Source organism: Castor canadensis, chromosome 19 (assembly GCF_047511655.1).
Source record: "Castor canadensis chromosome 19, mCasCan1.hap1v2, whole genome shotgun sequence".
In the NCBI taxonomy this organism is placed as follows: Eukaryota; Metazoa; Chordata; class Mammalia; order Rodentia; family Castoridae; genus Castor; species Castor canadensis.
In genome coordinates, this window is record NC_133404.1 from 910470 (window position 1) to 1054122 (window position 143653).

The following is a 143653-nucleotide window of genomic DNA, read 5'->3' on the forward strand; positions in this document are numbered from 1 at the left end:
ATCAAATCCTTGCCTCCATATGCCCCCAAAAGCATAACCACAAGCACTTATATCCCGTGGCCATTAACTCATAACCGACACTCTTTTTGTCGGCACTGGGGTTTGAACTCAGGGCTAGGCAGGCTCTCTGCCACTTGAGCCATGCACCTTACCCCCATGACTGAGTCTCTTGAAGTTGGCTTTGTTTGTACTGACCACTCCTGCCTCTTCTGCAACCTTTGTCCCCTCGGCCACGTGACAAACATACCAGTTTCCTGAATGAGAAGGTGCCCAGCAGTCTCTTCATGGTAAAGCAAACTCAGTAAGAGCAAATGGCCTTGCTGCAAACGGAAGGATGGGTTTTAATTTTTTAGGAGCAGAAACGCATTTGAATCAGACACAGAGGAGAAAGTATTTCATGACAACCTGCCAATAGGCAGGTTTCTCTTCTTTCCACAAATAGGAATGGAGGCTGCCGGCTGCCGCCCAGGGAGGCTGGGTTCTGTCTGAGGAGGTGTTTCTGACCGGCCTTTGGTCTGGGAGCCCTGTGCTGTTGGAGGTGAACTTGGGGCTGCCACAGTCCCTCCATTTCCTGGAGAGTGTAAGGAGTCCCCCACTGCAAGGTGCATGCCTTCCACCTGCTTCTCCTCTCCTTCACACGGATGTCCCAAAGAGCCAGCTGCTGAAGTTATAAAAACAGAGGCCATAGCCTGACGGCCTCCTGGAGGAAGAGTGCATCTCCCATGGTGGCCTGGGAACTGTTTGGGGAAGAAGGGTGGCTGACCATTGGGCTACACAGAAGCCCTGATCTATGCACCAATCTGCCACTCACTCTTGACCATGGTACCCAGATGCAGGGTCATCTGATTCATCTCTGTCCACGGTCCAGCACACATGCTGACCCTTCTCCTGACACACTCACGGTGGGGATGATCTCACCCAGCTGTGTGGCTGGATGAATACCAGGCTATGCTGGAGCATCACAGATGTCTGTCTGCAGCCCAGGAGTCACATGAATGTCACCAGCAATCATATCCATCTGCCTACCCAGCAGCTCCAATCGGATACCCAATGGTCATCTCAAACTTCAGCTTGTTCAGAACTTGAGTTCTGACCTGTGCTCCCCGCAATCTGATCCACCCGCAGCCTCCCCAATCTCTATTGGTGGCAACTCCATCCTTCCAGTGGCTCAGTCAAGAACGTTGGAGCCATTGTTGACTCCTCTCTTCTCTTACTCATCAAAGTTGCTTGCCTCTACCTTCAAAAGTAAATCAAGAATCTAGGCTGGGTGTGATGTGTTCATGCCTATAATCCCAGCTACTTGGAAGGTGGAGGTAGGAGGATTGAGGTCTGAGGCTGGCTCCCTTTGCTGTAGGTATTTTTCAAGTAGAAACTTGAGTTCTCCCTGGGCCGGCCTGGACAGAGATCCTCCTAACCCACACATCTGCATGTAGCTGGGCTGCTGAGCACAAGCCACCATTCCCAGCTCTTTATTGAGATGTGACCAAATCAAACAATAAAAAACTATTTGCCCAGGCTGCCCTTGAATTGTGGTTCTCCGGAGTAGCTGGGATTATAGGTGGGAGCCACCGTGCCCTGCTCCCTCTGTCTTTCCTTTATAAGAACATGTGCATAGGATTTATATATACATATGTACATATAAAATAAATTTAAAACTCCAAATTGTAAATTCCCACACACATTCCACAGGTCAGCAGATGCAGAGAAGCTCTGGGTCAGTCCTGAGTTGTCATCAGTTGCGATCAAATCCTGTGATCTGTTGTTTCTCTGCCCTTAATTTTGTGAAAAAGCAAATGGAGGACTGGAGGTGTGGCTCAAGTGGTAGAGCACCTGCATAGCAAGAACCAGGCCCTGAGTTCAAACCCCAGTACCATCAAAAAAGAGAGAGAGAGGGAGAGAGAGAGAGAGAGAGAGAGAGAGAGAGAGAGAGAGAGAGAGAGAGAGAGAGATTTGTTGTAGGATGGCATGTCTTTTGTAGAAGTTGGGAGGCATTCTGGGAAAAGTGAATCCAGCATCCTCAGGACAGCACCAACCTCTGCGAGACCTGGTTATTCCTGAGTTTTTCCTAGGTGGCGGGCTCCTTGAGAAGACCTAAGGATATACTTTTTCTATCTTGTTTGATTATTTATTTTCTAGTTGTCATACATATGCATCATTCAGAGGTGAAAAGGCACAAAAATTTAATGCAAAAGGTCTTTCTCCACCCCATCCATCCAGTCCCACCTCAGCTCCTGACACAGTGGAAGTTCTCCAGTCCATTTTGCTTTGGTAATTTTGGAGAGAGGGTCTCGTGAACTATTTGTCAGGGCTGGCCTCAAACTGTGATCCTCCCAATCTTGTCCTCCCACGTGGTCAGGATTATAGTTGTGGTCTCACATTAACTTCGAGGCTCAAAGCTATCCCTCGTCAGCACAGAGCTTCCCCTTTCTTTCCCCAGCAGGTCATTCGGTGGCACACACAGACCTCCAGTTATCCAACCAGCCCTCAATGAATGGGCATTCATATTTCAAGCAATGCTGGAGCCTTGTGTATAAATTGTTTTCACATTTCTGAACATATCATTACAAAATAGTACATTTTTTAAACAGCTGAACTTTTTAAATTACATTTTCATTAACTGAACTTTGGGCCAGATCATTTTTTCATGAGGTCCAAGTCCTCCCCATGTCCCCAGCTGGGGCTTGGCCATTTCCTGCTCCACTGGCCTCCTTCTGGGTGGGGCTCGCACACAGTCAGCTAAAAGGAATAGGCGAGGTTTGTTTGATGCTTACAGGACACTTGGCAACAGGTGAAGTACTTCCTGTAATCCCCCTCCATCCTCCCTCATGGACAGCTTAGCATCCCTGTTTACAATTAAGAAACTGAGGCCCAGAGGGGTTGGAAAACCTTCTTGCCCAGGGTCACAGCAAGAATTAAAAGCAAGATTGGTTTCAAGGTCTACTACCAGATTCTGGACTTTAAATCACCGCACACTTAACCTCTTCTGCCTCAGTTTCCTCAACCACAACCTGGCAATACCGGTAGAGACTATTTCATAAAGTCGGTTTGAGGGTCGGTGAGAAAGCAGCAGGGAGCGGATCAGAAACAGTTGGAAGAGACCTTGAGACAGGTCCCAGTGAGTGCTCAGGGGTGAACAGCTTCTCTCTTGGGGTGTAATAGGAGCTAGTCACGTCAGCAGCACTCTGGCTGACTTTTTTTATTATTATTATTTGGTTTGTTTGTTGCCAAGTACTGAGCTCTACCCCCGAGCTACACCCCCAGCCCGGGTGCTGATTTAACATGCAGCTTCCAGGGCTTTTCCCTGGATTTCCTAGAGAGCAGAGCATCTTAACCAGCTGGCAGGGCGGGGTAGCCTTGCCTAGCCTGTGCACGTGTGCATGGCCCTGGGTTTGATCCCCAGCACTACAAACAAGCAAATAAAAAAACCCAGCATCCAGATGGTCCTGATACGCATGGAAATTTGAGGGGGGTGGGACCATAGCAAGGCTCCCCCAGCTCTACCGCAAGCCATCTTCACTCTTCCTCCTCACTTCTCCTGTACAAGCCGTGTTTTCCTCAATAGTGGCCTAACCAAGAATCTATCCAAAAACTCTTAGATTCCAAACCCCAGATATCCAAGGAAGGGAGAAGAGAATTGTCTTTGTTTTCTTTTTGCTTAAAAATATATACACAGTGACAGATGACCGTGAACGATGTGCACAAGAGGCTTGGTGTCTTAAATGCACAAGGATGCACCAAGCTTCCTGCTGTGAAGGATCCCAGTCAGTTGTCCTTGGTCCCCACAGCCAGTCCGGCCCCCCCAGGCTAGGTCTATTGATCCAACACCACTTACAAACCAAGTAGGAAGTGAAAATATAAGTAAACAGTATTCATTAGCACAGTGGGCATGTGTGGTATGTTCTATTACTAAACAATCCCGGTACACAGACAATACTTAAGTCATCAATCACTGTCAGCAAATTACAGGACGCAGAGAATGAAATTAGCAAGATGAACTACGGATGTAAAATTCATTTGCAAGTCAATCCTTAGTGACAACATTAGCTTCCAATTAGTCTGTCCAACTGTGTGAGCATCTTCCTTTCGCACTGATCTTTTTAAATAAAAAAATGAACATAATTAACCTTTTTACTGTTCAGTTGCCGTTGGATACAATGATGCCATAGCCCCGTGGTTGGGGAGTGAACTAATTCAATGACGAGTGGCTGAAGGGTGAGGACAAGCAGGGTTGAGGAGGTGAGGTGGAGCGTGTCCAAGCTGAGGCTTCTCCTGCAGGCATCTGATCCTTAGGCAGGGTCTCTGGATTCTCACAGACCCACCTCATGATCCCCTTCCAGTCCACAGGCCTCACTGCCTGTTCCATATCCAGAATTTTGCATTCCAGAGGCCCCACCCATCCAGTGGCCCGAAAACTCAGCCCCTTCCAGGTGACTAAGTCCTTTCATGATTCTCTGACACCTTTCATGAGTGGCTCTGTCTGGCTAGAGGGTGAGAATCCTCTGATTCCTCCCCTCTGCCTTGGCTCTGTGAGCATTGGTCTTCGAGTTGAACCCTGCTACTCTCGATTCCTGTGTGGCCCAGGGGCTGTTCAAGGGTCAAGGCCCTCATTTCACTCACTTTGTGGCATTGTTCCAGAGTTGCCTCTCCCTGTAAGCCACCCTGCATACGTCCACCAATCCCACACTCCCGACCCTGCCATGGCTCCCAGCTGCCTAGGCAAACCAGCCCAAAGCCTCACATGCACCTGACTTGCCTCTTCCCAGCTGTACTGGCTGCCCACTTCCAATGGTTGCTTCCTCCCTGCCTCCACCTCACTTGGAAAGCCAGCCCTTTCCATTTCTCCCATGAGGACTGGGAAATCCTTTTTACCTGACACCCCGCTCAACGCTCACATCTGCAGCAAAGCCTCCTGGCTGCATCCTGGGCTCCAGTGATCCCTCAACTTCAAACAGCTCGAGAGCTTATTGTCTGGGACGTTCCTTTTGATCCTTAATAACATGGTCTGTGATTTTTCCCCTGCGCGCTCAGCTGACTCCAACACCCTTTGAAAGTTGGGCGTGTTTGTGGTTCCTGCATCTTGTGGACAGTCTTACTTAATGGGGCAAACTGTTTCTAAGCCTTCCCTGAGAAGGGGTGGCACCCATTTCTGTCCTCTCCAGGGGTCAGGGTGGTCTGGCAGTGGACAGCTCAGATGTGGTGCTGGCCAGAAAGACTGCCTTGGAGCGGGCTGTGGTAGGGATTTTGGATGGGGGAAGTCTAGACATGGTGCTTGCACATGTGGCTCTGAGCCACATCCCAGCTGTTCCAGATCACCCTCCAGACACGCAAGGAGTGGGCACAGTGCCAGAGGTCGTCAGGGGGACGCGGCTTGTCCTTCCCTATGCAGAGCTGCATTGAGACATGGACGTCTGCACCTTTCAGCAGCCCGGCAGGGGAACTCTCCGTGAATCAGAAGAATCTCCCCAAATTCTTGGAAGCCTTTTCTGAGAGTCCCAAGATGGAGTCCAGACGGGAGCCATGTCCCTCTCAGGGCCGAGGAGGAATGGCAAGAACCTCGCTAATCTCTGAGCTGTAGCTCCCTCCGTGGCGCCCCAGAACCAGTCTGTGTCTTAGGGCCACTAGCAAGCCAGCCGGGAGGGTGCAAGCTCTTCACTCGTGTGGTCTCATTTGGCTCCACAGCCGCCTGTGAGGACGGGTGACACTCTCTTCAGAGATGACACGGCAGGCCAGCGGCGCCACTCTGAAACCCAGCAGAGTCCATTCCCCTTCGAACACCCGTGCTGGCTTGGCTCTGAGCACAGCGATTCTGAAACCTGTCTCTGGGACACCTCCTGCCCAGGCCGCCAGGACCACGGTTTTCCCCAGTTGTCCTTCCTTTGCTTCTCTTCAGCCCACTATGAGACCTGGGTGACGGGGTGGCCCTTGGAGAGGCTCCTCCTGACGCACGGGCAGTGAAACACGTGAACTCGGGGATCGCTATGCTGTGGTCCCTACCAGCTGACCTGGCATTTGGGCCCAAGCCAAGCTGTCCACCTCCAAGCTTATCTTTAGGCACTGGCACAAAATGTGGTCACTGCACATTTTCAGGTCGCTGGCTGCTGAGCTGCCCGCCCCCAGCCCACATATGCCTCTGGATCCTCTTTGGGATAATAGCAGGGCAAGTCCCCCCGTCCCTTGTGGATTTGGGTTCACTTAGCATGTGCCTGGGTAAAGGAATTTACCTCCTGTGTAAACTGAAGACATCACTTCCTCCTGCATTCTTGAGAACTAATGAGGTAAAGAATCTTATCTAGCACAACATATTAAAAAATACCTTATAGACTAACTCTGCTTGGGAGACTGGAGTTGAAGCAATCACTTCTCAGACAGTGCTCACTGGACGTTCAGGTGAGGGGCACCAGGCTCTTGGCCTCATTTCCCTATTGTCCTGCCATCCACAGCCCCTCTTGTGCCCGGCATAGACGGCATAGACGGAGCCTTTCCTGGAGAGGCTGAGAGAGAAAAGGGAGAGCAAGAACCCCCCACTCTCTGCCCTAAATCCCTTAAAGACATAGAGTCCTCCCAACACAGGGTGCGCCTACCTCTCCTTCCCCAAGGTAAAAGCTGTGCTCACCTGGCACACAGCTTCTTGCACTAATATAGACACCGTGGAGTTTTGCAGAGAAATGAAACAGTAATAGAAGGGGGAGTGCAGCCAAAAAAGAGGTTTTCAAATGCTGGGAGGGGGTAATTTACACGTTTGGTGATGGAAATGATCACATAGAAGGATTGATGGAAAAGAGACATGGAAACTGGTTTGTCCATTGTAAACTTGGCCTTCTCTCATCCAGTCGAATGGCAGGTTAATTAATTTCCCTTTGCCTTTTCAGACCCCCTTACAGCCAATGGAGGACATATGGCCTGGTGGGAAGAGCTGTGAAATTTGGGTTCAAATCCTGGTTTTGCTCATTTTGAGAGGAGTGACCCTGCTGGGGCTTGAATTCCTCATCTTTAAAGTTGTAATAATAATAATGAAAATGATACCTCTTGAATCTGCTGTGAGGGTCAAAGGAATAGAGTTTGACCTGGCACAGCACTTAGTAAGAACTTGGCTCGAGTAGTAGAGCACCTGCCTCGCAAGTTTCATGACCTGAGTTCAAAATGACCCTTGTTTCCACAAAAGCTTCTTTGAGTCTGAGATGAGGCTCTGGTTAGGATCCAAGCCTGGCAGAGCTGGTGCGTGAGGCCTTGTGCTCACTTACACATTGCCCAGCTACTCTTGCACCTGGGCGAGAACTCCTGGGACCACACAGTGAGCATGAAGCTGTCTCCCCGTTTCACGTTTGTGTCACACAGGGCACCAGCCCGCAACTGTTCTGCGTCCATGACTCTCAGGGTGGGCAGCTGCCATGCCTGGGCTGCATCTGCTGTGGCCTGTCAGCCCCGTGTCAGATGCAACCCCCACGCCACACAGGGCTCCAGCTGATGACAACTCGGACACAGTCCTGGACCACTGAGCAACTGTCTCCACTCCCCTTTCCCAAACACTTAGCTGTTCTGGCCTCAGCACATAGGGCCAGGGTTAGGGACAGGGCACTGTGGTTCCCTCTCCTGAGATCCAGTTACAGAACACGTTCTCTGGCTCACCTTGAAGAACATCAGAGACTTGAGCAAAACAGCGGCACACTTGGTGTGATTTCAGGGTCTCTAGAAAAAAATCCCTTGGGCCTCAAATATTTTCCTGCTATAAACCTGAAATTCTATTATTAGAGCCAAGGATTCAGAGCAGTCACTCTCTCTTCCTCCCCAGAGCAGCACCCAGCTTGCTAGAAATGCAGTTTCTTGGGGACTGGGGATGTAGCCCAGTGGCAGGTCACTTGCCCAGTATGTACTCAGGCCTGGGTTCAATCCCCAGCATGGCACAAGAAAACTAAACCAAACAACAATGAAAAGAAATACAGATTTGGGCTAGAAGTATGGCTCAGATGGTACAGCGCTTACTCTGCAAATATGGAGCCCTGAGTTCAAACCCAAGTACCACAAAAAAAAAAGGAAGAAAAGAAGAAATGCAGACACCTGGGCCTCCTGAAGCAGAGTCTGGGCAAGCAGCATCTGTGTTTAACAAGCCCTGACAGTGCAGACTTTGGTGACCCATAGAAGGACAGCTTACCCAAAAGGGATCCCATTCATGGGCTTCTCAGCCTGATAGCCTTTGAGGAGATGCAGGTCAGACAGAGGGGTCTACAGCAGACTGAGGTAGACACCTAGCTCTTCCTTCTCACCATGTGGTAGGGCAAATGACCCCATCTCCTAGCCTGCCTTTCCTCCACTGAAGAATGTAGACAGCAGAAGCAACTCTCAGGGCTGAAGATGGGATAAGATGTATACAGTAATGGGCACATAGGTGCTGTGCAAGTGCAATGAGTGAGGAGTCATTTCTCAGCGGGAAGAGGTCTGGGCAGATCGCCATGGCGGAGGGAGGGTCCAGCGATGGGGATTTGTGTATATCAGTGCAAGGAACAGGAGAGAATGGGGTAGAAGCACATGGGATGCCGAGACGCGAGAAGGGGTAACAGAAGCAAGAATAAGGCGTTCCCCTAAATTTTGCCCAGCTGGCTTCCTCTGTCTGGCCAAGGCTGGCCCTGCAGCCAGTGTGTCATCACGAGGTGGAAGTCTAAAGGCTTCCTTTTGTGAGATGACTGGTGACAATATGGAAAGGGTGAGCCTCCCTGCAGCTCAGGGTCCCTAGGATGAAAAAGGAAGTCAACGGTTGACCCAAATGCCACCCCAGAGACCTGCCATTTGCCCAAACACTGCTAAAGTCTCTCAGCTGGCCAACAGGCAGGCTTTTGAGAGCATCCCTGTGAGGAAGGCAGGCCCCTGGGAAAGATGCCAGTGCTCCAAACTGTGTGCCTTCCTTGCTGTCCAAGTCTTACACAGCATCTCAAGCCTTTGATGGAGATCAAGCTAAAAGCTCAGCCTCACCAGGCAGGCTCACACAAGTTGACTCTGGGGCATGCTGCTCCAGCTCTACAGCTCCCCATCACCAGCAGTTTCACAGTTCAGCTTCATTATTAATTTAACAGTTCAGGGACTCCTAGAATTTGCATCTCCTCCGTGCTCCAGGCCTGGGTTCCTCAGCCTCCATTCAAATCCCAGCTCTAGCGTTTGTTAGTGCTTATGTTCTGGGTTAAATATTTAAACCCTTGGAGCTTGGCTTTTTGCCTGTATAAAATAGTAACAACGCTTTATATATGCGCACACACTCACATACTCATTATTATTTCAAGGTTTAAAAATGTGTGTGCTCTCTGGATTACTTATGAGTTCTTACTAAGTACATTTCTTTTTATTTTTTGTGGGACTGGGGTTTGAACTCACGTTTGCACGTGCAAAGCAGGCGCTCTACCACTAGAGCCACACCTCGAGTCCATTTTGCTCTGGTGTTTTTGGGGATGGAGTCTCACAAACTATTTTCCCTGGCTGGCCTTGAACTGTGATCCTCCTGATCTGAGCCTACCAAGTAGCTAGGATTATAGGCATGTGCCAGCAGCACCCAGAAGTGAGTACATTTCTTTGACATTTCATAAAGAGAGCATGTAAAGACTGAAGTGAAGGGCTGAGATCAGGAGTGGGTAAAAGTTCTCAACCTCTAATTTGAGTGGATCACAGGACAGAGCTGCCCGGAACAGAGCCGTGTCACTGTCTTCCTACCAATGAAATCATAGAACGTATCTTTGAATACTGTGTGATGGCAGAAGAGCCAACAAGGCAAAGGGCTCCTGGGCAGCCAGAGTACATGACAGGGTGGCAATGTCTTCTCCAGTGTTTGCAGGGGCCTGGTGGCAGGTGCAGTCCACACTGCTCCTCCCTCCCTGAAGACAGACAAGGATTGCAATTACATACAGTAGAATTATAGAAGCGAAGCGTTACCTGGGCTCTTCAGAGGCGCACACAGAAAGTTACTTAGCCTCTTAATTGAATGCTGTCCCCAAGTGTCATTTGAATGTTGGAGCTGTCCCCAGTCACCATGAGAGAAGTCTCTGATGTGTTCTCAGGAGGAAAGAGCAAAGGCTCTCTGTAAGGTAGCACCACACACACGTTTCTGAGCCAGAAAGATCTTGAAGTCTGTTTCCTCAGAGTGGGGTGGGAACTGGAGACCAGGGGGCGGAGGACTTGGAGGAAGCCAGCTCCCCGGGGAACCTGAACTGCAACTTCCTGGCTGCTTTGGAGATCAATGGGGGCTCTTGTGTGTTTGCAGCTGGAGGGACCTACAGCTGGCAGGGGTTCTATGTTGTAATCAGTTACATCTTTTTCCTTCCTAGTAATCTAGTCTCCCTCCACATCTGCGGAATCACTTTAAAAAGCAGGCAGTGGTGTAGATTTGTTAGTGTGGCAGCAGGGCAGGGCCCCTTGTCCATTAAGCCTGGGGCTCATGGGCTTGGAGGGGCCAGGAAGATGTTTTAATTTTGCTGTCTTTTGAAATCAGAAGGAAAAAGAATCTATTAATAATGAATAGAGATGAATAAATCTAAGCGGGGTTGTTTGTCTTCGTACCAACGCAATTATAAAATGTACTTTCGAATATCCTGTATGGTAGAAAGGGCCCACAGAGGCACAATGCTTGGGGCCCAGGGAAATCGCTAATGGGGTCCTAAGCAGGGAGGTGGAAGAGATTTGGGTGGGCTCTGAAGACTGAGGTGTGGACCCCACGTCAGACCACCGTGACCCTAATGACCTCAAGCAAATCACTCATTCCTGGTTGCAGTTTTCCCTGTGGCCCAGGGTCCTACACATGCAGCAGGGGACCTGATGTCCCCTCCTCTCTTCATCTCAGTCCCAGCTCTAAGGAGATGGTCACTAAACTGTTTGGAAACTCGCATGTGTGCAGGGGACACAGAGACCCACACTTGCAGGAGTGCAGGATTCTGAAGGAGTAGCAAGGTTTCCTGGACAGCCTGACATCCACCAGGCAGCTGCCACCTGTCCAACTCCTAAGGAAGAAATAACTAATTAGGGAGAGGTTGGTGAGTGAGCCAGCCTTTGTGGCCCAAGAAGACACGCAGATTCGCCAAGATGACTAGGGGAGGGCGGTAGGTGGGGAGGGGGCTCCAGGAGGAAGAGGTGTGGCTCACCTGCAGGCCAGGTGGTGTCCTGCTCAGGCGGTCCCTGGCTGAGATGAAGAACTGAAGAGACCTGGCAATTCAAAGGACTTTTCAAACCCAGGTTGTGGGAGAGAAGGACATGGGAACTTTGGATTCCAGGTGTGACAGTCTTCTCCTTCTCCCCAGGGGTCACAGGAAAGTCAAGGGTGCCTCAGCTGAGTGGTGTGGTTGGAGCCATCACTGACCACCAGACAAGTGCAGCGTACATTCCCACAGATGCCTGCCTCGTCCCTCTCCCTCTTCTCTGCATTCTTTTCTTCCTTCTCTTCCCCTTTCCACCTTTTCTTCCCCCCCCACCCTCCTCTGTACTCCTCTTCCCTCTTCCCTCTTCCACGCCCTCCTCTCCAGCCCGCTCCTCCTCCCCAAAGTGGACAGAAGTGTGCCCAGTAGGGGTCTCCCAACTGTGGGGACCTCAGGTCAGAATGTCAGGAAGCCTCTTGAGAACAGCTGTGTCCCCTTCTCCGTGCTGTGGTCTGACCACGACCTTGACCCAGGTTTAGTCAGCACCTTTCTTGTATTCATATCCTCCTTTCTGTTCCTCTGAGCCTTGGCAGGGTGGGCTGGGGCTTGGGAAGAGGAGGCGAGGCTTTTCCTTTACCCTGTGAGAACAGGCATCCAGGTGGCATGCCCAGCCAGCTGTGAAAAGGTCAGACAACTGGACTCCCCCTGCCACCACAAGGCCATCAGGCCAGGATGATGCCTGTGCCTTTATCCCTAGGGGGAAACCCAGGGCTCGGCAGGCCACCGAAAGGAAACATTGACTCTCCCAGTCCTGAGGCAGAGAGAAAGCAGGGGACAAGCCCCATGTGCATGCAGGCACCCACGACCAGGCAGTGGGGTGCTGGACAGAGTAAAAGACAGGCTGGCAGAACCTCGTCTACCTCAAAGGCCTCCCCACCCACGGCCCCACAGCTGCTATAATTAGGGATCAAGGAAATGCCCGTTCAAATATTGAAAGGCCATTTTAAATCTTATTAGATGGCCAAGACATGTTTTTAAAATTTGCCATCTAAACAGGTGCTCTGAAGCTCTGTGGGAAAGAACCCCACCAGCTTTCTGGACACCCGGTCTGGAAATATGCGACCCCAAAGAGATCCATGTCTAAGAATTTATCCGAAGAAAAGCATGCATGTCCTAAAGACTCACCACAGTGGCCGCCACAGCACTGATTATAGTTGTGGAAACTTTGAGTCTCAGAGGAGAGGTTAAATGTCATAATATAGCTGTTCACTGAAATTCTGAACATTGGCTAATATGGGTGTAGGCCTGAAGTTATTCACCCGGAAGGTGCTCGTGACATAGGGTTTAAGTGGCAGAGATTTATGAATGCTAGATCCTACCTTTTTATGCTATTTTTTTTCTTTTGATGGTACTGGGCTTTGAACGCAAGGCTCTGTACTTGCTAGGCAGGCGCTCTACCACTTGAGCCATACCTTTTCGCCCTGGTTATTTTGGAGATGGTGTAGCAAGAAAGGGGAGACCAGAAAAGAAACAGACAGGCTGGTGTTCTGACAACGAGACGGGGGAGGGGATGGCAAAGCAGAGAGAGAAAACTTAAAGCATTGAAACATGAAGGTCACATAGCACTGTGGAAATGAAACAGCCAATGAAGTCACATGCAGCCAGATGTGGGTTGAGCTTTGCTTTTTGCTTCTGGAACCTGCTTGCAAGGGTATATAAGGTGAGACCCCCTTGGTTCTCAGGGCTCAGCCTTTGGACACGAGTCCAGTTTGTTTCAGTTTGTTTTTTGGCGGTACTGGGGTCGTAACTCAGGGCCTTACACTTGCTAGGCAGACTCTATCACACCAGCCACGCCCTCAGCTCTTTTTGCTTTAGTTATATTTCGGATGGAGTCTGTAATTTTACCTGGGGCCAATCTCAGACCAAGATCCTCCTACCTAAGCCTCATGCATAACTGGGATTACAGACACACTGGTGTCTACCAGCTTATTTGTTGAGATGGGATCTTGCTAACTTTTTCTGAGGCTAGCCTGGAACCATGATTCTCCTGCCTATGCCTTCTGAGTAGCTGGGAATACAAGCATGAGTCACCAAGCCCAGCTTAACCTCACAGCTTCTGTGAGTCAGGGATTCAGAAGTAGCTCTGGCTACTGGTCCCTCATGAGGTGTCGTCAAAATGCCAGCTGTGAGCACAGATCCTAAAGCTGCACTGTATGTGCAAGGAGGCCTCGGCTGTCCCAGGAGGCCTCAGTTTCCCTCCACGTGGATGTCTCCAAGAGCTATTTGAGAACCAACTCCCATGGCCACTGCCCTCCCTCAGAGCCAGTGAGGCCAGATTGCAAAACAAAGATGACAACGGCTTTCATCACCAGCCTCAGAAGTCACTTGGTGGCTTCGGAGATGCTCTATCCTGCTAAGAATCAAATCAGCCTGTCCTGTGGGGGAGTGCCACGCAGCAGCACGGACACAGGAGGGGTGTGTGCTCACTCGTTACGCGAACAAGTGTCTACTCAGACCCCAATGCTGTCACACTGGGGACACGGCCCCTCTGTCCTGGAGACTACCTGGTGGGGAGGGACCCTAAAGAAGTAAGAAGAGTGGCTATCAACAGTGGTCAGAGAGCAAGGGGGACACCGGGGTGCTGTAGGAAGAGAGGGCAGGGCAGGAGAAGAGGAACCTTGAGGGCCATATGGGGACTTCAGCTTTTATTCTAAGTGGGACAGAAAGCCCCCAACAGGGGATCTCATGGGAGATACAGCCCGACTTCAGTTATGTTTACAAAAGATAACTGGCCCAGCGTGGAGAATGAATTCAGGGTCAGCATTGAAACAAGGACCAGGTAGGAGATCATGAGAGCAGTATAATGGCAGGGCAGGAGCAGTCCTGGATGTGTGTGAGAGAGAGAGAGAAAGAGAGAGAGAGAGATGAACAGTGTTCTTCTTTTTCTTCCCCTACCCCTTGGCCTAGCACAGTTGCTGAGCACATGGTAAGGAGATGGCCCAAAGGGTCAGAGTGCTAGACTGACATCCCAGACCACACCTTCTCTGTGACACCTGGTCACTACTATTCTGTGCCTCAGTTTCCTCATCTGTGAAATGTACAGAATGAATGGTGTGTCCAGAGCAGATGAGCAAGTACTGTGCTGGCAGCAGAGTGGCCCTCAGCCTCCTCACCCAACCCCAGCTGACCCGCACACATGCTAGCGCTCCACTGGCCATGTGTTCCATAAACATCCACCAGCAGCCAGCTGGCTTGGTTTCGACCAGGCCTTTCCAGCCGCCACGTTGAGAGGCTCTGCTGCCTGGCAGTGTCAGGCATTCTTCTCCATTCTGTTCCGTTCTGTGCCTGCTGGGAATGCTGAGCTGCTGGAGAGGGAGGGCCCAGCGTCTGGTCACGGCTGGTGACTTTTCGCTGCTATTTACCATTGCACTTGGGGCTCCCTGGGGAGGAAGAAGCGGCTGTGAGATCCCCCGGTGAGCTAGCCGATGAGTGGCTGCTTTTCTCTAAGCTCCTTGGATAAAAGCTGTCAGGGAGATTCCTGGCTGAAATCCTTCTCTCCCTCCAAGATTGGGGCCCTGACTCCTTTCCTTCCCAACCTGTGTCACACTGATGAGCCACGGACTTCTTTCTGGGAAATCTGACCCCTCTGAGTCTGGGCCCCCCCATCTGTTCAGTGGGGCTCTCAACACTTACTCCCAGCCTGTGCGCTTCACGTGGCCATCCAGTTGTTAGAACGTTCAAACGCACCCATACTGGTTGTTGAAAAGCAGTACCCAGGACCACTAGACTTCTCTCACCCCCAGGACTCCAGCCGCCTCACGGTGGCAACCCAGCTCTGCACAGAGTCAGCAGCCTAAGAGGCACATCTGACCCAGCAGGAGAGCTGCAGCCCAGCCCTAGCTGGGCCAGGGTCAGTTCTGCCCGCCTGGCACCTAGGCCTTGCTGTTGTTAGCACTGCTTATGCTCCCCAGAGCTGAGCTCTTCTCCTCCGTCAAGGTCCAGCCAGCTTGTCCTCCTTCACCCTCTCTCGTCACTCCTTGTCACCTCCATCTCGAGCTGAGACACTGAGATTGCAGCTCAGTGTGTGGCTTTTTTAATGCTTTGCTTTGCATAAATTTGTATAGGTTTTTATCAAATATTTTTGAACTGTTCACGCCACTGGTCTCCGCGTGGTTTTCTGCCTCTTTCCTTTGTGAATGGGTTCCAGGTGTGATGAAAAGAGGTGAAGTCAAGTGATAAAGGTACAGAAGGGCAGGCCTCAGCCATCAGTCACCTCCAGGGCAGGCACAGCCCAGCCCCAGCTCATGTTTGCACATTCAGCAGCCAGCACTTCGGCCCACTTCTCGGACACAAGCCTGGGATCTAAGGAAGCAGACCTCCGGCCGGTTTGCTGAGCACCTGGGTGGAACTCACACTTCGGAGAAATAGGTTGTGTGTTTTCTGGGGCCCCTCCCCCAGGAATGTGTCGCCTCCTAACCCTCAAACCCTATGGAGCTGACCTCATTTGGAATAAGGACTTTTGTGAATGCTATCAAGTTTAAGACCTGTAGATGACCTCATCCTGGATTATTCTGGTAGACCCCAAATCCAGGAGCTGGTGTCCTTTGAGAAACTCACTCACAGATGACAGGCACACAGAAAAGAGGCCATGTGATGAGGGAGGCAGAGACTGGAGTGATGGAGCCACAAAGACAACCGACAGCCACCAGAAGGTTACATTAAGAGAGATGCCCTGCTGACACCTCAATCGAAGACTTCTGTCTGCTCACACTGAAAGAATCAGTTCCTGTGTTTTAAGTCACCAAGATTGTGGCAGTTTGTCATGGCTGCCCTGGAAAACTGCCCTAGTGCCTAACATGGGCCTGGCTCAGCCTCAGTAAACACCGCGAGTTAGGATGCAGGATCAGCTGCTGCAGGAGACCCTGGAGAGCAATAGGCTACCCCAGATGCAAGTTTGCGTCTCTCTCACATCCCAGGTTGAGTGCAGCAGCGAGGGCTGGATAACCAGGGGCTCCCCGGGGTCAGGTCCCAGCTCTGCCCTCGCCTGGACCCATGTCTCCTGCACAGTCAACCCACTTAATCCAGCTACCTGCCCCTCCCCTTCCTCTCTGTGCCCCCTTTCCTGTTTCCGTCTGCAGTTTCTTCCCACAGCACGTATTTTAATATACTGCATAATCGTGCACTAATTATGGCCTATCAAATGCCTCGCCCTGTTGATACTGGATTGTTGATCCTGAGTTCATGTCCTTGAGTTCCTGTCCTGGCGAAGTCGATGATTGAAGACGCTGGACTAGGAGTTAAGAGCAAAGCAAGAGCAAAGTTTATTGAAAAGACAGCAAAGCTCCCAGTGTGTTGGGGCTTAGGAAAGCTAAACCGCAGTACAGCTGGCGTCTAAGGAGTGACATAGGCTCTGCCTGGCTTAGGTCCAACTACTTTGCCTTAAAACTCTATTTGTGATGGGTTAACTCTCCTTTGATTGGCACCTGAGTTAACTCCCCCTTGAACCCAGCACCTGACTGTCCCCATCCTTGTCGAACACAACACTCCAGAAAGTCTGGTCAGCTTGTCCTGGCCTTGGGGCCCACCACCCACATCTTGCAGCTGCATTTTGTTACTTTGGTGAGTGGCTCGTTATTTCTCGGAGAAATCTGTCATTTCCCCTTTTACATGGCTGCATCTAAAGTGTCTCTTTATCCAACATGGAGTCACCTCTGTCATTGCTCCCCTTGCACTGTTAGATCATGAACTCCACTGAATCCTTGCTTGGTTAGTCACTGTTCTTGCTTGGCCAGAACAGTGCAGGGCACATGGTAGATGTTTAATAATTGTTTGGGTTTTTTTTTCCCTTAATCAAATTAAGTTAGCCATTACTTTTTCTACTAGCAGGAAGGGGAAAGAGTGGAAAACATACTCTTCTCCTGTAAGAGCATAAAGTGGAAGCCATAAATATTGTAGCCACTCACATCCCAACATCCAGACTTCATCCCCCGGTCACAATGAACCGCAAAGAAGAATGCAACATACAGTTTATTCGGGGTGCCGTGGGATCAGCAAAACTCGGTGAATCCGGTTCTAAAGGCAAAAGGGGTGAATGGTTTTTGGAAGAAAAGCTCTTAGTCTCTACTCAAAATGAGATTTGACAGAGATCATGTTTCTATCTAGCAAGCCCCTGAGTGCTTCTAACAAACAAAACAATCCGCATGTCTGAGATGAAATTCAGAGAAAGAATGCTGAGGGCTAGAGGGGAAGTTCAAGTGGTAGAGCGCCTGTCTAGAAAGCATGGAGAAGAAAGAAAGGAGAGGAGAAGGGAGGGGAGGGAGGAGAAAGGGAGGGAAGGGGAGAGAGAAAGAGAGAGAGAAAAGGAAAGAACAAAGAAAGAAAGAAAGAAAAAAGAAAGGAAGGAAGGAAGAAAGAGAGAGAGAGAGAGAAAATGCTGCCTCTACCCAACAAACGTCCATTTATTAAGCAAACAACCCTTTCCACTTTTCTCTGGCTCTGTTCTCGAAAGGCCTCTGCTGAGCAGGATCGATTGGAGAACTAGGCTGTGCTCCTGCCAGACAGAATCCATCACGGCAGAACCAGGCCTCACAGGAGATGATTTTCTGGCCCTGGTGAAGCAGGGTCCCAGAAGGTTCTTTGCAGGAGTCAGTTTAGAACCAAATGAGCCCCAAGGAAAGGAGCAACTGGAGTAAGCTGGAAGAAACTAGGCAGAAGCTTTGAGAGGTTCAGATTTACCTCCTCTGGATGCTACTGCTTCTGGCCCCACAGTCCTGCTCATGGGAAGGAAAGTTGGTCAACCAATCATCTGACTAGTAGACCTCTTTATTGAGCACTTCTTGAGGTATCCTGGAGGTGCTGGAACATAGCCCTTGAGGCCTTTGCAAGGGAGAAAACGCCATAATGCAATTTTAAAAGACCTGCTCTTTGCAGTTGGTCAGTGGCTTTAAACCGACAGAGAAGAAAAAGCAGCAGTGTGTTAGCATCTGCGACGACTGACCTTGTAAGGAGAGCCACCCCAGGGGTAGGAGACTAAATTCTATTCAGCTGGTCCTAGGTCACTTGCCAGGTAGCTAATAGAAGTGCAGTAGGAGCCCGGCTTGCTGGCTCCCAGCCCCTGAGTTCTGAGCCACTCAGCCGCCCCGTGTCCATCAGCACAATCATGACAGGGAGCCAAGGACTAAACTCGAGAATGCTTCTCACGGGGACCTGTGGCTTTCAGCTAGGAATTGATGATGGTTCCTGGTTTGTGAGAGCAAAGGCTGCTGCAGAGGTTGGGGTGCCCAAAAGGCTCTCCGTGCTGTCTGTCTCCCATCAGGAGCAGAGGACATTGGAAACTGGCCATTGTGTATTGGAGCTGGTCACCAGGACAAGGTTACACATATATAGTCAGCAGCACTCCTTCTGTTGTCTCTTGGCTGCACAAAGGCAGAAGTCTTTATGGTGAGCTGATCAATGACCAGTCACAGCCTTCTTTTCATCCCTGAGAAAAATCAATGAGTCAGTCTACACCAACAAAGCACGACAGCAGGATGGCTAACGAGCTTATTCATTTAACCTCCAACACAAGCCTGTGAGGCAGGGACTATTACAGCCACTGTGCACGTGGACATGTTCCCTGTGGCCAAAACCCTTTTAGGTAAGATGTGTATTTGTTGGTGAAAAAGACCTGGGCTGGGAATCAGGACCCAGAGCTGCTCGCTCCTGTTTTGCTACTTTCGAGTGTGTGGAGAGGTTCCGTTTTCTCCTCTGTAGAGGGGGTGCTGGGATTAAGGAATCCCTAAAACGCCTGTCTGCTTAGGCTCTAAGCTTCTGTTTCTGCCCCTCAGGGCCTCCTCTTCTCATTGGCTTCCTGGACCCAGGCGGGCTGCTGAGCCCGTGTATAAATACACGTTAGTACTCGATAAACAAGTCTTAAGATCATTCTTCACTGAAAAACAATTTATGATGCTACCAAGACTTAAATTATCAATACTTTTAGTTATAATGTACACTGATGCCTCTGTTCCAGCAGGCCCAGGCTTGTGGGTTCTAACCAAAGCTGTGCCTTCCCAGCATCCCCTGGGGCCATCGGTGGGCATCTGCCACGACTTCCTTCTTCTTGGCATGAAGTGGGGGGAAGGGATTGTGCTCTACAGTGCCTGGCCTTTTGGGCTTGATCTGGCTGAGGAGAGGGAAGGAGCTGGCAGATGGCGAACAGAGCTGCCCCAACCCCCTGGTGGCTGTCACCTGCCACCCACACTGCTGACGTCTTGCTTAGCTGGCAGCACCCCCTGCCACCTAGCCAGTTGGCCAAATGGCCTTTGCTGAGGAGACCTGAGATTCCTTTTCTACCTTTCATTGCTTTTGATCTCCAAGTTAGTATTTTCGTTTGGTTGGATGAGGAAGTTCAAAGCCTGCTGTTTCCAACGTTCTCTGGCAAAGCATCAGAGACAAAAGAGGCTCACTGGCCCTCTGCCCGCTACCTTTGGGCAGAAGGGCTGTGCGCCAGAGTGGAGTCCGGGTTCAGGAAGGCATTTATCATGAGGCAGGAAGTGAGGAGTCAGAGGCCTGACTCTGGGCCTTGGTCTGCCTTTCTCTGCCCCTCTCAGAGATCAGATTGTGAAATGGAGATGGGATGCAGTAGATCACCTTTGGAGAAAACCTCACCAGCTGCCTGGTTTTTTAATAAATAAAGTTTTATTGGAATGCAGCCATACTCATTGGTTTGTAGCTGCTTTCAAAGCTGAATAGTTACAGCAGAGATCACATGGGGTCCACAAAGCCTAAAATATTTTGTATCTGGCCTTTTACAGAAAAAGCTGGCCAAAGCCTTCTCTGCATCACTGTTCCCAGTCACAGGGGTTAAAGAAATGCCTGCTGCTCCTTTTTAGTGCAGGGGTGTAAAAATACAGCTCTCTTGGGGCCAGGTATGTTTCAAATCGTTCGGGTTTCAATTTATGTGCACAGTGTATACGGTGTGTTGTACAGCACTCCTGGAGGAGTCTGGCACAGCATTCACTTTTCTATTGTGAAATACATAGCAGTTCCTACTTTACAGATTAAGTGAAACCACAGACTGTCAATGCAGGCCAGGATCCACCACTAAATATGTTCACGTCAAGTCAAGTGTGGCTGCCAAGTGAGTTACAAAAATCACTTTTGGTGACCACGAAGGTCCACAGTCCTCGGAGGCCCCAGGATGGTTGGAAGATTAGGAAGCAGAGGCTGAGAAGGCTCAGGCCTGAGGTTCTCTGCAGTGGACACAGAACCAGACCCAAGGCAGACTTGTCACCCAACTCCTCTCCTGGGCCCACGTTCAATCCCTCACCCTCTGCCACCGGAGAAGGAAAGTCAGCATCTACCTCGGACTTTTTGTAATTATCTTATCTTTTCTCACCTCGAAATCCAGCACCTAATCACCTTGTTCCTGCAGCCATCTCACCTCTTTGAGGACAGGGGCATGAATTTCATTTTTTGTCATCTTCCCCATGGGTTGGCACTCAGCAATGGCGATGATCCACTGTTGATGAAAAAATGAATCCAGCTGGTCTGGGCTGTGCCTCCACTTCTCCACCCAGCACAGCATGGAATAAGGGGGGTGGCCAGGTGTGTGTCCATGGGGTAGGAGGGACACGGGAGAGCACCCCATTTACCTCCATTGAAGGCATTGGCACTGCTTCACCAGAGGGGATAGATTTGGAGAGATGCACGCACGAGATGGAGGCATGAGCACATCCCACTCTGTCAGCCTGGAAAGTGTAGGTCCGCACACAGGTGTGTGGAAGGTCAGGGGTGACAGCAGCCATTGGTGCCTAGCCCTCCTTGGCTGGTGCCAGCAAGGAGGTCATAGACAGAGACTGCATTTAGGAAAAGCTTTTAGGTGATCTCCCAGCCAAGCGCTCCTACTGGGCTTGGAAACGCTGATGAGTATGTGCGATTTGAAATGGTCAGGACTTGCGCCCTAATCTGTCACGTACAAAGATGCCTTTGGGAGCAACTAACCCTTTCTCTGCTGTGGTGCAGTCCAACCTCTTGTGAAGAGAGGCGCCTGGGCAGCATCACCACAGGATTTATTATCGTGATGGGCCTCATCGTTTGCTGCCAGGATGAAGACTGAAAAGCCTGTTTACGGACGGCACGTGGCACATGGACAAAGGTCTTTCCAAGGTTAGCCTCGTCACTGTCCTCAACAATCTTCTGGCCCAACCCTTTTCCAAAAACACACTGAGAGACCATGGGGGGTGTTGAATGAGGCAAGGTCTCTGGAGTCTGGAAACCAAGGTGTGGATCGGGACTGCCTGCCAGGTAGTAGCCATCTGGACTTCAGCAAATAACTTACTTTGTCTGAGTCTCAAGTTTTCATCTGTAAAGGGGATTATTAACAATACCTCTTTCTCAGGTTGCTGTAAGATAAAATGAGAAAGTGACTACTAAATATTTGTAGAAGTAAACCTTAAGTCCTTTTCCCTTCCTGTCCAAAGGCAAATTGCCTTAGTCTCCAAAGGCAAATGGTAATTTATGATTTTTTTTTTTTTGCAGTGCAAGGGATCAAACCCAGGGCCTTGTACATGCTAAGCAAGTGCTCTGCCACAGAGCTATGTCCCCAGACCGCAAATGGTTACCTAGACCAGGGCATAGATATGGCACACATGCTACCACTCTCCCTTCTGATGCATGGATGGGTGGATGGTTGGATGGACAGATAAATGAATGGAAGGATGATAGATGGGTGAATGTCTGGATGGATGGATGGATGGATGAATGAATGAGTGTTGAATGGGCTGATGGATGGATGGGTAGATGGGTGGATGATGGATGGATGAATGAGTGGATGAGTGGATGAATGGATGAATGGATGGGAAGATGGATGGGTGAATGATAGATGATGAATTGATGGATAGATGAATGGATGGATGGATAAATAAATGGATGGATGGATGGGTAGATGGATAGGTGCATGATGGATGGAGGAGTGCATTGATGGAGGTTGGAGGGAGGGAGTGCCGTTCCTGGCAGCCAGTACTGATAGTTTCTCTCACTGATCAGCATTCACATTTTGTCTTCCTTCTCCCCATCCCTCTCTCTTTTCCTTCCTTTAACACATTTCTGCCTTCCTTTTTTCCATCACCTCCATTTTTTCCTCCATTGTGAGCTTCCTTTCTCATGACTTCACTCTTTAAGATCAGAATAAAACACTCAATTTTCCATTAATTAATTGAGTCAATAACTGTTTATTGAGCTCCAGCTGTTCCTTTGTCCATTGACAGTCACTTGACAAGATGTTTGTTGAGCACCGGTGGTGTCTGATGTGGAACTAACTGATGGGCAAGCAGAAAGATCTCAGCCAGACCTCTGCTCTCTGCGACCCAACAATTTAAAACACAAAGTAGGCAGAGCCAATCATCACTGGGCTCTGCTGACCTTTGGCTGCCACCCTGATCAGCTGGCCCACATCTGGGTTGCCAAGGCCTACCCACTCCCAGCCTCCATAGTGTCTACCTCTTGCCCTTTGTTAACTGGTCTAGCACACAGCCACCAGTGGCCACATAATCAATACGGCACTCACAGAAGCAGGCAGCCCTCTCTCCTTACTGCCTCCTTCGCCCTGCCCTCTCATTTGTTCAGAGCCCGTACTCCTCCAGTCCTCCCTGACCCTTCCCAGCCTCAGCTCTCTGAGTTAGAAGATATCTTGGAGCATTGAGGTCATATCTACAGTCTCCCCAGAGCTGGTCCCTCACTGTGGCAGCCCAAACCTCCAATGACAGCCTGCTCTTTCTGCTTCTGGGTCCACCAGGGCAGATACACACGTTGAGCTCAAGTTGACCTACTTTGCTCCACCTGCAGAAGTCAGAGCTCAGGATAATCCCAATTCATTCATCTTTTGAGCCACAGACTCTCAGATATTAGAAGTATAGCTGTCATGTTTCTTTCCAGGATTTTCTTCTTCACCATGAATATTTCTCGCTTTTCAACTTTCCCAGATTCAAATAAGACCTTTCACAATCCTGAAGAGCTTTCTTCAGACAGACTCTAGTTTCCCTATAGACACTTTGAAATGTGCCCTGTACCCTGCTACAAAGAGGGATGCCCAGCAATTGTGGTCAGCTGGGCCACAGCTGACATTGTATTCCTACTTGGTCACCTTTAGTTTACATTAACTACTATTTCCATACTTAGATCTTGCTGAATTGATAGCCAACTAAACCAAGTCTGGGTTGGGTATATAGTAGAGTGCTTGCCTAGCCTATGTGAGGCCCTGGGTTCAATCCCAGTATCACAAAAGAGGGGTAAGATGAGGAAGGGGAGGGAGGGAGCTGAAGAAGAAGAAGAAGAAGAAGAAGAAGAAGAAGAAGAAGAAGAAGAAGAAGAAGAAGAAGAAGAAGAAGAAGAAGAAAAGAAAGAAAGAAGGGGGAGAGTGGGAGAGAAGAGGAAGAGGAAAAAGAAGGAGGAAGAGGAGGAGAGGAAGGGAGGAACAGAGGGAGGGAGGGAAAGAAAGATAAAAATAGCATCAAAAACTACCAAGTCTTCTTGACATGAATAAAATATGAGAGTTCTATGTTTAGGTTAAAATAAACTATGAGGATTACCAGTTGTTTAGTCCGCTCATTGTACAGCAGACTGGAATGTACCTTCTGTTTCAAGTCCGTTTTTCTCCTTCAGTGTTTTGTGCTGTTGGGTTTTTGAACCCAATGCCTGACTCTGAGTATAGCCCTTTTGTATTCCATCTTCCTCATTAGTCTTTTGGAATCATTTCCAGCCTTGACTTCGACAGGCTCATGCATGGAACTTCTAAGTTCTGGAGGCTTTGCTCTGTGCCCTGTGCCAGCTCGTTTCACCACAAGCCTGACAGGCAAGACACACTGCCAGCAGCCAGACCCTTCTCAGCTTCCTCCTTCCTTCTCCCGCTTCTGGAGTGGGTCTTTCCCCAACCCCACCCCACTCCACCCCACTCCCGTTAGCCTCCTGTCTGGCTTGGTGGGAACCCCACAAATCCATTTCAGACTCTATTACCAGAATGGAACTTAATGGAAAATATCAAGCATAATTTTGGCTGAGGCTGTAAAACAGTCTTTTCTGCAGGGAAGCATGTTACAGAGAGGAACATCCCCAGACCAGTGCACCCAGATATGGATCCTGTCATTCTCAGCCCTCACCTTATTTCTCCTCAGTTTTCTCATCTGTGTATTGGGGGAAGATGAAATCCCAACAGCTAATGAGCCTGTGCTCTGTGCTAGCAGCTTTATCATGTCACTGCCTCCACAAGCCCACAGAGCTGACAATGTCCCTGGTCCAAAAAGAGAACACTGATGTTGGAGAAGTTAATTTGCCAAGGCTTATCAGAGTTTCTTTACCCCGTCCTCCCTTGTTGAGTGATTGTAAAAATCAAATAATTTAGTAATGAAGGTGAAGCCCTTTGGAAAGTGTAAAGCACTCTGTAAACATACGGGAGTGTTATAAGCAGACGAGTTCCTTGCTTGCTCTCCTTTCTCCTTCCCTATCACCTCTCTGCAGTGTAAGCAGCTGCGTTTGGTCCAGATCTATCAAAAAAATGTCATAAAATCGTTTTTCAAAATGTCAAATGCCCGTGTACTTTATCCCAAAGTAATTAAGCCCTTTTATTTTCTCCAAGTCACAACACAGAACCCTGGGAGCTTCTAGAACATGCCCTTTCTCTTCCATCCTGAACTAATGGAAATCAAGGCTGAAGGCTGAGCTCGCCGGGAGGCCACGAGAACTCTTCAGTACCACAAAGGCCTGGCCTGACCTTGGCGGGTCTCCAGCAGTGACCGCAGAGTGCTAAATAATAACAGGGGTGAATTATTTATCCAAGGGCCAATGGCTCACGATGGCATGATCCACTTCTAGCAGAGTGCCAGGGTCCAAGGTGAATGGGTGCCTGAGGGAGGACTGCAGTCCTAGCGCTAGACCGCCAGTCCTGCCAACTCCCCCACAGCCCCCGTGGAATCCACCCTGTACACAGTGCACAGAGCAAGAGCCTAGAGGGCCACCGACATGTCAGTGACATTCCTGAGTATTTACACTGAGCCACTCCATCTCTACACAACCCGATTGTCCCTACTGTTCGTGATAAAGAAATTGAGGCTTATGCCTAAAACGAGGACCAGGTCTGATATTTCTTGGCCTCTACAGGAGTTGCTCTTAGAATTCCTCTTCCCTGACTATTATTTTGGAAGCATCATCCAGGAAGTTTAGATGGTGCCAAGTGCATTGTTGGGGAGGAACGGCTTCTGGACCAGGTGTTTATAGCCCTCCATGATCTGGTCCCATTATTCCTTCTTATCAGACACAATGTGTCTGTATTCATCGGAACCATCTGGAAGCTTTAAAACACAGATTCTTGGGTCCTCTTCTCCTTTCACTGTTTACTGTGGCTCTCAGACAAGGACGGTGTACATTCCTTCTGCACTTCAGCAGGTAGACCATCAAGCCAGAGGTAGATAAGTTGGGAGCTTTGGGTTTTAGGGTCAGCTCAGAAACAAAACCAGGCAGAGAAGAAAAGGAGAGAGATGCAGTGCCCCTACTACCTGGTGGGGACAAGCAGTTACGCTCCCCATGAGCCCCTGTGGGAGGATACCGTCCCGGGTGCCACCTGAATCCAGGTCACACACAGCTAAATAGCAGCGGAGGGAGGCACGTATGACATTAAATAGAGGAAATGCCACAAGGCAAACAGGCCATCTTAATAATAACAGCTTCCACTTATTGCCCAACTGTAATGCGTGCCCCACTGTGATAGGTATTTATTTTATAGGCTTGATCTCATTAAATTCTCAAGACAAGCTTCTGGGATTACTGAAGGTCATACAGCTGGTAAGTGGCGATTAATTGTCAGAGGAGTGGTGGGAAGGACATAAATTATAGAGCAGTTTGGAAGGAAGGAGAGAAGAAGGATGGAGGGGTCTGAGATGGCTCTGTGGGGGAGGGGAGAGTTAAATTGAATCCCGAGGCTAAGTGGGGTTTGGGGGGGCAAGGGAAGGCATGCAGATGGTGAAGTCACACCGGCGTGGGTAGGGGAACACTCAGAGCGTGTTCGCAGGTAAAATTCAAGAGCAGGGAGGCGAGAGAGTGGTGAAGAGGTGGGCACACCCGATAATTGTTCTCACACAAGGAACGAGATGTTCCATGGCTCACCTGTGGCCTCCTGCCAAAGAAGGGTGGAAAGAAAACGCCTGGGAAACTCAAAAAGCCATTGTGTCAGTGCCTCACAGACACGCAGCCACCTTTCATCCAGGAAGCTCGAGCGCCGTTTCAGAGGCTGAAAACTGAAAGAATGAAATGTCTGATGCTAGGGAAATTAGGGTCCGTTACAGGGCACATGCGGCTTTTCCAGAACACACTTCTGATGAAGGTGTGGCGTTAGCACATGACGTCAAATGAGGAAGCAGAAGGCAAAACCGGAGTACAGAAGTTCTTAACTTCAGATGACACGTGTGTGTGTGACAGGAAAAAAGCACAAGGAAAGACGCTCAGCACATGTACTGTGGTTACCATCCAAGGATAGATATGGGTCATTTAACGTTTTTTAGACTTTTTAGTATTTACCAAGTTTTGTTCAGCGAGCACACACTTTTATAGTAACGAAAGGCTCATTAAAAATTTTTTTTGGTTAAAATCTCCATACTCTGTCGTGAAACACTAATATAAAAAATTTTTTGGCTTTGTTTTAAAGACAATTCCTTCTCTCCTCCTCCAGGGTACAGACACAAACAGTTCAACCAGAGGACCGTGTGGTAGCTGCATCCAGAGAGAGTCTGGAAGTCCACAGAAGCCTGGTTTTCGTGAGCCTCCATGTGAAGTGCCAGCCCCATGGCTCCCACTAGGATGGAAGCACTGATGCCTCCCCGTTAATGTTCTCTGCAGCTCCTCAGACAAATCGTCTTCCTCAGTGCCATAAATCCTAAGTGAACGACAGTCTTAGTCCAGGGGACAGACACAAAAGCCTCTTTCAAAGCCGATGATGTATGGATCTGTGGCTTTCAGAAGGTCACGGGTCCTCCATCAATAGCCACAGGACCTTCCCAGGTATCACAGCCTGTAGTTTTCACCTTTCTCCTTCCTGTTGGGTTTGGGTTTCTATTTCTTCTCTCCACTGAAATAGTTGAAATAGCAGAGTAAGAGAGGCAGTGCATTAAATGTAGCTTGAGCAGGTCCCAAGCCTGTCTCTCCCCTCCCTGCTCGAGGGGCCACATAAAGGTTAATAACTGACTGGTGCCCCCATCCTGACCCACACTGCAGCAACTCATCACCAGGTGACAATTAGGAGCCCTCCTGAAGGCCGGTGACTGGTGCATTAGCTCAGGTTGCCATGCATCACCAGGCTGATAGCCTGCAGGCCTCCAGAGCAGGGGAGGGAGGGAGAGAGGGAGGGAGGGAGCGAAACGGGCTTGTCTCCGGTGTGCTTGGACAGAAGCTCAAAGTGCCCGCCTGAGACCGAAGAGAAATATTGCACAATGACTAGTGGATGGTCTTTACTTGTGACGTTTTAGCTCCCAGACAAAGATGGCCTTCCTTAAACCGTTCTCTTTTTGGAGGCACGTGACAAGTTGGGGCAGACACACAGTTGTGTAATTTCTGGACAAGTCACATTGGGTATTGTTTTCCCACCCCTAGATTGAAGGGCTTCAGTGAGAACCACAGGTTTTAATCTGGTTTCCTTGGGGTGTTAAGGTCCACAGAGGTGCCTGGGACCCTGCAGGGGTGTGCTTCTGCGAGGGCAGGAAGGTGGGAGGTTAGTAATTCCTGCCACAACTGCTCCATGGGAGCTTCCTGCACTTGTAGACGACTGAGCAGTGTGCAGGGGGTGGCCTTACCCACAGATCTCACGTGAACCTCACAACACTGTCCCATTTCTGTTGCTGGGTAACAAACCACCCCCAAACTTGACGGTGTCCGAGCCATTTTATTTGTGCTCATGAGTTCTTTGGGACAAGAACTCATGATGGGCAAATGGGAGCTGCTTTATCCCCCTCTCCCCCCACCCCGCAATGTCTGGAACCTTAGCTAGGAAGACCCCAAGGCTGGGTGACTCAGTAGCCAGGGGCTAGACTCATCTGGACCCATCTCCACTTGCCCGTCTGTCTGCTGGGGCCTCGGATGCACTGTCGATTAGACCACTTACATATGGCCTGGCTCTGGCATCTTCCCACACGGGCAAGTGTGGGCTCACACAATGGCAGCTGGATTCTAAGAGATGGTATCCCAAGAGCAGGGCAGAATAGCACTGCATAATTTTGGGGGGGGCTGGGGAAGAAGGGACTGGAGTTTGAACTTAGGGCTTTGTGCTCACAAAGCAGGACTCTACCTCTTGAGTCACACCTCCACTCCATTTTGTTCTGGTTATTTTGGAGATCGGGGTCTAGTGAACTATTTGCCCGAGATGGCCTCGAACTGTGATCCTCCTGATCTCAGCCTCCCAAGTAGGTAAGATTACGGGTGTGAGACTCCAGCACCTGGCTAGCCCTGCATTTCAATAATCTGACCTCAGAAGTCATGTAGTGTTGCTCCTCTCATGCCTCACTGATCCAGGCAGAGCCAAAGCTTCACCCAGCACCCAGGGAGGGGACAAGGTGGAAAAAAATCCTTGTCGCAGTGCAGAGGAAATGTGGAATGGCCAAGCTCTCTTCATTTGTAAGATGACGAAACAGGCAGAGGATAATTTCACACATCTACTAAGAGCATATTTGAGTTCCTTCTGCTTTACCCTGCTGCCTTGGGGTCTCTGTTTTGTCTTTCTGAATTAGTTCACTAATTTAGCAAATAGATTGACTCAAATAGGAGTCTTCATCATGGCTGTGAAAGATCAGCCTAGGAAGACAATATCTTGTACTATATGAAACATTTCGAGCTCATCTATTCTCAGAAAATTGCAGTGGGAAATGTATATAATTTCCATACAAATTTAGGTAAAGCAGTTGAGCATGGTAGCAGATACCTGTAATCCCAGCACTCAGGAGACTGAAGTAGGAAGATCACAAGTTTGAGGTCAGCCTGAGCTACATAGTAAGACCCTGTCTCAAAAGAAATTAAGGTAAAGGCAAGGTTACTCATTTAGTCTCTTTCAGGCCTCCAGTCCAGCCACAAGAATTTAATTTGCCCTTAGTAAAGGATTGTGGAGTTATTTTGGTTTTCTGTTTGCTTTGTGCTTTTTGTTTGTTTTAGGAATACAGTGAAGGCCATATAAGCAATGCTTCAAGGTTGATTCGATGCTTTCATGGTTCCTACTTGGAGTTTACTTTCATCTTTGTCCTTCTCACAACATCTAAGTGTATATGTTCCCAATTTATCAACAAGAAAATGAGAACTGAAAGTTTAAGGGAGAGGCAAGGTCACAGGGGGAAAGTCTGAAAAAAGAGTCAGATTCTAGGGGAAGTTGTGAAGTAGAAAATGTTTCATCTGCCCAGCAGCCTTCTATCAAGAAGTGACAAATCCCGGTCCTATGTTTGCACAGAAGCCAGAGACAAGGTAACACAATGGTCTCCCCTATTGAGGCCTCATGGTCCACAGAGGTCTCTCATGAAGAGGGCTGAAAGAGAGTCTGAACCAAGTGCCGATGGAACATGGAGGAGACAGCTGTGGGCGCTGCCTGGGTAACATTGAATCTGGACCTGGAGGGAGAGGCAAGGGCTGCCTAGGCAGAGGCTGTAGGGTGGAAAAAGTCCTGAACACAAGGAAGATACGCAGGGAGACACAGGGACATGACAGGACATGATGTGTCTTGAGAAAGGTAGTCCCCCTGTTCGTGCTGGAGGGCAGGTGTGAAGAGGTATCAGTCAAGCCAGGAGGAGCTGGGAAAGCAAGCTGATCCAGACTGCAGGAGTGTCAGTAGCATCCACCACTCTCTTTCTGTGACCTTTACCTTCCTCTAGCCTTTCTCAGCCTCACTTCTGAGACCCTGCCCTTCCATGTCTAGACGATTAAGACCGACTCTGGAAAGGACCTGGTACCTCTTATTTGCACTATATATAAGCGAGACTATCCATAGACTACAAGCTAGTGTTCTTTCTTGGAGCGTATCATTTTTAATCAGAAAATATATTTCAACTTACGGAACCAGTCATCTCTCTTATTGAAAAGAGTATTGTGAAGAGTCACCCTATAGCCGATGAAATCGCAGCCCAGAGGGAAAGTCTTGTAGGCAAACATCTCCCACTGTACACCAGAGACAGAATCTTGGGCTTACCTAACTGTCCAACTTATGTGCCTGGTCACTTTGGGTTCTCTTGGTCTCCAGATGAGAGCTTAATTATCCAAAGGGCTGCTCACCACTTCTCACAATAAAATATAGTACATCCTACAACCATCAACCTGCAGAGCTCTCATCCTTCATGTACGGCAAGCCAAACTCCTAGGCATGAGACAGAATGTGTAAATGTTAACAACCCCATAGCTCATTGTCTGTAAAAACTCTTTTATGAGGACCTAAATAACTGGTGATTGTTCAGTGCCTACAGCAAGAGTGGCCACTGCAGCTTCTGCTAGCTGAGCAAGAGGAGTGCTGATCCTCTCTGGGAGACCCACAGATTCCAGACGCTCAGGAAACATTGGACCTGTGGGCATGTGCAGCAATGGATGGACAAGCATCTTTCCTCTGGGTGCTTGGTTTCCTTTCCTCGTTGGCTGGGGTTGGATCCTACCTGACCTCTCAACTCAAAGGATTTGCCATCCCTGAGGTCTTCCTGACCTGGCACTAGGAGACAGATCATTAAAATCGGTGACTCCGCTAACCTCTGATTCCCACCACCTCTCGCCACCTGACCCCTGATGTCCTCCTGCCTTTTGTCTCACTTCTTGAGCTCTGGTCTCCTGCTTGGCTTTGCTGTGGCTACCAAGGTCACTTCATTCTCATACATCCACCTGGCTTCTCCTTGAGTATTATTGCTCCAAGGGACTGGCACAAGTCCCACATGCTGTAGCTGCCATTTCTGTTCCTCCGACATGGCCCCTGGGCCAGGTTCCTGTCTGATTCTCCGATGTCCAAGCCTCTGCCTGTGCCATTTCTGAGTCACCAGGTCTGTGTTATCCTTCACTTCAACCCGTCTTATCGGATCAGATTCCTTTTTATTTATTTATTTATCACTTTTGGCAGCACTGGGGTTTGAACTCAGGGCCTCACGCTTGCTAGGCAGGTGCTCTACCATTTGTGCCACTCGGTTAGCCCTCAGATTCCTTTGTAAATTTTCCTTTGGATAATCCCTGTCTTGCCTCACTCTGCAAACTGTGCTTCCCAGGGCTGGAGTCCAGTGGAAGTGTCAGTCTCTGGACCCCAAGACTCCCTGCTGTCATGGTCAACCAGTGTCAGACTAGCTGCTAATGTCACTTTAGTGACCCTGACTTCTAATCTGGGTTCTGACCCCAGCCTGTCCATCTCATCTCTGGTCACTGTGTTTAGTTTCCCCGCATGGACCGCCTGTCACCACCTGTTGCTAGGATGTCCGGAGACCCTGACACATCTCACTGACTAATGCCAGAGGGGGTCAACTGCTATGCCAACTCCACACCTCAGCATCTTAACATAGTAACAGGCTTCTTCCTCCTTTGTATCAGTTCCAGTGTTCAACGGTCTACTGTTTGGTGAATTCAGCGGATTCTCCTCCCATCCGCTGACCCCTCTATCTTCTGGGACCTTGTAATCCTTGACTGGCCCTTCTGTATCCAGTTGGCCAGGAGCTGGGAGAGGCAAGTAGTTGCAATGGCCAAGAGTACCACAGGAGATATTAGGGGCATTATTGCTTCTGCCCTCACCCCTGGCTGCTAGTACCTGCCTCACCTGGAATATGCAATCTTCCCAGTACAAGGAGGAAGTAGGATCGGCCTGGGCATCAGCTGCTTTGTGTCTGCACAGAGCAGGGCTGTCTGGAGGGCTTATCTCCTCCCAGTTCAGCCGGCTCCCCCATCCCAGATTCATTCCGCGCAATCTAGAAAGCTCTGGATTCCTGAGAAGATGTGGCCCTGGGCTTTTGTCTTCCCACTACCCGAGCAGAAGGTGGAACCCAGGAGGAAGGCCCTCGAGGGAGGACCTCAAGTCCTACATGAGGCAAATTGGGCTCTTTATGACAAGTGACAGCCTTTCATCTCTTCCAAGAAATGTTCTTTTTCCCCTCCTGGGGACTTGTTCAGAGAAGAGATTTCCCAAGTGATAGGTACTTTGCAAATATCTACATGGAACAGGGAAAAAAATGGCATGAGGAAAAATTTAGACCAAACAATGTAAATCACCATGGAAACAATCTTTGGAACACACCAGGGGGAAGGAGTTTTTGTTAACACGGTTCCCACTCTGCAGAGATATCCAATCACCAAATTCAACTTTAGACTATTCAATCGTGCCTTCTTCAAAACGCTGGGGTTGTTATGACCACACTGCATGCACTGGATTTCAGGGAGCCCTTCTCGTACCCATCTGACAATTTCTAATAAAGATAACGCTTTAATTAAAGCAACCTGCTGTTTCCCCGTTGGTTTATTTGAAATCAGTGAAAGGTCAAGTTACTATTCACACAGGAAATGTACTAGGTTATTCCAGAAGTATTTTTATTCTGATAGCAGAAACCTGTAAAAACATGGCAAAATATGTATTTTGGTTGAACTGTGCACAAGGAAAATAGGAGGTTTGTCTTGTGTCTGGCACAGAAAGAAAAAGAGAAATGATACTTCATTACACAAAAGCAGTTTTTCTCACTTTTCCACCCTCACGCGTGTGAAACACCTACAGGTGCGGATGGCTGTCCACCCGTAATAATGGTTCAGTATGGCTGTTCAAACAAAACCTCTTGGGCTGCTAAGGAACTGTTTGTTCTAGGGACTTCTAAATAAATTTCAGAAGACGGACAGTGACTGTTCCAAGTGAGTCACAGAGACAGAGTCGCCACAGTCCAGGCGCTGGGTCTGAGCCCTGCCTGCAATCCTCCCATTCCCCAGCTGTGCTCTTTGCCTTCCCTGGCCCCAGTCTTCCCAATAGGGTTGGCCTTCAGTACTGACAGGACACAGGAGCCTTTTGAAGTCCCCAAATCCATGGATGCTCAAGTTCCTCATACGGAATGGTGTAGCATTTGGGCAGAGGCTGTGAACATCCTCTGAAAACACTCAACTACTTACAACATAAAATACAATGCAGTTGTTGGGTCGGTTGTTGTTAGAATATTGTTCAGAAAACAATGTTAACAACAGTCTATACATGTTCAATACAGATGTGAGTTTTTTCTTATTTTTGTGAGTTTTTAATTATCATATTACTGTCGTGCTGGGGTACTTTGTGACATCTATAGAAGTTCTCACAATGTATCATAGTTGAATTCACCCCTCCATCACTCTCCTTTAACCCCTCCCCCATTCCTGGACTAGTTTCAACAGGTCTCATTTTTCCATTTTCATACATGAGTGCATAATATTCCACCATATTCACCTCCTACACTCTTTCCTTACAACCTCCCCCTCCCACTGGTACCAATCCCCAGACAGGACCCGTTTTACCTTCCTGTCCTCCATTAAAAAAAAAAACAGACATTTTTGTTTGTTTAAGATAGCTCTATAGGGTGTTTCATTGTGACTTTCCATGTATATATGTTCCTGTATTTTTTTGATTCAAGGGTGGTTGAATTGATAGATGTGGAACCTGAGGTTACAAAGGACTGAGGATGCATGGGGCATGTGAGATCAGGGAGAAAGGGCTAATTTGTCTATGTGAAATAGAAGTCACGCTAGATAAGTATGAATTTCTTCCTTCCTTTCTTCCAGTTCTTTGTACAAGTATTTGTGGAAAATGTAGTATATACCAGGCATTCTCTCTGGAGCTGTGTTTCTTTTGTGTACCCCCCACCCCTCTCGAACTTTTCTCTTGCCTACTTTAAGCACCAGATCCACCCCCCCACCCCCACTCCACCCCCTGGTCCTCCATCTCTCTGTGACTTCAACCCCTGTTCTCAGGAAAATTCAGCTACCTCTTGTTTGTATCTTGGTACAAATGTGAGTTGCTCTGTTTCTTTTCCTAGAAAATTAGCATTTGACATTTGATCTTCATTGTTCTATCAAATGATTCCCTGTTCAAGAAATTTTTGACATGGATTATCTAACGAGGGAGAGATTTTCAGAACAGAAGACCTTTTCCCCAACCTCAGAAATCACACCATCTGTGGACTGCACACTTGGAATATGCATGAGCTTGGCCCCTTCCTTGGCTTCTTCTCGTGATCAAACAGAGAATGGAAGTGATCAACTTCAGAAAACCATGCTAGCATTGCCAAGCAATGAAAAGAGCATACGAAAGTCCACGAAATCCTGCCTCCTACCTAACCCTTCAGACTCTTTCTACGTTACTGCAGGAGGGCCACCTTAGAATTTTATCAGATCTCTGATCAAGATCATGCTTCTGCTTGGTGTGAACTGCTTTCTGTCCCTCTTCAGAAGCGATGGCTCCTCCTCCTACTTCAGGGCTACTTCTTTCTCTGACCCAAGGACCTAGGATAGGACTGGGCTGGGACTCCTGAAACATGCTGCTCTCTTACCTCATAATTTTCCCAGCACTCACCATGGTTTGTGTTCCCTCATTGGTTTCATGGAAGCGTATACCACATTGACTTTAGTCTTCACCTCTGTCTTAATTATTATTATATATCCAGCATCTGTCAGAGTGCTGGGCTCATAGTATCTGCAGAATGAATACAAGACCAGTCTAGAGCAGTATGCTTCTAAGGCAAAACTTGAAGAATTCTCTTACTATTTGGTAATAAAACACGATTAGCTCTGCCTTGCTGAGTGGTCGGCTACTGTTGTAGTCACTCCTTTTGGGTGGAACCTGTCCTTCCAGGCTCATTGTCTCCTGCCTGGGAGGTCCCCCATTTCCATCCAAACTGTGAGGTCATATTGGGTCAGTCTTCCCCAGACACTGGTTTGACCAAGTTACTAAAAGACTCTGATAGCTTAGAGTTGGCTGCAGAATAAAGTTCAGACTCTGCCTGACCTTCAAGCCCATCTGTAGCTGGAGCCTGGGCTCCGTTCACATATTAACTTACTCTCTGCAGTGAGTTGTTTGTTCTACCAGATGTTTTCACTCATGGACTTTGAGCTTTTGTTCATATGTTATAATTTACTCTGTCCCGGGGCCCCCCTGCCCTTGCATTCGTCAAGTTCCTCCCCACCATAAGAGCATACCTCATATTCCATGTGCTCTGTACAACAGGCCTGGCCACTGGCGTTAGGACACTTTCAGGTGATGAGGCTGATCTCAAACTGAGTTAAGAAAAAAATGGCTACATGCAAACTATTGTACATTCCTGAATCTCTTCTGTCTCCCTGCCTTTCTTTTTATCCTACAAAAGGAAAGAAGAAATACTATAACCCTTTCTTCCAGCAACAGTATCTCAGTCTCCCTTTGGGGAACCACCCACCTCATGCTCCATTCATACTTATCTCTGGGGAACCCAAACCCCTGCAATCCCAGGTGGAAAGTCCTCTGCATCTGCTCCTTTCACTCTCTGCTTCCAGCAGCAACTGTGGTCTGTACTTTGCCTTACACTTAGTACCATCCAGTGTTGTTGACTGTATTTGATAGTGAGGGGTTGAAGGAAGGAAGGAGATCCAGGATTTTTCTCTGGGATCTTGTGGTTCAAAGACTTAATTTTTGCCCCAACTGCTGGAGGAGATGAAGGTCAATAGTACCTCCATGTAATGGCCGTTTGAGACACGAAGATGAAATGTTCCTCAAATACACTTTCTTAGCTGTACGTTAAGTACTGATCGACTTGGAAATGATTTGATGTTTTGCATCTATATGGCTCTTGTACATGTAAAATGAAGTTCTCCATGGTATGTGTAACTTGGCTAACTGGGTTTCTTTTTGTTAAGATTTTCTCATTTTTAGCTTTGTAGAGAAACTGTTCTTCTACTGAATCTTAATTCACAATATTAAGACTTTGGAAATATAGTATTATATTCAGAAAGAATTTTAATCTTCTTGCTGTCAAACTCACTCTGCTCTCTCTCGTGTGGACACTTTCTGTTGTCAACATGTCAATATTGTTTTGACAGAGCTCTACAGATGGGGTTTTCAACTTCTTATTCTTAGCTAATATGGATAGCTAAGAGGATGTTTTTTCTTCCATTTTCATGGAAACACATACTTTCCCACAAGATTGGCTGAAAGTAGTAGGTTTGTGCAGCACGGTAAGCATCTGGGAAGAAAATGTTCACCTACTCAAGACCTGCTATTAGCTGCCTACAAATGGCACAGAGTTGCTGTTATCTGCAATTGCTGTAATGCTCTTGAGGGCCTGAATCTTAAGGCACTGGAATCTTTGTTTCCACCAAGAAATGGCTTCTTCCACTTCCTTTTGGTGTAATGACACTTGCATTTTATATGTGGCAAGTTATGACTGCTGATCTGTTGTCCTTTGCTCTTTTGGTAACGTTAGTGCCTAATGGTTACTAGGATGGGAGTTCAGGGCAGGTGCACACTGTACTACTCTCCAGACTCTCGTATTAGCTATGGATTACTGCGTAACAAATGACCCCAAACTATCTTTAAATGATAGACGTGTTGCACACCCAGTTTCTGTGTGGAAGGTGGGACAGACTTACTGAGTGGATATGGGTCAGGGCCTCTCATGAAGTGTTGGCCTGTAGTCATCCAACAAAGGCCTATCTGGAGCTGGACTGTGGTTTCCCTGACAGCTCATGCACACAGGTGTTGACTGGAGGCCCAAGTCAATCACATGTGGACTTGCTTGAATGTCCTTACTCGTGGTAGCTGTTCCTCCCAAGTGTGTGATCAAAAAGACTTCAAGGGAGGAGCTGCAGTGTCTCCTTATATCTTAGAAGTCATCTGCTGTAATGTTTGCCATAATCTACTTTCCAGCACTGAGTCACAAGGCCCATCCCATGCATGGGAAAGGAAATTAAGCTCCATTTCTTGAGAGAAGGTGTATCAAGTCTCATATGTTGGACATATTAGAAAGCCACTACAATCCTATTGTTTTCCCCCCTTTGTGGCTAGCTGTCTGCAAAACCACACCAAAGTCAAGGTTTGGCCAGGGATTAGTATATAGCACATGTACACTGCTATCTCAATCTTGGGGTAATTCACACAGAATTTAGCTTTCCAACCCAACCCAAAGTCGAAAAAGACAGGAAGCTGGGTCTGGGGGATCCAGGCTTTTTCTACCACCTTTCCCAACAATACTGTCCTCCATGCTCCTCATGAATATTCAGTGGTCAGGAGGCAGCTATTTCCAGGGGGCACTCAGAGAGAGGGACCAGTAAGCCATCCTTCCAAATAGGGCCAGAGCTGTGTGGTTGTACTCACCTGGCAAATAGGTCAGAATGCAGGCAGCAGATTGTAAGACCTGAGTAAGAAGCAGGCTGGCTCTGTTCTGCTGCTGGTTGGCAAGGGATGGTCACAGATGGTGACTGCAAGTTTTTGAGTACAACCCAGTGCTGGGATCAGGCAAGCGCCACAGTCATGGACTAAAATTATCCACAGCACCTTTGAGAAATGTGTAGGGTCCTTGAGTGGAATTTTAGGCTTGGATCTCAAAAACAGAGACCAAGGTGGCATTGGCTCCTTGGTGGTTCTAAGTGCTTCACACGAGGAAGGGAGCACTTGGTACCAGATGGTGAGGTTGTGGGAACAGAGCGTGACTGTCAGGCCACAGACTGATGCGTCATGCCACATAGACAGATGGTGAGAGGGGTGCCCCCGTCTGTGGTGGCTCGCTGCCTTTTAGCACTCACACTGCCTGGATACCCTTCACACAAGGCCTCATCAAGAGCTTCTCCTTCCAAAGCCCTTTTAGTTAGAAGTCAAATGGAAGTGTTCCGAGCTTTATGCCAGGCTGAGAGCACTTCTGTTTTCTCACATTTTGAGACACTTAGGCATCTGATATCTAATTAAGAAGGGAATCATAGAATGATATAATTTATGAAACTCAGCATTGGAGTGAAGATGCCACAGACAGATAGAGAGTCAAGAATAGAGTTTTCCTTCCAGCATGTTCCTGTCATTAAGAAAACAAAGCATGGAGGACATAGATTTATGCTCAATACAGAGCTGGACTGTACTTGTCATTTCTAAGAAAGTCACTGGCTCTGCTGGTCCCATCTTTGGGGCAGGCAGAAGGGGTCTGCCTTCTGAGGGCTCTGCTCCTGCCCTTCTCCAGCTGCTCCCGTTTACTAAGCCAGGGAATGTGTGCCCCTGGAAATGACTCCAGCTGACTGTACCCCTAAAAACCTCGCACCAGGTACCTAGGTGCCACGATTCCCTGCCCAAATGGCTGCAAGCCCACTTCCAGGGCCCATGTAGGCTTCTCCCTAGATCCTCATGGGCTCATGAAGTGCTGTGAAGTTACTATTTCAGAGGGGGAGAAGTGGGAAAGAGCTTGCACAGGCGGACTCCCGTGTTCACGGAAGCGAGAGTATCTCACGGCGTGGGGCTTACTGGTTATGGGAAGTAAAGGGGGAAAGGCTCCGTGTGGGGACCAGCCCTCCCTGACTTGCCTTGTTCCAGAAGGAACTCCCATCCTGCTGGGATGATGAGAAGTCCCATCCCAGAGTTCTAAATCCATCCCTGGCTCCCAAGTTGTTATCAAAGTATGTTTGGCAAGGTAAAAGAATACGGTTTTTAAAAATTTCATAGTTTGTTGACTTGTTTTATAATGTTTAGACATTTGATATGAGGGTCTCCCTGTACAACTTCCTATGGGCTCTACAGATGTTAGGATTGTTCCTGACTCCCCACTTAACACAAAACCAAGTCAACTCAGGTTGGTCAGGCATTTAAGGCCTGTTAATGTTTGGTTCCTTTTTTTTTTTTTTTGAAGGTACTGGGGTTTGACTTCAGGGCCTCCTGCTTGTTAGGCAGGTGCTCTACTACCTGAGTCACAACCCCATCCCTTTTTGCTTTAGTAAATTTTTAGGTGGGGTCTTGTGATTGTGCCCAGGCTGGCCTGGACTATGACCCCTCTATTTAGACTTCCTGTGTAGCTGGGATGACAGACAGGTAGGCACCGCTGGAGCCCAGCTATTGGTTGAGATGGGGTCTTGTGAACTTTTACATGGGCTGGACGCAAACAGTGATCCTCCTGATCTCTGCCTTTCGAATAGCTAGGATTACAGGCGTGGGCCACTGCGAGCTTATCTGGTTCTTTTCTGATCTTATCTCCTACTTCTCTTCTGCAGGAATCCATCTACCAAATTACCCAACTGGCAGCCAAACTCAGCCCACATTTCCCTGTACTCAGGTTCACATCATTTTTCTTTCAAAGGCTTCCATTTCTGCCCCACATTTAAATGTACCAACCTACTATTTTATCACCCACCTCAAGCCTCACCACCTTGTCTCCTACCTCTGGACTCTTCTAACAGCTTTTTCCCAGCCAATTAGTGGTGCTGAAAGTGTGCAACAGTGTGGATATTTTTCTTATTATGCACAAGGTGTGGCTATAAGATAAGGAGACATCAATATGCAACCATGAAAGCAGACTGAAAAAAAAAAAAAAACCGGTAGCCTAGAGAATCAGAAGTAGTTCAGCAGGTACTAAACCAAGAGTCAGCACTGTCAATAGGTTGGGGAGAGGTCATTGAGAAAACGTCCCCGAAATAGACCACCTGTCCATCAGGAAAGAGGTCTTCTGTAACCACTGAGAGAGCCACAGATGGTGTGGACAAAAGCAACATCAGAGTGGGAAAAATAAGATATGAGGAACTGGAGCAAATACATTTTAATGTTTCTCAAGAAGTGTGACTCTCAATTTTTTTTATTTTTAAGAAGACAAAGTGCCCCCAAACAACAAGGACGTCAAAGTGTGATTCTCAGAAGAAAGGTGTTAGGGCAGCTTGAGTGGGAGGAAAAGGGAGGGAGGTTTTGTTCAGTTCAAAGGACAGGGGACACAGTGTATTTGTGGGAGAAAGGAGTTAAGAGAAGGAAATTGATCACAGCCGAAGCTGATTAAACAAAATCTCTGCATGGCAGAGATCCACCGCACAGGTGCAGGCTTAACCTTGACCAGGAGAAAGGGCACTTCCTGGGGTGGGCAAGGGAGAGGAGATGAATGAGGGCTACAGGACAGGCATAGTAATGAAGTGACTGACTGTCGTTCTGAAAGGCTAAGAAAGCCCAATTTTCTGATATTTAAATATCACAGACTCCATTCATTCCTTTCACGTTTATTTAGTGCCCTGCAGGGGCCAAACCCAACTGGGCACCGGGGTCTACGAAAACAGGGCTTTTCATGTGATTTTGGAATTCGTTCTACCGGTGACCCACGTTGAGATTTACTTTTTACTTCTGTGGACGGGTTTAAGAAGAAACAAATGCACGAAGGAATCAGAAGATCAGACCAGATGTCCCGGGCCGGGGTTGGAAAACGTGAGCATCGTAACAATGTCGCCCCGTTCGAGGTGGAGAGGGAGGAGAGGCCGAAAAGGGGGAAAGGCGAGATCGGTACTCAACCAATGTGCCGAGGCGGGTAACCTGGGCGGGTCCGCCTCCAACCCGGAAGATGGGAATTCCCTGCACACTTCAGGTCACGCTGCAACCCAAGGTATCAGCGCCTCAGTTTACTCCATTCCCCAAATGGAGTGGACCTACGGCGGCCGAGCAGGAACAAACCCTAACCTAGCAACGTCAACCGGGGCACCTCGCAGCAGGCGTCCATCGCCGCGCACTACTTCAAGTCAACAGCACCTTTGCCCGCGGTTTATTGACGAAGGGCGGGGCGAGTCACTTTCCTCTTTTACGATTGGCCACAGTGGGCTCCGAGACCCGCCTCCTCCGCCACCGCCGACAGGCTGCCAGCGCTGTCAGTCGACGAGCCACTGCCGTGGCCCCGCCCCTCGCCGTGGCTGGGATCTCGCGGGAAGAGCAGCGGGCACGGCAGCGGCTCGGTCTTCAGGCAGCGCGCGGAGCCGGCGGGCTCTCCTCACGCCAGCGCGCCCTCACGAAGCTGGACCCGCGGCGGCCAGCGCAGGCCTGGCCGGCCACTCGTCCGCGCCTGCTTCTCTTGCTCAGGGCTCCGGTCCTCCTGCCCTCCGACGCCGCTCAGGTGGGAAGCCCGGCGCTCCTGGCGGGGGCGGCTCCCGGGCTGCGCGGCGCTGCCCGAGGGCGCGCGGCTTCGCGGGGCGAGGCGAGGCGGGCTGCGTGGGATCCCGGGCGGCGGCAGCGGCGGGGCGGCTTGAGCGGTGACCCGGGGCTCTTCAGGCTGAGGGTGGGGGGGAGGCGCACGGAGGTCCCGGGTCTTCGGGGTCCCGAGAGCCCGTGGGGTGCAGTGGGGGGCTTGGGGGGCTCGAGGACCGTTGACCGGGGCGCTTCGGGGCCAGCGTTCCGGATTCCCCAGCGCGTCAGTGGGTCCGGGGGTCCACGCGCGGGGGTGGGCGTCTGTGCCGCATTCCCGGGGCGAAGCGACAGTGGCGGGGTTCCGGGGTGAGGGCGGGGGGGGTCCCCTGGTCGGGTCGGTGGGGGCGGGAGGTGTATGGCGGGGTCCCGCGTCCGAGTCGGGGTGTCCGGAGGGGGCGGTGACTGGTCAGGGTCCGCCGGCTTTCGGGGCGCTTTGGATCTGGCCGTGGCCGCTCCCATCCCCGAGCGCCTTGGGTCTGGGCTTGCTGTGCAGGTGATGTGAGCCTGAGCTCAGCCCCGGTGGGCTGGGGGGGGGGGGTCCGCCCCGATCCTCGGGCGCCGTAGGGTCTGTAGGGTCTGGTGGGGGGGGTTCCGCCCCGATCCTCGAGGGGCGCCCTGGTCCCGCTCCGTGGGCGGGCAGGGCGCCGTAGGGTCTGTAGGGTCTGGTGGGGGGGGGTTCCGCCCCGATCCTCGAGGGGCGCCCTGGTCCCGCTCCGTGGGCGGGCAGGGCGCCGTAGGGTCTGTAGGGTCTGGTGGGGGGGGGGTTCCGCCCCGATCCTCGAGGGGGCGCCCTGGTCCCGCTCCGTGGGGTCTGTAGGGTCTGGTGGGGGAGTGGCCTCTGGCGGCCCTGCCGGTCCTGGGTTATTAGCGTGGTCCCCAAGTCTGGTCTGAGCCTTAGGCAGTCGGGTGGTGCTGGGAAGTGAGTTCTGGCTTCCCTGTCCTTTGAGAAGCATTTGTGGACAACTTCAAGTTCAGCTGGAAAAAAAAAAACAACCAAAAGAACCACCGAACACCTTGGAATTTGAAGTCCCAAAGCTAGATCTCTGCAAAAGTGGCGTTTGCAGGCTGGCAAGGATGGCTAATAAAACGTTCTAGGAATGCTGTTTGTCTGTTCCATTGTAAAGGTGTGGTTAGCCCTGGATCGCGATCTTGCAGAGCTCTTGGTGATTCGCCCAGACTTAGGTGGAATTGAATTAAAATCGCCTGTATGTATGTGTATGTGGTTTTAAATAGGTCTGTCAGAAATTCTGCGTTTGTGAATAATTCTGGTTAGGGAGCTTAATGTAGCAGGCACTGGGGGTAGGTCAAAGCATTTTCCTTGCCTCAGTCTTTACAGTTTGTTTTTCTTTTTTTAATGATAATTCATTTGATTTTTCAGTCATTTAAAAAAAACAGGAAAAAGGGAGCTTAAAGATAGGTTTTTATTGCTCAAGTCAAAATATTGATTGGTAGATCTCTTCTTTCCTATTTTTGAAGTGACAAAGTAAGTAGATTTCAGAAACTTCTTTAAGAGCTTTCATGATTTCTAAGTTAAGTATAAACTGATCAGTCAACAAACATTTTTGATTATCTGCTAGGTATCATGACATTGGAGTAGTCATTATCGTACATGAGGGGGGAGAGTAAGACAGCAAATAAGCAAGCTGTGATGCTGCTAAGGAAGAAATACACAGGTACTTGGGAGTTGGCTGTATTGTTTGTAACCCTTGAATGGTAATGTAATTGACATCTGTTCTGATAACCAGAGTAGTGTGCTACCTTTTGAATTATTATGAAAGGCAATCACGATCAGTAGAGTTGGGTCTCAGGAGTGTTGACTCAGGGAGCTTCTGCATATATAAGCATAAGAAGGTCTGTAAAGGTGCACATCCACTTTTGGAGGCGTCTTCCAGGGAATTGCAGAGGCATGGTAGGCAACTGTTTGATTTTTTTCTTTTGTGTTACATAACTTTATTTCAATGAGCAGACATCACACAAGTGCATACTAGAGAAGTCCAAAAATGAAGATGTTTGAACACTGAAGATTTGTGGAATGTGCGTTATTTATAAGCCTTTTGTCATTTTCACATCTACGTGCTTGTACTGATGAGGGAAAAGGTATTTCAAGTATCCAAAAAATTATGGCAATGCAAGGTGAGGTGGAGAGACAACAAAATAAAAAACATGGCTCTAAGTGCAGCGTTAAAGATAGTGAACATTTAATTACATAAAGGTTTCTAGTTTTATCTGTTCTTTCACAATGAATTGTTTCCTGATTTTTGAAAAAGAATTTTTAGATTCTCTGAAGAAGAATAAGGTGTGTTTTTGTGGTGAGGGGTATGTGTTCTTACTGTTCTCAGAGGGTTTTTTTGGTCAGACATATGCACATCTAATAGGTAGGTTTTTCTTGTGAGGCGTATGATCCATAAAAATAGTTTTATAGTTTCATTATTACGCTGCTGAAACTAATAGTACCAAAGTGGCTTTTGAATTATTGTTCAGAATTCTGGAATCATAAATGTGATATATTAAAGCAGTTTCTAGAAAGGAAATCATAAAACATGACTTCCAGTGCTCACTGTACTACTAACATTGTGACCTTGGATAATTCATTAGTTTCTCAAGGCCTCAGTTTCCATATAGAAAACAAAAGAGGTCCATGTCAATAATCGATGAAAACTCCAATTCCAAGGATTGCACTGTGTTGGGTTTTTTTTTTTTTTTTTTTAATGTTGCAGCTTTGTGATATTATATGTACAAAATGTATATACTGTTAGTAACTGGTTCTCAAAATACAACTAGTTCCATATAGTTTTTATATATTGTACCTAATTTTAGAAACCTCTTCTTTTTAAAGATACCTGGGAAGTATTCCAGAATATACATTCATGAAGGTGAGTGGTTTCCTTTGGATCATTTAACTTGTCTGTGAAAGGATTTTTATTTTTGTTTTTTTGTTTCTAATCCCTGCCTCTGTCGTAGAATGTCTACACAGTAATACTGTGTCCTTACTTAACTCTGATGGTACTATGAGATCTCTGAGTCCTTGAGTCCAGCCTTTCAGTAGTGCCCTCCTTACAGTACAGCCTGTCGATTGCTTATGTAAAGCCCATACTTCTCCCTCTCTTACAGTGTCTAGTCTTAGCTGTCCCTGCAAAGCCGTTCACCACCTGGCTGGTCCCTCTTTTCCCAGCACAAACCTCACCCTCTGGTGGTCCTCCTGCAAGCAGTTACTGAAGGAGCCTTTGGTTATGTTCTCTGCACTGCTCGGCATGGCATGCCTTTTCTTCTCTTGCCTTGCTGTAAACATCTTCAGTAACACAACTTCCCGCAGTGCTTTATAAGTATCCGGTGCCCCGTGCTCCTCCCTCTTCCAGCCTCACTGGGCTATCATGCAATGATTCTTGTAAGTTCATTAGTTTGCAGTAATTATGTCTCTTCCTGGATTCAAGAATAGTTTGTATTTGCTTGTCTTACTAATTTGAATCCCTTTTGCTTGTTTACAAGTAGTTGGCTCTGGTTACCTGTTTGAGTGCTCAAACTAATGTCTTCATAATGTCCGAGATGAAGTAGATTCAAATTGCTGACTTGTCTTATTTTCCTGAAATTGTAGGGTTTCTAAATTATCTACTTTTTTTTTTGCCTCTATGACAACAAACTGATACTAGAACTATAATTCTTAGCCTCATATTTAGGAAGTGAGACTCCCAGCAATAGGAACTAAGGGTTACTTTGCTAAGCTTGCAGAAAAGTCTTGTGGAATTTTGAGGCAACTACTAATTGCTCTTTCTGAAATTGCTAGGAGGAATACTAGGGAATTTAGGAATTTCAAATCTTGGATAGTGATTTGATAGTCTTCCCTTGGCTGTTTTTTACCTGGGAAGTGATAGTTGCCAGTGTTGGGTTTTTTATGTTGACTTCCTAGTGTCTTTGCATATGTTACCTTTAATTTACAAGACAAATGCTGACTTAACTTGCTCTCAGTCATGGCCTCCTAAGAAGCAGGCCATGACTATAAGTAGGCCTGGCTGACTCCACAATTTATGCTTTTTCATAATACTATACTGCTTTCTGAATAAGACTGTTTAATGCAGTTTTAAAATTTTTAACAGGTATTTTACTCATTTTGTAAATTGAAGAAGTGGGTTGTAAGGTTGACCATCCAGTTCTTCCTGAAAAACTGCAGGTGGAGAATTTGAGATGTAGTAGACTTCACAGACCATTTTATCCAGCTCATTCCTTTGGCATATAAGGAAACTGACATATGCAAGAGTGTTGAGTGACTGCTCAGGATTTGGAAGCTGGTTGTCAAGGCTGGTATTCTAAAACCATCATCTGAGTCAGCCATGATGGCGCATGTATGTAACCTCAGCACTTGGGAGGCTAAGACACAGGATCATGAGTTTGAAAATAGCTTGGGCTACATAGTGAGACCCTGTCTCAAGAAAATAAAACACATCAAACAAAAAACATCATTATTTGAAAAGAATACTAGATGCCTGATTGCCCCCACCAAGGAAAAAGAAGGCTTAAAGTGTCTTTTATAAAAGTGGTGTAGAGGATCTTAGAGTCTTAAGCATATGCTCAAAGTAAATCCTGAATTTGGATCCTGATGTGTGGAGGCACCTCAGTGCCTTTGCATGCATGGTTTCCTAATCTTGTTTTCTCTCCTTCCTCCGTTTTCTTTTTTAAAATCTATCCACAGTTTACTAATCTTTATGCCCTTCGAGTTATTAACACCAGTCTTACCAACAATCATTTAGGCGCCAATCATAGGCCAATTCATATGCACAAAAGCGTAAAATCTCATCACTTCCCTGAAGAGAGCTGGTGTGAGCGTGTGTGTTTGAGTGAAGTTAACTCCTTGTTAGCCCAGAAATGAATTCTTATGTCCAGCTTAATGAATTTTTACACATGTAAACATGCTACCACCAACCAGATCAAGGTATAGAACATTTTGACAGGGCATGGTGGCTTGGGCCTGTAATCTAAGCCACTTGGGAGGATAAAGTAGGAGGATTAAGGTTCAAGAACAGCCTGGGAAAAAAGCAAGACCCTATCTCAAAGAATAAGCTGAACGTAGTAGTACATGCACGTAATCCCAGTTACGTTGGAGGCAGAGGGAAGAGAATCTGTCCAGTGCCAGCTCTGAGTAAAAGTGTGATACCCTATCTGAAAAACAACTGAAAAAGCAAAACAGGCTGGAGGTGTGGCTTAGCTGGTAGTGTACTTGCCCTGAGTTCAAATCCCAGTACTGCCGAAAATAATACAATAATTTTTTAAAGTTACAGGCCTTAGAGGTTTCTAGGCCTTAGAAAACGCCCCTGTGCCCTGTGCTTTCTTAGTCAGTTCTTCCCAAAGGTAGCTGCTGTTGTGATCTCTATTACTCTAGCTTAGCAGTGCTTATTCCTAAGCAGAATCGAGTCACTCTTTTTGCGTCTGGTTACCTGTGTTCAACATGGTGTCTGTGAGGTTCACCCATGGTTCTTTTCTTTTTTTGAGTTAGCAGTAGCTTATTGTTCATTACTATATATTAACCCATTGCATGGTGTAGTTACCTGTTCTACTGTTGATAGATATTTGGGCTGTTTCCACTTTTTAGCTCTTACAAACAAAGCTACTGTGGACAGTTTTGTGCATGTTTTTGTGGGCATAAGAATTACTTTCTTGAATAATACTAGGAGTTGCACACACACACACACACACACACACACACACACAACACAGAGTACACACATGCACATGGTCCTGCACTGCAAGAGCTGTGTGTGAGTCTCTGGACTGACACTATGGTGCTTGAAACAGGTCCCCCAGAGCGCTATCAGCAGGGTCTCCTCTTTGTCCATCTGGTAGTCTACACGGAGGGAGGATTTGCTGCTTCTGTCTTGCCCCTAGGCCCTGACCAACTGGTTAGGTAAGACGCCAGCTCTCCAATGGGGCTCGCAGAAAGATGCGGCTCATAAGCCACTATTGAGGATTTCTTTTCGAAGCCTTTCTAATTTGATAAGCAAAAGATCTTTAATTTGTTTTTCTTTGGTTGCCAATTAAATTGAGCATTTTTAATTGAAAAAAGTTAAATGGTAAAATATTTATGAAGATTTTTAAACGAATGCCTCATGTGTTGTCTTGTAAATGATATTTTAACTAGAATTAATGTTACACTATTGTAGTTTTTCCCTTTTAGTAAGTAAAAGTTTTGAATGGTTGTGCGAAAACACTTCAGAGACCTAAACAGTAGTCCCCAGTGCCCCACTGTAACCAGTTTCTTATGTGTCCTTCCTCATGAAACACCTGAGGGATTGCTTCTGGACCCCCCCACAGATACCAGAACCCAATAATGCGTGTTCTCTACGTAAAATGGCGTGGTAGCTGCCTGTGACATGCAGACATTGTCTTGGAGCTTTACCTCACCTCAGGATTGCTTCTGATGCCTAGTAGAATGTCGCTGTTATACTCTGTTCAGGAAGTCATGATTAGGAAAAAAACGTCTGTTCATGTTTGATGCAGACACAGTTTTCCCCCCAAATATTTTCAGCCCTTGGTTGGCTGAACCCACAAATGTGGAACTGATAGATATGGAGGATTAATTATATATGTATGTATGTGTAAGTGTGTATCTCTGTGTGTGTAGAATATGTATGTATGTGTGCCAAAACATGAGATGAATTATGGATTACAATATTGTCGGTTTGGATGTGGTATCGTGTACCTAATTGTGTACTAAAAATTAGAAAGGGTCTAAAAATGATTAGTATCTGGCTACTGGCCCAGAAGGAAGAAAAGCAGGCCTGGCAGCACTTGGCAGTAATTTTCTATAAGGCAAGTGGCCTTAGCTCTTTTTATTATTGAATCAATTCTTTGACAATAGCACTTCTGTTTATAGTACTGATTCTAAGAAGGAAAGCCAAGTTTTTGAAAGTTAGATAGTTGATACCCGAAAGAAACTCTTTAAGGAACAAAAGCTATCTGGAGGTATTTAGAAGAACATTTAAGGGAAAGAGCTGATATTCTTAAACATTTTAATATTTCTTGGCATGGCAGCTAAAGTATTAGAAGAATTTTCATGATTTTGTTGCTTAACATCAAAAGTCTGAGCCTGTGAAATTGCAAATAAAATTCATCATTTTCTTAAACTCTTAATTTGCCTAATTTAAAAACTAATCAGCCTCAATATAAACATACTTAAAGCATATATTTTTAAAAGGAATTTTATGTTAATGGTATAGTGGTTATTTGTGTCATCCATCAAAGATCTTTTTAAACTTGGCTTGGGTGTGACTGCTGAGTGGCTTTTGAGCAATAAGAGTCACAGCTTTTCATAGAAGTCTGCAGACACAGTGGTTGAGGGAAAAGATACTTGCTTTTGGGATAGTTTTTTTTTTTTTTTAAGGCTCCTATCGCCGAAAGTAAAATTTTGAGGGATGACTTTTGTTTACTGAAGATGACTTCATGGTGTGTAACCAAAGATCTTTAAAAAGTCTGCACAGATACAGAGTGGGAGGCTTGGAAGGGCTAACAGCGACTTATATTTTTTGTTTGTTTTTATTTTTGTTAAAGCAGAGGGGTGACCCCGCCTGGGTGTGCTTCAGATTTGATCCTTTGGTTTATTTTAACTGCTCCCAAAACTAACACCTGTTCAAGCTACATTATTTTGAAGCATGTTGTCCAAAACACGGTTGATTATTCTCTACTCTGCATTCTGTTTGCCACATTTTAAGGAGGACACTGATAAACATTATTCAGAGGACGCTAGGATGCTGTCTTGAAAGAGATGCTTGAGAAGTAACTGAAACGTTTCTGTGTGCTTCGTCTGGAGGATGAAGACTTCAGTGGGGTCTGCTGTTGCTTCTCAGACCAAGAACCTGGGTGGCACATGCAGGAGTGGCTACAGGACTAAAGCTCCCTCGCATCCCCAGAGGACAGGACTAGGAGCAGTGGATGAAGGTCCCTGAAGGCTTTCCTGGGGACTGAAATGAAAGTTGTCTGTTCCACGTGAAAGCATGTGCGAAGCAGGCTTTAATCAAACTGTGCTCTGAAGGACTTTACTGCAACCTTTTTAAAATTTCTTCATTATAATTCTAACTGGCAAATCTTTCTCTTGGACACTAATGTCATTCTTAACACCTTCTGGCTTCATAGAATGAAAACTTGATTGTCAGTCTCTAAAATTAGAATATGAAATAACAGATGATTTAACAAAAGAAGTTTTAGTTTTAAAGGAAACAAGATGTTAGTCTTCTTTTAGAAACGTCACAAACTATTTGAAGTTGCTTTTAAATGTGATGACCTAAGTATCATTCAATTCAAATACTTACATGTCTGTCCCTTCTGCATTTTTGCCAAAGTTGTTACTGTCAAAACCTAAACCAAAGGTTGACTTCTAAATGACTCAGTTGTTTAAATCCAAAGTGAAACAGTAAGCTATTTTATTCACCATCCCTGAAACAACCCAGAAGCTTGTTTGGCCCTTGTGACCTGCATATTTTTTGTCCTGAGAATGCTCCCTTTCTTTACACCTGCCTAAAGTCTCATCTTCAGAACTTCCCTCATCCATGTCTTAAGGTACCCAGGCTCCTCATTCTTCCCTAGCAGGTTGGGTTTTGGTAGTACTATATTGTATACTGTTCTCAATTGTTTAGAATAGGCAAGGTTTTTTGTTTTTTAAATCAACAGTATTATAAGCCCCTCGAGGGCACCTTCCCTGGGGCTTGAAAACTATTTAATGAATTTAAAAATTACAGGCTGGGGATGTAGCACTGCAAAAAAAAAAAATTAATATCAAAACACTCAGTATCGTTTAAAAAGCCCATGAAGAACTCTGTATGTTTAACTTGTACTTTACCTCTTTATAGCTAATGTATTACAAAATTTATAAATAGCAGTCATCATTTAAACATGGAAAAATAAGAATAAAGAAACAGTTTTTACTTATCCTACATTCTTAATACCATGCCTCTCAGATTTTAAAGCTTCCTTTTAGTTGTTTTTCTGTGCCTATGCTATGCCCTTAAAAGTGGCAGATAATTTTAAAATGCTTGCTTCAAATGAAATGTCTTACAAGAAATACAGAAAAACTCAGGAGATACATTTGAGTAAATGAGCTTTGCCAGTAGTGTACTTACCTTATTAGTGGAAAAATTATTTTAAAATACTTGCGTGTCTGAAAACTTGGGCCTAATTGAGCTGGAAGTCAATTACTTACTGTCATCAGCTTCATTTTCCCTGTTCTCCACATAAAATCTTTGTCACACACAGTGGGTGGTTGTCACTTAACCAGTCTTCAAATCAAGCCAGTCTGTCATCTTGTGTTTTGACTGGTTTTCACTCGGGGGACACAGGACAGGGCACATCAGAGCTCTTGCCTTCTTCAGGTGGAGCTGAACCCCTCTGGGATAATAACAGGCTGCTGCTCCTGAGGACCATCTGCAATGTAAATTGCTGCTCTCAGTTACTGTTTAAATTCATAAAAATAAAACTTCTGGCCAGGTGCATGGCTTACACTTATAATCACAGTTTCCAGGAGGTAGAGATCTGGAGGGTAGAAGTTCGAGACCAGCCCAGCAGAAAGTTCGCAAGACCCCCTGTCAGCAAATAAGCTGGGCATGCTGACATATGCATCCTGAGATCCCAGCTGTTCAGGAGGCATAGGTAGGAGGATTCCGGTCTGAGGCTGGCCTGGGCAAACATGTGAGACCCTACCTGAAAAATAACTAAAGCAAAAAAGGGCTGGGTGACATGGCTCAAGTGGTGGTCAAACCCCAGCACTGCCAAAAAGAAAAATTATAAAGTTTCTGAAGCTACTCAGGAAATGTGTGAAACTACTCCACTTAACCTTAGAACCCTTGACTAGAACAAGTAGGACAGTGAATGTCCTGTACTAAGGTCTGTATTGCTGCGTTCATTTGCTCTTATTCAGAAGCAGATGCTACATCCTCAAACAACGTGTGGGTGAGGATAGCCGAGTCATTCTGGCATGGGAGGTGATTCTGGCTGCAGCTTGAAGCAGGCTAAGTGCTGGTGTGCTCTACAAGTTCTCTTCCAAACTCCTTCATGGTACTCAGCATAACAGAAATAAAAATATTTTGCGTAACTTTAAGTACATGCTCATATCTTTAACTTATCCTAAAGTCAGTCAGTGGCACTCGGTAGACTCTGAAATTGTCTTTATCGTCACAGAATTGTGTTGCTTATTACTTTATTCCCAGCATTTACCAGTGTCTAGTGTGCAGCAGACTCCAAATGCTTGTTAGTGAATAAATGAAGGAATGACTGAAGCTGTTTCCCTGCACCCAAGAATTTGAAAATTGAATAATGAATGGTGATTGTAGTCTCAGGCTCTGTGTTAAATTTGTTTCTGTTTTGTCTGATTCTATTTGTGATAGAAAAGTTGTTTTCTGAGATTCAGTTTAGAATCAGGATATTCGTTGTCAAATTGAATGTAGCATTGAAAAGAAGTGGAAGATGTTTGTTTCAAAGCTGAAACAGTAACACTATTTCACATTTGTTTGTGCTGTGTATGATAAATACAAACCAGGTCAGACAGGAAGCACCACTGTTTTTTGATATTTTCTAAAACAATAGTAGAGTATCTTGTGAGTCTACCTGTTTATTTTTAAAAATAGCTTCATTAAGGCATAACTGACGTGCAGTAAGCTGCACACATTTAAAGTACACAGTTTAATAAGGTTTGCCGTGGGTACCCTGCAACAGTACTGTACGTTCATTTAAAGTACGCAGTTTAATAAGGTTTGCCGTGGGTACCCTGCAACAGTACTGTACATTCAAGATGAAAACATGCCTGTCAGCTCCAGAAGTTTCTTCAGGACCCTTTGTAGCCTTTCCCTTCTCCCCCGTCATGCCTGTGCCCCCGTCAAGGTGGACACTGACACCTGTGTCTCTAGAGTGTGTTTGCATTTCCTAGAGTTTTATATGGGTGGGCTCATGCTTTATCTGGTGGCAGGGGCCTGACTCCTTTCACTCTGCATTATTATCTTAAAATTCTCTATTTTCGTATGTGTCAGTAATTCATTTTAGTGTTGCCTGTTTGTTTTTGGGACAAAGTCTCACTCTGTAGCCCAAACTGGCCTTGAGCTCTCAATGGCCTGCCTCAGCCTCCTGAGTACTGGAATTTCAGGGGTGCTACCACGCCTGGTGGTTCATTCTTTTGGCATTGCTAAATAGTAAGCATAAACTGCCACACCAAAATTCGTTTATCATTTGTTGTTCATAAACACTGGGTTACTTACAATTTTATTTGCAAATAAACTTACTATGAATATTAGTATAAGTCTTGTTATGGACATATATTTTCATTTCTCTTAGAACCATACTTGGGAGTAGAATGGCTGAATCACATGGTTAGTGTATGTTTTAACATAACATTTGTTTTAAAGGGCAATTATCCTAAATACACAGAGAAAGCTTATAACTAAGAGTAAAAAAATAAAACAGCAGAAAAATTGATAGAGGACATAAACATGCAGCTCAAACCAAAATAAACACAAATCTCCTTAAACATAAGAAAGATTCCTGGAAAGTTAATTAAAAACCTTGACATTGTTTAATATTTAGACCTCTGGATCCACACTGCTTGGGTTTGTCCATTTTTTCCAGTGTCATCTTAAATATCAAGTTATTTAACTGGTTCGTTCCTTAATTCTCACCAGTAAAATTGGAATAATAATACCTGCCTCAAAGGATTGTTACAAGAATTAAATGAGTTAATATACGTGAACATATACTTGGCACACAGGAAGTGCTCTAAGAAAGTAAAATGCAAATTTAAACAAGGCAGTATTTTTCATTTGACAAATTGTTAAGAATAAAAAGTTCAGTAATGCCAGGCACAAGAATTCATGCATATAATTCTAGCTGCTTTGGAGGCAGAGATCAGAAGGACTGAGGTTCCAGGCTCTCTTGGACAAAACACAAGACCCCATCTCAATAAATAGCTTGATGTGGTAGTGTGTGCCTATGATCACAGCTACATGGAAGGCCATAGGTAGGAGGCTTGTGGTCCTAGAGTGGTCCTGGTAAAAATGCAAGCCCCTATCTGAAAAATACCTAAAAGCAAAAAGTGCTAGGGGCGTGCCTCAAGTGGTATAGTGCCTGCTTAGCAAATGCCAGGCCCTGAGTTCAAACCCCAGTACTGCAAACATGCATACAAATGTTCATTATCACACACTAATGGCAAGGGTATATCCTGTAGGCAGGAATGTAAAGTTGTGTAGCCTCTTTGGAGAAAGTGTTGACTTCTCATATGAAAAATAATAAATGTTCATACTTTTTGACTCAGTCATTTCAAAAGAGTTTTTCTTTGCTCACTATAGTATTTGTTATATTACTCAAACTGTGAGACTTTTACTGTGTCTGGTTAGAAAAGGATGGGATGTCACACAACACTGATACATGAGCTCATCTTTAAGATACCTCAGGGAGCTGACATTACTGTTAACAAGTGTGTACATGTGTGTGTTTTTTTACAGATGCACACAGTAATAGACATATACTTTTGATAAGTGTAGATTTTTTTCTGGAAGGATACATGAGAAAAAGACTTTTAGTTGTCTCTGGAGGACTGGGAAAAAAGGACTAGGGTTGTCGAATTTTGGTTGTGCATACTTTTATACTGCTTTGTTGTTTCTTTGGTCAAGGGTGTATTAAAGTTTTTTAAAATTTTTAAGTAGGTAAAGATTCTTGGGAAGTTGAAAAGTGGATACATAGTGATAGAACAATAATGTCGCCATTTATAAATCGGCAGCCATTTTATCTTCAGACCTCACTTGAGAAACTTCCAAGGACAGCTTCGCCCTTAACAGAAATTCCAGTGCTCTTAAGACGGCCCCACCCCACCAGAGACTACCGCTCATGCGCTCACTTCCTTACCAGCCCCTTTCTGTAAAAGCCACGCCTGGCCCAAAATCGCTGCTGTGCCATCTTTCCCCAGCCAGCCTGGCAGTTCGAGCCTGCCATTAAACTTTGCTGTTGGGCATGAGACTTTTCTCGTGAGCTTTCTTTGTGAGCAGCGTTTTTCCTAACACAGAGGGGTCCCTCTTGCCCTCTCTGCTATATAACATTATATCAGCCTATTACAGTGTCAAACCATGAAATTGACATTGACATGGCGTTTTCTGATTTCACCATATAAAATCTGAAATGTACTCAGATTATAGTCTTTTATAACTTTATAACTTTTATAACTTTATCTCATGAAGATTTATGTAATCACTCCTACAATCAAGATACAGAACTATCTCATCACAAAAGTCTCTAGGCCATTCTTTTATAGTCATATTCATCAACCTAAACCCGTGGCCTTAAAAAGCATGTAGTCTTATTGGGGAGATAATAGATACGTCAGCAACCCTGCACAAAGTACAGTATGTGGTATCTTAGTCCACTTTATGTTGCTATAACAGAATATTTGAGACTGCACAATTTGTAGTGACTGGACTTTTTTTCTCACAGTTCTGGAGCTGCACATGGCCAGGGCCTTCTTGCTGCATTGTGCTGTGGTGGAAGGGCAGAAGCACGTTGGGTGAGAGGAGAGAAGATTCTCCTTTTATCAGGAGCCTTCTCCAGCAATCACAGCTTTAATCCCTGCAGGACAGAGCCTTCATAGCCTCGTCACCACCTCAAGGTTCTGCCTCTCAGCCCTGTTGCACTGGGGATTCAGTTTCTAACACATGAGCTTTGAGGGACACATCTAAATATGCACATGACAAATGCCGAAGAGGCAGGGAGTAGTAATTGCTTTAAGAGATCCAAGGACCAAAGATTAGAAAAGAGGGATGAGAGAAATCTCCATGGACAGAACATGAGTGTGGTTATTAGGCAAACTGGTTCTGTGCTGATCCTGCCTAACCACACATGTGGAGTGAGAGAACTAAGAACAAACGTGTCGGCTTCATACTGTGCGTCATTTTACATCATCTTTGAAGGAGGGCTGGGATTTCATTCATTCATCAAGTATTTGCATGAGTATTTTATGCCAGTCACTGCTCTAGGATCTGGAAATACATCAGTGAACAAGATGGTCAAAACTCCCTATCCTCATAAAACTTAAGTTTTAGGTGGACAATAAAAAGATAAGTGATAAAGGGGAAAATAACAGAGGAAGGGGAGTAGAGTGCAGGAGGAGGCATACTTTAGAGAATAGGCAGAAAGGTACACTGAAGAGGTGACTTTGAGATAACGTGAAGTGGATCGGGTGGGCAGACTACAGGCCCAGGGACGGTCGAGTGCCAAGACCCTGAGGCTAGAGCATGCCTGAGGTAGTTAGCTTGGAAGACACCTGTCGTTGGAGTGGAGCAAAGGACAGTAATGGAGTATGAAGTCAGAAGGATGATGGTAGTGGATGGGTGGTGGTTAGGTCAAGCAGGATCTCATAAGGTCTATTTAAGGACTTCAGCTATCAGTCTAAGTGATGTGGGTGATAGGAAGACATTGGGTGAGTTTGAACAGCATCTGATGTAATTGGGCATACTCATAAAGAACCATTCTGGCAATCATGCTGAGAACAGACCAAAAGAGAGCAAGAGCGGAAGCATGAACCCACACACAAAGCCACAGCAGTAATCCAGGTAGAGCGATAACAGACCAAGCGGCAGAGGGAGTCAGTAGTTGATATTTTCAAGGCCAACAGGACTTGTTGACGAGGGAGAAAGTGAGGGAAGGAGGGAGGTTAAGGATGACAGTAGCTTTTGGCCTGAACGTTACAGAAGGGCAGGGTCACCCATTTGCTGGGATGGGTAAAACAACGAAAAGATTTGGAGAAGTTTTTAAGAAGATAAAATTGAGATAAATACTAGGTATTTAATTGAAAAGACTTCTAAGTGTCTGAACATAGACGTCTAAGAAAAAGAATGGGCTAGTTTTAGGCTTGGGGATTATGTATAGATGATATTTAAAGAAATCAGATTAGATGACCTCACCGAGGATGTAAGTAGAGGGGTGAGGTCCCCAGACAGATTAGAGGCATAACAATGTTTAAAGGTTAGGGGCTGAGGAACCAGCAGAGGAAACATAGGAGAAAGCAGTTGAGGCAAGAGGAGTTGTGGAAGGCAAGTGAAGGAAGTGTTTGAAGAAGGAGGGAGCGCTGACCTCTGTCCAGCACTGCTGGTACTTCTACGGGACAGTCTGGTAATGGTGTGTGATACTTAGCTGGGTGGAGCTTGTTAGTATTCCGGGAAGCGCAGGCTTGATGGAGCAGTGGGGAATGCCTTATTGGAATGGATTCAGGGGAAAGGGAAGAGAGAAGCTGGAGATGGGCAAGGCAGAAAGAATCATTCTGAGAAATTTGCTGAAGAAGGAAGAGGAGAAACGAGATGTTCAGAAGAGGTGTCTTTTTTAATAGGAGACTGAGTAAGAGGAGGAACATGTGATGAGGAGTAAGAGATTTCAAACCCCAGTACCACACACAAAAAAATAGTGTGAGTGAGAGAGAGAGAGAGCGCATGGTGGTGAGCATACGTAATGCACAGGTGTAAGATTAGGATCTGCATGGAGCAGAAAGTGTTCCCACTAGTGAGAGAGAAGTCAGAGAACTGGGCACAGATACAGTTGATGGATGGCTCTGTTGTGAGAGATGTGGATGTTTGTATTGCTTCTGTTTTCCTCAGTTAAATAGGAAACAAGGTCAGCAGATGAAAATGAGAATGTGAGGGAAGGCGATAAAAGATTGAGGAGCAAAAACTATGAGTCATGTAGGAGAGTGGCAGAGTAAATGAATCAGGAAAACGAGAAGTCAGCGATCAGACGCGCACATGCGCACGTGTGTGTGCGTGTCTCCCTCCAGCCACATTGAGATATGTAGGTACCAACATGGAACAGGCAGAAGATTGGCTTAGTACCACATTTTCCAAGGAAGATTGACAGAGTATGAGAGAAGACAGCTAGTTAAGGTTTTGTGCAGGGAGTGATTAAATGACCGAATAGGGATTTAACTTGTATAAGAAGGGGATTGAGGAAAGGAAGTAAAAGACTCATTTTAGTGTACTGTAAGCTAGGCATGCACGCCAGTAATTCCAGCCCTCAGGAGGCTGGGGCAGGAGGGTGATGAGATCAAGGCCAGCCTGGGCTATGTAGCAAGACCCTGTCTCAAAACCAAAAATGAGTTAAATGTTAAAAATTAGTGGGCTGTAGATCTATTGGATTAAAGTTGTTGGAGTTAAGCTGTTAGAGGAGTGAACAGGTAGTCAGTGTGATGCTGGAAAGCGGTATTTTGGAGGGTTACATTTATTAAAACTAGAAGGCCTCAGGTTTGACCATGAGCGTGGGGCTAAGGTTAAGATCACTGGAAGGGAGGATTTCAGTAACTGATCAGCAAAGGTTGTCTGTGTCCATACTGAGATGCCCAAGCCCGGGGACAGTGATGTTGGAGGTGGTATAATGAGCAAGCAGCTAAAGTCTGCAAGACATGGAGTGTGACAGGTAACTGCAACAAGGAGAGGCATGAGTGGTTAGGGTCTGACAGATTCTGGGTTAGATGTGTTCGGAAAGAGTGAGGAAAAGTGGTCTGGGTGAGCTGCCCACTCTACCTGCAGGCCCTATAGTATGAGGACTTGGAGAGAACCCATGACACGTGAGAAGGCTGCATGGAAAGCAGGGTGCATCTGCATAGAGCCAGAGAAGGTACTAGTTGATGTTGGAGAGTAGCAGCAACTCTGGTGCAGTTGGGAATTAAAGGTTTTTTCTTCCCTGTCTGATACCTTAGCAGACTTACTCCTTTTAGTATCACCCTGAATTTATAAGCATTTTCTGTATTTCATCAGCCCGAAATTTTTCCTACAAAATGAATGTCCTTTCCAAGACCAAGATTAGCAGAGCCTGGTTTAGTATTTCCCAGGACTCATCTGGAGCATTAATAATGATTTTTGTTTCAGGTTCCAGTTACCCCTTCAATTCAGTGTAGCTCTGGCCATGCAGCGCTTGAACCACACCTCTCCACGTCTTCCAGGGATACCCAAACCAGACAAAAATACCAATTATAAGAAATAAGCTATATGTGCTCTATTTCCTTCCTGAAGTTTGTTCTGTGGCTTCTGTCATCTATTTCATATTACTACATTCAAATTATTTACCAAATGAATAGATTCTTATATTTTTAATATCCAAGAAGGCATTTTGGTTCATAGGTACCTTTCAATTTAGACTGTTTGAACTTTAAGTATCTAATACTTAATACTTTCTAAAAGCCCAATTCAAACAGCCTTACATAATAGGGAAATTTATCAACTTAACATAACTGGAGGTAGATAGGACCAGAAGGCTTCCGGATTGATCAGTGAGTCAGTGCCTTAAGGAAGACACCAGGGATTCAGGTTCTTCTCTGCTTTGCAGAGGGTGGTTTCTGACTAAGGTGGGATTCTCTTTTTGTTGTATGATGACTGCCAGGAAGGAACCATGTCTTCTGCAAGGATGAAAAGGGCTGGCTTCCTCCTAAGAAAAAGGACAAATGACCAGAAGCCACCAGCAGATCTCTTCTCATATCTCACTACTGTGGTTCTTCCTCATTTCTGAATCAGTTCTGGCAGTGAGAATAGGCACACCCTTGAGTTAAAGTCAGTCCTACAAGTTGTTGTCACTCTGTTATGGAATGAATGTTGAAGATGACAGTCACAATATCTGCCTTGGTTGTATCCCAGTGCCCTGCAGTTGTTTAACCCATTGTCTTTCTGTTAATGTTCTCATGAGTCACAATATGTTTATGTTTTATTGGTTTAATTGTCATTTCACAGCTTTCTATTATGTAAAACAATACAACAATTATTAAGCATTCCTTTCTGAAAGAGAAAAATGGTAGAGTAGTGAAAGCCTCGAGATGGAAGGCAAATTTGAATTTGTACTTTCTTATAACCCAAATTCCCAGCCTCTTCCGCCTCCAGGTAATCAACTTAGCTACTATTCGTAGAGGCTTTAGTGATGTGACTTCCACCTCTGTTAGAAGTCGCCTGAAGCACATGGTGAAGTAGAAAGTAAGCCTAATTAATTCTAGCACCACTGCTTTCCAACAGTGTGTGATTATAGGCAGCTCCTGTCATCTCTAGGCCTGCCTTTTCTCTGTGTCGGCTGGAGAGGACTATCTACCTCCTTACAACTTGTTTTTATTGGACTTAATCAACCCATGTGAAAACATCTGAAATACCTAGGGTAGCACACAATTTAAATTGCCTTATTACACCAATTAAAGAATAGGCAGTTAAAGGAAGGAAACCTGAGTAACGTGGGATATATTGGTTCCTATTTCATCTTAGATGTTGAGCGTCTAAGGTATGTTAGTGGAAGAGAAGACATGAGCTGCTTGTTTTGGGAAATTAGATGATAAATAAAGGAAAGAAGTTTTACCACTGACCAGCTGTTTAATTAGTGTATCCCCATAGCTTCTTTTTAAGTATTCCTTAGAATTTTTTTTGCTTGTTTATTTTTGCCTTGCTCTTTTTTTGTTTTGGTTAAAGCTGTTTTTGAAGAAACCAGCCAAGGAGTAGATTGTAAATTACAGATCTTTATGTGGTTTGCAGGTATGATGGATACATTAGATGTACATTTTCTGGGCTTTGACAAATATATAATAACATACCCATTATAATACCACATAGAATAGTTCTATAGTCCTAAAAATCCTCCCTTCCCCGACCCTGCAACCACTGATCTTGTCACTCTATCCCTAACTTTGTCTTTCCTAAAATGTCACATATTTGACACAGAATGTAGCATTTTCAGATTTGCTTCTTTCACTTAATAATGTACATTAAAGATTCTTCCATGTCTTTTCATGGCATAATAGCTTATTTCTCCTTAACATTGAATCATACTCCACTGTCTGGATATACCACAGTTTATTTACTTCCTACTAAAGGACATCTTAGTCACTTCCAAGTTTTTACAATAATAAATAAAGCTGCCATAAGCATAAGGATGTAAATTTCAGTTCATTTGGGTCAAAACCAAGGAATGTAAGTTCTGGATCATATGGTAGGGTATCTTCCAAAGTGATTCTTCCAGTTGCATTTTACCTGTCAAGGATGGATGTGGATCTGACTACTCAGGCATTCACACTATTGGTAGGTTCATATGGGAGTACTCTCCCCTGTGCCGTTGTCTGAAAAGTACCTCCGGTCAGAAGTTGGAGGCTGTTCTCATCCTTTTCTCAAGGGCAGCGGTTTGGGATTATAGCTTTGAAGTCACTTTTATCTCATAATATGTGTGAAAATGCCAAACTTAAAATTTGTGCCCTCTTGTGTTTGTCTCCTTCTAGTCCAGGCTTCGTTTGCAGTGGGTATTTCAGATAAAGGTCACTTTCGCTACCTATGGCATTGGCACCAAATCATTATTAATCAGATCACATATTCCCTTAGACAAAGTGTGAATCTTTCTCACCTTCATAGTTATTTTTCCTTCTCTCTGAAGATAGGTAGATTTTTTTTTTTTTGGAGACAGTGTCATTGTGTATCACAGGGCAGTCTCAAAGTCATGGTCCTCCTGCCTCTGCTTCCTGATGCTGGAATTGCAGGCATGTGCCACAACACCTGGCTGAACCATATATATATATTTTTTTTTTGAAGGACTTATAATAACGTCTGGTGTGATATGCCAGTCCCTAGTATTGGCTAAGAAATGGAAGAAAGAAAAGGGTATCTGTGGAAGTGAATACTCTTTCACAAAGTCAAAGTCTTGTCTATAAAGACTTGCCTATTTTTGTTTTGGCTTCTCTGGCCCTGGAAATGAATGGCTGTCTCACCAAGACAGAATCTGTTTAATCTAGGTGAGCAGTTACCCAGTAGGTTTGTAGGCATATTTACAGTGTCAGAGTCCCAAATTGTCCTGGCCAGGCTTCAGTGAACCTTGGTTTCTAGAAGGAAGCATTTTTGTATGGGTGAAGGACACACATTTGGCTGTAATGTAGGAAGAACAAAGCTTTCAGTCATACACAAAATAAACTTTTTGAGGTCTTTGGGCTCATGACCTACTTTTGGGTTGCTTTGGGGTGTTGATAACATTGGAATGATAAAAACATCTCTCTTCTTCGAATAGTAAAGGACACCAGGAAGAAGTCCAAATGGAAGAGTTGTGGAACCATTTGCTCATCTGAGCTTGAACTAAATCTTAGGGGAGAAGGGAAATAATTCTTATTTTCAGTCACAATTACCAAGGTCATTCACATGTGAATTCTTGCAGCAATCACAAAGTGGTTTTACCTGGAATGACCTCTGTAAAGTATCATCTCTGACGCTCACAGTGGTGGTTGGTCTCTGATAGTTCAAAGGTTTCAACAACCTTGTGTGTTGAAAGTAACCATTAATCTCAGTTTTCAGTATTTTATTGTCTTCTGGAGCTTTTTTCTTCTTTTTAAAAATAAGCATCTGAGCACATTTATGCCATCTGCAAATCATTTGTAGAATAAATTAGAGTGTACAAGTTCCCAGTCCAGAAGGAAGGCACCAACCAACAGTCTTGTCTGTGGATAGATGCTAAGTGCCTTCTGTAACCACCAGGTAAGGGGTATGCTGTGACAGAAAACAGTGGACTTCACAGTTAAGTTGAACTGCACGTAGCTTGTGACCTTCCGCAGGCAGACTATAACGTGTGTGTGGGTGGTGTGGTAGCACCTGCTGCCTGCTGTGCACGTCACTGAGGATCACAAAGACATGAAAGCATCACAGATGCAAAAACTATTTATAAAATTATTTTTATCTCAGCTTGTCTTGTTTTCATATTTAATTGTGTAAATACCGTTTCTTGCCTGAATTTTTTTGCTTCTTTTATCACTGATAGTTTAGAAAAGAAAAATGAAAAATATGTGGGTTGAAAGATGGGTGGGAACCACACTGATGTCTTGACAGAGGGTATAAATTACCTGTGAAGGCATTTGTAAAATCTCCTTAGACTGTTTTATTTATTTATTTATTTTCCTTTGGTGGTACTGAGATTTGAATTCAGGGCTTCATGCCTGCTAGGCAGGTGCTCTATCACTTGAGCCACAGCCCCAGCCTGAGTTTTTTAAAGTAAAATTTGAAGTTTTTGCTTATCCTCTCTTCTACTTCTAGTATTTAAACAGATTCTGTGACATGTTGCATGTGGACTTTCCACCTTGGATTATCTATGGGCAAATTTTTCTTTTTTAAATCAGCATGGTTGCTACTTTTCTAAGATGATTCTGGCCTACTTTTCTTCTCTTAATTAGTGTGTATTCAGAAGACTACAAGCTCACTTCCTATAATCCCAGTGTGAGTATAATTAGGGAGTTAAATCTGTCAGAACATAAATCACAGTAGTTGAAGTATGATTGTAATATTTTGGTACTTTTGAAATTGTTCACATCATTCTCCCATATTAGATTAGGTCAGTGAGAGAATCCCTTTGGCCGGGTCAGTCATTCATGAAACAAATACTAACCCAGTACCTTGATGTTGCTAGGTGGTTACATTCTAGTGTAGATAAAAGATTAAAAATGTCAGCAGTAGATACTATAAAGAAAAGGAGGAAAAGGGAGTGGGAAAGTTGGGAGGCATGGAGACATAGGCGTTGGGGGAGACAGGCTGAGAAAGTGACACTGAGTGAAGATCTTACCTAAGATACTTCTGTTCTAAGGACAGCAAGTACAGCTCTAAGGAAAACATGCCTACTGTGTTCAAGGAACAAGGAGGAAGCCAATGTGGCTGAAGTAGAATGAACGTGGAGGTCAGTTGTAGAGGAAGTCACACAAGAAATGGGGTTCCAAGGGACTTTGCTTTTGAATATGGGAAAAGATGCCAAAGGAGAATTTTGAGCAGTGTGATCACCATTGATGGGGGGACTGTGGGCTCAAGGCACAAAGATCTTTTAGGAGACTATTGGAATTACTCGTGTGAGCTTGGTAGCAGTGGAAATGATAAAACAGATTGGATTTTTATTTTTAAGGTAGCTCCACCAGGTTTTGCTAGTAGATAAGAGATGGGGGTGGGAGGATAACCAGGACTAACCTAAGAATTTTGGCCTCAGCAACCAGAAGCTTAGAGTTGCCATGTATTAAGAAGGAGAAGATTAGGGGTGGGCATGGTGGCTCACACCTGTAATCCCAGCTACTTGGGAGGTAAAGACTGGGAGGATTATGGTTTGAGGCCAGCCCAGGCAAAAAGTTAGCAGGACCTTGTTTCAGCCAGCAAGCTGGGCATGGTGGTACCTGTCTGTAATCTCACCTACATGGGAAGCATAGGTAGGAGAATCATTGTCAAGGATGTCCCAGGCAAAAAATTTGGTATCTCATCTGAAAAATAACTAAGACTAAAAGGTCTGTGGGCATGGCTCAAGAGGTAGAATGTCTGCCTTGCATACATGAGGCCTGGAGTTCAAGTCCTGGTACTACATAAAAAATAAAATAAAACAATAAGTACAGGGCAGGGGGAAGACTGTGGGAAAGGAGGAGGTTGTGGGTAGTAGTGAAGTTAACCAAGGATTTAATTTTGACCTTAAGTGTATATTAAACATCCAAGTGAAAAATGTTCAGCAGGTAGTTGGGTATGTTAGAGGACCCGGCTGTTATCTATAGGTAACTTCCATTCATCACATGTCAGCCCAGAGGAGACTACTTAAGAAGTGAGTGTGGATGGGGTCCAGAGCCTGAGCTCAGGGCACTTGATATTTAGAGGTAGAGAAATGAGCCAGCAATGGAGAATGAAAACCAGCAGTGTTTGTTCAGAGAGCTCTGTGTTTCAGGGACAGTTTGTGCCAGCTGCTGCTCACAGGTAAAGTGAGAAGAAGGCTGAGAATTGGTCATTTTATTCATCAGTGGGTAAGTTTGACAGCTAGGTTGGGGTAAAAACCGGGTTGGTGTTGGTTCAGGAGAAAAGGGGCTGGGTGCCGGTGGCTCATGCCTATAATTCTAGCTACTCTGGGGGTTGAGATTGGGAGGATTGTGGTTTGAGGCCAAGCCCAGGCAAATAGTTTGGGAGACCCCATCTCAAGCAAAATGGACTGGAAGTTTGGCTCAAGCGGTAGAGCACCTTTGCAAGTGTGAAACCCTGAATTCAAAAACACCAGTCCACAAAAAAAAAAAAAAAAAAGGAAAATAAGTGGGGCCTGGAATGCAGCTCAGTGGTAGAGCACCCACCTAACTTGCACAGCATGCCCAAGCTGGGTTGATCCCCTGCACTGGGAAAAAAAGGAGGAAAATGGGAGATGTGGCAACAGTGAGTTTCATTATTGATTAAAAAGGGACACTTTGCACATGTGGTATGTAGAGCTAAAGATGGGGTTTTATTTTTTGTTTTTAGAGTCTTTGGTTCTGTGTTTCAAAATATAGAAATGATCCAGGAGAGGGAGTATTTGACAAGGCAGTGGAGAGAAATAGTTACTGGAGCCATGTCTTTGAATAGATGGGAAGGAATAGGGGTCTTATGCACACACTGGTAGAGCAGCCCTACCCAAGTCGTCTTGGAGTGTGGGCTAGTTTATTCCTAGCCAGTGAAGTTATCCATAATAAAATGATGGGTAGTCTAGTGGAGCTCTGCTATGCCAATGTGGCTAGGTTGCTAGTACTCAACTGCCACTGCTCAGGATCCTCAGATACTACAGCTGTCTCAGAAGCAGATGTTCTCGTTGAACTGGTCTAGGGTGGAACTTGTACTTTAGGATTTTTAAATGCTACTGAGGTGGTTCCAGTTTGCAGCCTACTTTAGAAACTTCTGCTCTTCAGAGAATTCATGCATTTAAGGAACTGCAGCCAGAGTGATATCGATAGTGTAGACTCCAGCCGTTCTCATTCTTAATCACGTTTGCCTAGGTTTATCAGGGTAGTAAGAAAAAGCTTTACATTGGGAAATAATCAAGATTTTTGCTCAGTAAAGGCTTTCTTAGTAAAGCTGTCCTTTCACTGGTTTGTGTTGTTTCAGTAGATAAGTAAGACAAATTTCTTCTTGCTCATGAAACAGGAACAGTTCTTTTGACACGGATCAGGCAGGAAAAAAGTCTCCTGCCATCTGTGTTGTGGCACGCTCCACTGTTGTTTGAACTAGATAAAATTCTAATTACTGTTAAACAGATTGTTTATGAGGTTGTTTTTAATATTTTAGAGCAAGTGTGTGAATACAAAAAGGCAAAGAAATAGCTCCAGATTTAAAACAAAAGCTCCTCCTTTGAAAGTAAGTTAGTCATGCTCTGACATACAGAGTTTAAGCAGTGTGTTTCTGGGTAATGTGTGCTGTAAGGATAGGAGAGTTGCAATTTGGCTGTTACCACTCTGGGGGCTAGCCATACATCCTGACTAGAAAATTCGAATTCATGATTGCTAAGTGTCTTTTTTTTTTTTTTTGAGACAAGGTCTTGCTATGTAGCCAGGCTGGCTTTGAACTTGCAATCCTCCTGCCTCAGCCATCAGAGTGCTGGCTACCACACGCCTGGCCATTTTCTTCTTTTAAACAAGATTTTTTTTCCTACATAGATGTGGAAGTGTGAATAGAGGAGATTGAAGCATTTCAGCATTTTAGATCCTTTATTGAAGCAGCATTAGGGTTGTGACAAGAAGCTATATTTTGGAGTTGTTAAGAGTAGAGATCGTAAGAGTGTATTTATTTTCAGTTACTGCCATCACAATTCACTACAAACTCAGTACCTTAAACAGCAGAAACTTTTTTATCTTACAGTTCTGTAACCGTGGTTTCACTGGACTGAAATAAAAATTTCTCAGGGTTATGCACCTTTCTGGAAATAGGGCAGGGCAGAGTTGTTTGGCTCCTTGCAGCAACACGGAGAGCCTAGCCGTTTTGCTGGCTTCAAATGAGCACCTCCCAGCTCCCAGAGTCCACCCTTACTCCTGGCTCTTGAGCGTTCTTTCTCCATTTCAGCCAGTAAGTGCTGGTGGTCTCTGTCTTGGCCTTTCCCCATCCCGTCACTATACAGTGCTTTTCAGAAGTGATGCTTGGAAAATACTGTCAACAACTTTGCATTCAGTCAGGAACCTGACTCTACTCTCTTCTCAGCTGTTTTCTACTCCAAAACCTGCGAGGAATTTTGAGTTCAACACTCCAGACTCAGAGGACAACTTAAGATTCAATCCAGCTACCATTGAGGAATTTTCTTAAGGCCTTAGGAATTACTGTGGGCTTCGTTTTTCTTCTCAGTGAAGACTAAAGTGCTGAAGGCAGCCCTGCAGTACTGTAGTCTTATAAATTGACAAACTTTTGCTTTTTCCCTTTAGATTTAATGGCTAGAAAACAATTACTCATTTAAAAAAATCAGCAGTTGCTTTGAACCAGTATTTGTCAATAGTGAAGAATTGCCAACTCAGAAGCAGATTAAAATAAACTTCTCAGTGTGGCTTTTCTGTAGATAGCTAGGCTTTTAAAATAATGGAAGTGTTTTATTGTCCATTGCTTAGTACTTTTTTCTGTCTTTCTCATCTACAGTTGTCTGTTGTGCTTCTACTGGATGTAAAGGGTCCATCTTCTCATCCATGATTCAAAGACTTCTCAGTGATAGTAAGGTTAAAATCTTGTGTAATGCAGTTTTCCAGTGCAGCAATGGGAACTTCAGTAGTGATGGTTGGAGTCCATGTAGATACGAGTTTTATAGAGAATCTATGCAGGCATTAATTTCACACAACATTTTATCAGAACTATTTGCAAGTGGCAAAATATACTCAGAACACAAGTTTGGGTTACAAAGTAACTGAAAGCCCTTAGGGTGCCCTCTTAATTTCAGTACACATCAAATTCTGAATCCCAGGCTCTTTCTTGATTGTTTGCAATTTATCATTGTTTATTGATAAATCCTTATCAATTTAACTCTTTAATCAACTAGCTGAAATAAATACAAAATTTATACTTCTTTTGAAAGAACTTTAGGTATAATGGATGAAAAGTTCATTTGATCTGCTTAAGTAGAAGTGCCTATTATGTTACTGTTAGGATGATAGTAATTTGGGTGAAGGAAGGTGATAGCTGCTTTTATTTTACAGAAGTAGGTGGTTTAATATACTGTAATATTCAAATGTTACTATGTAAGGACTAGGTGTGGTAGTGCACATCCTGTAATCCCAGAATTTGGGAGGTGAGGCAGGGGGATCGGAAATTTAAATTCAGCCTGGCTACTCAGAACAAACAAAAGGGAAAGGAAGAAAAATACAATAATGACTGAGGTTTCTTAATTTGTCCAAGAAGGAGGAAAAAACCTTGTCCCAGGTGCCAGTGGGTCACATGTAATCCTAGCTACTTGGGAGGCTGAGATTGAGAGGATCATGGTTTGAGGCTAGCCCAGGCAAATAGTTTGCGAGACCCCATGTCCAAAATAACCAGAGCAAAATGGACTGGAGGTGTGGCTTGAGGGATAGAGTAGGTGCTTTGCAAAGTGCAAAGCCCTGAGTTCAAATTTCAGTCCCACCAAAAACAACAACAAGAAAAGCACAACCTATCTGTGGTTATAAACAGTAAAACACAGGAGTTACTTGAATATGGTAGGTGAAACTTACTGATGTGCTGCATCTTTGGAAGTCAGGTTGAACTGTGCAAGCAGCCTTTGTTAAGTAGTGGAACATGCTGAGAAGACTGTATGGAGCAACAGGTTTTCATTCAGAGCTGTTTCATGGACCTTGAAACCGACTGCAGTGAGCTGTTACAGCATGCCACACAAGTGGCCTCTGCTAGAAAGATATGCTGCTACATGTCAGGCTTTTTTTTTTACCCCCTAATGTGTTTCTGGGGAAAATAAACCTAAATTCTTGAAGCAGACCATTTCACTTCTAGCTGTAGTATTAGAACGAAAGCCTTAAGGCAAAAATTGTTCTTTACAGAGGCTGTTCATTTCCATTAGAAATTTGTGCAATTGTAGACTGGCTTTTTAAAAAATCTGAGTCTTTTAAATAAAGTAGGGTATATGACATTGTTGCTAGCTTTACTAGCACAACTGAGAATTGAGTTGGTTACACAGACACAGTTGGCTGAAATACAAAGATAGGCAGGAATCAGCAGGCTAGCTAAATGGCACGACCGTGCTAGGAGTAGCACCTTCGTGGCTTTATTGAAATGACTTATTGTCATTTCACAGACTGGTGCAGCGTGAGCACACATACGTGCAGCATGCACGACATCACTGGAAACTGAGGGGACTGTCGTATTATTGGGTAGCATTAATGAACTTGTTCAGAAGAGTGGAATCACTTCTGAGATGTTACACTTTCTGGTTTACATTCTTTATTTCCCTCATCCTTCTCTTCTTTTTTCCCTGTTAATAAAAAATACTATTTTAGTTTTTCATTTTCAAAATGCTCTCAATTACAGTTGAAGTGTAATTAATCCCATTTCCCCCTTCTTTTATGACACCACTAAGCAAGTGTCAGGAGTAGCTGGGATTACAGGCGCATACCAGGTGCCGCCTCGTCTGTCGCTATTCTGAATAGAGCTGCTGTCAATACTAATGTACAGGGCTTGGTCTGAATGAGTTTTCTTTTCTCTTGGGGGGCATAGGCAGAGGTCATGTGTAAGTGTGCCTCTGACTTCCAGAGAGATTTCCGAGCTGTGTTCTAAAGTGGTCGCATCGTCTCATGTGGCTGTCAGCAAGTGTGAGCGCTCCGCACTTGGTGTGGTCAGTCTGCACCCCTCACACAGCTTCCCATAATGTTGACTTTTAAAACACCAAACACAGATGTATTTATCCAAAGCAAGAAACCATTAGTATTTACACACTCTAGCTTCCAAACGCAGATTTCACCACATTTCCCACTTATCTCCTTTTGTCCTCGGTCCCCACCCAGGATTCCACATGCTATTTGTCCTATCTGTAGTCTCCTGTAGTCTGGGACAGTTTCTACTCTTTCCTTGTTTTTTCTGACTTTGACAATCTTGAGTATTAGTAGGTATTTCGTAAAATGCCCCTCAAGTTGTGATTGTCTGCTGTCTTCCTTGTCATTACACTGAGGTTACGGGTCTTAGAAGGAAGTGCCCTTCTCATCTCTCAGGGAGGACATGATGACAGCGTCACTTGGGCAGAGTTCATGTTTTTGTCTTTCTGTCTTGTGTCCTTTGGAATTGAGTTGCCAATTTCAGTCCACATTCAAGGGAGCAGGGAGATTGTTTCACGTTATGGATAGGGTAAATCTACGTGTGCTATTAGGAATTCTTCTGAGAAGAAGCTTTTGTTCCTTCCCTGGTGTTTATTTTTCAGTCCTTTATATTGATATACATGCAAACAGTCCCCAATTCATGATGGCTCAACTTAGGGTTCTTTTGACTTTATGATGGTGTGACAGCAGATGCACGTTCTGTTTTCACTCAGTGTAGTGTTCAGTACACAGCATGAGGCGTTCAACTCTTCTGGGTAAAGCAGGCTTTGTGTTGGACTTCCCTGCTATATAGGTCAGTGTGAGTGTCCTGAGCACGCTTTAGGTCAGCCAGGCTAAGGGATGATGGTCCGTAGGGTAGGTGTGTTATGTGCATTTTTACCTAGAATATATTTTCAGTTTTGGATGGACTTGTCAGTTTGTAATGCCTGTCAGTATTTGTATTCCATTGTTGACTTTGTTGCTAAAATTGCTCCACTGTTGGTCCCTGTTTCACTTTGAAATGTCCCTGTCCTTTTCTTGTTAACACTTGGTTTCTGGCACTGTAAACCTCCAGCCATTGCCCTAAGGAGCCTAGGCTTCTTGTGTCGTAGGGTTGCATTAAGAAACCAGTTCTGGGTACTGGGTATGTCCTTGCTGTTGGAGCATCACTGTTTCTAGGTCTTCTCAAAGGACAGAGCTGGTAGGTGTACCTGTGCATAGACCTCAGCACTCCTGTAATCCATTCCATATCTATCCACAGGTGTCAGGTATCTCATACATTCATGTTGACGCATGTGACTCAAGCCCAGTACCACAGGTTCATTTTAGGCTCCTGCTTTGTTAATCTGTAACTGTTCTCTCCTGCTGAGAAGCCTGTCTTTGCTTGCTCTTTTATTTGTTCCTTTCTAGTGAAGCAAGTTGAGAATTGTTAGCCAGTATTGCTATGAGGAACAAATGTACCCAAGCCTGCTCGGTGAGGTTATGTCATTAATTTAAATGCAGTCAAGATTCATTTGTCATAGGCTGCAATCTGTCTTAAAACTCCATTAACGTGTTAGCTTTTTTTTTAATTTCCAAATATTAAAGTTCTGTCTTGGCTGGGCATGGTGGCTCATGCCTTTGATCCCAGCGCTTAAAAACTACAGCAGGAGGCTCTCAACTTCAAGGCTAGCCTGAACTACATAGCCAGTCTTGGCTACATAGTGAGACCCTGTCTCCAAAAAATACCCAAAAACCAAAAAAGTTCTGCCTTTGTGGTACACAGTTCTATGGGTTTTTAACAAATGCACAAGGTCTTGTATGGACCACCCCACGGTACCATACGGAAAATTCTATCACACCACAAACTCCCTGCTGCATCCTCATTGTGCCAGTCACCTGTGACCACCACTAATCTCTTTTCTTTCCTTTAGTTTTGGCTTTTCCAGTGGGTCTTGTGAGTGTAATCATGTATTGCTTTTTGAGTAATTTCTTTCACTTGTTACAAAATGTATTTAAGATTTCTCCCCACTGTTGCATGAATAAAATAGTTAATTCTTTTTTATTCCTGCATAATATTCTACTTCTGTATAGGTATACTTTGTTTATTCATTTACCTATCCGAGTATTTTGATTGCTTCCTATTTTGATGATTATAAATAAAGCTTCATGAAATATTTGCACACAGATTTTTATATGAATATAAGTTGTTGGTTCACTTGAGTAAATAGCCAGTAGTAGCTCAATTTCTGGGTTATAGGGTAAGTGTGTATTTAGCTTTATGAGACACTACAAACCGACTTCAAAAGTGGGTGTGGCATTTTCATCCTTGCTGTGCACCCTTGGCAGCATTTGGTTTGAGGTTTTTGGATTTTAACCACTATCTGTGTGCTTTTGCTCACATTCACTTGGTTATTTTCTCATTGTGAGTGTGAGAGCTCCATCTATATTCAGAAAGTCCTTTGTCCAGTTTGTCACTCAGTACCCAGTCTGTAGCTCATCTTTGTATTGCCTTAAAGACGCCTTTCCAGAGCAAAAGTTCTGAGCTTAGATGAAGTCTAATCTGTCACACTCTATTTTTATGAATCGTGTTTTGGTGGCATATCTAGTAACTCTCTGCCAAGTTTCAGGTTATAGAGATTTTGTGAAAGTGTTTTAGCTTTATATTTTATATCAGGTTTGTAATCCATTTTGACTTAACTTTTGTGTATGGTGAGGAGCTTAGGTGAAGTTCCTATCTTCTTTGCACACAGATGCTCAGTTATTCCAGCACCATCTCCTTATCATATTACTGCCTTTGCACCTTTGTCAAGAGTCAGTTGGTGTTTTCTTTAGTTGAAATTAATTATTTTCTGCATAATTATCTTTTAACATTTTTATTAGTATGTGATAGTTTTACAGGTGTTTCATTGTGACATTTCCATATATATATATATTACACCCCAGTTTGGTTCATCCCCTCCATTGATCTCCCTATCCAGTTTCCTTCTTAAAATAACTGCAGCATGTATCAGTGTCGATGTTCATGCAGGCGTAGAAAGTACCTAACCATGGTCACCCTCCTTTACCCTCTTCATTTATCCTCCCCTAACATCACCTGGTACATTCCCACCCTTGTTTAAGGTATTTCATCTGTAAACATACTATGCTTAAATCACTCAAACTTCCCCGTCCTGTATTGTTGAACAATTTTCAGTGTGTTTAGTTGTGTCTTGTTCCTACACAGCTGTGATATAATTCCTTAATTTTCTCTCTCTGTCATTCTTCTTTGCCTCCTCCCTTAGTCTCCTCTAACACTCTCACTTTTGGAAACATGTCTTGAATATATTTATGTATACATATGATAATGCTTGTGTTTGTATTGTATCCGTCTTCCATGTGAGGGAAAACATGCGACCTTTGTCTTTCTGAACCTCACTAACTTCACTTGATATGTCCAGTTCCATCCATTTACCTGTGAACAACAAAACTTTGTTCTTTATGACTGAATGACATTTTCTCAATCCATTTGTCAGTTGTGGGCATCTGGGCTGTTTCCATAGTGGGGCTCTTGTGAATAGTGCTGCAGTAAACATGGGTGGGCAGTGTCTTTACTATAAACTGGAAATTATTTTTTGTATTAAATAGTAAACCACTCTGACTATGCTTGTCATTTCTTCTTTCACTGTTGATGACATTTGTATTCTTTTGTCTTGTTATTAAAAGTTGGACTGTGAAAAAAATCTGTTGGCATGTTTTTGTGAACCTGTTTATGGACACACCAGTCTCTTCTCTTCACCACTAGCACATTGTCTTGATAAGCAGCTTAAAGACTTAAAATGAGATAGTGGGATTCCTCCAGTGTTTGTGTTTTAAATATTTTTGGCTTTTCTAGTCCTATTGCCTTTCTGTATTTTAGTATCAGTTTGTGTATAACTACAAAAGCAATCCTGGGGTTTTTATTGGAGACCTGTATAAGAGTTTGAGGAGAATTAATGAAGCTTTCTAGTCTATCAGTACAGCATGTCTTTTCCACAGTTTTAGGTCTTCTTTGACTTAGTTTTATCAAGATTTGTAGTTATTAGCATATGGATCCCATGTATGTTTTTATTAGATTTTATATGTTTTATTTTTCATAGAGCTATTTTGAATTACATGATTTTGAAATTTTGGGATTCTAAATTGTTAGTGTGTAGAAATGTGTTTTGTATTGACCTTGTATTCTTTGACCTTAATAAACTCACTTATTAGTTCCAGGAGGTTTTCTGTGTTTGGATTCCTTGAAATTTTCTGACTAACTCTATCATTTTTAAGCAGCTATAGTTGTTTTGCTTCCTTCCCAATCTTAGCAGTCTGGTGTTACTTCTTTTTTGATCAGCTCGTTAGTGAAACCATCTGGACCTGGAAGTTTCCTTTTTCGTAAAAGTTTTATCTGCAGATAGAATTTATTTGGGAGTTCAGGGACTAGTAGTTTCTACCCAGAACGAACATTGGTACTTTGTGGTCTCAGGAAATTGGTCCATTTAATCTAAGTTGTTGAACTTGTGTGTGTTAGGTTGTCACAATACACCCTTATTACCCTTAAAATGTTCATGGGTCTGTAGTGAAATCTCATTTCTACCAATATTGAGATTTGTATTCTTTCCATTTTGTCTTTGTCAGTCTTGATAGGAATAGTTTCTAGTGATCTTTTCAAAGAACCAGTTTTTGTTCCACTGATTTTTCTGTATAATTTCACCTTTTTTTTTTCTGATAGTTGTACTAGGGTTTGAACTCATGGCCTCACACTTGCTAGGCAGACACTGTACCACTTAGCCACGCCACCAGATTCTTTTTTTGTTTGTTGGGTTGTTTTAGAGACGGTCTCAGGAACTATTTGCCTGGGCTGGCTTTGAACTGCGATTTTTCTGCCTCCTGAGTGCTTGGATGACAGGCATGAGCCACTGATGCCCAGCTTATTTCACGTTCATGTTTCTTTGATTTCTGCTCTTTATTATTTCATTTCTTCTGCTTGCTTTGTGTTTCACTTCCCCCTTTTTTGCTACTTTCTGCTGGTGGAAAAACAGATAGGGAAAGCTTCTCTCTCTCTCTCTCTCTCTCTCTCTCTCTCTCTCTCTCTCTCTCTCTCTCTCTCTCCCCCTCTCTCCCTCCCTCTCAAGTTCACTAAGTTGTTTTTCTGCCATCTCCATTCTCCTACTGAAGTCATTTCAGTGAACTTTTTATTTGGGTTGTTGATATTTTTCCCAGATTCCTATTTGGTTCCTCAGATTTTGTGTTTCTTTTCTGAGATTCCTGTTTTTCCACTTGTTTCAAGAATGTTTGCTCTTGTTGAAGCATTCTGTGATAATTTAATATCTTTATCAGATAAGTCCAATACCAGTTTTTCTTGGTGTTGGCATCTTTCTTATGCAAATTGAGATTTTCTTTCTGTCCTTAGTAATTTTGAATTATATCCTGGACATTTGACAACCACGTTACAAGACTTTGGGTCTTGTGTAAATCCAGGGCAGAATGTGGATGTATTTGTTTCAATAGGCATTCAACCCATTAGGTTCGACCCAAGTTTCTGTGGGTTGTGGTTACAATGCCAGTTCATTTTTCAAAGCTTTTGCTGTGCTGTGTGGACTGTCCCATGTGCATACCAGCCATGACCAGCCTAGAGCTGGGAAGGTATTCTGTTTCCCATGGTTCAGTTCTCAGAGTCTGTACATGTTTGCTTGGTCAGATGCATACATTGCCACTTAAGGGGGAGCACAGTTCATAGACAACTGGAAGGTGCTCTCCCAACCTTCTTGTCTGTGATCTCCCTGGGGCTCCCCTTTTCCAGTATCTGAGCAGAAAAATGTGATTCTGTTTCTCTCTTGATATGATGCATTGTCTGCATCCGTGCCATCTCTAGGGCAAAGTGGCAGGAGAACCCAAAGGAAGCACCCGGGATTTCCCCATATCCTTCCTTACCTTAGTAACAGACTTCTGATGGCCTCCATTGCTACTGCTGCCACAGCTGCCACAGGCAGCTGGGCTAAGAGAATGGAAAGGAGAGGGCAGTGTAAGATTTTCACACTGTCTTGTGAGGGTTGGGAGACCCCCTTTTGTCATGACTAAACCAGGAAGCTTTTCTTTGGGCTCTGTGACATTCGTGTTGGATGAGACAAGGGAACAGAATGGTATCCCACCTTTACTTCTGTGGTGCTTCAGGTCTGGCCTCCTGACACGAGCTGCCTGCTACTATTGCTCTCAGGCCTTCTAGCCAGGTCTTGCAGCTGCTGCTTCCTGGAGATGTAGATTGGAGTGTGGTTACTCCATTTTTCTGAAGCTGGAACCCAACTTAAAGGTTTTACGTCTTGTCTTTCTAGGATTTTAACAAGAAACTGAAGTTTTGATTCAAATGTACTTTGAATTGAAGCCAGAAATGTGCTAGAATTTAGAATCTTTCATTTGTTTAAGGTAAGATTATTTAATAAAATGTAATCATGCCCTTACTGTGCATTTTCATACTTACATTTTATGTGTACTTCATTAACACATTTTAGTTTTCTAGTCTAAGTAGAGATTCTGACCTCAGAAAATGTTTTTATGGTTCCTTTACCATTTAGATAGCTAGTATTCCTTGTTAACAGCTACCAAGAATAAAGGAAATATGACTATTTGCTCACTGAAGGTATTATATATTGAAAAACAAACCTGTTTGCCTACAGCAGGAGTCACCAAACTGTGGCTCATAAGCCTGGTCACCTATCTTGGTAAATAAAGTTTTTTTTGTGTCTGGGGGTGCTGGGGTCTGAACTCAGGGCTTCACACTGCAAAGCAGACACTCTACTACTAGAGCTACATGTTAGGTCCGTTTTACTCTGGTTATTTTGGAGATGGAGTCTCATGAACTGTTTGCCAGAGCTGGCCTCAAACCACAGTCCTCTGAATGATCTCAGTCTCCCAAGTGACTAGGATTTTTAGAACATAGCCATGACCATTTTTTACAAACAATCCATAGCACTGTAACACCAGAGCTCACTAATTGCAACAGTGTCTTATCGCTCACAAGTCTGAAATACGTCTCTTTTGAAAAGTTTGCTGATTCCTGTTGCCCTAAAAGATTGAATCAGGGTGTCTTACTATACTGTGTAATTATAAGAAGTGAAATGGTAGCTGCTTTTAGTTGTCAGTAAGGGTTGTAGTATAAAAAGTAATTCGAACTTTGAATATGCACCTATACTAGGCCTAGCATATTGAAGTAAGTGGAACATCTGTATTATTTCTTAGAACTAGTAGTTTTCTGAAATAACTGATTTTAGAAAATAAAACTGACTGAGCACTGTGGCTCACACTTGTAATTTTAGCTACTCGGGAGACAGAGATTGGGAGGATTGCAGTTCGAGATCAGCCCCGGCAAAGTTAGTGAGACTGGGGTCTCCTGTCATCCCAGCTATGCAGGAAGAATGAATAGGAGGATCACAGTCTAGACTGGCCTGGGAATAAATGCAAGATCCTATCTGAAAAATAAAGCATAAAGGGCTGGGGGTGTGGGTCAAACAATAGAGCATCTGCTTTCCAAGTACAAAGCCCTGAGTTCAAACCGCAGTCCCACCAAAATAGAAAAAGAAAAAGTGAACACAAATGCACCAAATATGTTCCCCAACATATCTCTTTTTTTTTTTTGTGGTACTGGGGCTTGAACTCAGGGTCTACATCTTGAGCCACACCACCAGCCCTTTTTTGTGAAAGGTTTTTTCAAGATAGGGTATTGCGGAACTGTTTGTTTGCCCAGGCTAGCTTTGAACCACGATCCTCCTGGTCTCTGTCTCCTGAATAGCTAGGATTACAGGCGTGAGCCACCAAGCACCCAGCTCCCCAGCATCTTATGCCAGGTGCTGGTGGCCCATTCCTGTAATCCTATCTACTCAGGAAGCAGAGGCAGAGATCAGAGGCCAGCCCAGTCAAATAGTTCTCAAGACCCTATCTTAAAAATACCCAACACACAATAAAAAAGAGCTGGCGGGATGGCTAAAATGGTAGAGCACCTGCCTTGCATGTGCTCAAACCCCAGAATCTGGAAAAAACAAAAACTTCATGCTGTTATCTGTTTCATGCCATGTGGTAGCATTCTTCATTTTGCTTAGTTTTTAAAAAATAGTTTATGTGATAGGTATCAGGCTTGTTCCTGCTCTAAAACATACTCATGTTAATTATATTTTGTCTTTCCTAGTGAACTTAGGCAGAACTAGTAAGATTTTGAGAGTAATGATTGCTCTTAATATCTGTTCTAGTAAAATAAGTGGTTTCTAGTATATGAAGTTAAAATGACAATGTGCTAACGTAAAACCACATTTAGCAGCTGAAGTTGAATTACATTTCTCTCTGAGGTTGAAACTGAACCACTTAGACAGCTGGCCCTCTTTCTCAAATTCCACGTTGTTGAAGTCCACCAACCTTGAGTAGAAAACATTTGTGAAAACATCTATACAAACAACTTTCTGGTGATTAGTCCCTAAACAATACAGCGTTAATAACTGCTGACGTGTAGTAGGTGTCATGTAAGTGACCTAGAAATGTTGAAGTGGATCCTTGTATGCTATATGCGGACACTAAGGCCTAAGGGACTTTGAGCACCTGTGGTTTGGTTTCCCTGGGAGTCCTGGAGCCCATCGTGTGGGTACAAAACATGATTGTGCTTGCTTGTGACCCTGAAATTGGGAATGTTTAAGATGAGTCTAGAAAGTCTGTAACATGTTTGCCGTGTGTCTCAGAAACCTCTTGGCCAAAGAAAAAGCGTACATTTTACACTTCACCAGTAGATCGAAGTAAGAAATTGCCCCGTTTTGGACACCAAAATCTAAACAAAAATAAGTGTCTGTAATCTTCATCTTGTGAGAACTATTTGATGTGAAAAACAACCTCTTTTATGTCATGCCTAATGTGAGGTACATTCGCTTTCTTAATAGACTTGCATGAGGTATCTGTGCTTGCTTCTGTTCTTAGGAAGCAAATTTAAGACTTTAAAGTTTACTTTTTAAGGGGGCAAATCTGGAAATTTATCCAAGAGAAAATATTTTGCCCCTTTTTATACCATTTTGCATTTTATATTTAAATCAGTATGGATTTAGATTTAGAGTACTGGTATTTTTGAGTTATGAAAGGTGACAAAATTAACTTGTAGAAGAAGGGGTGGGATCCTGACAGCTCAGATGTGGTGATGAGGCCACTTAGTGTTTTGTGTGCTCAGTGGTAGTCTGCCTTAATCGAATGTGGAAGACTGAGACTTAGGAACAAACAGTAGGAATAAATATGTAAAATTGACTTTTAAATGATAGCAGTTTCCTTGTAAGTGACTGAAAATTTGCCTCTGTTGGAATCCTAGCTTAAAACATTTTTAAGCTTCCTTCATTTACATTTTGGTTATACTTAAAAATAAAGGGAAATAAACATACAAAAAGTTCATACTTTGATTTTTTTTTTCTCCATAAAATCTTAGGTTAGTTGGATTTTTCTAAGTCAGCATAAAATTTTTCATTTTAGAAATCAAATTGTGACTCAATGTCAGTTTGACAGAATTACTCAAATTAAATCTGTGTGTATTAAAGATAGGCAGAGATTTTCCTTAGATTGAGTATATTGCTTGTCTTTCAGAGAACACATGGCAAGTTCAAAAATAAAGCTCCAGGGCTCATCCTCGCAGGAGGTAATGTAAAGACATTTGCTGTCATTGAACACTGGGATCTTGTTAAAGGAACTTTAAGTAACATGTTTTCAGCTGCTGTACTGTTCACACGGTTATTTTTTATCAAATGGAATTGTTCTAGGAGAAGTAATCTATCCACAGAACCTACTCTACACACCAGGCACAGAATACACACCTTTGAAAGGGAAGGATAGAGTTTGTTGGTGTTTTTGATCTTTAATTAGAACAACTTTTTATTTTGAAATAATTCTAGGTACACAGTTAAGTTATAAAGTTAGTAAAGAGTTGTAAAATCTCTATTCGGCATCCTTGATACTAACATTTTAGACATTCATTGTAAAGTGATCCAAATTCAAGAATCAACATTGACTTACTACATTACAGACTTCCACCATTTTCCCACAACCCAGTGCTACATTTAATTACATTGTACTCCCTTAGTCTACTTGTGATGGTTTCTCACTCTTTCTTTGTTGTTCTTGACTTTGATACTATGGTTACATGTTCTGTAGAATGTTATTCAATTAGAATTTCTCTCTGTTTTCCATAATTAGGTTGAACTTACAAATTTTGGGAAAGAATACCACAGAAGTCACAGGCCTTTCATAGCACCTGATATCAGGGGTGATGTTACCTTGGTCACTTGATTGTGGTGGTGTCTGCCAGATTTCCCCATTGTAAAGTTAATGTTTTTCTCTTAATAAATATTTTGGGGAAAATATTTTGAGGCTCCTTAAATGTTCTGTTGTTGTTTGTGGTGGTATTGGGCATTGCACTCACGGCCTTATTCTTGCTGGACAGGCATTTTACCTCCTGAGCCACACCTCCCAGCCCCTTTTGCTTTGGCTTTTTCAAATAAGGCATCAAATTTTTGCTCAGGCTGGCCTGTACTATGATCCTCCCATTTATACCTCCCATGTAGCTATTAAGACAGACATTGCTACCACACCCAGCTTTTTGTTGAGTGAGATAAGGTCTTGCTAACTGTTGCCCAGGCTGCCTCAGACTGTCATCCTACTCATCTCTGTCTCAGTACCTAGGATTACATGTTTTAACCCTAAATTTTGGATAGAATTCCACTCGTGTTCTAGTCCTCTCACAGTAGTAGACACTGCTGTGACTGTGGTGTTCAGTGATGATTCTCTTTACCTCGCTCTGTGTACACTTACTGATTATAGTTCTCCTCTAGGAAGAGTAGCAGTCCTTCCCCACATCTGTTTATTTAATCATGTACCTACAGCTCTGGGAACTCAAGAATACTTACTCCATTCTCTGGGATACAATCACTACTGTTACTTATTTTGGTGCTCACATTGTCCCAACTTTGGCACTGGGAGCACTTTTACATTTGTTTCCTTGTTTTTTTTTAATGCAATTTGTGACTCTATAAGATACTCCAAATTCATTTGTGTTTTTCTCTTTATCCCCCCCTCAAATGCCCCTATTCTGCAAGGAACCCAGGTCTGTATTACTGAAGAATAGTATTTAGAAACTAGTGTCTGGACACGAGGTATGCTCATTTCTACTGGGTTATCATTGCTCTTAGGCCTTTAACTGTCAGAACTAAGAAATGTATGTATGTATCTGTACTTACCCACATACATACACACTTCTGTGTTCACTTGTGTGCCTACTGTCTGTCTGTACATTGTAAAGTCAGGGCTGGAGAGATGGCCCAGTTGGTAGAATGATTGCCTAGCATGCCAGAGGCCCTGCGTTCCATCCCCAGTACTTCCCCACTCCACTTCAGCATGCAGAGATTATTCTAGCACTCCTATTTTGCTCGTTTGTAACCTATCTCTCCACAGTAGGAAACTGACTCATTACCTGCAGTATTGATACATATCTGTCATATATGTATAGAATTGCTAGGACATGTCTTGTGAGAAGCAAATTTACCAAGTGTGATACAGTGCTTATGTGCCCTTCTTTTTGTCTCGATTCTCACAGTGTGCCACAAAATGCTCTGTTCCAAAGTCAGATAAGTTAGTTCTTTTTCCATAGCCTGTTTAGTCTGCTGTGTGATTCATTTATACCATGATTAGATTATTTGTCACTATTTGGATTTCATCTCGGGTCCCTAACAGCTTGGCTATTTGTTTTTAATTTGCATGCTGTAAGATTCACTCTGTGTACAGCTCTGTGGGTTTTGGAAAATGCATAATATCATGTATCTACTGACAACAGTTCCAGGACTCCCAAATTCCCCTGTGTTGCTACTTTGCAGTCAACCCTCTCCCACTCCAACCTGGTGTCCCTTTAGTTAGCCTTTTCCAGCACTGCAGAGCCTCTGAGGGTGATCTCTCACTTAGCAGAACGCACTTTGGTTTTTGCCATGTCTTATTCTAGCCTGTGTTTGTCCCACTGTTTGTTCATTGCCTGCTGGAGGACACCTGGGTTGTTTCCAGTTGGGCCGTCATAAATATAGCTGTCACAGATGTTTATGTATACGGTTTGGGGTGTGGGTGTGGACATGCGGATAAATGTTTCGCTTGGGTAAATAGGAGTGGGATTACAGACTTTTTTTTTTTTTGCAGTACTAGGTATCAAACCCAGGACCTAGTGCAACCAAGGCAGGTTAGGTCAGTGCTCTGCCACTTGAACCATGCCCTGCCTGGTCCTTTTGCTTTTCATTTATTTTTTAAAAATTTATTCCTATTATGCAATACTGAGGTTTGAACTCAGGGCCTCACACTTGCTAGGCAGGCACTCTACCACTTGAGCCACGCCCACAGCCCTTTTTTGCCTTAGTTATTTTTCAGACAGGGTCTCACACTTTTGCCTGGGGTCAGCCTCAGATGGCGATCTTCATACCCAAGGCCTCCCATAGCCTCCCACCCAGCTGATACCACTGGTACACGCCATCATGCCTGGCTTATTGATTGAGATGAGATCTTGCTAACTTTTTGCTCAGGCTAGCCTCAAACAGCAGTCCTCCCAGTCTCTACCCCCTGTAGCTGGAATTACAGGCATGATCCAAGACACCCGGCTTGAACCTTCTTATAAGTACGTGTTTGACTTTGTAAGAAGCTGCCACGTGTTTCTCCAACCATGCATACAGTTGTGCAATCCACCACTAATGTGGGGTACTCCTACTACTCTGGATCCTTCTCAGCCTGGGCATTGCCAACTTGCTTTTGCAAGCTTACAGTGCATGCGTAGTGGTAGGTCCTGGTTTTGATTTGAAGTTCCCTAATGAGTAATGACGCTGAGTGCCTCTTCATGTATCATCCACAGCCGTTTGCGAACGAGCAGGTGGCCTCTTACTTCCCTGATTCTTCCTTTTATGGTCAACCAGGTCAGTACAGTCTTTCCACTGTTGTTTTCATTGAGTGAGGTGCCATTATCCCTAACTCTGTGGCTGTACTTTAAAGTGCACATTTCCATATAGAAGTTTTGATTATCTGTGCTTATTATAAGAGAATGTGTTAGAATTTTTATGTAGCTGGATATTACATGTTGTCTAAACTAGATCATGTTATAGCAATCTAATGAGACATTATACCCCTGACTGAAGAAACACGGAAGACAAGGGGATACATTATATGTTCTGCTGGTGCTGAGAATTGGCTTTGGGTTGACAAATGTCACCTTAGAAAAACAGTTTGAGGGTCAGGTGAGATCTTTCCCCTTTGACAGTCAAATGAACAAACCTGTTACTTTCTTGGGGTGTCTGTCAGGATACACAATCTTTAGAATGTGGTTACAACTAGACAGATAGTATTAGGCAAAAGAGATTAGCAATGAATGCTTTTAAACATGGGCCACTCGACATAAATATTTAAGCTGCCAGCATAGGGCTGGGGTGTGGCTCAAGCAGTGAGCACCTGCCTAGCAAGTCTGAGGACCTGAGTTCAAACCTCAGCACCGCCAATGAAATAAATAAACCAACAGCTTAAAATACTTCAGTATATAGCTTCATTGAGCCAAAAATGGAGGATTACTCATCACTGCCTTTCTTGTGCATCAAAGACTACTGCTAAATAGCTTGTATTCCAAAGCTGAACAGAATTTTTAACAGAAAGGTTTTATCAGAATAGAACAGAGACATACCATTTTAATGAGGGACGTTTACCCTATTTGAGCCTTATGCTTGCTGTTTCTTTCTTGTCAAGATCTGTATTCCATCTACTAGGATATCTGTGGGGGTGCCACTTTTGTCTGCTGTGTCAAGCCCTTTTAGGAACTTACTGTGTTACAGGAGCTGTTACGCTTAAACTGGGAGATGCTAGATGCCTTAAAGGATAGTGTTCCTGTTGTATCATTTAGACAATTACTTGATTCTGTTGACAATTGTTCTTAATTAAGCCGTTCCTTATCTCATTAGGAGGAAACCAACCTAAGCAACATTTTATTTATATATTCAGATTCTGAAAATAACATTTGTATTAGAAGTCTTCTCAAATGAGGTGACTTTCTTACCTGCTTTAAAATGAGCATATTTTCTTAAATGTCCTACTCGATAATGTGATTACATCACTGATACTTATGTTCTTACTATGATGGTGGCAGTCATTAATTTAAACCAGCCAGTTTTAATCCAGCCTTTTTATAGTGACTGCTCTAGTCACTGTACATATATTATCCTACCTTCTTAGGCCCTGTTTATAAGTGTAGATGAGATGTAATGAAGATGAACACTGTTTACCTAGCCTCACATAAGGAAAAAGTAGTGTATCTCTATATATTTACTTATAGTTAATGATAATTAAGTTTTACTGGAAATAAAAATCACCTGTAAGTACATTGACTTATAATACATAAGAGAGAATGCATTTCTTTCTTCCCTGTTCCTGAAAAGCAGGAGGAATGAAGGGAGTGTAGATTTTGCTTGTTTTAAGGTCGTGATGGCACCCCAGTTCTTAAAAAACCTGCAGAGGACTAGAGGGGAGCTTTGTAACTCAGTCGCGTGTGCTTTGGAACATGCACATGCATCTAGTCAAGTGGCAGCTGTGATCCCTTGTGTGTTTAGGACAGTAACAGTGTAACCGTCACCTTAGTTGTCCATATCTAAAATGGAGGATTAAGAAAGGATGGAGCTGAACTCTTGAGCAGTGTTCTCGGGTCAACTCTGACTCAGGTGCTTTGTTTCCCATATTATTTCATTTAATCTTCACAATTAGCTCACAAGGTAAGTATGATTATCCATATTTTACAGATAAAGAAAAACATATCCACAAAGTAGCACAGCTAATAGCAGTGGAGTTGGAATTTGAACCTTTGTCTTCTGCAAGTGCACATTCTTATCCACCACACTGCATTGCTTCTCCTAAGATTAGAAAAGCAGTGGAAATTATTACAACTTTTCTCTGAACTTTAAGCCTGTGGGAAGGAAATGGGTACTTTTTCCTCAGTCTAAAGGGGCTTCACTTTTGAAGGTACTTTTCTAAGAGGACTGCATCTAATACCCTGCGAGGGCTCTTGAATGACAATGACAGTTAATAGTTTGATTGAAACAAAGATCATCTGTGAATCACAAAGAATAGACGTGTGCTTTGCTGTCAGCAGTCAGCACATTCCTCTCAAAAGTTCAACCCGTGCAGTTGGGGTTGTGACTTGATGACAGAGCCCTTGCTCGCATGGACAAGGCCCTCCATAAGCAAGCACCCCATAAGACAAATGTAACCTCTTCATATGTTCAGTACCTTTTGATAGTCTAATTAAATTCTTAGAAATGTAATATTTGTAAAACAAACTTGTACAGCTGCAAATAATGTTTTAAACTGTTTTGTCAATAAACTCATTTTATGGTAGACCAATAAACTCCATTTCTACAATGATTAAAGCACCTTTATCTTAATGATATCTTACCCTGGAGTGATGTTATACTGTTAAGATTAATGACTTTACATACAGTTGTAAGTTTGAAGAGTTTTTCTTATCATTTCTGTTACATTTGCAGCTTTATTACAAACTTACTATAAATTCATCTGTAGACCAGGCATTAGTTGTTTAATATTTATTTCTATCTTACTAATATAAATCAATAAACAGAAGATAATTCAAATATAATGAAATTGTAAGGAAAACTCTTGGTATATAAAAGCAGTTGGGCTATGTTTTGTTTAAAAAGGTGATAAATGTTAGAAAACATCCAGCAATTCAGTATTTCTTTGTAGCATTCTATGGTAAAGCACGTGGCAGTTTTGCGTGGGGTGCTTTCATGGCATTACTTGAAAATTGCTTGTATTTATGTGTCTTTGGATGTTGCAGTAGTAAGTTACAAGGGAAACACAACTTAGTGTTCACAAAGAGTCAAGTTTACAGTGTCGGTGCAGCCAAAACTCATTGTATGACTTGAACAAGTCATTAAACTTTAGATCTTACATTGGGTTTTTTTGACCATAGTAAAGTAGTTGGTTCCTAAGATTATTTTCAGCTCTTTGAATCTTTTTGTTGTTTCTAATTTTTGTGTGTGAGTGTTAAAATACATATACCATAGCCAGGCATGATGGTACCTGCCTGTAATTTCCAGCCACCAGGGAGGTAGAGGAAAGATGACTACAGGTTCAGTTTGACCTACTTAGCACAGCCATGTCCCTCCCAAAATACATATAACATGAAATTTACTGTCTTTTGGGGGAGCGATACTGGGGTTTGAGCTCAAAACCTTGCACTTACAGGCAGGCGTGCTACCATTTGAGCCATGCCCCCAGCCCCTTATTACTTTAGGTTATTTTTCATATAGGGCTTCATGTTTTTGCCTGGGGCAGCCTCAGACTGCAGTCCTGTGGCCTTCCAGGTTACTACAATGACAGGCCCATGCCATGGTGTCCGCTTACTAACTGCAGTGGAGTCTTGGTAATGTTTTGCTGGGACTGGCCTCTAACTTTGATCCTCCTGATCTCCACCTCCCAAATAACTGGGATTATAGTATGAGCCATCATGCCTAGCTGAAATTTACAATTTTAACTGTTTTTTTTAGTGTACAGCCCAGTTCTGTCAAATCCATTCATGATGCTGTATACCATCTCCATAACTTTTCATGTTGTAAAGCTGAAACTTTGCAACTCCCTAGAAATTTCCCCCAGCCCCTGACAACCACCATTCTTCTGTCTGTCTCTATGGTTTTGACTACAAAATAAGTACTTCAGGGGAATGGAATCATAAATCATACAGTGCTGTGGTTTTGTGATTGGCTTATTTCACTTAGTATAATGTCCTTAAAATTCATCCATATTGTGGTATGCATAAGAATTCTCTAAAAAAAGGAGCAATGATATTCCATTGTGTGCATTTGCTATGTTTGTTATCCATTCGTCTGTCTGTGGCACACGGGTTGCTGTCGTGTTTTAGCTGTTGCAAGTGCTGCTGCTATGCACATGAGTGTGCCGATGCATCTTTGGGGAATATACTAAGAAACAGAATTGTTAGGTCATAGGGTACGTCTGGTTTTTAATTTTCTGAGGAACCTCACCTTAGGCTGTGGGTGTCTTAATCTGTCCTACTTGGAGTTCAGTGTTTCTTCTATGCTTGTATTCATGTCTTCTGTCAAAATAGGGAGATTTGGGGCTATTTCTTCCAACAGTCTCTCTGCCCCTTTATCTCTCTTCTTCTGAAACCCCCAAAATGTGTATATGGATCACTTGATGGTGGTGTCCAACTGGTCCCTTAAAATCCACTCAGCTCCCTCACGCATTCTTCTTTCTGTTTCTTAGAGTCAGAATTAGCCATTCAAGGGGGCTTTGCCCTCAAGATTTAATCACTCATTATTAAAGGCAAGATATATATATATATATAGATACAGATATATAGATATCACCTTTTTTAGGAGGTGATTTAGTCTTGAGGACAGAGCCCTCTTGAAAGGGATTATTGGCCTTAGAAAGGGCTGAGGACCTAGCTAGGCCTGTGGCCTTTCACCATGTGAGGACAGTGTTCAAGGCTACATAAAATGGTCACACATAGTAGAATGGTGGCGGGCAAAGGCTGACGATGGGGAGAATGGGAAGCTGCTATTTAGTTGGTATGAAGTTTGAGTTATACACGAGGAAAAGCTTTGGAAAGCTCCTGTGTAACATTATGCTCAGAGTTAGCAAATTCTGTACTTTACACTTAAATTTTTGAGAGGGTAAAAAAAAAATTGCAAAAATTAATGTTCCCATTCATATTTGCTACATTTTCTACTTTTAAAAACATATTCAGTATATCCATGTAGTGAAGATTAAGCACACAGGATAAATATATTCAGAACTAATTTTGAAAAAAATGCAGTATCTAACATGTAAATTTATTAGTGCTCTGCATCTGATAAAAAATTAGCAGACTTGCAAAGTTTTAGGATCCTTAGCCAGGATGAAAATCAACCAATAAGAAGAGAGAAGTGCCACTTACGATGGAATTAGCAGACAAAGACATTAAAGCAGCTATTGTAAATGTACTCCATATGTTCAAGGAAGTAGAGGAAAATACGAACGTGCTGAGGAGAGAGACGGAAGTTATTTATGAAAAAGAGACCCAAATAGAACTTTTAGGGTTGAAAAATACAGTACCTGAAATGAAAATATAGTATCTGAGATGAAATGAACAGATTAGATGCTAAAAGAGAAAGGTGAGCTAAAACCTGACGATACAGCAGTTAGCATCTATCCAAAATGAAATATCAGGAGAAAAAATACTTGGGAAAAAGTAAAATACTGTATCACTGGACTATGGGCAGCATCAAGAAACTTGACACAAGTTTTAGAAGGAGATAGGAAGACAGGAAAATATTTCAAGAAAGAGCAGACAAATATTTACCAAGTTTAATGAAAGCTGTAATTATGCTCACAGGTTATAGAGGTTCACAAAAACAGCAGAAGAACTGTGAAAACAGCCATACCAAGGCACAAAGGGCAGGTTGCTGAAACCAATGGCAATGAAAAAATTCTCAAAAGCAGCCAGAGGAAAAGAATGATGCCTTATATAACAGATAAATCTATACAGATTGCTTCAGACTTCTTGTCAGAAACTATGCATGCCACAAGACAGTGATCCCTGCTTCAATCTGAAACTCTGTCATCCCCCCACCCCCAAAAAAGATCTTTCCAAAATGAAAGCAAAACAAAAACATTTTTGGATAAACAACAGCTAAGAGAATTTGTCACCAGTAACCTGCACTACAAGAAGTGTTAAAAGCAGGTATTTAGGCAGAATAGCAATTACCAGATGGAGATTTGAATCTACCAAAGGAAAGGATAGAGCACTGGAACAGATAATAGGAGCGTGGTACAGAAGCTTTCACCCTTTTCTTGAGGTCTTTGAAGAGTTTTTAAAAATCAAGAACAAAAATATATATGGGATTAGCAACAAATAGAAGCTTTTTTTTTTTTTGAAGAATTATAGCTAATAAGCTAGTCATGGACATAAAATGTAGTCATAAAAACTACTCACGGCTGGCGGAGTGGCTCAAGTGGTAGAGTGCCTGCTTAGCAGCAAACGTGAGGCCTTGAGTTCAAACCCTGTACCATCATCAAAAAAAAAAAAGACTTGATTAAATTTTGAAAGAAAAGAAAGATTTCTGTAAGGAACTCACTTTGAATACAAAGACACAGGTTAAAAGTAACCAAGGAAAGGCGGTACAGTGTGACACTAATTAAAGGAAGTTCAAGCCTAATAATAGCAGATGAGGTTGATTTCAGAAGAAGAAATATGGGGGCAGCCCCAAAGATGGGTTAGTTCACCAAGAGGATAGGACAGTGCAGATTGCGCAGGCATCTGTCTAGTAGCAACTTGAAAAGGGACGAAGGAAAATCAGAACCGAAAGGCAGCAGGTCAAGTGTTACAGCTGAAGACTTCAGTGTTTCTATTAACTGAGTGACTCAGTTCATCCACAAGAGGCATGATCATCTCTGTTGTTTAATGTTTTCTTTCTCAATGGGAGTTGCTCTCTCATCAACCCAAAGATTACTTCTCCCAGCCCCGATTATCAAAATAACATTGAGTTGCGCTGAGGGGGTGGCTCAAGTGGTAGAGCACATGCCTAGCAAGTATGAAGCCCTGAGTTCAAACCCCAGCACTGCAAAAAAAAAAAAAAAAATATATATATATATATATATATATATAGCATTGACTTGTACAATCTGGGCAGGTGCCATGCTGTTGGAACAAATTCCCTCCACATGCTTGCTTAAAACGACCCAGATTTGTTTTACAGTCCTGGAGATCAGAAATCCAAAATGGGTTTCACTGGACTGAAATCGAGATGTCCGGCTGTATTCCTTCAGGGGGCTCTAGAGACATTGTTCCTTGGTTTCCAGCTTCCAGAGGCTGACTGCATTCCTTCGCTCATGGCCCCCTTCTCAAGAAGTGAAAAGGGGCACGAGATGCCTATAGATACAGATAGATGTAAATTTATCAAGTGGACAGAACCGCTTTTTGGGTTATCCATACATGACCATGAAAGTAAGTTTTTGAAAAAGAAAAATATTATCAAGAATTCAAATCTGCTTTGTAATTCAAACCAAAACCAGCCTTTCTTTCTGGTGTTCTATTCAGAGTGAGTGAGTAGAGAGTGAGACATACTGTTATTTAAATTTTTGAAGACAGATATCCAAATTTTACCAAGTTTTTTTAAACAGCAAGGAATTTATTTTGCTACATATTATTTCTTGTCCAGCCTTCTTTAAAAATCACGTATCAACTGAGTTGATGTAATATTCCCTGATCACTTGGAACATACTCAGTAAATGCCTCCATTTTGTTGTTCTGTTTTGTCTGATCTCTAACTCTTGAAATATCTTCAGTATTTTCCTATGTCCCTATGAGCTATTTATTCCCCACTCTAGTTATTTTGGATATAGGGTCTCACTTTTTACCCAGGTGGGCCTGGACTATTATCCTCCTATTTTACACTTCCCACAGTGGCTGGGGTGAGTAGTAGGTGAGAGCCACCATGCCCAGCTTTTTCATTGATAATGGGATCTTGTGAACCTTTTTTGCCTGGGTTGACCTAGAGCCACGATCCTCCTGATCTTAGTCTCTCAAGTAGGATTAAGGCATGAGCCACCATGCCCAACTTGAGCTTTTTATATAAACCTTTAGATGGAGTAAAGAAGGCTTTTTTTTTTTAATGGTTATAGTTTTTTGTTTCTTTGTTTTGTTGGTTGATTGTTTTTTTGACACAGGGTCTTGCTGTGAAGCCAGTCTTCAACTTGGCTCAGGTGCCTCTACCACCTGAGTGCTAGGATTACAGGGCATGCCTCTATACCCAGCTATCAGGCTGTTGTTCTCTTTTATTTGCAAGAAAATAACATACTTCTCATTGTTCGAGCTGGAGGATAACTTTGTTTAGTCTGTAGATGGCTCAAGTCACTAATAACAGTCTTAGCGTAGTTATGTTAGAACAGTCACTAATGCTTTTCTAACAGCAGCTGTGGCTGCTCCAGAAATCACCATATGCTCTTAGTGATTGGTGATATTTCCAGGCAACAGCTCCTAAGATGAGGTGTATGATATTGTATTATATTGCAAAATGTTTTCTAGGAAAAAATACATTCTTGTTCACTTGTTAAAATGGGTTGGTATAACTCCCTGAATTGTGTGTGTGTGTCTGTACTCATGTGTCCATTTTCCTTCCTCCTGGGCTTAGTTGTCATGAAAGTGGGAACCAGGGAGTTGTGCTCTATCTTACTCTACCAACTGTCTTAACAAGTTCAGGTATTTGGAGCAGGCCCATTGCTTCTAACTACTGTTGGTGGATGTGAGTTTGAGCTCTTTTGCACTCTTAAACTAGTGGCTATTTTTTATGGGGCGAATAACAGTGTTTAGGACAGCAGGGTGGAGTTTATTCAGATGTGTACCAGGAATAGTTCTACTGTTATTTAGAAAGAAGCCAATACTGGTGTTGTTCAGGCTCTTTGGAGAGGGTCTATTCACATATGGTTTCTCCCTCCAGGAGTTTATTTTCTGATAAAAATGCAGTGGCAAAGGCACATAACAAATTTCATGCTTGAGAGTCACCAGCTTTCAATTAGCCTAAAATCAAAGACGAGTCGAGAGTGTTTCTGACTGGCAGCAGACGTGCCTGTGGGGAGGAGCAGCAGACAGTAAGAAGGTGATAGAAAGTTCACAATTGAAAAGTCACTTTATAACAGTGTAAGGAAGGAATCACTTACTTTACTTGGATTATTGAAGACTGTGAAGTATCTGTGGATGTTTTAGGACATTTCCTATTTTTTCTGGAAAGGTGGGAAGGTGTAAAATTTTGAATCATCTTAAGGAGCTCCTTACAAAAAAAAAGTATGTTAAAGTTGGAATATTTAACTTTTGGGTGCTCTATAACCAAGAGTTTTAGGTCTAACATACATGAAAAGCATGCAAAGGATTTCATACGATTCCCCAATGTCTTGAAGCTGACTTCCTCAGTTACTTCTTGTGAATGAGGTGGAAAAATGAGAAATCAAAATTTCTATTGATTTTGTTTTTAATTTATAAAGGACCCTTGATTCGTGTCTGCATTCAGACTTTATAAGTTTCTACCATTGAAAGATGTGGAAGAATTGCAGAAGAATTAAATGTTGTCAAGAAATAGGTGTCAGTAACACATTAAGCACTTTCCTCTCCCAGACTAGGTGAAAGAGAGAAGGTGGAAAGCATTGGTGTTGTGTCTTGAAATTTAGTATGAACTGAAAGCTGCTGTTTAAGCTCAGTATCTTCCCCGGAGATAGTTTTGGCTGTAAGGAAAAAGAGCACTCTGTCCTTCCTCCCAAGCGCTTATCAAGCTCAGCCTATAACCCAGCTTCCTGCAGGATTATTTGGAGGCTGGAGCTGCTTTGTGCTTGCCTTAATAGAAAAGGGAAGACTTGTGTCTCATTTTAATTTATTTCTTAATCAGTATTTGCCACATTTTGAAACTGATGTTTACAGAATGTGAGTGATGATTTGGATGTTGTGGTTTTGGAAATGGAATAGGGCCTCAAGGCATGCTGGACAAATGCTCTGCCACTGAGCTACATCATCAACCCAAGTAATAATTAAATTTTGTCTTCAAGGAGAGTCTTTTACGAGGCAGTGCGTAGGTTGTGTGGTAGTCATTGTAGGAAGGAGTGCATGCATGCCTGTATGACATATATGTGCACGCACCCAGATTTTGGTTTGGGAGGAGCCAAAAGATAGAATTTTTTTGTCAGATATTTGTAATTAAAGTTTCACCTTTGTAAATAATCCTAGTGTCAAGATCTTAAACTCGTTATGTAAATGTCACTGAAACTTAGTTTAGCTTTTAGATGGTGTATAGCTGTGCATATAAAATGTCTTTGTACACATTAAGAACTACTCTTGAATAAAATTTCATATCTCCTTCAGCTACCTTATTTATTTAGGAGAAGGGAATTTCTGCGTTGCAATTTGCACTCACCTCAAATTGCTCAGCAAGTGGATATGGTCATAAGCAGGAGGTGAATGAGTGCTCCTACAGTGCTGGAGTGAATTTGATTTAGTAACCTCCCCATTTGTTTAGAAAATTGTACCTCTGGGACATGTTAGCTTATATTTTACTTAATTCACCTTTATAGCTGATAAAATCCTGAAGAATGTCATTCTATGGAAAAGCAAATCATATTTTTTTTCTTGATTGCTATTATCAGCTTTTATGAGATAATAAAAATTAGAGAAGCTTAGAGAACGGTGTTCTTTTCAGGGGAACATGTACCCCCTTTAAACTATGCAGTTTGATGAGTTTGACAGATACATATGATCATTTACCACCACGGCGGTCAAAACCTAGAGCATTGCCCGAAAAAAATCCCTCCCTCTCCTAGAGTCCCTCCATTCTAGCCACTACTAATGAACTTTCATCCTTAGTGTCTGCTTTTTCCAGAATGTCTCATACATGTAGTCCTAAAGTGAGTAGCTGTTGTTTCAGGCTGCTTAGCAAAATGCTTTTGAGGCTCATCCGGGTTTATTGCTGAGTTGTTTTTCATTGAATGGCTGAACTCATTTGTTTACCAATCACCAGTTGTTAGATGTTTCGGATCTTTCTAGTTTAGGGTTTATTACTAATAAACTGCTATAGTTCTAGAGATTTTGTGTTAGTATGGCATTCTCTTGAGTCACTAGTTCACAGATTCAGTTCCTTAGTCTTGACAGATTCGATTCCTTAGATCTAAAAATCGTCGAACTCTGACTCAGCCGTCTGTTAGAAATTGAGGATGAAGAACTGTTTACGTTTTTAACTTTGGGAGGATACTGTATAACAGTTAAAGCACACTTTAAAAATGCAGCTCTGTCATGGATAAATTATACAAAATGAAGTTCAGTGAAAATGTAGCATAGAGGCCAGCACTGCACTACATATTCACAAATTGGGTTAGAGGCCTGTAATCTGGTTTCAGTTTCCACCTGCATCTTACTAGACTTTGGACAAATTAGTAGCTTTTCTAAAAGGAAAGTGGAGCTCACATTTGCACATTCACAGGGTGTAGACCTGATCTTGGTCCTGAAGACTTTTCTGAAGTGGCCTGTGAGGTTCCATGAGACGTCGTTTTCTGAGGAGGAGATGGACTCAGAAGTGATGTCACTGACGGAGTGTGGGCAGTTAGCAGTGACTCTTTCAGCTCCCTTACCTGGAAAATGGAGGTGCTGCTTTGTAGTTAGCAGAAAGAAAGACTCAAGACTGCTGCTCTCCTCCCCTCTCCTTTCCACCAAAGCCCCATCCCCTTGTTTCCTGCCCTTCAACTACGACACTTGCAACTGTTAAATGTATAATGTGACACTTTAAAAACCTGTTTAAAAAAACACTTTTAAGTTGTAAAAGACTGTACAAGGTCGGAACACTGAGACTGTGGTTTGTGTGATTGTCCCCCAAAGGTCCATATTTAAAGGTTTGGTTCCCAAGGTGGCACTGTTGGGAGGTGGTAGAACCTCGAGGAGGTAGGACCTTATATGAATCCTTAGGTCACTGGAGGCATACCCTCCAAAGGGATTGTGGACCTGGTGATGTAAGCATTCTGACATGTGCCCTTTTCACCAGAGGCCCAAACCAAATGGGCTGCCCATCTTGGACAGGAACCTCCAAAACTGTAAGCTAAATAAACCTTCCTTTCTTCATAAGTAGCTTGTCGCAGGTATTTAGTTACAATAACAAAACTGACTAATACACCTGGTATATTAGCTGTGTTTTTTATCCTAACTAGAAAAAGCCAAATAGCAAATAGAATTACAGTATAGTCTAACAACCTGAAAGGTCATTCGTACATGATTCCTGTTATATTCTCCATTATTTTTTCTGAAGATGCTTTGTGAAATAACTCAAAATTGCATCCTATTCAGTCTGTATCAAAATGGATTCTTGCATGACTAATACTCTCTGTCTTATGGTTTTAAAACTTGCTATTAGTAACCTTCTTGGTGAACATTTCCCTGCCTGTCTTGCAGGATGGCACCAAACTTGATCCGTGCTGCTCCATAAAAGCTTGCTGTCAACAGCTGCTTGTAGCGCTTTTAGTGAAGCTCCATTGGTTTGTGCTGTGAAGTCCCTTGTGCGTAAACCATGCAAAGTCAGTGCATCGCTCGGTCCTTTTGCTTGGCTTTTCTAACAAGTGAGAAGTCTTCACAGCTGTGGAAGCGGGGACTCCTTTCTGAGCGGATTTATTTGCACAGCTATGCTGACTTTGACACACTGCTTAGAAGCAAGCAGAAGGCTTTTTTCCTTAAGTACTATACGGTACTTCAAAGAACATTTTGTTCAAAAAGCATTTTTGTCTGAGTTCTTTATATTACTGCTGCTAGAGAAAATGAAGCTGAATACATTAGAGCTCTTTTCAAAAGCAGATTTCAGTTTCAGAAGCTAATGCATAATGCCAGTACTTTGTCTGCATAGACTAAGGGCAGTCATTGTGCTCTTCCCTCGTTGGTGGGGCAGGCCATAATGATTTGGAACCAGGAGATGTGATGCTGGGGTCTCAGGTAAAGAACTTACACCTTAAGTTCAGGTGATGCAAGTTTTAAGTCCTACTATGTGCTCCCTAGTTTTTCTTCAGCCAAGCAAAAAAACCAAACTATTCTGTTTTCTCACTATGCTGTAATAGCAGGAACTCCTTGGATTTGATTTCAGTGACTGAAAGCATTTATGGCACTTGGCAAAAACTTCTCATGAAAGGAACCACTTCCCTTTTCATTGAAGTGGAAGGTTTTTAACCAGAGTATGTCTCACAAAGGTTTGAGGGTGGACAAGGGTAGTAGCACTGACCATCCATGAGTGCTGCAGGTGATTCTCAAGCACAAACTTTGCATTATGGGAAGATGGAGGACACAGCCAGTAGATTAGCTTGAAAGTAGACATGACTGTACACACTGTGCCAGATACGTGCCTTTGGTGTTCCAAATAAGGTCCATTTCAACTTACTGTTTATGGGGTTCCTACAGTGGATAAGATTGTGCTTGGCATTCATTGAGGGGGATGTGTAAATACAATATGCCCATACTCTCAAGGACTTCATTCTGAGAATATCAACAAATCCATAGCTTAAAGCAGACTTCAAGGATTTGTGTAAGGGAGATGTGAGTAAAGGTGCCTGTGAAGAGAGTGACTTATCTGTGCACTAAGACTTTCTGGTGAGCGGGAGTGATGGTGTGCAGGCTTCCTCCCAGTGTTCCTGGCACCCTTCTTGTAACAAAACCCTGATTTTTCACTTGGCACATTGCTGTCTAGAACAGAAGGTATTTCCTAGCCTTGCTTTCAGCTAGGGTGACCACGTACCTGAGATGTGGTTAATGAAGTCTCAAGGTACTGTGAGGTTCAGGAAAGCCTCATTAGCAAGATGGTCCTACTGAGATATGAGCTGTTTGCCCTTGTGCCTGTCCTCTCTCTTGGCTACAGGAGCTTCAGCTTGGGTCATAGGCTGATGTGAAAAGCTAGAAGGCAGCTGTGTCCTTCATGACCATGTAATGTAGCTCATCTAAAGCTTCCGACTGCCAACTTCTGAGTTCCTTTTATATGAGTGAAAATAACAATGGCAGAAATGTATGACTACCTACCAGCAAAGCTGAGCCTTCACACACACACACAGAGCACAGGATATGACTCTCCCCAGCCCCACCTCTACATAGGTGGAAGTGACTAGCAGTATATCTAACAGTGGTATGCCAGCACTAAAACGTGAGGAAGGAGGTATTCATCTACCCAGATAGGGGCATGTCAAGAAAGTCCACACAGCATACTCTAGATGCTCTCGCTGAGTGGGTTGGAACTGGGAAGATGGCTCTTGGGGCCTTGGGCGGGAAGTGTGCATGATGCACCTACAATGTCTTTTTGTGCAGGATAGCAAGAAAGCCATCAAAACCCACTCGGGTTTGTCAGAGGACTTAGGAGACAGCTAGAAGAGACTCATAGAGCAAGAATGGGGCTGGCAGAGTGGCTGAAGTGGTAGATTGCCTGCCTAGCAAGTATAAGACCCTGAGTTCAAACCCCAGTACTACCAAAAAGCAAGAATGGCCATAGATTGAGACACGTCAAATACGTTAAAAATGTGAGTTTTTATGCAGCCATGAAGAAGAACGAAATGTTATCATTCGCTGGTAAATGGATGGAATTGGAGAACATCATTCTAAGTGAGGTTAGCCTGGCCCAAAAGACCAAAAATCGTATGTTCTCCCTCATATGTGGACATTAGATCAAGGGCAAACACAACAAGGGGATTGGACTATGAGCACATGATAAAGGCGAGAGCACACAAGGGAGGGGTGAGGATAGGTAAGACACCTAAAAAACTAGCTAGCATTTGTTGCCCTTGACGCAGAGAAACTAAAGCAGATACCTTAAAAGCAACTGAGGCCAATAGGAAAAGGGGAACAGGTACTAGAGAAAAGGTTAGATCAAAAAGAATTAACCTAGAAGGTAACACCCACGCACAGGATATCAATGTGAGTCAATGCCCTGTATAGCTATCCTTATCTCAAGCAGCAAAAACCCTTGTTCCTTCCTTTTATTGCTTATACGCTCTACAACAAAATTAGAAATAAGGGCAAAATAGTTTCTGCTGGGTATGGGGGGGGGCGGAGTGGGTGGTAAGGGAGGGGGTGGGGGCAGGGGGGAGAAATGAACCAAGCCTTGTATGCACATATGAATAATAAAAGAAAAAGGAAAATAAAATTCAACTGTTTATTTTTCGAGGTTATTAAGGACCAATTCACTGTTTTGAAGATTTCTAAATGAAAGATTTAGCCTTTAATTCTGTCCTACCAAATAGTTGGTAAAGGCAAGAGTTTTTTTTCCGAAGTATTCCAACATAGTAGTTCAGAAAGACTAAAAGACTCTTAGGTAAACTGCTTGTGACTGGATGAGGCTTTGGCCGCACATGGACGTGGGATAATAATAGTAACACACAAAAAAAGAGACATCCAGACATCACGTACTTTCTGATCAAAGTTCACAACTCTGTCATGAGTGTTCTTACTGAAAAACTCAAGCCCTGCTTTCACCATATCTCTGGAGCTAGCTACTAGTTCACAGGAAATATTTAAGGGACAGAATCTGAGATAAGATTCCCAACCATGAGGAGAGAGGAATGCAGCAAAAGCTTGTCCTGATGGAGATGTTTACTTCAGTCTCAAGGAAGCATCTCTGCAGATTAAAAACCTGTGGAGCCCAGGGAGTAAGATGGTGGGCAGTGAATTCACAATGCAGAGCCTAGGAAGAGGGGGAGCTAGCTGGGGAAAGCATCAGTTCAAAAGGAACAAAAGGATGGAAAGTAAAAATGAGCTGAGTAGAAATTGAGTATGCAATATCCATGCCACCCACACTGCACCTGCAGCAGTGGAGCCGAGTCGAAAACCCAGTCAGTGATAGGGAATACAAGTTTGAGAAGTTTTGTCAGAATGCAGAGGAAAGGGGAAGATGAGGTGGAAAAATTGTAAGAAAATATAGAATAAAGAGATCCAATAAATAGAATTAATACCCTAGAAAAGACAGAACAAATTGAACAGGAATAATTATTAAACACTCTTAAGGAAGAGACTTTCTGAAATGAAGGGTTATTGGAGCCAGAGTTCACATAGGAATTGTTGCTCCATTCTAGGAGCATTCAATGAAGAGAGGTAGACAGCTAACCCTGTCCTGGTGAGATTCTGGGCTTTCCCTTGTTAAGTCATCTTTGTCATCAGGCCTCCAGAGAGGGAGAGAAAGAAGGAGGCATACAAAAGTTAGCCACAGGAAAAGGCAAGCCAGCTTTTTACCTGTATGAAATTGTATTTTACCTGTGTGAACTATTGGCACAAGGTCAGAATTCAACTTTGTCTAAAACAAGACCTGCTAATATCTTAGTTCAGTCTGTTGTATGGCAACCTGTTATAAATTATCTCCTGGAAAAGAGGAAGCATTCAGTTTCTGAAATACAAGTGTTTGTGTATACACTCAGGGATATGCTCTATGCAAATTTAGAGGCCGACTAACAAGCCTGAGTTGAGAACCATCAAGTAATCATGTGACATCACAAGACTTCAGACTCACCATCTGTAAAATAGGCACTGGGATTGAACTCAGGGCCTTGCACTTGCTAGGCAAGGGCTCTACCACTTGAGCTATACCCCCAGCCCTTTTGCTTTTAGTTTGTCAGGTTAGGGCTCATGCTTTTGCTCAGATCAGCCTTGCACTGTGATTCTCCTACCCCGACCTTCCAAATACCTGGGATTATAGGGATGCACCACCATGCCAAATCCCAAAACTTTTATTATGTTTAACTCCTCATCTTGGCTTTGTTCCTGTTCTCTTCTTTAGTGAATCTTTTTCTGGACTGTTAGACTTTAGTTTCTTCATCTGTAAAATGCAAATTATATAGTATGCTGTATGCTGCCTGCTCAGTTCCTTTGGGATGTTTGCCTAGAAATGTAAGCTGTTTGTTTAGTTGATTGGTTGGTTTTGTTTCCTTGAGATAGGGTCTTTCTATATAGTCTAGGCTGGCCTGGAACTCAATGCCTCCTGGGATTACAGGCATGTGTCATCACACCCAGTTTAAGACTGTAATCATATTTAAAGAATTATGAGCCACTTGTATCAGATAATTTTAACTTTGTTACTGAAAAAATATATATATAATGAGCTGGCAAAATTACCTTCCCATTTTTGTCCTATTACTGCAAGCAGTTCCCAGAGACTTGGGCTTGTTTGCATATTAGCAGTTGTTTTTCAGTTAGCTCTATCACTGCATGTTTAACCAGTTGGCTGTGTAGTTTAAGTGTTGGCCTCTGGAGCAGTAAGTGTAGTTAAACTGTAACCGCTTTACAGAGCTGGCCAAGATCCAGCATTTCAGTGTGTTTTCTTGTGTCCATCATGTTCATTTTTATTTGGATTCTGACTTCCAAACATCTCAGTATGGGAAAGAAACAAAACAAAGTTGCCCAATTCAAATGCTTGGGGTTCTTTTTATTGCTTTCTGAACCATGTTCATTCATTCAACAGCTCTTTAATGAAGGACACCTTGGTACCAGGCCCATTTCTAGACATTGGCAGTGCAGCAGTGACCGGAAGCAAAGTCCCAGCCCTTGTGGGGCTTAATTCCAAGGAGTTAGAGATGAGCAGTGGTCTTAAGTATGTAATATATCAAACTAAGGACATAGCGAATGACAGGGAGAACCACTATTTTAGATACGGTAGTCAAGTAGGGCCTTTCTGGTAAATTGACATTTAAGCGGTCACCCGAATGAAGTAAGGGCGTGAGCTAAATGGGTGTAGGGGCAAGAAGAGTGCCAGGCTGGTGGAACAGCAAGTACAGATGCTCAACTGGATGCTTGCTTAGCAGCTAGTCCTTTTCTGGCTCTCCCTTGAAGCTGTCCTGAGAACCCAGGGCTTCCTTCTCTGTCACATAGTAGCTGCTGAGGAAATGCTTCTTAAACCAGTAATTTGATCACTTACTGAGCAACTGCTATTCCTTCTGTTACTTAGGACCAGGGAATAAGAAATGTATACCACCTAGAAAGCCATATGTTAGATATGTAAATAAGAGCACATGTAATGAGCAGTGAACAAGGTGAACCTCTCCTCCTGCCAGACATGTTGCTGGATGTCCTTGCCTCAGGCAGTGATTTCAGCAAGAAGCCTTTCTCATGTTTTCTCCTTCTACATTACAGTCCTTTATGGAGCTGTTGGTCGGTTCTGAGATAGGGTAGCTCTCAAAGGCAGGACAAACATACAAATTCTACCACTTATTTACTAATTAATTAATTTACTAATTAATTAATTTACTAATTAATTAATTAAGCTGAGAAGATTCTCAGCTTAGAAGATTACCTACATTTTTCTCTGGTCTTCTTCATTTTGGTTTTGTTGTTGTTTGTTTGTTTTGAATTTTGGTGATGCTAGGGTTTAAACCTTCTAGCCCTGGTCTCCTTTTTGACCATCATTGTAGACTTGCGGATTATTATTGACTCAGTGCGTTTCAGTCCACTTCAAACATAATCCTTACAATTTTGAGTAACCGTGAATGGAAGTAGTCTTCAGGCTGACTTACTGTGTCTTTTTACTGTGACACTGTGGTTTTTTTAAATTATGGAGATATTGGAACATAAACATGTATAAGTAACACAGTGACTCCAGTATGCCTGTCAAGTCAGCCATTGTCAGTTTTCCAGTGTTGCTCTCTTCTGCACTGCTTTTCTGACCCTGGGCTATGATTCCATTACTGTTTGTTTTCAGCATGGCAGAGGGCCCCAGCCCTGCACCTAGAGTCATCCTTTCCCCTGAGAAGCCCTGATAATTTCCAGTGAGGCATAGTATCAGATACAAATCTGCACATAAGGACTATCAAAAGTTTGTAATGTGGATTTTTCTTTACTTTCCCGTCATGTGACTCTGCTTTGTTCCATAAGCAGAGTTACTCTCATCTGAGCAGTTGAGGAAGGGGACTTGTAAAAGATGTAAAAAAAACTTTATATATTTTTATCTTAACTGGTAATAGATTATTCAAATGTTGACATATGGGAGTTTTTGATCAGTACTGGCTTTCCCACTTCTAAAATCTGTGAATGATTTTCAAGGTGGACCAAACCCCCATATTTGCTTCCTTTCCTTCCTAATGTCTCACTGAAATAAAAATATATGGAAGTGAGAAATGAAGAAACCAGTTAACAGTAAACTATCAAGAAATCATGAGCCTTTGTTCCTCACCTCCCTACATTGTTCTCACCCCTGCACTCGGACTACAGATAGCTGGCATGAATCCCAAAAACACAAGGCATTTCTTAGAGAAATTGGGAAAGGCTGAGGCTTCTAAAGTATATGTTATATGCCCAGAACAAAAGGAAAAAAGCTATCTTCTTTGTAGCATTTCAAAGGTCTGTTGCCTTCCCACTCACTCTCCCAAAAGGAACACTGTTGTCAGGAGCAATCAAGCCAAAAAAAGAGACAATCCTGACAGTTACAAAGGAACTCTGCTGGCTAATGAGTCATCTGCCTTAGCTATGAGTGAGTAACCAAAGATCATCACACAGGTGAGGAAAGCCAGTGGCACGAAAAAGAGATGCCAGTGGAGAAAACAAGTAATCACAGAACCGCATTTTAAATGAGCTCTTGTACCCTCAAAGATCCAAGAAGATAGTGCTTGCGCCAAACAAGGTAAGAGGACACCAGCTTTCGGTTGAAAGGGCACACGGTTGCAGCCATAGACAATCCTGAACATGACATCGTGACACAGCCTCTTGAGCTGCAGAATTCATACGATGAAAAATTCAGAGAAGTCACATACATGGTGACAGATTATCAGGCTGACATCAAACCTCTCGTGAGTAACAGTGCATTAAGACAGTAAATAACTCCTGCAAAACTTTGAAAGCAAACAATATGCACCCAAGGAGTCTGTATCCTACCAAACCGTTAATTAAGGGTGAGAGCAGAATGAAGTTTATTTTTGACATTCAAGACCCCATAGCTTTCCTTCTCTTACACTTAGAAGACTTACATTGATTTTCTCAAGAAACATTCAGCATTTTACCACATTACTTCCAAAAAGGTTTATTGTGGGAGAAAATGAGAAGAAGGATTACAAGCCATAAAATAAATACTTGGGGATTCACACCATCTAATAAAGGAGTGACTACAGCAAATACTAATCAGACCACTCCCTTTACCCTCACAGGCTGAAATATTCCATACGCTGAGCTTAGAGTAACTCATAATTTCTCATAGTTCCCAGAGACTCTTGAATTGGATCATAGCTGGCTGTGGCCAGCAGGACACCAGCATCAAATTCTTCCCCATCTTAAATTTGAATGTTCTGACTACTGAGAATAAACTTGGGGTGAAGTAGTAAGGCAGGGTTGAAGCAGAGACCAGTTTGGATATTACTGCACTATTCCAGGTGAAAAATGACTGGCTCTGACATGGCAGCAGTAGTGGAGTTGGTGAAAAGAGGTCATATTATAGGTATAATTTGAAGGATTTCCTGATTGAATTGTATATGGAGTAAGCAAGGTAAGATCAAGATGTTTAGTCTGAGCAGTAAGAAGGGAGGAACAGGTTGAAGGTGATTAGGAGTTAAGTCTTACATTTCAGAAATCTGTTGACCTCCAAATAAAGATATCATTACTTGGATATGTGTACCTGCAGTTCCAGAGAAAGGTCTGGCCTAGAGATAGGATTCAGGGATGGTCAGCATATAAATTGTATTTAAGGACACAAGGGCCATTAGCTCACTTAGGAATGAACAGAGATACAGAAGTTTTAGGACTAAGACCTAAGACACACCAACATTTAAGGATCAGGGGGATAAGAAGGAAGACTCAAAGATGACTGAGGAAGAGCAGCCAGTGTGGGATATACGGAGCACTGAGAGAGTATGACACCCTGGAAACAACGGGAAGAAAGTGTTTCAAGACAGAAGGTTTCTGACCATTTCATGCTGCTAAGAAGTCAGACAGGATGAATTTGTCAGGAGAGGAACAGATGCAATGGCCAGCTCCACTGGATCTCCCAGGTCTCTCTGCTGTGGAGGCATTCCACTCCTCAAAGTAGGTGGCCACAGGTTTTGCTGTTGGTGTTCAGACTGCAGCTCTAATTCCAGGAGATGAAGTTGGCCCAGAAATCTCAGCAGTAGTGCATGAAAATTTTTGATGCTGCCAAAGCACCTGTCCAGTGGAGGAGCAGAATGTCCCATTTAGGGACCAGGAGGGAATCAGATGGTCCCTACAGAAGCCAGAGTCCATGGATAGCAAGAGGGTCTTCAAAGGACCTTTAAAGACCTAATAGCAGCTGGCCTTCCATCTATGAATTTACTGCTGTGTAAAACATTTGACCTTACTGCCAGTGTCTGGCCATGTGTCACAATGGAAGGCTACAAAACCCCTTATGCAAAAGTAAATTTCATCACCATTCAAGAGAATACTGTGGAATTAAGCATGTGATTATGGACAGGGTCATGTAGAGCCTTAAGCTCATCACTGAGGAAGCAGGCAGACTCCTTGCTGAGTTTGCCTTTGAGGGTGCCCAGAACAACCACAGGAGCAGTGTCACAGCAGTGCACAAATCCAACGCACAAATGCCAGATGCTCTTTTTCTGCAAAAAATTCAGGGAAGTTGCAGAAAACTGTAAATATACCAAATTTAATGAGATGTACTTTGATACACTATGTTTGTAATATGGCACAGAATCTGTCCCAACTTGATATTCTTTTTTTTGGGTGGGGGGGCAGTATTGATGTTTGAAATCAGGGCCTCATGCTTGCTAGGCAGGCGCTCTTACTGCTTGAGCCACTCTGCCAGCCTCCGATTTGATGATCTTGTTATGCCAAGCTAATACAGAGACATTCTTAGTGACCTGTATGTGGGATTAATCAGAGGTCTTGGTGTGACCCCAAGCAGCAGCACTGGGGCCAACAGGGTCTCCATCTTTCAGCTGGCCCACAGGACGGCCTCGGACGTCACAGGAAGGGCATGACCACTCCCACTGCCCTTCTGCTCAGTGCTGTGCCATGTGGGATTTTTTGACCACGCTGCAAAAATCAAGACTGTGTCAGAAACTCAAAAATAAAGAATTAAAAATATATATATTGAAGCTGCATGTTTTGGTACAGGTGAGGATGGAAAGAGCTTAACAAAAGATTTAGGCGACAATGCAAAATGCTCAAACTTCACAGAAGAAATCTGTCACAGAGTGAAAGCTTTAAATTCACTGCAGTCACTCCTGAGAGACACCACATAATCCTCTCTTTAGAACACCCACCACAATGTCAGCCTGTGGCTCACTTGTTTCTTGACCATACATTTTTAGATCCGGCCTTTTCTTAACAAAATCCATGCAAAGGAAGTAGGTGCTATCCCTAGGCCTGCTTTCAAAGGACTTTCCAAGTGCTTATTCTCTGTTAAATGTGTGTCTGGTGGACTGTGTCATAGTGATTGTTAACCAGTCTGCACTTCAGTCAGTTAAAATAGTTTTTCCTCAGCAGTAAATACAGGACAGAATGAATAAGAGAAAATAATCTTTTTTTTTTTTTTTTTTTTTTGTGGTACTGGGGCTTTAACTCAGGGTCTGCATCTTGAGGCACTCCACCAGCCCTTTTATGTGATCGATTTTTTCGAGATAGTGTCTCACTAACTATTTGCCCGGGCTGGCTTTGAACTGTGATCCTCCTGTCCTCTGCCTCCTGAGTAGCTAGGATTACAGGCGTGAGCCCCTGGCACCCAGACATCTAACTTTTTTAAATGCCCTGTTTTCCTTGGTATTTGCAAACCATATTGAGAATGAAACAGATGCTGGCATAGCAGCTCCAGGTGGCATTCTTACAAACCCAAACCACCAAGAAAACCTCCTGAGAAAGCTCGCTTGGAACAGCAGTCATCTGTTACTACATGGTATGGAAAATGAAGGCAGATTTGTCCATTACGTGAATTACTATGAATAAAGTCTGAAGATCCAAGATACATGTAACAAGTGGTGTCATTTTTTTAATAAGATACAAGTGGTACATGGGTATGAAGCACCAAGAGCATTGTCTGTTCAGTTATTTTGTCACCTGGAGATGTGGTATTTTTTGTAAGAGCTCTTCGTGAAGTAGAGGGAGCTGATGCCTTCTCACTGGACACACTGTGAGCAGCACAGTTGTCACAGCCTCCAGTGAACCACTGTGCACGTAATTTTGCCTGTCCCTGTGGACACGGTGGGCTCCAGCGGGGGGCTGGTGGGGGCTGGTGCTGAGAGCCGGACCCCTGCGTTTGCTGCAGTCGGGAACCCAGAAGCTGGCTATTGATTTTGTTTGTCAATGGCCACTTCTTCCCCTCCCCTGAGCACCGCATCTCTGCCCACTGCCCCAGCGGCACCAGTGAAAGATGACCGAGACTGAGCCAGCTCACAGAATCAGTCCACTGAGGCCGGGGTTCTCCAGCTTGTGACCTTCCTCCCCACTGCTACAGCATGAGCAGTTACCCTCGGCCCCCACCAAACGTACCGCATGTCCTCCCTTGGCCCTTGTGTAAAATTGCAAACCTGTGGCTTTGCATAAGGTACCCAGGCCATGGGATTTCTTAACAAATATCTCTGTCGGGATCATTTTTTAAACTTGTAAGACTTTCAGTCGTAAATGCATTTTACTTTGTTTAAGCTACTGCTTTCTGTGTTATTGGATTGGGCTAATTATTAGTGACTCTTGGGTTCACAGTAACAAAGAATTCCAAAACTGAAAAAAAAGAAATGCACTGTTGGGCTGGGTAACATGGAGATGGGTATTTTCCTTGAAGAGGTCTATTGTTTGTTTTTTGTTTTTAGATAGCTGCCAAGGTGTTAGGACAATTTAAATTTTTAAATTGTTTGATCTTAACTAAACAAAACTTGAAAGCATTGTAAAAAATTACTGAAATACCAAGGGAGCACAAACTAAGATAATCTGGGCATTTCTACTTCAGAGGATTGTGAGGTAAGCGTTTTGTCAAGGTGGGAGTGGAGGGTGCTCCCTCTTACCCTTCCTTTGCCCAGACTGAGAAACTTGAGTCACATTACATGCATTTAAGAAAATTGGCCTAATGTTGTTGAGCAGTAATACATTTCTGCATGAACTTCTCTTCTTGCCTCCACAGGTATGGTCTGAATATGCGTTGTTTGGCAGCTCGGGTCAGCTACAAGACTTTGATTATCATCTGTGCTCTCTTCACTTTGGTCACAGTACTTCTGTGGAATAAGTGCTCCAGTGACAAAGCCATCCAGTTTCCACGGCACTTGAGTGGTGGCTTCAGAGTGGAGGGATTGGACAAAAGAGCGGCAGCATCTGAGAGGGACCACTATGTGCACCACATGGCCAGGCAGCAGCCCGAGGAGGCATCCCCTCGGCAGCAGAAGGCTCCCCCCGTTGTGGGGGGCTTCAGTAGCAATGGGGGAAGCCAGGTGCTGGGGCTCAAGTACGAGGAAATTGACTGTCTCATAAACGACGAGCACACGATCAAGGGGAGACGCGAGGGCAATGAGGTCTTCCTTCCGTTCACTTGGGTGGAGAAATACTTTGATGTCTACGGAAAAGTGGTTCAGTATGATGGCTACGAGCGCTTTGAGTTCTCTCATAGCTATTCCAGAGTCTATGCACAGAGAGCCCCGTACCACCCCGATGGGGTCTTCATGTCCTTCGAAGGCTACAACGTGGAAGTCCGAGACAGAGTCAAATGTATAAGTGGGGTTGAAGGTTGGTGTCTGTGCTCCAATTCATTTTCTAGCCTGGGAAACTGCTTGTGAGTTACAAAGCTGGCATAGCCCTTTGCTTCGCTGCTGTCGAAGCAAGGAGGAACGGGTGAATCTGAGCCTAGGGAGGGTTCCTAGTTGGTGTGTTTTAAGGGCTGCAGTGAGACCAGACCTGAGTAAACAGGATTATTGCACTATGCCACCTCAGGACTCACCAGTGAAGTCAAGGTGCAGCATCCCCAGAAATTTTGCTTTAAATATGCATTTACTGGGCCAGGAAAGAGGCCAGCATGTGCAAGGCCTCGGCTTTGATCCTTGTACCACTAAACAAAACCCAGAACACACACACAGCTACTGCCCAGCCAGAGACACCAGCCAGCAGCCTGCCGGTGCCCCAGCGCTGCACACAGGCACAGCTCTCTGCACTCACAGTGCTTGTCTGTAGTCTGTACTTGCTGACCTTGGTGACTGTAAAAATGTGGGACAGTTGAAGTTTCTGGTGAGTGTAATTAGTGCATTTTGGACTTCGCTTTGCTGTTCAAACCTAGGACTGACTGAAAATACAAAGTGAATTTCACTGTGAAGTACATCATTTACACAGGAAAAACCTGCTGTGTTCTGACATTGTTTGGTCAGGTTTCATTTTATTTCACTTTCCTCATTTTCTTAGAGTGGTTTTAATATTGTAACACTAATTTATTAAAATCTATACTGAAGCAACTGTTAATTCAGTGTCTGGTTTTGGAGGGAGTATGTGCCCACTGTCCTTCCTGACTGACACTGGGTGTCTTCAGAGTCCTGCCATGAAAGGCCTGAATCCCAGGTCAGTAAAGCTAGTGGTGTTCATGCGTCAGATTGGAAACTGCGGTGTACATATTTTGATGCAAATATACATATATTAAACTAATTCAATTTTTTTAAAAAACAGTCCTTAAGAATTACATTTTGGCAGGAAGGATATGAAAAAGAATTTTAAGCTGCTCAGTCATATCTATCTCCTTAAATACCTTAGCCATCAGACAATACACTTATAGACTGCTCCTAGACATTGGAGGGACAGTAGTTAGTGTGATTGTTAAGTATAAACGTTAAAGAAAATTTCAGAATTAATATTTAGAGTAAAACTAGTGACAGCTATGTGCTTATAGACTGTACAAAACTTGAATGTAGGGAACAAGATTGTAAAGCATGATAGCCATAACTATAAGCAAAAGTAACACACAGAAAGTCCTTAAAAGGTGACTTAAGTGTTGCACAACTGCCTGTCAAAACCTAGAGTGAACAAATACCTTGAAAGCCGCAGTGCTTGCCAGAAGTAACACGGTGAGGAGTGCTGTTCAGCACAAGCCAGTAAACATCTGGGAGTGACTGTTCATTTTGTTTGTCTTTTTGCAGGCGTGCCATTATCCACACAATGGGGACCTCAAGGCTATTTCTACCCCATCCAGATTGCACAGTACGGGTTAAGTCATTACAGCAAGAATCTCACCGAGAAGCCACCTCACATAGAGGTATATGAAACAGCAGAAGACAGGGACAAAGACAGCAAGCCCAGCGAGTGGACTGTGCCAAAGGGCTGCTTTCTGGCCAGTGTGGCCGACAAGCTTAGATTCACCAATGTGAAACAGTTTATTGCTCCAGGTAAGCTGTGTACTACAGGTAACTGCTGATTGTATGTTGATTTAGGGCACCTGAGACTCCCTTCAAGTTTTTAAATGCTTTTAAACAACATATTAGCAGACCATTTATAGTACATAAATAGATATACAAATGGTGTCATCCAGGTGAAGTCCCTAAAGAAGGAGCAGCTATCAAAAAAAATGGTCAACCTTTTTTTTTAAGCAGTACTGAGGTTTGAACCAAGGGCCTCAGACTTGCTAGGCAGGAGCTCACCTGTTGAACCATTCCACCAGCCCAAAAAGTCAACTTTTAAACAGGAATATTTCTTGTGTGAAGAACCACGCCATATGTGATGTGAAGGTCCAGACTGTGACTGTGTACCTCTAAGAACCCCACAGAAATGAGGCTCCTGGGGCTGTGTCAAAGCCCACACTTCATGCATGCTAGGCAAACACTCTACCTCTGAGCTACACCCCAGCTGTCCTCGGTTTATTTTAATATTTCAGTTCTGTGTAGTTGAGTTTTTAAATTATTCTGCAATGATGTAGAAAAAAGTTTATGGAGGGAGCCATCCTTTCCTTTGCATATTTTTTGCCAATGTCTTTCAATTTATTAAAAAAAAAAAAAACAAACATAGCATTACTAAAGAGGCCTGCTCTTGTACTGAATTTTGTTAATGTACTAAATTATCTCAAACTTCATATAAAACCATTTTCATTAATAAAATCATTTATAAAACCAAATTAACTTTATGCCACATTTCCGCTTTAACTAAGACAGTCTCATTAATTAGGATATAGTGTATTTTTCTGTGCTAATCAATATCCATAAGAATTAATGAGTCCATTCTTTTAAAAGACAATGAAATAATATTAGTTAGCAACTCAGGCTAAATCCTCTATGCAGAAATGTCAAGATAGAACTCATTCCTCCCTCCCACTACCCTTGCAGTTGGTAAATACAAGAAAAGAAAAGACTAGAAGACCTTTTCTGCATTCTCTCCTTGTCCTGATGACTAATCTGCAGACCTTGAAAGCCACTGTACAAATCTGCTCATTCCAGGTGACCTTAAGTAACGGAGTTATGAGTGCTTAATGCAGTGCAAATAATGGGTGAACTTTAGTTTTATTCTGAAACTAGAACTTCCATGGCATTCTGTGATATTCCAGTACATAGAGACTCTTTGCTTATTATAAAACAACAGTTTGGCTGGGTGAGGAGCTTCAAGGAAACATTTAATAATATTTAGCTTGTGATAACGTAAGAATCTATTACTATAGGAAATTATTATGCTGAGCAAAAGAACATTTGTTCGGGGGTGCATCCAAGGAGCTAAATTTTACACTGATAGTGTTGTCTAGATTAAGGGGGAAATCACAGCCCTCATTTTAACCTTTGAACAGTCTTGAGTTCTTTCCTGTTGAGAGCAACAGATTTCATCAAGCATTTTTATAGGTACCTACATCCTAGGGATCCTCCCTTAGCCCTTCATCATGGGCAGTAGCTGTAGACAAAACTACTTCTTGAGGGGCTTTAAGCTTACAGAGGAAAGAGCTCTGTAATGGCCACTCTGCCCGTGGAACACACCCACTCAGAGTTGGCAGTGCGAGTTGGCAAGTGTGCTAGCTAGGGGGATGTGCATGTCTTGATACCCTGGTGTGCCTGTAGTCGTATACTTCAAGAACACAAGGGTGAATGAGTTTTGAGTAGCAGAGAAGAAGCGAATCAAAGAGGAGAGGCTGTGTCGTTGAGACACGGGTCAGAGGTGAGGCTGTGTAGAAGCCATAGATGCCAAGGGAGGTGAATTCAGGCTTCTCTGTCGAAAAGAAATGGAGTTCGTGCCCACAGCATGGGCCTGAGTGAGCCTGGCCTGGAGGACCAGGGAATGGATGCTGAAAGGGAACAGACTCACCTAGAGGAAAAAGAACCTTTAGATAGCCAGGCGTGGTGGCCACACCTGGAGTTGTAGCACTCAGGAGGCAGAGGCAGGGAGATCCAGGCTTCCAGGACACCCTGGGCTGTATAGCGAGATCAGTCTCAAAAAATTTAGGAAAAAAAAAGGACTGGAGGTGTGGCTCAAGCTGTGGAGTGCCTGCTTTGCAAGCACGAAGCCCTGAGTTCCACCAAAACTAGAAAAGTATTTAGATTTTTTAAAAGTGCTTGGGATGTTTGCCTAGCATGCACAAGGCTGTGGGTTCGAAGCACCAAAAAAAGAAAAAGCATTTTATGAGTCTGCAGTACGTTTTATTTTTGTTTCATTTGTTGAGTTTTTCTCTTCCTTGTTTTAAAGCTGAACAAATTGGAGTATCATGCCTGTCCTGCTCTGTTAAACTCAATTAGCTTTCCCTGTTCCAATGCACTTGCCGATGCCCAGGCGACTTTTTAAATGCTAAAGTGTACATACTGTACCACACTCACCAAAATAAACAGCCACAGGACTCCTGGAGATAGCTGCTTGGGAAGGATAAGAAGCCATGTACTTCAGATGGTAGAAAAACCAGCGCTTGCTGTTAGCCATTTGAAGCAGGGTTTTCCACACAGCACGGTATCTCGGGGTTGCTCAGAGCCTTGCCTGATGGCCACCCCATCCATACCTCCCATGTTTGTCCATAAGCTAGGAATTTAGAGACCTGTCCCATAAAATTGTGAGATTATGACCGTTGGCTGGCTAATTTAATTGAGGATTATGACTCACCAACCCCCTCTGCTGATGACATCAGTGATTAGTGAATGATTTGAACTGAACTGGTATATTTACACATAACAAGTGATTGACTGGATCATGTCATTTTATTAAAGTTATATAAATGAAGTGAGTTAGAACTCTGGGAGGGAATGGTTCTTTTTCAACTTCCTGCCATTTAAGCTTCTAAAGATGGGTCATTGTTACCCAGTTTGGCCAGAAGAGATGCCCTAGATAATAATGTCATAAAAGTGAAAAATAAGTAGCACCAGGTGTGGTGACTCACTCCTCTAATCCTAGCTACTCAGGAGGCAGAGATCTGGAGGATTGTGGTTTGAGGCCAGCCTGGTCAAAAAGTTCACGAGACCTCTATCTCAACCAATAAATGCCAGGTGTGGTGGTGCAAGCCTGTCATCCCAGCTATGTGGGAAGTGTGAACAGGAGAATGGACGTCCAGGCCCGCACAGGCATAAACTTAATACCCTATCTCAATAACTGGTGTGACTCAAGTAGTAGAGCACCTGCCTAGCTAGTTCAAGGCCCTGAGTTCAAACCCCAGTACAGCAAAAAAAAAAAAAAAAAAAAAAACACTGCACTGAATATCATTTCATCTCAGCGATTGATATGTCAGTCCAATGTCCTGCGGTGTTTCAGTGATACTTTGAGCTTCAGGTTCCATCTCACTGTAGAAGCAGGAAAATGCCAGTTAGGGGAGAGAGGACATGTGGACATTTTTCCAGGTGAAATTGTCTTTCACTAAAATGAGAAGCGTACTTCTCAGATCACATTTAAAAAGCCACTCAAACCACTGACTGATGTGTTCTCCTGTGTTCTCGCTCTGGACACACCTTCCATTATTGCCTGCTCCACCAAAGGAAGTAATTAAGAGCCTTTGGGCTGCAACTTTCTGTGCCCTAGAATCAAGTGTAACAGTCAAGTGACCAGCCCTGCATGCTCTCTAATCTTTGCTCCTCGAGACATACTAAAGGTTTCTTCCAGGAACACCCAAAGCAGAGATCTGCTGTGACAATGAATCTAAAGAAACAACCCTGAGTGTCCTCCTGAGGTGACGTGTCCAGTGCCATTTGTCTTTTGAACTTGATCTAGGAAGCCTGGGTTCTAGTCTCTTGCTCTACCACTAATTGGCTTTTGACCTGGGCAAACCACTTAGCCTTCTGAAGCTTGCGTGTCTTCACTTCTAACAGAAATAACCATTTCTGCCTCCGGCCTCAGAACATTATTTTGTCAGTGAGATGATGCATGTAGGTGTGTGTTAGAAGTTTAAACTACATAAAGATCACAATATTCATAGTTCCCTTTAGTGTTTTAGAATTTATACCACATGGTTTTTGTTATTCTTGCTATTTCTTTGTGTTTTTATTAATTTTTGGTGGTTTATTACTGAAGTTTGAACGCAGTACCTAGTGCTTGTAGGCAGATGCTCTACCACTTGAGGCCCACCCCCAGCCCTTTTGGCCTGAGTTTGTTTTTCAAATAAGAGTTTATGCTTTTGCCACCAGACTGGCCTTGGACCACGATCCTCTTACCTCCGCCCCTGAAGTAACTGGGATTACAGAAGTATACCACCACACCCAGCTGTAGTTTGGTTTTAATATGCAGTTTCTTTTCTTGGTAGGTGGGGACATGCATTATTCATAAATTCATCTTTCTGAGAATCAGCCATCACCATACTATACCTACACGAGAGAAATTTCCTATTTATAATTTGTCAGATAAGATAGCCTTTTCTGTTTTATTAGCATGTGATAATTGGTGATACTATAAGCACTGTCATTGTTTACCATGTCCCAAGCCATTATCTTTTTTAAATTCTCACAATTAACCTGCAAAGTAGTATTATCTCTTCTAACACATGAAGAAACTGAGACTCAAAAAAGGTCTATTTTGCATTCTCACAGCTAATCACAGCAGGAATTCAGATCTAAAGTGTTTTACTGCAGAACCCGAGCTGTCCCCCTCTGCACCCCTGTTTACTTTACACATGGACCCATTACTTAATTTTCAATCATCTTATTCCTAGTTCCAGTGAATATGGAAAATAAGCTTAGCATTTTCAACACCAAATTAAGCACATGTACCGTGGAGCTGGACTACACCTGGGTCCAACTGCGCCGGGCGAGTTACTTTGTGACTGCAGCTCAGTTCCTCCTCCAGAGCAGGGACTCGGGAGGTTGAGTGAGTTCCACATGTGAGGCACATGGAACAGAGTAACACACACCGACTGTCAGATTAGAATTGTAAGTTCACGCAAAGCCCTGCTTTCTATGACTCGTAGCCTCTCGTTTGCAGTATTATGTGCAGCACCAGCTTTGGGCTGTATTTTTCCCTTTATAGAATGAGTATATTAGAATAATTACTGCTTACTGATCAGCTGGCATTGGATTTAGAAAAGACAATTTGATCAGCGGTGCCTTAGTCCTTTCCTCTGAATCCTTTCCTGTAAACCAGGCAAGGCCAAGAGTAGGAGGAAGCCGTCATGAACTTACCACAGCTGTTACTGATTTATGGCTAACTTAGTAAAAAAAAAATACAGAATAACCTGGTGCACAGAATTCTCAGGTGTTAATTTTATATGGTGGATGGTTGTCAAGGATAAATTAGAGTTAAATTTCACGTACAAAAGCATCTTATTCTGACCAGTGTTGGTTGGTGTATTCCCCTCTACAGAAACCAGTGACGGTGTGTCCTTGCAGCTGGGAAACACAAAAGACTTTATTATTTCATTTGACCTCAAGTTCTTGACCAACGGAAGTGTGTCCGTGGTTCTGGAGACCACAGAAAAGAATCAGCTGTTCACTGTGCATTACGTCTCAAATACCCAACTCATTGCTTTTAAAGAAAGAGACATATACTATGGCATTGGGCCCAGAACTTCATGGAGCACGGTTACCAGAGACCTGGTCACTGACCTCAGGAAAGGAGTGGGCCTTTCCAACACAAAAGCTGTTAAGCCAACTAAAATCATGCCCAAAAAGGTGGTTCGGTTGATTGCGAAAGGGAAGGGGTTCCTGGACAACATCACGGTCTCTACCACAGCCCACATGGCTGCCTTCTTTGCTGCCAGTGATTGGCTGGTAAGGAACCAGGACGAAAAAGGCGGCTGGCCAATCATGGTGACCCGCAAGCTAGGGGAAGGCTTTAAGTCTTTAGAGCCAGGATGGTACTCTGCCATGGCCCAGGGGCAAGCCATCTCCACCTTGGTCAGGGCCTACTTGTTAACGAAAGACCGAGTATTCCTCAACTCAGCTTTAAGGGCAACAGCCCCCTACAAGTCTCCCTCCGAGCAGCACGGAGTTAAAGCTGTGTTCATGAACAGACATGACTGGTATGAGGAGTACCCCACCACACCTAGCTCTTTTGTTTTAAACGGCTTTATGTATTCTTTAATTGGGCTGTATGACTTAAAAGAAACTGCAGGGGAAAGGCTGGGGAAGGAAGCGGGGTCCTTGTATGAGCGTGGCATGCAGTCCCTGAAGGCCATGCTGCCCTTGTATGACACCGGCTCAGGGACCATCTATGACCTCCGACACTTCATGCTGGGCAGCGCGCCCAACCTGGCCCGCTGGGATTACCACACCACCCACATCAATCAGCTGCAGCTGCTCAGCACCATCGATGACTCCCCGATCTTCAAAGAGTTCGTCAGGAGGTGGAAAAGCTACCTGAAAGGCAGCAGAGCAAAGCACAACTAGCACTCAGCCTTTCCCAACAGGAGCCACAGCTGTCTGCGCAGAGCGTGGGCGCACGGTAAACGTGAACTGGGCCTACGTGGTGTCTTGCCAAGTGACAAGTGATCCTTTGAGCCAGTCTTCTGAAATACCTGCATTCCACGGCGGGCATCTGGAATTGTGGGAGGCACAGGAGGAGAGCGAGCGCCAGCGAGCAAGCGTGTGGTCAGTGGGCTGAATGAGGTGGTGTCTCTGCCTCGCTCCTCATCTCCGCGCTCCCAGAGTCAGTCTGCGTTACTGGCCAGCTGCCGAGCACTTTCCTGAAAGCTCAGTGTGGGGCTCTTCCAAAATGCTATTATTTATATTTATATTGAAAGCAAACTTAAGAAATGTGCTGTAGTACAGTAAATATGCACTAGTAGCCTGGCTAGTGGGCTGTGTCCGACTTTTAAAAGGTTCCTTTCTACAGATCCTCTTCTTGGAAGTGGGTGAGCATCTGTGGCATTTGTTCAGTTTGTTATATGAAGAATATTTTGAATTACGGTTTTCTTGAAATGTGTAAATTAAAGAAACAGCCAAGGTTCAGGCTTCAGTTATATAACATAAGCACAACTAAAATGAAACCTGTTGACTGCACAAGAAATTGCAAAATGTGGTCTGTTTTATGAAACTTGATCTGCAATCAGTAAAGTTTGATAATCAGCCTGTCCCTCCTCCTGCCCCAGTGCAGTGGTTTCTTTTGTCACATCTAAAACGTTATATTCCCTTTCAGATTGCACCTTGAGAGTCTTGTCCATTCAGGAAGGACATGTAGGGGACGTGTAGCATTTATTGCAAGCCTACATGTGGGAAGGGGCTGGTGACTTTAAGTCCACCGTGGCTCTTTTGCGACTACACAGGGGAGTCCTAGCAGAGGTCTTCCCACTGCGCATTCTTGATACCACTTTCCAGGCCATGGTTCTGTGTCTTTGTTTTTCCTCCAAAATTTAATTTGAAATTATCCCAGCTATTATGTAGAAGAGATGCTACTGTGTTTGCTGTCCCCACATGGTCAGACATTTATTCAGATTTATTCAGGCTATATGCCCTTCACAGCCCTCACACAGTGGGCAGTGTCTGCTGTGTGGCTTTAGACATTATCTTAAAACCAGTGAAGACTGGTTTTGCTCGGGTTTTTGTATGAAATCTACAGCTTGGAAATAGACCATCAACCCCCACCACGTAGACACACACACACACACACACACACACACACACACAGACACACACGGGACTGGCAAACCCAGTGCAGTTGATCTGTGACCTAGCATTACAGGGCAGGAGTGAGGAATACACACTCCGCTAAAGACAGAACCAGACTCGCCATAGGCAAATTGGTAGAACTTCCCAACTTACATGACCACAATTCGTGGTTTTCATTGTGGGTTACGAAGTTTTCCCTTCGCTTTAGCCTTTGTAGTTCCTACCCGCTAGACGTCTCAGAAAATACATGTGTCTCAGCAATAAAAATGAGGACTGCCTCGTTTTTATTTTCAGTGCTGATGCCTAAGATGAACTTCCTGCCATCCTGTTATCATGTAGAAACTCCAGACCTTGGCTTTATGTTTGTATACTGGTCTTCAGATGAGGCGAGACCACAAGAACAGTCCGGTACTGCTTCTTGACAACACCAGTGCCTTATCGACACGCTTTCCTTCCTTCCTCGGGAGAAGGAAGGGCCTTTCATCTTCCATTGCTGGAGTTTCACACAGCCCCTGACCAAGCAGCAGCTTGCTTGGTCTTGTGATTTCCTCGGAGGGCGAGTTGAACCCATGGTGCGTTGTCAGTATAGAGCAGTACTGGTCACACTTTGGGATGACCTGGGAGCTTATTGAAATGCAGGTTCCAGCCTCTGGTAAACCTGCCTGTGAAGAGTGGTCCCCTGTGTGCATACCAGGTACCAGGTGACCGATGCAGGACAGCTGGGGCACACAAGGAGGGACTCTGCCTGGGACCATGCACTGCATTTGTGTCTCCAAACAACCACAGAGTTCTCTAGGGTTTAAATCTGAGTTTAGAGAGACTGGGGAGGGCACTTTAAGCTTGGTTGTGTTTTCTTTCTTTGAATTTTTGTTTTAGATTCCAGGTATCATCTTCCTTTGCTGAGCTCAAGTTAGCTTCAATGTTAAATCCATGGCCACTTCAGCTGTAAAAGCAGCCAGAAGTTTCCATACAAAGGTCAGGTTGGGCCCTTTAGGAGTTAGTGTACATACAGGCTTCACCCAAGAACTGTCGGTGTATGTGAGCAAACGCAGAAACCACGCAAGCACAGCTCTGCAGATGTGACCACCCTCTTTCCTTGTCGGTTTGCAAGCGTTCACTGAAAGCTGCTATTTCCCGCTGCTTGTGTTCTCCTTGTCCTCCATGGTACATGTGGGTTTACACCATGTGTTAAATATGCAATAAGCTGTTTACTGGGCGCCTTTCCGAATGGCCGCCCTTTGTAAAGCTGCAGACTTTGCAGTCAAAGCACAGTGTGACATGTTAGTTTTCTACACAGCAGAACTTGATTTTTTGCAGATGGAAAGGTATTTTGTTTCTATACAAAGTAAATGGTTTGTGCTTAATGTAAAGCTGCTTTATAAAATTGTAAAATAAAGTTTTTATCTTAAAAGGAACATACTTGGATATTTCTTTTTCTTTGATTGCTGTATTTGAGCCCAGCGAGCAGACCTCCGTCTCACTCCTGTTCAGCTGTGACGGTCTGTCAGTCAGCAAATGCTGGCCACATGAAGTGAACTGAGCCTGTCAGAGCAGGATGCAGAGTAGCACGCGTGGACTCCAACACTGTGGAGTGCTCGTCTACAGGGAAAATAAAACACTTGGGTGTGTAGTTGGTCAGGGCAGGTGTTCCAGAAGGGCTGGAGCCTAAACTGGGCTCCATGGTGAGGACAGGTGGAACCAGGGAGGTGTGACAAGCAAAGGCAAGGTGCCCGTGCTGGGTGAGGACACTGCTTCCTTCCCAGACTGGCTAACATTTTGGCTCAGGTTTGAGGGTTTTGGACCTCCTGTAATTTTCTGTACTCGCTTGTTCTTCAGAATGCCGAGTCCCCAGATGCTCATGAGGCGATCTGGCTTCGGGTTACTTCCCTTGCACGTTGTTGTTGGTCATTAGTATACTGTGTCATTTGAGTAAAGGAATTCCCGTTGCTCACTAGTCAGCTTTTTCTTGCTGATGGGTCCGACACACTCCCATCTCCACCATCCTCAGATGGAGCCTTGGGCTGCCTTGCTTTTGTTTGGCAGTGTCTCGCAAAGCCCTCTACACATTGGCTCTAGTGCACTGGCATCTCTTCTTGGCCTCCCATTGCCCTGGGGGCCAGGCACTCCGTGCCATGGAGGACTCGGAGCTGAGCAGCCCTCCTCTCCTGCCTCCATGGATCCGCAGGACTCCTGACAGCTGCTGGGACGGTAGCCTCCCCCAGGAACCAAACTTAAAAAATATAAAGTAGAGACACAGTAGAAATGAAAGATGAAAAGTGAGTGGGCAGTGCCCCAGGCCCTGGCTCCAGTGCATTTCTGATTTCCGTCAGGTTCCGTGGCGCCCCTGCACCTCTAGGGCAAGTGCCCCAAGTGTGCCCCAGTTGGCCAGGATTGGGTTCTGCAGCAGTTGAGCCCTAACCGATGGTGTGTCTGCTGCTGAGAAAAATAGGGTGTGAATTTCACATTTTCCTCCATGACCACTGTAGTTTGGTGGCACTGCTGTAACAAAATATCACAGGTGAGGGCGATTTAAACAACACAGTTTATTTCCTCACAGCTCTGGAGGCTGCAAGTCCAAATCAAGACGTCAGCAGGGTTGCTTGCCCCGAGGTCATTGTCCTTGGCTTGCTGTGTCTTCACGTGTTGCCTGTGTCTTGATGTCGTGAGACATACTGGATCAGGAGCTAGTCATATGACCTCATTTTACCTTAATCACCTCCTTACCAGCTCTAATCTTCACACTGGGGCAGGAGAGGGTGGGAGGGTGGGTAATTCAGACCCTAACAGCCACTCTTCACTCTTAAGATAAAACTGGACCAGCCACCAATGCCCTTTAATTTGATAACCCAGGGAAGGGCAAAGCTTAGAAGTCTGTAGGGAAAATTACTTGGACAGAAATCTGTACAGGGCTCCCTGGCTCAGCTTTTGGAACATCAAGAATTCTCTACTGAGGACGAGGCACCTGCCTGGCACACTCAAGTTCCTGAGTTCAAACCCTGGTATTGCCAAAAAAATACATATTTTTTAATATAAAATATATAAATATATATATAAATATATATATATATATTCATTCCCTTCTCTCATGGGCATCAACAGAGAACTCCCTGGTCTTCACAAAAGGTGAACACGGAATTTAAACAGTGACGTAAACAACGAGAGATACACCATAAATGAACATTGCAAGCTGTGGTGAGATTTTGTTGAATGACAATTTTTTAATTCCAAACCCACATTATTACAGCTGATGAAAACAGTCAGCCATATAGGAATAAAGTACTGGTTTTCACCACCTCATGAAGGGTGGCAAACTGGAAGTGGATGTGAATTTGAGGGTCTTGGTGATGACTTGAATGTTTCCTGCTCAGTTCATCGTGCTAACCAGCAGCCACGGCGTCATGCCGACCCTTTCCTAGAAGTACAAGGGCTCTGCAAAGTTGACAGACCTGTGAGGGGTGAGAAGTAGAGCGGCCTCTAGGATTCAGTGGAGTGCAGTAGCAAAACCCCAATTCCCAGACCCCGTGAGTGAGGTAAAAAGGAATCCAGGACCCTTCGTATAAACTCTATATAAAGAAGTACGAAAAGAGCCTTGGGATACACAGATCGCACTGGAAACCAGGAACGAGACCGAGTTCTCCATCCCATCCTTGGTACGGTTTCACACAGGGTGACATCACTGTCACCCTGCTGCCAGGGCAGAGCCCAGTGGCAGGATCTCCATCAGGGGCCGTCCAGCTGGGCCAATTCTCGAGCTGGAAGAGGAGTTCTAAGTGCGATCAACAGGCTGCTTCTGGATTGCTGTTTCTTGCTGACTGTGTCAACTACGGGTGGCCTCCTACCAGTCAACCATCTGGCTGGAGAACTATTTTGCCTGCTAGGCTTTGAGTGAGTGGTGTTCGCTTTCCAGAGCCAGACAAAGCAAGGCTGGTAATACAGCGAAAGGCATCCCAGCGCCCACACTGGTCAGGCAAAAGGACTGCTTTCTGATCCCTTCGACAGTCTTTCCAGGAAGTATTACACGAACTTCGCAAATGAAAATCACACTTGGAGAAGTTGACTTGTCAGAGGTTACTGGGTTTTTTGGTAAGCAAAGAAGTCCTTGGGCTCAACTATATCTGCCCCCAAATCCTGTTCTGACCCATCATTCCCAGGCACTAACCATGACCTGCGCTCTCCTGACTGCAGCTTCGGTGTCCCTCGGTTGGGGGGAGAGAAGGACTCCTCCGGGGGTGCGGATCTCAGCCTAGCCCCTCCCACATTTGCCGTGACATGCTGACCCTATTTCAGCTGTGACCGCATCGGAGCTGCCGAGACTGGCACCCGCTCCACTAATTGATCAGGAAAGCCCAAATGTGGACAGGAAGCTTTTGCAGCAATTAAGTCTCCTTGGTGTGTGTCCCCATTTCTCTAGCTCCCTTTACATTAGCTTTGGGGTGGCCTAGCACCGAAGCCCCCCGCAGCCCTTCTCTAACACCCTTCTGCTGTTGGCTGACTTCCTATCGGACTTCCAAGTGGCTGCCGGTATGAAGAGGTGAGGTGAGGGTTTACAACACACAAGTTCTGCACATGCTCACAGAAATGGCTCCAGCGCTGTGCCGGCTCCAGGGGCTGTGGTGACAAGTGAGATCAAGGCCCTGCCCCTGAAACTCTGTGAAGTACCAGATCTGGGAGGTGCACTTTTATTTGCTATCAAAACTAAAACATTTAAACCTGGTACGTTGGTGCACGCCTGTAATCCCAGTTACTTGGATAGGCTGAGGCAGGAGGATGACAAGTTTGAGGCCAACCTGGTCCACATAAGTGAGACTTGGTCTCAAAAAAAGAAAAAAGTTGAAAAATGACAAATCCCAAGTTAGAATGAATGAGACTGGGGCCTCTGCCTACGTTATTCCTCTTAGGGACATTGCATTGTGCTTTGTCCACGGTGTGGTTCCAGGACACCAAGCAGCGTCTCTTTTTAACCGAGCAGTGGAGGCTCAGATGTGAGGCGGCTGCCTGGGGTCGAGAGACCCAGGACAGGGAGGAACTGAATCCCAGGTCTCTGTCCTCACTGGCTGCTTAGTTCCGTTCATCATGACGCCGTCGCATCTATGGGAGTCAGGCAGGGCGGGAGCCCCCAGAGGCTGGGCCACACCTTGTCTCTCGGCTTGCCATGTTGGCCCTAGCTTGGCATGGAAGGAGGGGACTGTCCCCGCTCTAGCTTCTGTTCCTCCTGGCTCTCAGTTCTCTATCGCCTCCATCTGTGCATTCAGCAAAGGTAAAGAGGAAGTGGTCCCGGGAAACCACCGGAAGATCTGTCCATGTCACCTCGATGCCTCGGGTAAAGCCAGGTTTCATTCAAAGAAAACACTTGTGAAGGGAGGAAAGCAATCTTAAGGTGCCAGTCACTTCAGAAACTTACGAAAGGTTCACTTTGTTCCCAAGGCAAAGCCACTCAGAACAGTCCTCTGCCCCAGTGACTTCCCGAGTCTGAGAGAAGGGCAGCCTGGTGCCTGGGCTCTGCCACTGCCCGCCAGTCGCCGGGCCTCTCCTGGCCTGGGTGGACACCGGACTGCAGGGCAGGGTGGAGTGGGGACCTCATAAGCAGAGAGACCCAAATACCAATACAAGCACAATACAATGTATGGACACAGGCACAGAACACGCTTCCAGCAGTGGGAGTGTTAGGCGAGACTAAGGGAGGAGGCAAAGAAGAAAAGAATGAAATATATCACAGCCGTGTAGGAACAAGACACAACTAAACACACTGAAAACTGTTCAACAATACGGGACGGGGAAGTTTGAGTGATTTGAGCACAGTATGTCTACAGATGAAATACCTTAAACAAGGACGGGAACGTACCAGGCGACATTAAGGGAGGGCAGTAGCAGGAAGGGAGGGTAAGTGAAGAGGGTAAAGGAGGGTGCGCGTGGTCAGTACTTTCTACGCCTGTATGAGCATGGAGCACCGAAACCTGTCAGAGTTATTTTAAGAAGGAGGAGAGGGACAACAACGGAGGAGCAGGAGTAACCAGGGTACACTGAACGCATATAGGGAAAATCCTGATGCAACCCCCTGCGCAACTATTGCATACTAATAGAAACGTTAAAAAAAACAAAAAGAGGCCATGGCTGGAGCCCTGCTGTGGGGAGGTGGCCAGGCCCACGTTGGACGTGGATCCACCGTGGAGCCGCTTTGCTGGCTGTGCAGGGTGGGAGAGGACAGGTGTGGAGGCCGAGCTCTGGCTGAGATGGACGTGGACAGTCCTAAGACCGCGTCCCTCCTGCCCGAGAGCACAGCCTGTTCCAAGGGGATTTGAAGATGTGCGTGTGTAGATCCAGCCTGGACTGTCATGCTGTGTTTCTTTTACTGTGTTTTTATAGGAATGGGGCCACAAAGGCACTGCCTGCTGCACCCTCCCCGCACCTGCCAGGTGCAGCTCCTGCCCCGAGCAGCTCTGCTGGTTCTGCCCCTAAAATCCAGACTCCACGGGAGCCAGTTAGAGCACAAACGTGCAATTAGAGTACTCTGACTTTGATGGATTTTCTTTGGGAAAGAGTTTTCCGGAATGGACTCTATTAAAGTCAATTTAATTCCTTGATCAATTTCCTATATAGCTTACTTAAGCTATTTCCAAATCCCTCCACCCATTCCCCTTTTTTTCATTCCCAACTGACTGCAGAACTATTTTCATATGGGAACCAATTCTTTTCCACTTAAATTTTCAATGAGAAATTTGGTTCATAAATCAAACTTTTGTCAGTATCTAGCAAATGTCACTAACAGTGTTGGGCACAGTGACTTACACCTATAATCCCAGCTACTCAGGAAGTGAAAATCAGGAGGATTATGGTTCAAGGCCAGCATAGGCAAAAATTTCATTTTACCTTATCTCAACCGACGCTGGTAGTTTCTACCTTAGCAGGTTTTGTGCCTGCATTTCTACCAAGTTCATTTTTCTCTGGCCAGATTTTATCAAGGATATGTTGTTCCATGGGTTCTAGTAGATAACAACCTATCTGACTTAGCTGGGTTTTTTTTCCATAAAAGACTTTAGAGTTTGTAGCTGTTTCTGACCTTAATCCATAAGAAGATGACTACCGCTGTGGGCATGGGGGAGCCGATGGGGAAGAGGAGGGGAGAAGAGAGGAGGCAGAATGTTCTGGGAGGTGAGAACAACCAAGCGGTAGCATCAAAGTCCCTTCTCTGTCCAGCTCACCTGTGCCGTGGCCTCTGGGGGCCCTGGGCTCAGGCAAGGCAGGAGTCCTGCGGGAAGGAACGTGGGTACCGCCCCTGCCTGTACCTTTCCGTGGGATTTCCCACCAGTGCGGGGAAGCAGGCAGGGCCAGTTTGGATTTATGGACGGTGGGAGAAAATAAGGCCAGTGAGGCAAGCGCTCGTTTCAACCCAGCGAGTTTCCCACAAGGCCTCACGGCCTCTCAGCAAGAGGGGAGCGAGCAGTCTGTGCCACAGCCTCCAGCGGGCAGAGCTCTGAGGCTGGCCGTGGGACAAGAGGACACGTGGAGAAGCTGGGAGGTGGCTCGGTGGCGGGGTGCCTTTAGCACCCGTAAGGCCCTGGGTTCTATCCCAGCACCACACAGGACACATGGAGGCCTGCCCTCCACAGGTCTAAATGCTTAGTTTCCGCAGTGCTGCTAGGGGGTGTCGCAGCCAAAGGAAAAGAGGCGGGGATGTCGAAGACACAGCTCGCCTCCCTGTTTATCTCAGCACTGGGGACAGTGCCCATCGCCGGGTAGAGGAAATGTGACCACTGCACGACTGAGGGTTATTCGTCACAAAAGTCTGTGGTGAAAACAAGGACACACAGATGGACATGGAGGACGTTGTGGTACATGAGATCAGGCACAGAAGTCACCAGGTGCCCACCTTTATGTGACATCTGGCACAACTTCTCTCGTAGAAGTGCGGGGATGGGGTGGTGGAGGCGACTGAAGGGAGGCTGGGAGGTGCTGGTCAAAGGACACAAAATGTCAGTGGGGCCAGAAGAACAAACTCGAGAGATACATTGTCCCACCTAGTGACCACTGCTAATTCCTGTAGTCCAAAAAATGCCCACTCTTCTCGCCGCAAAACTAATGATTATGTGTGCAAGGCAAAGACTAATTAGCTAGCCGTCACACTACAATACATATTATATTAAATTATTATTCTATGTACACTTTATACATGTAAGGATATTATACAGATGGATATTATATATATGTATATATACACAAATTTCAAACACATTGTACATGGTAAATACATATAACTTTGTCAATGTCAGAAATTAAAATTTTATTTTTATTTTTTTTATTATTTCATTGTTCTTTCTTTTTTTTTTTTTTATTCATATGTGCATACAAGGCTTGGTTCATTTCTCCCCCTGCCCCCACCCCCTCCCTTACCACCCACTCCACCCCCTCCGTCTCCCCTCCCCCCCCTCAATACCCAGCAGAAGCTATTTTGCCCTTATTTCTAATTTTGTTGTAGAGAGAGTATAAGCAATAACAGGAAGGAACGAGGGGTTTTGCTGGTTGAGATAAGGATAGCTATACAGGGCATTGACTCACATTGATTTCCTGTGCGTGGGTGTTACCTTCTAGGTTAATTCTTTTTGATCTCACCTTTTCTCTAGTTCCTGGTCCCCTTTTCCTTTTGGCCTCAGTTGCTTTAAGGTATCTGCTTTAGTTTCTCTGCATTGAGGACAACAAATGCTAGTTAATTTTTTAGGTGTCTTACCTATCCTCACACCTCCCTTGAAGCACGCTCTTTTTAATCTCTTAAAATTTTTCTCTAATCATTTAAGAGTATTTTCAATCTTTTAGACAAGGACACAACCAGTTTAGATGTTTGAGTTTTGTTTTCTTTTTTTGTTTGTTTGTTTGGCTTTTTTTAAGAAGAACCTTTTGCTAACATTCTTAATGGCAAGCAACAGTCATACCAGATCAGAATAAATCTGGACAGCACACCACTCTGATTTCTTCTGTCCAGGACCAGGCTTGCTCCTTGCTTGAGGCTCCTCTGCCTGTCTCTGAACTCACTTGGTCACCTGTGTTCTTCAGGTCACATCTGACTGCTCTAAGAGCATTTGCCTGGCAGGTCCATCAGTGTCTGCGGGTGGTTTGTAAGGTCACATTTGATGTTCCATCTTGGGACAGGTCCAGAAAAGATCACGTGTAACCACAGAGTTGTCAAAGAAACCATTTCTATGGACACAGTTGAAGTGACCAGCTCCTGGCAGAAGCCCATACCCTGCCCTAGGGACAGCACAAAGTGCTTCTGCAGTTTGGACCAAAATTCTGGCTCTTATACTTTTTTCTTTACAAGCATGTTGGTGGCATCATCACTGTTCACCTTTGACAATTAAAAAAAATCAACACATACAATTTTTTCTTTGAGCCAGGCTCTCACTATGCAACCCAGGCTTGCCTCCAACTCAGCACTCTCCTGCCTCAGCCTCTGGGCTCTGGTAGGACAGGTGGCCACCGCACCAGGCTTTACCTTTCATTAAAAACTGTTTATGCACCTTGTCTCCAACCTCAAAACCTTTACTTTTTATAAAGGTGTAAAACCAATGAACGTCTCCTGAACCTTGACTTAATTTTCATTTTCTGTAGCTCAAAACTCGTGTAATAAATGTTAGCACTCAGTGTACTTTTTGTTCTGGTACATCTGACTAAGCTGACACTTTGTGTGCAGTTTCTTTGATCGCTTCTGACCCACCATTTAATAATCTCATTTTGGATTCTACACCCTTGATGTTAATTTTTAAAATATCCATCTTACAAAAAAATGTTTGGCTATTTTAGCATCAAAATTTAAATTTTTGCTGAACTTGGATTATTTTGTTGTTGTTTTCTGCGTATGTCTTCAGTGCTCCCATCCCAAATACAACACTGTTTGGCTGAACGCATGGTGTCATTCTTTTAAGAGCTTCCTGTCCTTGTAGACTTGTCTTACTCTTTTCCGGTCTAGTAACTGAGTGTGGGCATTGACCATGCAGGTGAATTTGTGCTCACCTCGTCCTTAGCAGCTTTTAAAATTTTGAACAGACATGAAAGACTATCTCTTTCAAGATTCTCTATTTATTTTAGCCTTTTTGCTAGAGTTCCACTTTCGTGATCATTTTTTCTATTGAGATCTCTCCCTGTACCCATTCTCCATGATCTAAAAAAGTTAAAAAAGACAATTCATTATACTCAGAGACCAGCATTGGAATATTTTATCATCATAATATATTAAGTTAAATCAATGATTAAAAGCATCTTTTTGAAAACGTCTGCAAAAAATTATCTTCCCAAAACACTAAAAATCAGCTATTAAACGGAAAAGGCAAAAATACAAATTATAAGTAATGACTATCATCAAATCAGAATGAAAATGACTTAGACCTGGGATTCCTGGTTTAAAATTTTGAAATTTTAATTAAATCTTATTTTTAAAGAGAATTAAACCACTTGCAGCCCTGACAGCCCCCATCCGAGTAGATTGTCCCGGCGTGAGGAAAGATGGCTCTGGTCCAGGAAACCTCTCCTGACACCGTGACGCCGAACACAGTCACTGTGAGTCTATAAAGTGACAAAGTGTGCGATCTAGCACCGCAACCAAGGAGGAGCCGCGGGACAACAGAGAATCGGAGCCGGGCTTTCTGCTCCCACCCTAGAGAGGGCGGGGATGGAGGTTCTGGGGACGGTGAGCCGGGGGCCGGGACTCTGGGACCCGGGATGGAGGTTGATGGACGTGGTGGGGGTGGGGACCCCGCTGCAGCGCAGGACCAGGGCCACGGCGCGCGGGCGCCCCCTGCAGGGATGCCGGAGTACTGCAGGGGGAAAGGGGCACCGAAGGCACAGCCTCCCGCGGAGGGAGTTCCTACAGGGCCTCGCCTCGGCCCCTTTCCACCCTTTGCACCGCAGGGAAAGAGACTCGGACACCCCCCGGCGTGTTTGGCACTGAGTACCGGGGTTTGCAGAGACCCGGCGCCCTAGAAGCTCATCCACCCCATTCAAGGCCACCCCAGTCAAGTCCACCCCGTTCCTGTCTTATCAGCTAGGCTGGCTCCCCTGGGCGGGGTGGGCGGGGTGGGGAGGACGGCATAAGCCTGCTCCGTACCGCTGGACCCTGTTCCCAAAGTGCACCCCTGTTCCCCAGGAAAAGCCTGGATTGCTATGGCCATATTTCAGATGAGAAACCAAAGGCCTGGAGCCCCAGGGTTCTCTGGACAAAGTGGACACTTCCAGGCCCCGAGCCGGCATGTCCCCAAGCGTACTCCCCGACCCCCACCCCTTGGTACGAAGGCAATGCGGGAGTTCCTGCGCCTGTCCTGTGCAAATGGGGACGCACTGGGTAGACATCACCCGACCTGAGTGACTGATCAACTTGGTATCTATTTCCAAACATTAACCCGAAATGGATCGCAGTCCCACGTGCAAGATAGACGCCTACCAGAAGAAAATATTTGTGACCTGGGGTTGGCAAAGAGACCTCAGGAACCCAAAGCATAATCTAGTTAAAAGTTAGCAATAATAAGACTTTTCCTTTGCCAAAGTCACTGAAAATAAAAACGTAATGCACAGGCAGGGAGAAAATACTTACAAGTCATTCATTTGACAAAAGCTTAAGTCCCAAATATATAAAGTACTCAACAATAGGGAAACAAATGGCCCCATCTAAAAATAGGCTAAAGATTTGAACAGACCATCAAAGAAATGAGGTTGAGTCCTAAACACAAGAAAAGATGGTCCACGCCAACACCATAGGGTAACACAACCAAGAACCCAGCAGAACAAGCCACGCACTCAGAAATAAGGGGTTCAGAAGGTCAGTTAAGGTGCATTTGTGCAGAAGTATACTGTCCACCCTTCAAAATTACACTTAGCACTGCAAAGTAACACAAGCTAAATACAACGTATTACGTAAAAGAAAGAGGGTTCCATGATCTAATCAGAGTTACCGCAAATGTGAAGGAAGTCTGTGTGTATTATACACGGATCTTAAGTAAGCACCAAATTACATTACACTATAAATAGGACCCTTGTGCAGTAATTATAGGAGTTTCAGTTTTCTCCCTTATACTTCTTAGACTTTACCTAAATACTCTCAATCATACACATATTACTTTTTATAAATTGGTTAAGTCGAGAGGAAAAAAATGGCTACATATCTGGGTTTCTACACTGCTCACCATTCAGTCCTTCGCAGAGGGGTTGTCACCCCAGAACTCCCAACAAGGGTGGCATACTTAGGTCTCCCTCCTAACGCCTCATCCAGAGCCCAGTGCTGCTCTCAGTCTTGGTCAGCTGCCTTCCTTCTGCAGCGTCCCCTCCCCTAGCAGTCTCCCTCCTCCTTTGCTGTCACTCCTGCTGCCCCTCTCCTGTGATCGAGGACTTGGGGACTCCTTTCACCCCCTGTTCCCTCTTGACCTTCATTCTGTCACATATGTGGCACTAGCAAGTATACAGAGACACCACCTTGCTGTCTGGCCCCCAAACCCTTGCTCCCGTACTAATTCGTCCATGGGTGTCTCTGGCCAGGCAGCTCCAGGGCCCCAGCTGCAACAGCAGAGGTCCTGCTCGTTCTGTCAGAGCCGTCAGTAAACATGGAATGGGGTACCTTCAGAAGCTGAATGCACATTACAGGTGAGGTCCATGGCTCCACCCCTGTGGTTCTCCAAGTGTGGTCCCCAGCCAGCGACACCTCATCTCCTGGGAACTTGCTAGAAGTGCAGCTTCTCAGACCTATTGACTCAAAAACTGTGTAGGGGGCCCAGTGCAGAGGGGGGCGCTGCCATAGTCCCAAAAAAGGCTTCTCAGGGTTAAAAAGCATAATTCATTTATCTTCATATTTGTATTAATTTCCTATCATAGGTACAAATGACCCCAAATGGAGTGGCTTAAAACAGCATATATTTTGAGGTCAGAAGTCCAAAATCCCAGCGTTGGGATGCTTCCTTTTGGAGACTTTACAGGAGAGTCCATTTGCTGGCCCTCTCCAGCACCTCCAGGAGCTGCTCCTATCCCTTAGCTCCTGGCTGCATCCCTCTGACCTCCACCTCTGCCATCATCTTCCTTGCTTGGCTCTCTGACCCTACTGTCTAGAAAAGGACCCTTATGCTTATATTGGGCCTATCCTGATAATCCAGGATACTTTTCCTGTCACAGGAGCCTTGAAATCATTACATTGCAAACTTTTTTTTGCCCTGTAAGGTAATGTACCCATTGACAGGACCTGGGAGTGGGTTGTGGACACCTGTGGGGGCCATTGTTTATGCTGGGGCTATGTCCTGATAAATGCATCATGAGTTGAAATATCATTAGGTCGAAAATGCATTTTAACGCACCAACCAACGTCAGCGCTTAGCCACGCGGCACTCTGGAGAGAACTGAGGCTCCCCGCGTGACTGCGTGGCTGACTGGGAGTGACGGCTTGCTCCCCCAGCCCAGCACTCTGGAAGGTGTGTGCTGCACATCACAACCCAGGGAGAATCAGTACTGCCAGCACGGTTTCTACACAATGACATCACTTTCACACCACCATGAAGCTGAAAAATCGTAAGTGGAGCCAATGTGAGTTGGGGCTACAGTCTGTACCCCCACACTTATCAGAGCGCCTGTCACAGGGCAGATGCTCAGCAGGGGTCTAGAGGAGTGGAGGAGGAGTGGAGAGGGAGGCAGGGCCAGGCGAGGCCTCTGTTCCCTTCCTGTGAGCCAGGCTCACCTACGGCCTCATCCCACCTGTGAGCCCCATCCGATCTGTGAACTCTAGCCCACCTGTGAGCCCCAGCCCACCTGTGAGCCAGGCCCACCAATGAGTTCAGGCCCACCTTGGGACTGCCAGGCCAGCACAGGAAGATAGACTGTGAGGGGAGCACTGGGCTACAGACAGGAAGCTAGGTATCACGGAGAACATGGAGGTTGGTAGAAGTCCTGACTCTGCCATTTGTGTGCCAAGCCTGTGAGCTTGAGTGAGGCTTCAGCCTCCAGGGCTGGGTGGAGAATGAGCGACAGTAAGTGTGGCTCCCACCCTGGCCTGGTGCGGAGGGAGTTGGATGGAGTGGAGGTGGGAGGGGGCAGACACACTTCAAGCTGCCCCATCGGCTCCCACCTGAGGTCCTCAGCCCCCATCCCGAAGGGCATGATGGCCGTGAGTTTGGCTTTAGCTCTTAGTGGTGCCTTTTCTGTGTGCGGTCTGCTGCCACTTTGCAGTGAGTTCACAGGAGGCCTTGGGGACCTCTGGGGACCTCCAGTGGGGCAGGATGTAGATGGGAAACCTGGGCCCCAGCACTTGCCTGGCGCATTAAGCCTAGCTCCCCATTCGTGTGCAGGGATTTGCAGGGCTGCTTTGGCGGCTGGTGGCCAGGATATGACAGGAAGGTGAAGGGGTGGCTGTGAGGAGGACAAATGGAGCAAAGCGTGCAGAAGGGAGGAGGAAGAGGCTCTGTTCCAGTCCTTCTGGAATGTGAGCAGAGGACGGGCTGTTTATCTTAAGTTTGGCTCCAGGATAGTATGATAAAAACATTAATGTCCTGTAATTAAGGATGCCAGCTTGGGGCTAAATTAAATATTTATCCAGCCCTGGATTATCTTCTCTCTCCCTGTCTTTAGCAACTCCCTCCCCATGCTAACTATTTAGCAGGGATTTCAGAAGTGTTCTCACACCCCACTGTGGTTCAGAAAGTCACGGAACATGGAGGACGCTCGTGGCCGCTTGCTGTCAGGAGAGTGGGTGCTGGCACTGGTGGCTAGGATGGTCGCCATGGTTCCATCAGGTCAGCGTGTCAGAAGAAAGCCTGACACTTGAGTATTTAAGGGGAAGCAAAATGAACGGGGTAGGGTACTGGGAGAGTGGCTCAAGTGGCAGAGCGCAAGTTCAAACCTCAGTACCACCAAGAAAGAAAAAAATAATAATAAAACAAGCTGTAGGGTAGGTGTGGGACAGGCTGGACCCAAAGGAACTTTCTAGTATAAGTGTCAGAAACCACTTCCAAAAGAGTTGCACAGAAGTTTTGGGGGAGGAAGAAACCACAGGGGACACATGGCGGCTCTGTACATTCAGCCTTCAATGCACGGAGTGGTCGTGGGCAAGTCACTTTTAGGATCTTGTTCCTAGAACAGCTCATAGATTTCCCCGGTCCTGTCTGGTTTCAGATATTCTAATGGATGGTAGGCAGAAGTAGTCAGCATTGCCATAAGAGAAGTGGACAGAATGCCTGCTTCTCACACTAAATCCACACCATTTTGCCTCAAGGGCTTGAGCCTAAACCAGTCTCAAGGACAAATGGGTCAGGTGAGCAGAAGTCCGACTTTGAACGTTAGCTATAGGTCGTCTGTGCACCGACCTCACGCCAGACATGTTCCTGGGGGAAATGCACATAAATATACATAGGTGTATATTTAATTTTTGAAAACTGAGTGTACCCTCTTTGCTACTCAGGAAGCAATGCAGCCAGGCTACCGAGACCCTCAGATCTCTAAGAAAAGCAATGCAACCGGGCGATGGACGGGTCCTGATTTCAGTTGCAGACCTGTGACCTTGTACAACTCATGGCCTCAGCTTTCCGGTCTGTGCAATGGAATAATGGTAGACATAGGGTTTAGTGAGCCTTAAATGAGAATTGAGCCCATTAAGGTTCTCTGCGGCGGCCTGTTTAAGAGCTTGGCGAGCACTGGACGCTACCACTTTAAACTCTTGTTGACATGACAGCCTCCCCCCACCTCCACACACACGCAATGAATGTTTTGTATGACTCTGAACCTCCCTGCCCGTGCAGGGAGCACCCTGAGCTGCCCCGAGCCTGGCCAGCCAGGCCCCAGAAGGACAGCACTGTGGGACACTGAACGCCTACCTGTGACAGTTCCTGGCCCAGGTAGGGGCAGAATGCAACACAGCTTGCTCCGCCTTTCCCAAGAACACAACTTCAAAATGTCCACACTCAGACTGTAAGACAGCCTCAGACCCAGTGCCAGCAATGTCCTCTTCTGTGGCGTCAGCACCCATCCCATTCGGCATAGGCTGAGGATGCTCTGGGAGGTGGGCTCCCCTGCCCACCTCAGAAGGAAGTCCAGAAACAGCGGGGACAAGGCCCTGGCCCCTGGCTGACACCACCTGGGCTCTTCTCCTAGCTGCGGAACTGCAGCACCTTCCTGTCCTGGAGTGTCCTCCTCTGATCTCTCAGAATCTTGTCTGAGAATTTAAAATATCCAGACAGCATGAGGCTCTGCATGCACATCCATCTTGTCCTGTACTGCCATCCAAGAACAGCTCTGTGCTAAGAGCTGATGGTCCAGGAGGGGCTGGGTGAGAAGGGGTCTCCAGCCGGTAATTTCAGGGCCTCCACCTGCCCTTGAAATAGCTCTGCACCCTGGCCGGAATCCCGTGGGTCAGAGGCTTTGGCTTCTTTCAAATCTCAGTAGCGCACAGGGGCCGCCCTGTTAGCCCTGTGCTCACGTGGGCAGGTGTTGGGGGCGTCCCTGAGCACGGGACCCCCAATACTATTATTTTATGATCATGTCAAATATGTATTGCACAGCGACAGTGTGACAATCCCAGAAACCCAAGCGGCATCACCTGCAGTGTCTGCCGCCTGTTTTGGTGTCTCTCATTCTCTCCAGGCCACTGGAGCTGCCACACCTGGACAGGTGCCTCTTGGCGGCAGCCGGGCTCCTGTGCGGTGCAATTCTGCAATCCCGCCATGTCCTCCGCGCCTCCCCTGCACAGTCAGCTTGTGAATTGGGCGAGCTGCCCCCCACCAGCTCCAGGGCTGGGCACTTAGCTCGCTCCCACCTTCCTGCTTCCCGTGCCAGGCTGAAACGTTCAAAGAGCTTTGCTTTTTTCGTTGTCTTGTTTTTTAATTATTAGCATATAGTACTTGTCCAGGGGTACATTGTGACATTTACATATGTGCTTACAATGTATCTTAGTTCCCCCTTTCCTTGTGCCCTTCCCCCTCTCTCTGATACCCACCTCCAGAAGAGACCTGTCTACCTTCCTGTCATTTATGTTTTAACATGTATATTGATATTTGGGGTGGGGGGGTCTTGAGTTTTCAGACATGAATATTGTGTCCTGCTTTAATGAGATTAACCCCCCCTCCCACTACTTTCTCTCTATCACCTTGCTCCCCCAGGCTGTGAACCCAGGGCCTCTCACCCTTCCTAGGCAGGCACTCTACTACTTGATCACGCCCCAGTTTTACTTCAGTTATTTTTCAAATAGAGTCTCTTTTATGCTCAGCCTGGCCTAGACGGTGACCCTCCTGTCTGTGCTTCCCCACCTGGGATGGCAGGTGCCTGCCATGGGAGCCCAGCTTCTTGGTTCAGATGGTGTCTTGCCAACTTTTCGCGTAGTGGTCTTACACTGCAGTCCTCCTGATCTCCACCTCCCGAGTAGCTAGGATTACAGTCATGAGTGACTGTGCCTGCCTGGCTGGGCTTTTCCTTTTCTGAGGACTATTTCCTTAGGCTGTATTCTCAGGTGTGGGATTGCTGGGTGAGAAGATTGAAATATTTTTGCAGTGCTTGAAACGGCTCGCAGACAGCTGGTACCTGACGTCTGAGAGGCCAGTTGTGATGGGGGTGGGAAATCTGGATTCACCAGGGCAGCCCCGAAAGGCCTGCAGTTCTGGAGGAGAGGCAGTGGTTTCCCTGAGGGCACAGAAGTGACTGCCCATGGGGAGCGGCCTCTTTCCCGTTCCTCTGGGACTGACTCCAGCCTCAGCATCTACAGTGTCCACAGGCCCAGGCGCTGGGAGGAGGAGCGACCCAGGGAAACACCAGGGAATGCGTCTTTGATGGCTGACAATTCAGACAGTAAGTGCCACACAACTGCAGCTGGGAAACCCCACCCACCATCACTGTGCACTGGGGTCATCAGAGAAGGCACCATGGTTTTCACTTACATCTTCCTGTCTACGTTTGCTGTGTCTGTACCAACCCAGGGTTCTGGGGCAGAAGATGAGGAAGCACAGATAACATGGTCATAGCTGCCCAGTGCCCCAGAATCAGGAAGGCTGAGGTTGTTGACTTCCCCGGGGGCCTCCACCCTGCAAGCACCCCAAGGTGAGCTCGCCCTGCATGATGACGCATGGTTGTAATCCTAGCACCCAGGAGGCTGACGTTGGAGGATCATGAAGAGTTCAAAGCCAGCCTGGGCTACATAGCGAGACCCGTGTCAAAAAAAAAAAAAAAAAAAAGAATCCCCAAAGGAGTTTTAAAAAAGATGTGGGCCCCACCTCCTCCAGGGATGGGGTTGACTCAGGTGTCTGACGCTAACTGCTGCCAGGACTGAGAACATTGGCTGATGTTGCGTTTTTGTGCTGGGGAGCGCTGTGGTCTGGATATGGTTTGCATGTGACCCCAGTGGTTCATGTGTGTGAGGTTGGTCCTCGGTGCGGCAGTACCGGGATGTCGTATGATGTAGAGCCCAGTGCGAGTGGTTAAGTCAATGATGGCATTACTCTTTGAGGGGATTAGTGTTCATCTGGACTCCTGGGAGAACGAATTTTAGAGAAGAGTGAGACTGATGACTGAATCAATCTCTGGCTTCCTGTTTCCCCTGTGACCTCGGCCATGTGCTCCAGCCATCGTGACCCCATCTGCTGGGAGGCCCTCACTACAGACCAAATCAAGGGGGCTGCCCAACCTTCACAACTGTGAGCTAATAAAACCTCTTCTCTCTATAAACTACCCAGCCTGGGGTATTTTGTTACAGTAGTAATAGAAGGCATTTGGGGATGCATTGACAGGGACATTCTTAGAGAAGTGATAAGATGATAGTAAAGCAGAGGTTCTATGGGAAACCAGGGTGCTTTGTGGGGGAGAGGGGTTGGCTTTACCCTTAATGATCCCTGTAAGTGCCATCCAGACGTCAGCCAAATAAGCCCTGCTGTCATTAAACAGTGTACTTCTGTGTTAACGTGCTTTCCAGTCCAGGCCTCTGGGGCTCCACTTTCAAGCAGGGGACTTCCCAAGAGGAGCTGTGGGTCCTCGGCTGCTGTAAAGACTGCCTGTACCTGGAAAGCTGGCCCCTCAGACAGAGCAGCCCTGGTCACCAGGAGGCTGCAGGTCCCTCTCACAGCACCTGTTCCTCCTGGACCATCTTTTCTCTTTAGGTCAGGTGGCCTGAAGCCTCTTTTGGATGCTTGGGGGGTGGGGGGCGGGGAGTGTTGTCTGCTTTGTTTTTGAGATGGTCGTGCTATATAGCCCAGGCTGGCCTTGAACTCATGATCCTCCTGTCTTAGCCTTCCAAGTGGCTAGGATTATAGATGTGCACCACTGAGCCCAGTGATGCTCTGATTCTTGACAGATACTAGCTCCAAAGAGCCCTCTGGTACAGAGCAGACTGGGGCTTCCTGCAGACACCTGAGTGATGGGCCCTTGTGGTCTTTCCCTGGGGAGTCAGTAGTCAAAGCTCTGGCCAAAAGGGTCCCCTCCCTCTCAGATCTTCCTCCACACACACCCCTCAGGGGTCAGCCTTCCCTGATCCACTTCTGCCAGTGCTGCTCTCAGGACAGGATCCACAGCTGGGGAGGGACTGTGCGTACGGTGTCCCCTGCGCGAGAGGCTTGCCTGAGCATCTATGCTGTCTGGACAGAATGCAGAGAGTGTCTCTCAGTGACAAGGGGCTGTCAGGACCCACAGTGCAGTGAGAAGCGATGCCTTCCAAATTCGAGCCCATTCTCCACCAAGAGGTGTCTTTTCCAGAGGCAGTCCACGACGTAAAGATGTGAGCAGAAGGGCAGAGGGTGTCATTGGAACAGCTGTCACCAGACTATGAGGAATAGGAAAGAAGTCAAAGGGAGGCCCCAGCTCAGCTCCCCAGCAAGGCACCCAAGTGCACCCCAACCCCTAGGCAGAGGAAGATGCTGCAGGAGGCTCTGTCCAGGCAGCTGCACCGGGTGCAAAACTGAGGAAAGAATGAAAGGGGGTGTGGACCACCAGGCCTCGAGTGAGAGGAGAGACAATGCAGGGGGCGAGTTGGGTCCCCCAAAGCTCTGTGCACATCCTGACCTCCACTGCCTGTAACTGGGACCTCGTATGGAAAAAGGGTCTCTGCAGAGGTGGTGAAATTCAGAATCAGCCTGAACCCAGCATCTGGCATCTTTAGACAAACGAGAGGTCATGCAGATGCAGAGGGAAGGCCGGCTGTGTGAAGATAGGACAGAGACTGGAGGGAGGCGGCCACAAGCCCAGAATCACCCAGAAACGGAAGCTGGAAGAGACCAGGAAGGATTTTCCTGTGGCAGCAGCAGCAGAGGGAGCACAGTCCTGCAGGCTGTCCCCAAACTCTCCACACTCCTGCCTCAGCTTCCCAAGTGCTAGGATTACAGGCCAGGTGTGCACCACCACACCTGGACTCTTGGTGACACTTGGTGGTAGAAGCCTGTTGCGACACAGCCCTAGGAAACCAATGTCAGGCCTGACTCCTTGCACGGACACAGGTGACCATGTCCCCTGCCTTAGGGTGAGGCTGCCACTTCCAGCCCCATGCGGTGGCTGGAACAGGCTTTCCCAGCAGGGCCGCTCCCTCTGTGGGCGGGGAGGGGTTGTTTTAGGTCAGCACTATCTAGCCAGTCCCCGCACCTGGTCCAGCCTCAGTTTCTTATCTGGAATTTGGGGCACAAAGCACTGCCCTGGTGACCCCACTGCAGAGGAGATAAGAGGAGGGAGAGGACTGATGGCATTACGTGAAGATGACAGTCTCTTTTGTACTGTTCCTGCTGTGCAATGAAGCATTTTGGACAGACACACAGAAGACCGTCGGTCTGGGCCCAACCTGGAGGAGCTGGCGAGCCCACTGAAGAACAGGCACCTGTAGAAGGGTTGGACGCTTATGGAAAAATGTAACTTCTGACATGATCACCCTGAACACGCAGAGATGAATCAGGGTGGGATGTTCCCCAAAAAAGGTATTTTTTGAGTTCTATTGGAAAGGTGTTGGGGGAGACTGACATGACCTCCTCTTTCCTCCCTTCCCTAAGCCTCCCTCTGGCCCTGTAGATCCCCGAAGCATGGGGTCCATCCACTCACTGCCACAATGAGACTCTGTGCCCAGGCAACATGGGTCAGCCCCACAAAGGGTCACTGAGACCAATGGAAGAAAACAACTCAGCTCCACATATTAAACTTGCTCTGCACAACTGCAGTGCACGAGGTGCCGTGGTCACAATAACCTAAACGGGAACAGCTTTTCACCTTCCACTCAGCAGAATAAGAAACAGACTGTCAGAGAACAGAAACAACCTGTGCAAGGCCAGACTCCCGATGCTCTTCCTCCCCCTGCGCTCAGCCTCTCCCCACTGGCCAGTAATGAGCCTCATCCTTCCCAGTCTTCCGGTTTCTCTAGGCTGCACAGGAGGCCCAAACACACACCCAGTCCTGAGGTCCTGGTGCAAGTTCCAACTCTGCCACTAAGTTCATGCGACTGTGTGACCCTGGGCAGGTCCCTTTTGCTCCCCGGCCTCCATTTCATCTCTAAGTCATGGGAAGGGGGTGTGTTTAAACCTAACACTATCCGAATTCTTCTCCACGTGGTCCATGCTAACCCTCGCTCCTCTTCTCCCTGCCCTGACCTTCCTGTGTGCTCCCCTTCCTACCCCACACCCCTCTTCATGTGCTGTCCAGTCATTTCTCTAGCTTTTAAGCTCCCTGAGAGCAGAGATGGGTGTCCGTGGTACCCATCGGTGGGACGCTCAGCCAAGACACGCTAATGGACTAATGGGAAGCCTCTGACCATCTCCATTTGCGTTGGGAACCATCTCATCTTCCTCTTGGGTTCTCCCAAAGTGCACACAGATGCCTGTAAGGAGCAGGATTCAGGGCGAGGCACTGGGCAGCTCTGTTTCCCTTGGTTGCTGGTGTTGGGGCACATGCCTTCCCTGAGTGTGCAGGAAGGGAAACGAGGCTAGTGTTAGACTTTCTCCCCAGAGACGCCACATACCCTCATTTGCCTCCAAAACTCATCACCGTCGTGGCATCAAAATGTGTCAAAAGCACACACCCCTTACTCTCACCAAGGACAACAGCCTTGAGAAGGAAAGAGAGACCATCATCTCTGGTAGATGGTGAGGAACTCACCCAGGGCTACTCTGAATTCAGCATGAAACTGGATCCCACTCTCCTTGGGCCTAGACATTCCTACTGTAAGGCTCTGGTTAGTAGAGAATGCCCACCTGCCTGTTTGGATGGCCCAGTCACTCTCCATTTAAAAAGAAGCTGGATCTGAAAGGCTGGGAACATGGCTGAAATGGTAGAGCACCTGCCTAGCAAGTGAGGCCCTGAATTCAAAACCCCAGTACTGCTAAGAAAAGAAAGAGGCTCTGAGTTCAAAACCCCAGTACTGCTAAGAAAAAAAAGAGGCTCTGAGTTCAAAACCCCAGTACCACCAAACACACACACACATACACTCTGTGCAGCCACACAAAACCACAAGCTGCCCAGTGCTACCATTCCAGACCTGTAAAAAGGGCCTCTGATCACCCACTCCAGTCCACTTACTGGAAATGGGAAGATTTAGGCTCAGAAGAGGCAGAGACTTGCCCAAGGTGACAGAGTTGAATGGATGGGCCCAGGTGTCTGGACTCCCATCCTGTACTCCTCCCACTGACTGCGCATTCAGCAGACAAGGCAGGGCAGTGAGCAGGGACCCAGAGAAAGGACAAGGTGTATGGCAGACATGCAGGAGTTCCTCTGGTGGGGTGGGAAGGGAGGAGGCGACTGCAACCTCCTTCCTTCAGCACCTGGAGTAGCCAGCATATGGGTCCCTGGACCCAAATGTTTCCTTGTCCTCTGCGTCCCTTTGTGCTTTATCACTGTGTCCACTGGCTGGCAGAGTGCCAGACCCAGCACCTTCTAGTCTCCGAGCTAGTGACTCGGAACAGACCCCTGGGTGAGGACTGGCCCCGACCCACCTGGGCACTCCAGAGCGAGCAGGGTGGAACCGACCGGTCCAGGGGCCAGGAGCAGCCAGAAGCTGTCCCACGGGGTTGGGGGGAGCGCACTGTGGGGTGGGGCTGTGAGTGCTCATTGTGTCTCCTTCCCTGTGCTCCACCCGATGCATTTTTCGGAGGGAAGGGCAGGTGCCCAGGTCCTGCTGGCAAGGAGGCCTCAGGCTCCCAGTCCTCAGTCCTGGGACAAGGATGGAGCGAAGCGTGCGCCCCAGGGGTGCGGGGTCTTTGCGCACGGCTTCTGGGGCCACGCAGCTTTGGCTGCACCTGAGGCTGGCAGAGGGCGGCGGCTTCGGAGGTGACCCGGCCCAGGGCCCGCGGCACGTGGCGAGGCGCAGCCGGGCGCAAGGGAGGGGACCCAGCGCCGCGCTCGGCTCCTCCCCGGGGCGGCCCCGCCACGCCCGGCGCCCGCGGAGCCGGGGCGGGGAGCCGGGGCGGGGACCCGCGCGGGAAGGCACGCCAGGTGCCCTTCCCACCAGCCTGGGGGCCACCGCGGCCTGGGAGGAGTGTCCCGTGTCCAGCCTGCCCGCGCCCCGTCCACGGGACGCCGTGACCCTCGAACCCAGGTAACCGAGGCCCGGAGCCTCCGCCCGCCGCCCGCCCGCGCCCGCGGGTCCCGGTCCTCGCGCCGCTCGGGTGCGCGGCAGAGCCGGTGGCCGCCCGAGGGCGGATCTGGGCAAGTTTGCGCCCGACACCTCCACCCGCGCGCGGAGCCGCCCGCACCAGCCCGGCCTCTCCCGCTCCTTCACTGCTGGGGCGCCGCAGCCAACCCCGCAATCCCCAAGTCCTAGGACGGGGCGAGAAGGCCGGCGATTGCTTAAGGGCAGTTTGCGCCTCCTGCCTTCTCCAGCCAGATCCACGCCCGGACGCTGGGTGGGCCGCACAGGTGCCAGTAAGTGCGGCCCTGTGTCACCCCCAGGTCGGCCGCGCCCTGAGGAAGGCTTCTGTCCTCCGACCTCTCCCTGCTGCATTCGGAGATGGGTGTCACTGACGTCCCCAGCCCTTCCCCAGCCACTTCAGATGAACCCAGAAGAGGAGGAGGAAGACGGGGGTGCAGGCGCCAGGCGCAGGAGCCCCATAACCCGCGTGGACGAGGGGCAGAATGGACCTCCAGTTTAGGCTGGAGATGGGGAAGCTGCCCTTCCTCCAGAGGCAGAGAGAGAGTTGGGGAGTTCAGGGGATCCCAGAAGGCCTGGCATGACTAATATGGACCCACCTTGACCCTGTTTTACCCCCACCCCAACAGATCCATGAGGTGGGAGGTGCTGGCCCACTGGCAGAGGAGACTCAAAGAGTAATTAATTTGCTTAGGAAAAATGGTCCACGGGTGGTGGACCTCAACCCGCAGCTTCCTGGAGCACAAGGTTGCTTCTGCATTCCAGCTGTGCCCTTGACCAGCAGGGCTGTTTTCCTCCCCTCCTCCTCCCTCCAGGTTCTTCCTATTATAGAGGTTCACAAGGAGAGAGAGGACACCTCCAAGAAGTCAGGTCCCCTTGGCAAACTCCGCCAAGAGCCAGCCCTCCTTGCTGAGGTCTGAGAACCACAGGAGGCAGAATCTGCTCTGTTCCCTTCTGTAGCCATAGCGCCTGGCACGAGGAAGGTGCTATGCCAAATGGGCGAATTAACTGGAGTCAGCAGTTCTTTCCCAGCTGCCAGATTCTCTGCCCTTGGTGAGCAGAAAGGACACTGGCCAGTAAGACCAGAAAGGTGCCCAGTGACATCCCTGAGAGCACTTCCTTAATCCTGGGTGCTCTTCCTCTGTGTGGAAGAGCCCTCAATCAACTTCCTATCAGGCCAAGGAGAGGTGGGTGGCTGGGTGAAATGCCCAGCTTGGCCCCAGTCTAGGCAGAGGGACTTTGTCCCATCTGGCAGAATTCTTACCCACCGGTCTGGATATTTTATTTGGAAATGCTGATCTGCATGGTGTCCTCTCTCTCCTTACCATTGGGTAGGGAAGCAGCCATGGACCGGGGAAAGAATTTGCTTTTCTTGCTTCAATTTTCTCATGGGTAACAGGACAGTAGAATCTGTATGGTTTTATGGCAGAGAGAGTGGTCCAGAGGGCTCTTTGTGCTGCAAAACAACCTGAGGGGTGTGTGTGTGCGTGTGTGTGTGTGAAAGAGAGAAAGAGATGGAGCCTGGCTCCCCCAGTTGGGCTCTATATTTCTTCTCAGCAGTTGTTCTGCATCTCAGTATGCCTCAGAGAGTAGACCTCACCTCAAACACACAGTAGGGCCACAGGAAGTATTTATTGATCAAACATAATCTCTTCTTAAGGAAGACTGCTAAAATGCACGATAAGCAGGAGTCTTGAGCCTGCTCCCTGCCTCCCCATGTAAAGGGAGGGACACCCCCTGGTACAGATGGGGGGTCTCTGAGGGCCCTAGTGGGTGCGCGAGGTTAGTAACTTGTGTTCCCAAGGCAGGGGCACCATGGGGAGGCAGAGCAGGGAAGTAGAGGACCCTCCTGGCAGTGCCCTGTTGTTGCCACCTGCCTTGCTTTTCTGGAGGAAACCGTCCACTCAGTCAGGACTTTTGGGGCCCTGCCTGGAGCCCTGTGACCCCTGAACTCCTCAGCAGGCCAGGATCCCCAAGGCTGGTCAGTTATGTTTCCTGGAGGAGGCCATGTAGACCCCCCCACCCGTCCTGAGAACGTCCTGCAAGCACTTCCTGATGCAGGCTCTGGGCCCCACACCTCAGCTGGAAGAGGCCTTGGGGTCCTCCTCGATGTCTGTCTGTCCTCCTGGCCATCTCTACTGTATTTCCACAGCCTTCTCACACCCACACTCACCGATACACTTCCCTTTTTACCGTGCTTAGCATTTGCTTCCCTGTTAGGATGCCGGCTCGTGCTGGCAGGCTTGCTGTCTGTTTGGTTCACTGCTTTGTCCCTGGGATCTGGGTGATGCCTGGTGTGTGGTAAGTACTCAGTTAATACTGCTTAGTAAATGGATTCATCCACCCCACCCTTCCTCAGGGCCCAGATGGGGAGACTGAGACTGGGGAGGGAGTGGGGGAAGATGGTGGAGGCAGAGCTTGAACAGAACTAAGTTCTTCAAAGTGAGTCCGGGCTCTGGCTCCAGCTTGCTGGGGGTGGAGTGAGAGTCTTCTGCCCCCTAGGCAAGAACCATCAGGCCAGCTACCCTCAGAGTCACCCAGAGGGGCAGCTCCTAGGCTGAGCAGTTGGCCACCTCATGGTGGGAGGGGTGAATGGAAGATCCTAGGGTGGAGTGGTCCCCAGCAGACCCTGGCCTCAAAAGCACCCCTAGCACTGCTCTCCAAAGGGAGCCCAGCCTCAGTGAGTCAGCCTTGTGAAAACAGCGCCCCCTTCAGGCAGCCTTTGAAAATGCCAGGGGACAGGGACACCTGGGGGACCAAAGCCAGACTCTGGGGGTGGGGTGGAGGTTCACATACATTGGGCTAAGAGTAGTAAGCCAGCTGGAAGGTGCAACTAGAGGCCAAAGAAGGCTGTGAGGCCTCCCCTAGGAAGGTGGAAAGAAGGGGAAGCAGCTGTTTGCAGGCCATAAGGTAGACCCAATGGGAACTTGGACTTTTTGCCCAACCCTGCTACAGACTCTAGACACCTTTTCCCATTGTTGTCATGGTTGGAATGACGATATTCGAGTGACTTATTCTCAAAACTAAGAGCTGGAATGGAATCCACTAGCTGAGTCTTGGAGCTGGGGGAGGGACCGCAGAAGTTGGGCCTTTATATGTAGGACTTTGCCTGCTTATTGGGAAAATTGGGGAGGGAGCAGCCATAAAGCTTTCACCTGAAGAAATGACTCGTAGCGGGGGCTGCTCCTGTGCTGACACCACTGTAGGCTCCCTACCTCCCGTTTGCCATTTCTACCCTCCCCCAGTCACCCTCTGTGGGCTCCCTGCGGAGGCCTTCAGGTCAGGTCCTGACCTGAGACATGGCTCCATGCGGTGGCCTTCTCCTTGTCGCCACCATCACTACAAGCTCGCCTGGTGGCTTTCAGGCATGGATGGAAAAGTACACTGTTGCGACATGAATGAGTCAGTTGTTCAGAAGTCATGGGGCTGCAGCAGAGCCCACAGTCGGAGGGACACACAGTGGTGGCTCCTCGGGAAAAGGACGAGAGCAACCCTGGACACTGTGATGAAATTAAGACTGATGGCAGTGAGAGGCCAGCACACGGAAGAGACACGGTCATTCCAGCACCTGGGGAAAGCTAACGTCCCCAGAGATCCAGGTCCAGGGCTGGCCAAGGTCAAGGTCACCTCCAGTGTGCTCTGGACTGTGGGGCACTGGGCCTCAGGCAGGGGCATTTTTGCCTGGACATGCCGTAACCTCTAACAATGTTCTTCCTTGTTGATCAATTGGGAGTCCCATGGCCGAGGTGGCCCGGGTGACTTTGGAAGGATTCATTTGGCACTTGTGGGCGCACAAGGCCCAATCCCCATGGGTTCCGGATCCCAGGGCCCAATCCAGCCACATCTGCTTGCCTCTGGTCTTGGCATTGGTCAGAGACACTGCAACCCCAGGAGCTGAAGGCTGGTGTAACTGGGGGGTGGCCCTGGATCCTAATTCTAGCACTGTTGGACTCAGGGGTGTGACTTTGGCCTGGTCCCTTCTTTTCTGTCTGTGACTGACGGCTTGGGACTATTGCCACTAATGCACTTGAGACTGGATATTTCCTTGCTGGGAGGGGGCAGGGATGTCCTAGGCCTGTAGGATGAGGGGCAGCAATCTTGGCCCCTGCTCGTTGGTGTCACAGTGTCACTTCTGTGCCCCTGCATGTCTCTGAACATAGTCAGATGTCCCCTGGAGCAGCACCGTCTCTGGCTGAGACCACGTGGGTTAGACGATGTCTGAAAACCCTGCCCCATGGTTACCCTAAGGAAAGGGAGACAGTTATCTCCTGCCAGCCCTTTTTGTGAGTGCTGAGTGTGGACAAGGGGCAGTGGAAGCAGTTGGAAGACTTAGGGTGAACGTGAGCTTGGAAGGAACAGAAGGTGCTGGACCCGCTGGACTTCACGCTGAGGGCCAAGGCCAAGTCCCCTGCCTTCTAGACCTTGAAATTATATAAGAAGTGGGGGGGGGACAGGCCTGCGGGTCCGGGGCCCGTACTGAGGTCAGTGGCCTTCCAGTGCAGGGCAGTGTGGTAACAAATCCTGTGTCCCTGCCCGAGGACTCAGCTTTTCTCCTCTCTCCCCTTGCCCTGGGAGGGGACAAAGGAAGGGAACCAGCTGGAGAGAGGGCTGAGATCCCTGTTAGACAAGGGCCAGCCTCCCCCCAGCCCACCCCGGTTTGGTTTGGTTTTGTTTATTCCTCCCAAGTCAGCTGTTTATTAACTCTGTCCAGAGTCCCCTGTGGCCTCACCGCTGAAGGAAAGGGCAGATTTATGCTGGTGAGGTGGGGGTGGGGGTTGGGGTCGCGGATGAATCCTACAAGGAAATCCCCGTTCTGGGTCGCTATTGGGTTAACCCGGAACAATTGGTTGGGTTTTTGTTCTTAGTTCTAGACCGGGCTAGGTGCTGGACACGGAGCAGGAGACGAGACTTGAGTCTCCACCTGACTCCACCAGTCTGTAATTGCCCCGCACCTGTGGTAGGGAACGGGGCCTGGTGACCAGCAC

General features: G+C 45.5%; 2 protein-coding genes and 1 pseudogene across 9 annotated transcripts in view; all 3 read left to right on the forward strand.

Annotated features, from left to right (window-relative positions):
* The first annotated feature begins 40934 nt into the window (after nucleotides 1-40934).
* On the forward strand, nucleotides 40935-116544 carry Glce (glucuronic acid epimerase). 5 transcript variants are annotated; one of them, XM_074061775.1, is made up of 7 exons: nucleotides 40935-41137; nucleotides 44045-44081; nucleotides 75010-75100; nucleotides 78278-78329; nucleotides 105304-105899; nucleotides 107291-107536; nucleotides 112887-116544. In XM_074061775.1, exons 5-7 carry the CDS (start codon nucleotides 105317-105319, stop codon nucleotides 113909-113911), a joined length of 1854 nt encoding a protein of 617 aa, XP_073917876.1. In that variant the 5' UTR covers nucleotides 40935-41137; nucleotides 44045-44081; nucleotides 75010-75100; nucleotides 78278-78329; nucleotides 105304-105316; the 3' UTR covers nucleotides 113912-116544. The 5 variants fall into 5 exon arrangements, with proteins under 5 accessions (XP_073917876.1, XP_073917875.1, XP_073917877.1 ...); XM_074061774.1 differs by lacking the exon at nucleotides 44045-44081; XM_074061773.1 differs by lacking the exon at nucleotides 78278-78329 and having other exon boundaries at nucleotides 40936-41137.
* LOC109698175 (isocitrate dehydrogenase [NAD] subunit alpha, mitochondrial-like) lies at nucleotides 102399-105282 on the forward strand (annotated as a pseudogene).
* A 21935-nt stretch (nucleotides 116545-138479) lies between the features above and the next one.
* Nucleotides 138480-143653, forward strand: part of Paqr5 (progestin and adipoQ receptor family member 5) — a 73935-nt gene continuing 68761 nt past the window's right edge. For all 4 annotated transcript variants that reach the window (XR_012444059.1, XM_074062031.1, XM_074062033.1 and 1 more), the window contains exon 1: nucleotides 138480-138617. The gene's annotated coding sequence lies outside the window, so the exon portion shown is untranslated. The remainder of the gene's footprint in view (nucleotides 138618-143653) is intronic.

Bases quoted from the DNA above. Each gene is read 5' to 3' on its own strand.
- Glce (XM_074061775.1), top strand. From the start codon at position 105,317: ATGCGTTGTTTGGCAGCTCGGGTCAGCTACAAGACTTTGATTATCATC. The intron at 105,900-107,290 runs GTTGGTGTCTGT...GTCTTTTTGCAG, and splicing joins ATGTATAAGTGGGGTTGAAG to GCGTGCCATTATCCACACAA. The intron at 107,537-112,886 runs GTAAGCTGTGTA...TCCCCTCTACAG, and splicing joins GAAACAGTTTATTGCTCCAG to AAACCAGTGACGGTGTGTCC.